Genomic DNA, 140,751 nt, shown 5'->3' with positions numbered 1-140,751 from the left:
GACAACATGGCTGGTGAGTGCGAAGTGCCCAGGAAGACTCTGTCATGGCCCTTGTGTGAGCTGCCATGAGAGAACACTGTGCTTGGAACACTGCGAGGCCCGCCCTCGTACCTGAAGTCACTCTGCTCGAGGAGAAAGTCGGCATCTTAGCATGCTGTGTGGCTCCCGGCACACCCAGCATGAACCCACGCCTGGAAGTAAGGCCCTGATTTGCCGTGCAGAAGCGGAGGCGTGCTGCAGTTTCCAGGAGGCGGTGGCCTCTGCTCTGCATACCTTGAACGGCAGCACAGCTTTCTGGACACCTGGGAGGCTAGCCGGGGCACCCTGTTCTCGGCAGGAACACTGAGTAAACCAAGGCGCACCTGGGTCTGCTAAGCAACATCCAGGCCCATAGCCCTTTAGAGCCCCTCTGTGCACGCCGAGCATAGGGAAACGCACTGCCCTCTCTTTTGGAGCAGCTTGGTTTCCTCAGCACTCGCACACGTTCACGCACACCGTTCTGGCACGTCCCACATGGCGTGGAGGTCTTACGCGTTGCCCTAATCGGAGCTGCGCTCAGAGTAACCCTCGTCTTCGCATTCCATCCAGGACCTCCTGACTGAAGGCACCGTGCCTCCTAGAGGACGGCGGCTTGGGTTCTTACTGCAATTCAAGTCCTGTTCCTTCTTTGGCACTGCAGGCAGCCCCAGGCCCAGAGGAGCAGCTACGGCGTTCCTTGGTTGAGACAGTTCGCTGGATGCGGGACTCCCTACTTCGATAAGTTGACTCAGGGAAGGAAACACAGGGTAACCGGTGTCTCTTGGGACTCGTTAGAAACCACAGGGATGTACGCTGAGTGTGCCCATGGAAACGGGGGCCTGCTGGAACTAGCCCTGCTTTCCCATTTTGAGGGCGGCATTCATGCCTGCCTTGACGCTCCCTGACATTCCCGGCTCCCGACAGGCCAGTGAGCCCTGGAAGAATGCTTCGGGGAAAATTATGAGTTTGCTCTCTCTAAACCAGGGGCTTCCGTGGCCGCGGTGGCGGTCCGCATGACAGGCTCTAGAGCTAAAGGGAACCTCAACGTGAGAACTCGCCTCCAGGTTAGGCCCTGAGTAGCCGTGCAGAAAGGGAGGCATGCAGCTCTTTCCAGGAGTTCTTAGTCGCTTTGCTTTAAAGGAAGTACACGTCCGGGGACTCCTAGGCCCCACGGGCGTGCATCATTTTCCCTCCAAGGTCACTGAGTGCCTCCAGACACCTGTGGGCCGGCTGAGCAACGTCGAGGTCCATTGGTTGATTCCCTCGGAGGACCCCTGTGCGTGCCGAGTGCTGGGCAACCACACACTGCGCGTTCCTTGAGGAGCGCTACATCTCCAGAGCCCTCGAAACGCCCTCAGGACAACATGGCTGGTGAGTGCGAAGTGCCCAGGAAGACTCTGTCATGGCCCTTGTGTGAGCTGCCATGAGAGAACACTGTGCTTGGAACACTGCGAGGCCCGCCCTCGTACCTGAAGTCACTCTGCTCGAGGAGAAAGTCGGCATCTTAGCATGCTGTGTGGCTCCCGGCACACCCAGCATGAACCCACGCCTGGAAGTAAGGCCCTGATTTGCCGTGCAGAAGCGGAGGCGTGCTGCAGTTTCCAGGAGGCGGTGGCCTCTGCTCTGCATACCTTGAACGGCAGCACAGCTTTCTGGACACCTGGGAGGCTAGCCGGGGCACCCTGTTCTCGGCAGGAACACTGAGTAAACCAAGGCGCACCTGGGTCTGCTAAGCAACATCCAGGCCCATAGCCCTTTAGAGCCCCTCTGTGCACGCCGAGCATAGGGAAACGCACTGCCCTCTCTTTTGGAGCAGCTTGGTTTCCTCAGCACTCGCACACGTTCACGCACACCGTTCTGGCACGTCCCACATGGCGTGGAGGTCTTACGCGTTGCCCTAATCGGAGCTGCGCTCAGAGTAACCCTCGTCTTCGCATTCCATCCAGGACCTCCTGACTGAAGGCACCGTGCCTCCTAGAGGACGGCGGCTTGGGTTCTTACTGCAATTCAAGTCCTGTTCCTTCTTTGGCACTGCAGGCAGCCCCAGGCCCAGAGGAGCAGCTACGGCGTTCCTTGGTTGAGACAGTTCGCTGGATGCGGGACTCCCTACTTCGATAAGTTGACTCAGGGAAGGAAACACAGGGTAACCGGTGTCTCTTGGGACTCGTTAGAAACCACAGGGATGTACGCTGAGTGTGCCCATGGAAACGGGGACCTGCTGGAACTAGCCCTGCTTTCCCATTTTGAGGGCGGCATTCATGCCTGCCTTGACGCTCCCTGACATTCCCGGCTCCCGACAGGCCAGTGAGCCCTGGAAGAATGCTTCGGGGAAAATTATGAGTTTGCTCTCTCTAAACCAGGGGCTTCCGTGGCCGCGGTGGCGGTCCGCATGACAGGCTCTAGAGCTAAAGGGAACCTCAACGTGAGAACTCGCCTCCAGGTTAGGCCCTGAGTAGCCGTGCAGAAAGGGAGGCATGCAGCTCTTTCCAGGAGTTCTTAGTCGCTTTGCTTTAAAGGAAGTACACGTCCGGGGACTCCTAGGCCCCACGGGCGTGCATCATTTTCCCTCCAAGGTCACTGAGTGCCTCCAGACACCTGTGGGCCGGCTGAGCAACGTCGAGGTCCATTGGTTGATTCCCTCGGAGGACCCCTGTGCGTGCCGAGTGCTGGGCAACCACACACTGCGCGTTCCTTGAGGAGCGCTACATCTCCAGAGCCCTCGAAACGCCCTCAGGACAACATGGCTGGTGAGTGCGAAGTGCCCAGGAAGACTCTGTCATGGCCCTTGTGTGAGCTGCCATGAGAGAACACTGTGCTTGGAACACTGCGAGGCCCGCCCTCGTACCTGAAGTCACTCTGCTCGAGGAGAAAGTCGGCATCTTAGCATGCTGTGTGGCTCCCGGCACACCCAGCATGAACCCACGCCTGGAAGTAAGGCCCTGATTTGCCGTGCAGAAGCGGAGGCGTGCTGCAGTTTCCAGGAGGCGGTGGCCTCTGCTCTGCATACCTTGAACGGCAGCACAGCTTTCTGGACACCTGGGAGGCTAGCCGGGGCACCCTGTTCTCGGCAGGAACACTGAGTAAACCAAGGCGCACCTGGGTCTGCTAAGCAACATCCAGGCCCATAGCCCTTTAGAGCCCCTCTGTGCACGCCGAGCATAGGGAAACGCACTGCCCTCTCTTTTGGAGCAGCTTGGTTTCCTCAGCACTCGCACACGTTCACGCACACCGTTCTGGCACGTCCCACATGGCGTGGAGGTCTTACGCGTTGCCCTAATCGGAGCTGCGCTCAGAGTAACCCTCGTCTTCGCATTCCATCCAGGACCTCCTGACTGAAGGCACCGTGCCTCCTAGAGGACGGCGGCTTGGGTTCTTACTGCAATTCAAGTCCTGTTCCTTCTTTGGCACTGCAGGCAGCCCCAGGCCCAGAGGAGCAGCTACGGCGTTCCTTGGTTGAGACAGTTCGCTGGATGCGGGACTCCCTACTTCGATAAGTTGACTCAGGGAAGGAAACACAGGGTAACCGGTGTCTCTTGGGACTCGTTAGAAACCACAGGGATGTACGCTGAGTGTGCCCATGGAAACGGGGACCTGCTGGAACTAGCCCTGCTTTCCCATTTTGAGGGCGGCATTCATGCCTGCCTTGACGCTCCCTGACATTCCCGGCTCCCGACAGGCCAGTGAGCCCTGGAAGAATGCTTCGGGGAAAATTATGAGTTTGCTCTCTCTAAACCAGGGGCTTCCGTGGCCGCGGTGGCGGTCCGCATGACAGGCTCTAGAGCTAAAGGGAACCTCAACGTGAGAACTCGCCTCCAGGTTAGGCCCTGAGTAGCCGTGCAGAAAGGGAGGCATGCAGCTCTTTCCAGGAGTTCTTAGTCGCTTTGCTTTAAAGGAAGTACACGTCCGGGGACTCCTAGGCCCCACGGGCGTGCATCATTTTCCCTCCAAGGTCACTGAGTGCCTCCAGACACCTGTGGGCCGGCTGAGCAACGTCGAGGTCCATTGGTTGATTCCCTCGGAGGACCCCTGTGCGTGCCGAGTGCTGGGCAACCACACACTGCGCGTTCCTTGAGGAGCGCTACATCTGCAGAGCCCTCGGAACGCCCTCAGGACAACATGGCTGGTGAGTGCGAAGTGCCCAGGAAGACTCTGTCATGGCCCTTGTGTGAGCTGCCATGAGAGAACACTGTGCTTGGAACACTGCGAGGCCCGCCCTCGTACCTGAAGTCACTCTGCTCGAGGAGAAAGTCGGCATCTTAGCATGCTGTGTGGCTCCCGGCACACCCAGCATGAACCCACGCCTGGAAGTAAGGCCCTGATTTGCCGTGCAGAAGCGGAGGCGTGCTGCAGTTTCCAGGAGGCGGTGGCCTCTGCTCTGCATACCTTGAACGGCAGCACAGCTTTCTGGACACCTGGGAGGCTAGCCGGGGCACCCTGTTCCCGGCAGGAACACTGAGTAACCCCAGGCGCACCTGGGTCTGCTGAGCAACATCCAGGCCCGTAGCCCTTTAGAGCCCCTCTGTGCACGCCGAGCGTAGGGAAACGCACTGCCCTCTCTTTTGGAGCAGCTTGGTTTCCTCAGCACTCGCACACGTTCACGCACACCGTTCTGGCACGTCCCACATGGCGCGGAGGTCTTACGCGTTGCCCTAATCGGAGCTGCGCTCAGAGTAACCCTCGTCTTCGCATTCCATCCAGGACCTCCTGACTGAAGGCACCGTGCCTCCTAGAGGACGGCGGCTTGGGTTCTTACTGCAATTCAAGTCCTGTTCCTTCTTTGGCACTGCAGGCAGCCCCAGGCCCAGAGGAGCAGCTACGGCGTTCCTTGGTTGAGACAGTTCGCTGGATGCGGGACTCCCTACTTCGATAAGTTGACTCAGGGAAGGAAACACAGGGTAACCGGTGTCTCTTGGGACTCGTTAGAAACCACAGGGATGTACGCTGAGTGTGCCCATGGAAACGGGGGCCTGCTGGAACTAGCCCTGCTTTCCCATTTTGAGGGCGGCATTCATGCCTGCCTTGACGCTCCCTGACATTCCCGGCTCCCGACAGGCCAGTGAGCCCTGGAAGAATGCTTCGGGGAAAATTATGAGTTTGCTCTCTCTAAACCAGGGGCTTCCGTGGCCGCGGTGGCGGTCCGCATGACAGGCTCTAGAGCTAAAGGGAACCTCAACGTGAGAACTCGCCTCCAGGATAGGCCCTGAGTAGCCGTGCAGAAAGGGAGGCATGCAGCTCTTTCCAGGAGTTCTTAGTCGCTTTGCTTTAAAGGAAGTACACGTCCGGGGACTCCTAGGCCCCACGGGCGTGCATCATTTTCCCTCCAAGGTCACTGAGTGCCTCCAGACACCTGTGGGCCGGCTGAGCAACGTCGAGGTCCATTGGTTGATTCCCTCGGAGGACCCCTGTGCGTGCCGAGTGCTGGGCAACCACACACTGCGCGTTCCTTGAGGAGCGCTACATCTCCAGAGCCCTCGAAACGCCCTCAGGACAACATGGCTGGTGAGTGCGAAGTGCCCAGGAAGACTCTGTCATGGCCCTTGTGTGAGCTGCCATGAGAGAACACTGTGCTTGGAACACTGCGAGGCCCGCCCTCGTACCTGAAGTCACTCTGCTCGAGGAGAAAGTCGGCATCTTAGCATGCTGTGTGGCTCCCGGCACACCCAGCATGAACCCACGCCTGGAAGTAAGGCCCTGATTTGCCGTGCAGAAGCGGAGGCGTGCTGCAGTTTCCAGGAGGCGGTGGCCTCTGCTCTGCATACCTTGAACGGCAGCACAGCTTTCTGGACACCTGGGAGGCTAGCCGGGGCACCCTGTTCCCGGCAGGAACACTGAGTAACCCCAGGCGCACCTGGGTCTGCTGAGCAACATCCAGGCCCGTAGCCCTTTAGAGCCCCTCTGTGCACGCCGAGCGTAGGGAAACGCACTGCCCTCTCTTTTGGAGCAGCTTGGTTTCCTCAGCACTCGCACACGTTCACGCACACCGTTCTGGAACGTCCCACATGGCGCGGAGGTCTTACGCGTTGCCCTAATCGGAGCTGCGCTCAGAGTAACCTTCGTCTTCGCATTCCATCCAGGACCTCCTGACTGAAGGCACCGTGCCTCCTAGAGGACGGCGGCTTGGGTTCTTACTGCAATTCAAGTCCTGTTCCTTCTTTGGCACTGCAGGCAGCCCCAGGCCCAGAGGAGCAGCTACGGCGTTCCTTGGTTGAGACAGTTCGCTGGATGCGGGACTCCCTACTTCGATAAGTTGACTCAGGGAAGGAAACACAGGGTAACCGGTGTCTCTTGGGACTCGTTAGAAACCACAGGGATGTACGCTGAGTGTGCCCATGGAAACGGGGGCCTGCTGGAACTAGCCCTGCTTTCCCATTTTGAGGGCGGCATTCATGCCTGCCTTGACGCTCCCTGACATTCCCGGCTCCCGACAGGCCAGTGAGCCCTGGAAGAATGCTTCGGGGAAAATTATGAGTTTGCTCTCTCTAAACCAGGGGCTTCCGTGGCCGCGGTGGCGGTCCGCATGACAGGCTCTAGAGCTAAAGGGAACCTCAACGTGAGAACTCGCCTCCAGGTTAGGCCCTGAGTAGCCGTGCAGAAAGGGAGGCATGCAGCTCTTTCCAGGAGTTCTTAGTCGCTTTGCTTTAAAGGAAGTACACGTCCGGGGACTCCTAGGCCCCACGGGCGTGCAACATTTTCCCTCCAAGGTCACTGAGTGCCTCCAGACACCTGTGGGCCGGCTGAGCAACGTCGAGGTCCATTGGTTGATTCCCTCGGAGGACCCCTGTGCGTGCCGAGTGCTGGGCAACCACACACTGCGCGTTCCTTGAGGAGCGCTACATCTCCAGAGCCCTCGAAACGCCCTCAGGACAACATGGCTGGTGAGTGCGAAGTGCCCAGGAAGACTCTGTCATGGCCCTTGTGTGAGCTGCCATGAGAGAACACTGTGCTTGGAACACTGCGAGGCCCGCCCTCGTACCTGAAGTCACTCTGCTCGAGGAGAAAGTCGGCATCTTAGCATGCTGTGTGGCTCCCGGCACACCCAGCATGAACCCACGCCTGGAAGTAAGGCCCTGATTTGCCGTGCAGAAGCGGAGGCGTGCTGCAGTTTCCAGGAGGCGGTGGCCTCTGCTCTGCATACCTTGAACGGCAGCACAGCTTTCTGGACACCTGGGAGGCTAGCCGGGGCACCCTGTTCCCGGCAGGAACACTGAGTAACCCCAGGCGCACCTGGGTCTGCTGAGCAACATCCAGGCCCGTAGCCCTTTAGAGCCCCTCTGTGCACGCCGAGCGTAGGGAAACGCACTGCCCTCTCTTTTGGAGCAGCTTGGTTTCCTCAGCACTCGCACACGTTCACGCACACCGTTCTGGCACGTCCCACATGGCGCGGAGGTCTTACGCGTTGCCCTAATCGGAGCTGCGCTCAGAGTAACCTTCGTCTTCGCATTCCATCCAGGACCTCCTGACTGAAGGCACCGTGCCTCCTAGAGGACGGCGGCTTGGGTTCTTACTGCAATTCAAGTCCTGTTCCTTCTTTGGCACTGCAGGCAGCCCCAGGCCCAGAGGAGCAGCTACGGCGTTCCTTGGTTGAGACAGTTCGCTGGATGCGGGACTCCCTACTTCGATAAGTTGACTCAGGGAAGGAAACACAGGGTAACCGGTGTCTCTTGGGACTCGTTAGAAACCACAGGGATGTACGCTGAGTGTGCCCATGGAAACGGGGGCCTGCTGGAACTAGCCCTGCTTTCCCATTTTGAGGGCGGCATTCATGCCTGCCTTGACGCTCCCTGACATTCCCGGCTCCCGACAGGCCAGTGAGCCCTGGAAGAATGCTTCGGGGAAAATTATGAGTTTGCTCTCTCTAAACCAGGGGCTTCCGTGGCCGCGGTGGCGGTCCGCATGACAGGCTCTAGAGCTAAAGGGAACCTCAACGTGAGAACTCGCCTCCAGGTTAGGCCCTGAGTAGCCGTGCAGAAAGGGAGGCATGCAGCTCTTTCCAGGAGTTCTTAGTCGCTTTGCTTTAAAGGAAGTACACGTCCGGGGACTCCTAGGCCCCACGGGCGTGCATCATTTTCCCTCCAAGGTCACTGAGTGCCTCCAGACACCTGTGGGCCGGCTGAGCAACGTCGAGGTCCATTGGTTGATTCCCTCGGAGGACCCCTGTGCGTGCCGAGTGCTGGGCAACCACACACTGCGCGTTCCTTGAGGAGCGCTACATCTCCAGAGCCCTCGAAACGCCCTCAGGACAACATGGCTGGTGAGTGCGAAGTGCCCAGGAAGACTCTGTCATGGCCCTTGTGTGAGCTGCCATGAGAGAACACTGTGCTTGGAACACTGCGAGGCCCGCCCTCGTACCTGAAGTCACTCTGCTCGAGGAGAAAGTCGGCATCTTAGCATGCTGTGTGGCTCCCGGCACACCCAGCATGAACCCACGCCTGGAAGTAAGGCCCTGATTTGCCGTGCAGAAGCGGAGGCGTGCTGCAGTTTCCAGGAGGCGGTGGCCTCTGCTCTGCATACCTTGAACGGCAGCACAGCTTTCTGGACACCTGGGAGGCTAGCCGGGGCACCCTGTTCTCGGCAGGAACACTGAGTAAACCCAGGCGCACCTGGGTCTGCTAAGCAACATCCAGGCCCATAGCCCTTTAGAGCCCCTCTGTGCACGCCGAGCGTAGGGAAACGCACTGCCCTCTCTTTTGGAGCAGCTTGGTTTCCTCAGCACTCGCACACGTTCACGCACACCGTTCTGGCATGTCCCACATGGCGTGGAGGTCTTACGCGTTGCCCTAATCGGAGCTGCGCTCAGAGTAACCCTCGTCTTCGCATTCCATCCAGGACCTCCTGACTGAAGGCACCGTGCCTCCTAGAGGACGGCGGCTTGGGTTCTTACTGCAATTCAAGTCCTGTTCCTTCTTTGGCACTGCAGGCAGCCCCAGGCCCAGAGGAGCAGCTACGGCGTTCCTTGGTTGAGACAGTTCGCTGGATGCGGGACTCCCTACTTCGATAAGTTGACTCAGGGAAGGAAACACAGGGTAACCGGTGTCTCTTGGGACTCGTTAGAAACCACAGGGATGTACGCTGAGTGTGCCCATGGAAACGGGGGCCTGCTGGAACTAGCCCTGCTTTCCCATTTTGAGGGCGGCATTCATGCCTGCCTTGACGCTCCCTGACATTCCCGGCTCCCGACAGGCCAGTGAGCCCTGGAAGAATGCTTCGGGGAAAATTATGAGTTTGCTCTCTCTAAACCAGGGGCTTCCGTGGCCGCGGTGGCGGTCCGCATGACAGGCTCTAGAGCTAAAGGGAACCTCAACGTGAGAACTCGCCTCCAGGTTAGGCCCTGAGTAGCCGTGCAGAAAGGGAGGCATGCAGCTCTTTCCAGGAGTTCTTAGTCGCTTTGCTTTAAAGGAAGTACACGTCCGGGGACTCCTAGGCCCCACGGGCGTGCATCATTTTCCCTCCAAGGTCACTGAGTGCCTCCAGACACCTGTGGGCCGGCTGAGCAACGTCGAGGTCCATTGGTTGATTCCCTCGGAGGACCCCTGTGCGTGCCGAGTGCTGGGCAACCACACACTGCGCGTTCCTTGAGGAGCGCTACATCTCCAGAGCCCTCGAAACGCCCTCAGGACAACATGGCTGGTGAGTGCGAAGTGCCCAGGAAGACTCTGTCATGGCCCTTGTGTGAGCTGCCATGAGAGAACACTGTGCTTGGAACACTGCGAGGCCCGCCCTCGTACCTGAAGTCACTCTGCTCGAGGAGAAAGTCGGCATCTTAGCATGCTGTGTGGCTCCCGGCACACCCAGCATGAACCCACGCCTGGAAGTAAGGCCCTGATTTGCCGTGCAGAAGCGGAGGCGTGCTGCAGTTTCCAGGAGGCGGTGGCCTCTGCTCTGCATACCTTGAACGGCAGCACAGCTTTCTGGACACCTGGGAGGCTAGCCGGGGCACCCTGTTCCCGGCAGGAACACTGAGTAACCCCAGGCGCACCTGGGTCTGCTGAGCAACATCCAGGCCCGTAGCCCTTTAGAGCCCCTCTGTGCACGCCGAGCGTAGGGAAACGCACTGCCCTCTCTTTTGGAGCAGCTTGGTTTCCTCAGCACTCGCACACGTTCACGCACACCGTTCTGGAACGTCCCACATGGCGCGGAGGTCTTACGCGTTGCCCTAATCGGAGCTGCGCTCAGAGTAACCTTCGTCTTCGCATTCCATCCAGGACCTCCTGACTGAAGGCACCGTGCCTCCTAGAGGACGGCGGCTTGGGTTCTTACTGCAATTCAAGTCCTGTTCCTTCTTTGGCACTGCAGGCAGCCCCAGGCCCAGAGGAGCAGCTACGGCGTTCCTTGGTTGAGACAGTTCGCTGGATGCGGGACTCCCTACTTCGATAAGTTGACTCAGGGAAGGAAACACAGGGTAACCGGTGTCTCTTGGGACTCGTTAGAAACCACAGGGATGTACGCTGAGTGTGCCCATGGAAACGGGGGCCTGCTGGAACTAGCCCTGCTTTCCCATTTTGAGGGCGGCATTCATGCCTGCCTTGACGCTCCCTGACATTCCCGGCTCCCGACAGGCCAGTGAGCCCTGGAAGAATGCTTCGGGGAAAATTATGAGTTTGCTCTCTCTAAACCAGGGGCTTCCGTGGCCGCGGTGGCGGTCCGCATGACAGGCTCTAGAGCTAAAGGGAACCTCAACGTGAGAACTCGCCTCCAGGTTAGGCCCTGAGTAGCCGTGCAGAAAGGGAGGCATGCAGCTCTTTCCAGGAGTTCTTAGTCGCTTTGCTTTAAAGGAAGTACACGTCCGGGGACTCCTAGGCCCCACGGGCGTGCATCATTTTCCCTCCAAGGTCACTGAGTGCCTCCAGACACCTGTGGGCCGGCTGAGCAACGTCGAGGTCCATTGGTTGATTCCCTCGGAGGACCCCTGTGCGTGCCGAGTGCTGGGCAACCACACACTGCGCGTTCCTTGAGGAGCGCTACATCTCCAGAGCCCTCGAAACGCCCTCAGGACAACATGGCTGGTGAGTGCGAAGTGCCCAGGAAGACTCTGTCATGGCCCTTGTGTGAGCTGCCATGAGAGAACACTGTGCTTGGAACACTGCGAGGCCCGCCCTCGTACCTGAAGTCACTCTGCTCGAGGAGAAAGTCGGCATCTTAGCATGCTGTGTGGCTCCCGGCACACCCAGCATGAACCCACGCCTGGAAGTAAGGCCCTGATTTGCCGTGCAGAAGCGGAGGCGTGCTGCAGTTTCCAGGAGGCGGTGGCCTCTGCTCTGCATACCTTGAACGGCAGCACAGCTTTCTGGACACCTGGGAGGCTAGCCGGGGCACCCTGTTCTCGGCAGGAACACTGAGTAAACCAAGGCGCACCTGGGTCTGCTAAGCAACATCCAGGCCCATAGCCCTTTAGAGCCCCTCTGTGCACGCCGAGCATAGGGAAACGCACTGCCCTCTCTTTTGGAGCAGCTTGGTTTCCTCAGCACTCGCACACGTTCACGCACACCGTTCTGGCACGTCCCACATGGCGTGGAGGTCTTACGCGTTGCCCTAATCGGAGCTGCGCTCAGAGTAACCCTCGTCTTCGCATTCCATCCAGGACCTCCTGACTGAAGGCACCGTGCCTCCTAGAGGACGGCGGCTTGGGTTCTTACTGCAATTCAAGTCCTGTTCCTTCTTTGGCACTGCAGGCAGCCCCAGGCCCAGAGGAGCAGCTACGGCGTTCCTTGGTTGAGACAGTTCGCTGGATGCGGGACTCCCTACTTCGATAAGTTGACTCAGGGAAGGAAACACAGGGTAACCGGTGTCTCTTGGGACTCGTTAGAAACCACAGGGATGTATGCTGAGTGTGCCCATGGAAACGGGGGCCTGCTGGAACTAGCCCTGCTTTCCCATTTTGAGGGCGGCATTCATGCCTGCCTTGACGCTCCCTGACATTCCCGGCTCCCGACAGGCCAGTGAGCCCTGGAAGAATGCTTCGGGGAAAATTATGAGTTTGCTCTCTCTAAACCAGGGGCTTCCGTGGCCGCGGTGGCGGTCCGCATGACAGGCTCTAGAGCTAAAGGGAACCTCAACGTGAGAACTCGCCTCCAGGTTAGGCCCTGAGTAGCCGTGCAGAAAGGGAGGCATGCAGCTCTTTCCAGGAGTTCTTAGTCGCTTTGCTTTAAAGGAAGTACACGTCCGGGGACTCCTAGGCCCCACGGGCGTGCATCATTTTCCCTCCAAGGTCACTGAGTGCCTCCAGACACCTGTGGGCCGGCTGAGCAACGTCGAGGTCCATTGGTTGATTCCCTCGGAGGACCCCTGTGCGTGCCGAGTGCTGGGCAACCACACACTGCGCGTTCCTTGAGGAGCGCTACATCTCCAGAGCCCTCGAAACGCCCTCAGGACAACATGGCTGGTGAGTGCGAAGTGCCCAGGAAGACTCTGTCATGGCCCTTGTGTGAGCTGCCATGAGAGAACACTGTGCTTGGAACACTGCGAGGCCCGCCCTCGTACCTGAAGTCACTCTGCTCGAGGAGAAAGTCGGCATCTTAGCATGCTGTGTGGCTCCCGGCACACCCAGCATGAACCCACGCCTGGAAGTAAGGCCCTGATTTGCCGTGCAGAAGCGGAGGCGTGCTGCAGTTTCCAGGAGGCGGTGGCCTCTGCTCTGCATACCTTGAACGGCAGCACAGCTTTCTGGACACCTGGGAGGCTAGCCGGGGCACCCTGTTCCCGGCAGGAACACTGAGTAACCCCAGGCGCACCTGGGTCTGCTGAGCAACATCCAGGCCCGTAGCCCTTTAGAGCCCCTCTGTGCACGCCGAGCGTAGGGAAACGCACTGCCCTCTCTTTTGGAGCAGCTTGGTTTCCTCAGCACTCGCACACGTTCACGCACACCGTTCTGGAACGTCCCACATGGCGCGGAGGTGTTACGCGTTGCCCTAATCGGAGCTGCGCTCAGAGTAACCCTCGTCTTCGCATTCCATCCAGGACCTCCTGACTGAAGGCACCGTGCCTCCTAGAGGACGGCGGCTTGGGTTCTTACTGCAATTCAAGTCCTGTTCCTTCTTTGGCACTGCAGGCAGCCCCAGGCCCAGAGGAGCAGCTACGGCGTTCCTTGGTTGAGACAGTTCGCTGGATGCGGGACTCCCTACTTCGATAAGTTGACTCAGGGAAGGAAACACAGGGTAACCGGTGTCTCTTGGGACTCGTTAGAAACCACAGGGATGTACGCTGAGTGTGCCCATGGAAACGGGGGCCTGCTGGAACTAGCCCTGCTTTCCCATTTTGAGGGCGGCATTCATGCCTGCCTTGACGCTCCCTGACATTCCCGGCTCCCGACAGGCCAGTGAGCCCTGGAAGAATGCTTCGGGGAAAATTATGAGTTTGCACTCTCTAAACCAGGGGCTTCCGTGGCCGCGGTGGCGGTCCGCATGACAGGCTCTAGAGCTAAAGGGAACCTCAACGTGAGAACTCGCCTCCAGGTTAGGCCCTGAGTAGCCGTGCAGAAAGGGAGGCATGCAGCTCTTTCCAGGAGTTCTTAGTCGCTTTGCTTTAAAGGAAGTACACGTCCGGGGACTCCTAGGCCCCACGGGCGTGCATCATTTTCCCTCCAAGGTCACTGAGTGCCTCCAGACACCTGTGGGCCGGCTGAGCAACGTCGAGGTCCATTGGTTGATTCCCTCGGAGGACCCCTGTGCGTGCCGAGTGCTGGGCAACCACACACTGCGCGTTCCTTGAGGAGCGCTACATCTGCAGAGCCCTCGGAACGCCCTCAGGACAACATGGCTGGTGAGTGCGAAGTGCCCAGGAAGACTCTGTCATGGCCCTTGTGTGAGCTGCCATGAGAGAACACTGTGCTTGGAACACTGCGAGGCCCGCCCTCGTACCTGAAGTCACTCTGCTCGAGGAGAAAGTCGGCATCTTAGCATGCTGTGTGGCTCCCGGCACACCCAGCATGAACCCACGCCTGGAAGTAAGGCCCTGATTTGCCGTGCAGAAGCGGAGGCGTGCTGCAGTTTCCAGGAGGCGGTGGCCTCTGCTCTGCATACCTTGAACGGCAGCACAGCTTTCTGGACACCTGGGAGGCTAGCCGGGGCACCCTGTTCCCGGCAGGAACACTGAGTAACCCCAGGCGCACCTGGGTCTGCTGAGCAACATCCAGGCCCGTAGCCCTTTAGAGCCCCTCTGTGCACGCCGAGCGTAGGGAAACGCACTGCCCTCTCTTTTGGAGCAGCTTGGTTTCCTCAGCACTCGCACACGTTCACGCACACCGTTCTGGCACGTCCCACATGGCGCGGAGGTGTTACGCGTTGCCCTAATCGGAGCTGCGCTCAGAGTAACCCTCGTCTTCGCATTCCATCCAGGACCTCCTGACTGAAGGCACCGTGCCTCCTAGAGGACGGCGGCTTGGGTTCTTACTGCAATTCAAGTCCTGTTCCTTCTTTGGCACTGCAGGCAGCCCCAGGCCCAGAGGAGCAGCTACGGCGTTCCTTGGTTGAGACAGTTCGCTGGATGCGGGACTCCCTACTTCGATAAGTTGACTCAGGGAAGGAAACACAGGGTAACCGGTGTCTCTTGGGACTCGTTAGAAACCACAGGGATGTACGCTGAGTGTGCCCATGGAAACGGGGGCCTGCTGGAACTAGCCCTGCTTTCCCATTTTGAGGGCGGCATTCATGCCTGCCTTGACGCTCCCTGACATTCCCGGCTCCCGACAGGCCAGTGAGCCCTGGAAGAATGCTTCGGGGAAAATTATGAGTTTGCTCTCTCTAAACCAGGGGCTTCCGTGGCCGCGGTGGCGGTCCGCATGACAGGCTCTAGAGCTAAAGGGAACCTCAACGTGAGAACTCGCCTCCAGGTTAGGCCCTGAGTAGCCGTGCAGAAAGGGAGGCATGCAGCTCTTTCCAGGAGTTCTTAGTCGCTTTGCTTTAAAGGAAGTACACGTCCGGGGACTCCTAGGCCCCACGGGCGTGCATCATTTTCCCTCCAAGGTCACTGAGTGCCTCCAGACACCTGTGGGCCGGCTGAGCAACGTCGAGGTCCATTGGTTGATTCCCTCGGAGGACCCCTGTGCGTGCCGAGTGCTGGGCAACCACACACTGCGCGTTCCTTGAGGAGCGCTACATCTCCAGAGCCCTCGAAACGCCCTCAGGACAACATGGCTGGTGAGTGCGAAGTGCCCAGGAAGACTCTGTCATGGCCCTTGTGTGAGCTGCCATGAGAGAACACTGTGCTTGGAACACTGCGAGGCCCGCCCTCGTACCTGAAGTCACTCTGCTCGAGGAGAAAGTCGGCATCTTAGCATGCTGTGTGGCTCCCGGCACACCCAGCATGAACCCACGCCTGGAAGTAAGGCCCTGATTTGCCGTGCAGAAGCGGAGGCGTGCTGCAGTTTCCAGGAGGCGGTGGCCTCTGCTCTGCATACCTTGAACGGCAGCACAGCTTTCTGGACACCTGGGAGGCTAGCCGGGGCACCCTGTTCTCGGCAGGAACACTGAGTAAACCCAGGCGCACCTGGGTCTGCTAAGCAACATCCAGGCCCATAGCCCTTTAGAGCCCCTCTGTGCACGCCGAGCGTAGGGAAACGCACTGCCCTCTCTTTTGGAGCAGCTTGGTTTCCTCAGCACTCGCACACGTTCACGCACACCGTTCTGGCATGTCCCACATGGCGTGGAGGTCTTACGCGTTGCCCTAATCGGAGCTGCGCTCAGAGTAACCCTCGTCTTCGCATTCCATCCAGGACCTCCTGACTGAAGGCACCGTGCCTCCTAGAGGACGGCGGCTTGGGTTCTTACTGCAATTCAAGTCCTGTTCCTTCTTTGGCACTGCAGGCAGCCCCAGGCCCAGAGGAGCAGCTACGGCGTTCCTTGGTTGAGACAGTTCGCTGGATGCGGGACTCCCTACTTCGATAAGTTGACTCAGGGAAGGAAACACAGGGTAACCGGTGTCTCTTGGGACTCGTTAGAAACCACAGGGATGTACGCTGAGTGTGCCCATGGAAACGGGGGCCTGCTGGAACTAGCCCTGCTTTCCCATTTTGAGGGCGGCATTCATGCCTGCCTTGACGCTCCCTGACATTCCCGGCTCCCGACAGGCCAGTGAGCCCTGGAAGAATGCTTCGGGGAAAATTATGAGTTTGCTCTCTCTAAACCAGGGGCTTCCGTGGCCGCGGTGGCGGTCCGCATGACAGGCTCTAGAGCTAAAGGGAACCTCAACGTGAGAACTCGCCTCCAGGTTAGGCCCTGAGTAGCCGTGCAGAAAGGGAGGCATGCAGCTCTTTCCAGGAGTTCTTAGTCGCTTTGCTTTAAAGGAAGTACACGTCCGGGGACTCCTAGGCCCCACGGGCGTGCATCATTTTCCCTCCAAGGTCACTGAGTGCCTCCAGACACCTGTGGGCCGGCTGAGCAACGTCGAGGTCCATTGGTTGATTCCCTCGGAGGACCCCTGTGCGTGCCGAGTGCTGGGCAACCACACACTGCGCGTTCCTTGAGGAGCGCTACATCTCCAGAGCCCTCGAAACGCCCTCAGGACAACATGGCTGGTGAGTGCGAAGTGCCCAGGAAGACTCTGTCATGGCCCTTGTGTGAGCTGCCATGAGAGAACACTGTGCTTGGAACACTGCGAGGCCCGCCCTCGTACCTGAAGTCACTCTGCTCGAGGAGAAAGTCGGCATCTTAGCATGCTGTGTGGCTCCCGGCACACCCAGCATGAACCCACGCCTGGAAGTAAGGCCCTGATTTGCCGTGCAGAAGCGGAGGCGTGCTGCAGTTTCCAGGAGGCGGTGGCCTCTGCTCTGCATACCTTGAACGGCAGCACAGCTTTCTGGACACCTGGGAGGCTAGCCGGGGCACCCTGTTCCCGGCAGGAACACTGAGTAACCCCAGGCGCACCTGGGTCTGCTGAGCAACATCCAGGCCCGTAGCCCTTTAGAGCCCCTCTGTGCACGCCGAGCGTAGGGAAACGCACTGCCCTCTCTTTTGGAGCAGCTTGGTTTCCTCAGCACTCGCACACGTTCACGCACACCGTTCTGGAACGTCCCACATGGCGCGGAGGTCTTACGCGTTGCCCTAATCGGAGCTGCGCTCAGAGTAACCTTCGTCTTCGCATTCCATCCAGGACCTCCTGACTGAAGGCACCGTGCCTCCTAGAGGACGGCGGCTTGGGTTCTTACTGCAATTCAAGTCCTGTTCCTTCTTTGGCACTGCAGGCAGCCCCAGGCCCAGAGGAGCAGCTACGGCGTTCCTTGGTTGAGACAGTTCGCTGGATGCGGGACTCCCTACTTCGATAAGTTGACTCAGGGAAGGAAACACAGGGTAACCGGTGTCTCTTGGGACTCGTTAGAAACCACAGGGATGTACGCTGAGTGTGCCCATGGAAACGGGGGCCTGCTGGAACTAGCCCTGCTTTCCCATTTTGAGGGCGGCATTCATGCCTGCCTTGACGCTCCCTGACATTCCCGGCTCCCGACAGGCCAGTGAGCCCTGGAAGAATGCTTCGGGGAAAATTATGAGTTTGCTCTCTCTAAACCAGGGGCTTCCGTGGCCGCGGTGGCGGTCCGCATGACAGGCTCTAGAGCTAAAGGGAACCTCAACGTGAGAACTCGCCTCCAGGTTAGGCCCTGAGTAGCCGTGCAGAAAGGGAGGCATGCAGCTCTTTCCAGGAGTTCTTAGTCGCTTTGCTTTAAAGGAAGTACACGTCCGGGGACTCCTAGGCCCCACGGGCGTGCATCATTTTCCCTCCAAGGTCACTGAGTGCCTCCAGACACCTGTGGGCCGGCTGAGCAACGTCGAGGTCCATTGGTTGATTCCCTCGGAGGACCCCTGTGCGTGCCGAGTGCTGGGCAACCACACACTGCGCGTTCCTTGAGGAGCGCTACATCTCCAGAGCCCTCGAAACGCCCTCAGGACAACATGGCTGGTGAGTGCGAAGTGCCCAGGAAGACTCTGTCATGGCCCTTGTGTGAGCTGCCATGAGAGAACACTGTGCTTGGAACACTGCGAGGCCCGCCCTCGTACCTGAAGTCACTCTGCTCGAGGAGAAAGTCGGCATCTTAGCATGCTGTGTGGCTCCCGGCACACCCAGCATGAACCCACGCCTGGAAGTAAGGCCCTGATTTGCCGTGCAGAAGCGGAGGCGTGCTGCAGTTTCCAGGAGGCGGTGGCCTCTGCTCTGCATACCTTGAACGGCAGCACAGCTTTCTGGACACCTGGGAGGCTAGCCGGGGCACCCTGTTCCCGGCAGGAACACTGAGTAACCCCAGGCGCACCTGGGTCTGCTGAGCAACATCCAGGCCCGTAGCCCTTTAGAGCCCCTCTGTGCACGCCGAGCGTAGGGAAACGCACTGCCCTCTCTTTTGGAGCAGCTTGGTTTCCTCAGCACTCGCACACGTTCACGCACACCGTTCTGGCACGTCCCACATGGCGCGGAGGTGTTACGCGTTGCCCTAATCGGAGCTGCGCTCAGAGTAACCCTCGTCTTCGCATTCCATCCAGGACCTCCTGACTGAAGGCACCGTGCCTCCTAGAGGACGGCGGCTTGGGTTCTTACTGCAATTCAAGTCCTGTTCCTTCTTTGGCACTGCAGGCAGCCCCAGGCCCAGAGGAGCAGCTACGGCGTTCCTTGGTTGAGACAGTTCGCTGGATGCGGGACTCCCTACTTCGATAAGTTGACTCAGGGAAGGAAACACAGGGTAACCGGTGTCTCTTGGGACTCGTTAGAAACCACAGGGATGTACGCTGAGTGTGCCCATGGAAACGGGGGCCTGCTGGAACTAGCCCTGCTTTCCCATTTTGAGGGCGGCATTCATGCCTGCCTTGACGCTCCCTGACATTCCCGGCTCCCGACAGGCCAGTGAGCCCTGGAAGAATGCTTCGGGGAAAATTATGAGTTTGCTCTCTCTAAACCAGGGGCTTCCGTGGCCGCGGTGGCGGTCCGCATGACAGGCTCTAGAGCTAAAGGGAACCTCAACGTGAGAACTCGCCTCCAGGTTAGGCCCTGAGTAGCCGTGCAGAAAGGGAGGCATGCAGCTCTTTCCAGGAGTTCTTAGTCGCTTTGCTTTAAAGGAAGTACACGTCCGGGGACTCCTAGGCCCCACGGGCGTGCATCATTTTCCCTCCAAGGTCACTGAGTGCCTCCAGACACCTGTGGGCCGGCTGAGCAACGTCGAGGTCCATTGGTTGATTCCCTCGGAGGACCCCTGTGCGTGCCGAGTGCTGGGCAACCACACACTGCGCGTTCCTTGAGGAGCGCTACATCTCCAGAGCCCTCGAAACGCCCTCAGGACAACATGGCTGGTGAGTGCGAAGTGCCCAGGAAGACTCTGTCATGGCCCTTGTGTGAGCTGCCATGAGAGAACACTGTGCTTGGAACACTGCGAGGCCCGCCCTCGTACCTGAAGTCACTCTGCTCGAGGAGAAAGTCGGCATCTTAGCATGCTGTGTGGCTCCCGGCACACCCAGCATGAACCCACGCCTGGAAGTAAGGCCCTGATTTGCCGTGCAGAAGCGGAGGCGTGCTGCAGTTTCCAGGAGGCGGTGGCCTCTGCTCTGCATACCTTGAACGGCAGCACAGCTTTCTGGACACCTGGGAGGCTAGCCGGGGCACCCTGTTCTCGGCAGGAACACTGAGTAAACCCAGGCGCACCTGGGTCTGCAAAGCAACATCCAGGCCCATAGCCCTTTAGAGCCCCTCTGTGCACGCCGAGCATAGGGAAACGCACTGCCCTCTCTTTTGGAGCAGCTTGGTTTCCTCAGCACTCGCACACGTTCACGCACACCGTTCTGGCATGTCCCACATGGCGTGGAGGTCTTACGCGTTGCCCTAATCGGAGCTGCGCTCAGAGTAACCCTCGTCTTCGCATTCCATCCAGGACCTCCTGACTGAAGGCACCGTGCCTCCTAGAGGACGGCGGCTTGGGTTCTTACTGCAATTCAAGTCCTGTTCCTTCTTTGGCACTGCAGGCAGCCCCAGGCCCAGAGGAGCAGCTACGGCGTTCCTTGGTTGAGACAGTTCGCTGGATGCGGGACTCCCTACTTCGATAAGTTGACTCAGGGAAGGAAACACAGGGTAACCGGTGTCTCTTGGGACTCGTTAGAAACCACAGGGATGTATGCTGAGTGTGCCCATGGAAACGGGGGCCTGCTGGAACTAGCCCTGCTTTCCCATTTTGAGGGCGGCATTCATGCCTGCCTTGACGCTCCCTGACATTCCCGGCTCCCGACAGGCCAGTGAGCCCTGGAAGAATGCTTCGGGGAAAATTATGAGTTTGCTCTCTCTAAACCAGGGGCTTCCGTGGCCGCGGTGGCGGTCCGCATGACAGGCTCTAGAGCTAAAGGGAACCTCAACGTGAGAACTCGCCTCCAGGTTAGGCCCTGAGTAGCCGTGCAGAAAGGGAGGCATGCAGCTCTTTCCAGGAGTTCTTAGTCGCTTTGCTTTAAAGGAAGTACACGTCCGGGGACTCCTAGGCCCCACGGGCGTGCATCATTTTCCCTCCAAGGTCACTGAGTGCCTCCAGACACCTGTGGGCCGGCTGAGCAACGTCGAGGTCCATTGGTTGATTCCCTCGGAGGACCCCTGTGCGTGCCGAGTGCTGGGCAACCACACACTGCGCGTTCCTTGAGGAGCGCTACATCTGCAGAGCCCTCGGAACGCCCTCAGGACAACATGGCTGGTGAGTGCGAAGTGCCCAGGAAGACTCTGTCATGGCCCTTGTGTGAGCTGCCATGAGAGAACACTGTGCTTGGAACACTGCGAGGCCCGCCCTCGTACCTGAAGTCACTCTGCTCGAGGAGAAAGTCGGCATCTTAGCATGCTGTGTGGCTCCCGGCACACCCAGCATGAACCCACGCCTGGAAGTAAGGCCCTGATTTGCCGTGCAGAAGCGGAGGCGTGCTGCAGTTTCCAGGAGGCGGTGGCCTCTGCTCTGCATACCTTGAACGGCAGCACAGCTTTCTGGACACCTGGGAGGCTAGCCGGGGCACCCTGTTCCCGGCAGGAACACTGAGTAACCCCAGGCGCACCTGGGTCTGCTGAGCAACATCCAGGCCCGTAGCCCTTTAGAGCCCCTCTGTGCACGCCGAGCGTAGGGAAACGCACTGCCCTCTCTTTTGGAGCAGCTTGGTTTCCTCAGCACTCGCACACGTTCACGCACACCGTTCTGGCACGTCCCACATGGCGCGGAGGTGTTACGCGTTGCCCTAATCGGAGCTGCGCTCAGAGTAACCCTCGTCTTCGCATTCCATCCAGGACCTCCTGACTGAAGGCACCGTGCCTCCTAGAGGACGGCGGCTTGGGTTCTTACTGCAATTCAAGTCCTGTTCCTTCTTTGGCACTGCAGGCAGCCCCAGGCCCAGAGGAGCAGCTACGGCGTTCCTTGGTTGAGACAGTTCGCTGGATGCGGGACTCCCTACTTCGATAAGTTGACTCAGGGAAGGAAACACAGGGTAACCGGTGTCTCTTGGGACTCGTTAGAAACCACAGGGATGTACGCTGAGTGTGCCCATGGAAACGGGGGCCTGCTGGAACTAGCCCTGCTTTCCCATTTTGAGGGCGGCATTCATGCCTGCCTTGACGCTCCCTGACATTCCCGGCTCCCGACAGGCCAGTGAGCCCTGGAAGAATGCTTCGGGGAAAATTATGAGTTTGCTCTCTCTAAACCAGGGGCTTCCGTGGCCGCGGTGGCGGTCCGCATGACAGGCTCTAGAGCTAAAGGGAACCTCAACGTGAGAACTCGCCTCCAGGTTAGGCCCTGAGTAGCCGTGCAGAAAGGGAGGCATGCAGCTCTTTCCAGGAGTTCTTAGTCGCTTTGCTTTAAAGGAAGTACACGTCCGGGGACTCCTAGGCCCCACGGGCGTGCATCATTTTCCCTCCAAGGTCACTGAGTGCCTCCAGACACCTGTGGGCCGGCTGAGCAACGTCGAGGTCCATTGGTTGATTCCCTCGGAGGACCCCTGTGCGTGCCGAGTGCTGGGCAACCACACACTGCGCGTTCCTTGAGGAGCGCTACATCTGCAGAGCCCTCGGAACGCCCTCAGGACAACATGGCTGGTGAGTGCGAAGTGCCCAGGAAGACTCTGTCATGGCCCTTGTGTGAGCTGCCATGAGAGAACACTGTGCTTGGAACACTGCGAGGCCCGCCCTCGTACCTGAAGTCACTCTGCTCGAGGAGAAAGTCGGCATCTTAGCATGCTGTGTGGCTCCCGGCACACCCAGCATGAACCCACGCCTGGAAGTAAGGCCCTGATTTGCCGTGCAGAAGCGGAGGCGTGCTGCAGTTTCCAGGAGGCGGTGGCCTCTGCTCTGCATACCTTGAACGGCAGCACAGCTTTCTGGACACCTGGGAGGCTAGCCGGGGCACCCTGTTCCCGGCAGGAACACTGAGTAACCCCAGGCGCACCTGGGTCTGCTGAGCAACATCCAGGCCCGTAGCCCTTTAGAGCCCCTCTGTGCACGCCGAGCGTAGGGAAACGCACTGCCCTCTCTTTTGGAGCAGCTTGGTTTCCTCAGCACTCGCACACGTTCACGCACACCGTTCTGGAACGTCCCACATGGCGCGGAGGTCTTACGCGTTGCCCTAATCGGAGCTGCGCTCAGAGTAACCTTCGTCTTCGCATTCCATCCAGGACCTCCTGACTGAAGGCACCGTGCCTCCTAGAGGACGGCGGCTTGGGTTCTTACTGCAATTCAAGTCCTGTTCCTTCTTTGGCACTGCAGGCAGCCCCAGGCCCAGAGGAGCAGCTACGGCGTTCCTTGGTTGAGACAGTTCGCTGGATGCGGGACTCCCTACTTCGATAAGTTGACTCAGGGAAGGAAACACAGGGTAACCGGTGTCTCTTGGGACTCGTTAGAAACCACAGGGATGTACGCTGAGTGTGCCCATGGAAACGGGGGCCTGCTGGAACTAGCCCTGCTTTCCCATTTTGAGGGCGGCATTCATGCCTGCCTTGACGCTCCCTGACATTCCCGGCTCCCGACAGGCCAGTGAGCCCTGGAAGAATGCTTCAGGGAAAATTATGAGTTTGCTCTCTCTAAACCAGGGGCTTCCGTGGCCGCGGTGGCGGTCCGCATGACAGGCTCTAGAGCTAAAGGGAACCTCAACGTGAGAACTCGCCTCCAGGTTAGGCCCTGAGTAGCCGTGCAGAAAGGGAGGCATGCAGCTCTTTCCAGGAGTTCTTAGTCGCTTTGCTTTAAAGGAAGTACACGTCCGGGGACTCCTAGGCCCCACGGGCGTGCATCATTTTCCCTCCAAGGTCACTGAGTGCCTCCAGACACCTGTGGGCCGGCTGAGCAACGTCGAGGTCCATTGGTTGATTCCCTCGGAGGACCCCTGTGCGTGCCGAGTGCTGGGCAACCACACACTGCGCGTTCCTTGAGGAGCGCTACATCTCCAGAGCCCTCGAAACGCCCTCAGGACAACATGGCTGGTGAGTGCGAAGTGCCCAGGAAGACTCTGTCATGGCCCTTGTGTGAGCTGCCATGAGAGAACACTGTGCTTGGAACACTGCGAGGCCCGCCCTCGTACCTGAAGTCACTCTGCTCGAGGAGAAAGTCGGCATCTTAGCATGCTGTGTGGCTCCCGGCACACCCAGCATGAACCCACGCCTGGAAGTAAGGCCCTGATTTGCCGTGCAGAAGCGGAGGCGTGCTGCAGTTTCCAGGAGGCGGTGGCCTCTGCTCTGCATACCTTGAACGGCAGCACAGCTTTCTGGACACCTGGGAGGCTAGCCGGGGCACCCTGTTCCCGGCAGGAACACTGAGTAACCCCAGGCGCACCTGGGTCTGCTGAGCAACATCCAGGCCCGTAGCCCTTTAGAGCCCCTCTGTGCACGCCGAGCGTAGGGAAACGCACTGCCCTCTCTTTTGGAGCAGCTTGGTTTCCTCAGCACTCGCACACGTTCACACACACCGTTCTGGCACGTCCCACATGGCGCGGAGGTGTTACGCGTTGCCCTAATCGGAGCTGCGCTCAGAGTAACCCTCGTCTTCGCATTCCATCCAGGACCTCCTGACTGAAGGCACCGTGCCTCCTAGAGGACGGCGGCTTGGGTTCTTACTGCAATTCAAGTCCTGTTCCTTCTTTGGCACTGCAGGCAGCCCCAGGCCCAGAGGAGCAGCTACGGCGTTCCTTGGTTGAGACAGTTCGCTGGATGCGGGACTCCCTACTTCGATAAGTTGACTCAGGGAAGGAAACACAGGGTAACCGGTGTCTCTTGGGACTCGTTAGAAACCACAGGGATGTACGCTGAGTGTGCCCATGGAAACGGGGGCCTGCTGGAACTAGCCCTGCTTTCCCATTTTGAGGGCGGCATTCATGCCTGCCTTGACGCTCCCTGACATTCCCGGCTCCCGACAGGCCAGTGAGCCCTGGAAGAATGCTTCGGGGAAAATTATGAGTTTGCTCTCTCTAAACCAGGGGCTTCCGTGGCCGCGGTGGCGGTCCGCATGACAGGCTCTAGAGCTAAAGGGAACCTCAACGTGAGAACTCGCCTCCAGGTTAGGCCCTGAGTAGCCGTGCAGAAAGGGAGGCATGCAGCTCTTTCCAGGAGTTCTTAGTCGCTTTGCTTTAAAGGAAGTACACGTCCGGGGACTCCTAGGCCCCACGGGCGTGCATCATTTTCCCTCCAAGGTCACTGAGTGCCTCCAGACACCTGTGGGCCGGCTGAGCAACGTCGAGGTCCATTGGTTGATTCCCTCGGAGGACCCCTGTGCGTGCCGAGTGCTGGGCAACCACACACTGCGCGTTCCTTGAGGAGCGCTACATCTCCAGAGCCCTCGAAACGCCCTCAGGACAACATGGCTGGTGAGTGCGAAGTGCCCAGGAAGACTCTGTCATGGCCCTTGTGTGAGCTGCCATGAGAGAACACTGTGCTTGGAACACTGCGAGGCCCGCCCTCGTACCTGAAGTCACTCTGCTCGAGGAGAAAGTCGGCATCTTAGCATGCTGTGTGGCTCCCGGCACACCCAGCATGAACCCACGCCTGGAAGTAAGGCCCTGATTTGCCGTGCAGAAGCGGAGGCGTGCTGCAGTTTCCAGGAGGCGGTGGCCTCTGCTCTGCATACCTTGAACGGCAGCACAGCTTTCTGGACACCTGGGAGGCTAGCCGGGGCACCCTGTTCTCGGCAGGAACACTGAGTAAACCCAGGCGCACCTGGGTCTGCAAAGCAACATCCAGGCCCATAGCCCTTTAGAGCCCCTCTGTGCACGCCGAGCATAGGGAAACGCACTGCCCTCTCTTTTGGAGCAGCTTGGTTTCCTCAGCACTCGCACACGTTCACGCACACCGTTCTGGCATGTCCCACATGGCGTGGAGGTCTTACGCGTTGCCCTAATCGGAGCTGCGCTCAGAGTAACCCTCGTCTTCGCATTCCATCCAGGACCTCCTGACTGAAGGCACCGTGCCTCCTAGAGGACGGCGGCTTGGGTTCTTACTGCAATTCAAGTCCTGTTCCTTCTTTGGCACTGCAGGCAGCCCCAGGCCCAGAGGAGCAGCTACGGCGTTCCTTGGTTGAGACAGTTCGCTGGATGCGGGACTCCCTACTTTGATAAGTTGACTCAGGGAAGGAAACACAGGGTAACCGGTGTCTCTTGGGACTCGTTAGAAACCACAGGGATGTACGCTGAGTGTGCCCATGGAAACGGGGGCCTGCTGGAACTAGCCCTGCTTTCCCATTTTGAGGGCGGCATTCATGCCTGCCTTGACGCTCCCTGACATTCCCGGCTCCCGACAGGCCAGTGAGCCCTGGAAGAATGCTTCGGGGAAAATTATGAGTTTGCTCTCTCTAAACCAGGGGCTTCCGTGGCCGCGGTGGCGGTCCGCATGACAGGCTCTAGAGCTAAAGGGAACCTCAACGTGAGAACTCGCCTCCAGGTTAGGCCCTGAGTAGCCGTGCAGAAAGGGAGGCATGCAGCTCTTTCCAGGAGTTCTTAGTCGCTTTGCTTTAAAGGAAGTACACGTCCGGGGACTCCTAGGCCCCACGGGCGTGCATCATTTTCCCTCCAAGGTCACTGAGTGCCTCCAGACACCTGTGGGCCGGCTGAGCAACGTCGAGGTCCATTGGTTGATTCCCTCGGAGGACCCCTGTGCGTGCCGAGTGCTGGGCAACCACACACTGCGCGTTCCTTGAGGAGCGCTACATCTGCAGAGCCCTCGGAACGCCCTCAGGACAACATGGCTGGTGAGTGCGAAGTGCCCAGGAAGACTCTGTCATGGCCCTTGTGTGAGCTGCCATGAGAGAACACTGTGCTTGGAACACTGCGAGGCCCGCCCTCGTACCTGAAGTCACTCTGCTCGAGGAGAAAGTCGGCATCTTAGCATGCTGTGTGGCTCCCGGCACACCCAGCATGAACCCATGCCTGGAAGTAAGGCCCTGATTTGCCGTGCAGAAGCGGAGGCGTGCTGCAGTTTCCAGGAGGCGGTGGCCTCTGCTCTGCATACCTTGAACGGCAGCACAGCTTTCTGGACACCTGGGAGGCTAGCCGGGGCACCCTGTTCCCGGCAGGAACACTGAGTAACCCCAGGCGCACCTGGGTCTGCTGAGCAACATGCAGGCCCGTAGCCCTTTAGAGCCCCTCTGTGCACGCCGAGCGTAGGGAAACGCACTGCCCTCTCTTTTGGAGCAGCTTGGTTTCCTCAGCACTCGCACACGTTCACGCACACCGTTCTGGCACGTCCCACATGGCGCGGAGGTGTTACGCGTTGCCCTAATCGGAGCTGCGCTCAGAGTAACCCTCGTCTTCGCATTCCATCCAGGACCTCCTGACTGAAGGCACCGTGCCTCCTAGAGGACGGCGGCTTGGGTTCTTACTGCAATTCAAGTCCTGTTCCTTCTTTGGCACTGCAGGCAGCCCCAGGCCCAGAGGAGCAGCTACGGCGTTCCTTGGTTGAGACAGTTCGCTGGATGCGGGACTCCCTACTTCGATAAGTTGACTCAGGGAAGGAAACACAGGGTAACCGGTGTCTCTTGGGACTCGTTAGAAACCACAGGGATGTACGCTGAGTGTGCCCATGGAAACGGGGGCCTGCTGGAACTAGCCCTGCTTTCCCATTTTGAGGGCGGCATTCATGCCTGCCTTGACGCTCCCTGACATTCCCGGCTCCCGACAGGCCAGTGAGCCCTGGAAGAATGCTTCGGGGAAAATTATGAGTTTGCTCTCTCTAAACCAGGGGCTTCCGTGGCCGCGGTGGCGGTCCGCATGACAGGCTCTAGAGCTAAAGGGAACCTCAACGTGAGAACTCGCCTCCAGGTTAGGCCCTGAGTAGCCGTGCAGAAAGGGAGGCATGCAGCTCTTTCCAGGAGTTCTTAGTCGCTTTGCTTTAAAGGAAGTACACGTCCGGGGACTCCTAGGCCCCACGGGCGTGCATCATTTTCCCTCCAAGGTCACTGAGTGCCTCCAGACACCTGTGGGCCGGCTGAGCAACGTCGAGGTCCATTGGTTGATTCCCTCGGAGGACCCCTGTGCGTGCCGAGTGCTGGGCAACCACACACTGCGCGTTCCTTGAGGAGCGCTACATCTCCAGAGCCCTCGAAACGCCCTCAGGACAACATGGCTGGTGAGTGCGAAGTGCCCAGGAAGACTCTGTCATGGCCCTTGTGTGAGCTGCCATGAGAGAACACTGTGCTTGGAACACTGTGAGGCCCGCCCTCGTACCTGAAGTCACTCTGCTCGAGGAGAAAGTCGGCATCTTAGCATGCTGTGTGGCTCCCGGCACACCCAGCATGAACCCACGCCTGGAAGTAAGGCCCTGATTTGCCGTGCAGAAGCGGAGGCGTGCTGCAGTTTCCAGGAGGCGGTGGCCTCTGCTCTGCATACCTTGAACGGCAGCACAGCTTTCTGGACACCTGGGAGGCTAGCCGGGGCACCCTGTTCCCGGCAGGAACACTGAGTAACCCCAGGCGCACCTGGGTCTGCTGAGCAACATGCAGGCCCGTAGCCCTTTAGAGCCCCTCTGTGCACGCCGAGCGTAGGGAAACGCACTGCCCTCTCTTTTGGAGCAGCTTGGTTTCCTCAGCACTCGCACACGTTCACGCACACCGTTCTGGCACGTCCCACATGGCGCGGAGGTGTTACGCGTTGCCCTAATCGGAGCTGCGCTCAGAGTAGCCCTCGTCTTCGCATTCCATCCAGGACCTCCTGACTGAAGGCACCGTGCCTCCTAGAGGACGGCGGCTTGGGTTCTTACTGCAATTCAAGTCCTGTTCCTTCTTTGGCACTGCAGGCAGCCCCAGGCCCAGAGGAGCAGCTACGGCGTTCCTTGGTTGAGACAGTTCGCTGGATGCGGGACTCCCTACTTCGATAAGTTGACTCAGGGAAGGAAACACAGGGTAACCAGTGTCTCTTGGGACTCGTTAGAAACCACAGGGATGTACGCTGAGTGTGCCCATGGAAACGGGGGCCTGCTGGAACTAGCCCTGCTTTCCCATTTTGAGGGCGGCATTCATGCCTGCCTTGACGCTCCCTGACATTCCTGGCTCCCGACAGGCCAGTGAGCCCTGGAAGAATGCTTCGGGGAAAATTATGAGTTTGCTCTCTCTAAACCAGGGGCTTCCGTGGCCGCGGTGGCGGTCCGCATGACAGGCTCTAGAGCTAAAGGGAACCTCAACGTGAGAACTCGCCTCCAGGTTAGGCCCTGAGTAGCCGTGCAGAAAGGGAGGCATGCAGCTCTTTCCAGGAGTTCTTAGTCGCTTTGCTTTAAAGGAAGTACACGTCCGGGGACTCCTAGGCCCCACGGGCGTGCATCATTTTCCCTCCAAGGTCACTGAGTGCCTCCAGACACCTGTGGGCCGGCTGAGCAACGTCGAGGTCCATTGGTTGATTCCCTCGGAGGACCCCTGTGCGTGCCGAGTGCTGGGCAACCACACACTGCGCGTTCCTTGAGGAGCGCTACATCTGCAGAGCCCTCGGAACGCCCTCAGGACAACATGGCTGGTGAGTGCGAAGTGCCCAGGAAGACTCTGTCATGGCCCTTGTGTGAGCTGCCATGAGAGAACACTGTGCTTGGAACACTGCGAGGCCCGCCCTCGTACCTGAAGTCACTCTGCTCGAGGAGAAAGTCGGCATCTTAGCATGCTGTGTGGCTCCCGGCACACCCAGCATGAACCCACGCCTGGAAGTAAGGCCCTGATTTGCCGTGCAGAAGCGGAGGCGCGCTGCAGTTTCCAGGAGGCGGTGGCCTCTGCTCTGCATACCTTGAACGGCAGCACAGCTTTCTGGACACCTGGGAGGCTAGCCGGGGCACCCTGTTCCCGGCAGGAACACTGAGAAACCCCAGGCGCACCTGGGTCTGCTGAGCAACATCCAGGCCCGTAGCCCTTTAGAGCCCCTCTTTGCACGCCGAGCGTAGGGAAACGCACTGCCCTCTCTTTTGGAGCAGCTTGGTTTCCTCAGCACTCGCACACGTTCACGCACACCGTTCTGGCACGTCCCACATGGCGCGGAGGTGTTACGCGTTGCCCTAATCGGAGCTGCGCTCAGAGTAGCCCTCGTCTTCGCATTCCATCCAGGACCTCCTGACTGAAGGCACCGTGCCTCCTAGAGGACGGCGGCTTGGGTTCTTACTGCAATTCAAGTCCTGTTCCTTCTTTGGCACTGCAGGCAGCCCCAGGCCCAGAGGAGCAGCTACGGCGTTCCTTGGTTGAGACAGTTCGCTGGATGCGGGACTCCCTACTTCGATAAGTTGACTCAGGGAAGGAAACACAGGGTAACCGGTGTCTCTTGGGACTCGTTAGAAACCACAGGGATGTACGCTGAGTGTGCCCATGGAAACGGGGGCCTGCTGGAACTAGCCCTGCTTTCCCATTTTGAGGGCGGCATTCATGCCTGCCTTGACGCTCCCTGACATTCCTGGCTCCCGACAGGCCAGTGAGCCCTGGAAGAATGCTTCGGGGAAAATTATGAGTTTGCTCTCTCTAAACCAGGGGCTTCCGTGGCCGCGGTGGCGGTCCGCATGACAGGCTCTAGAGCTAAAGGGAACCTCAACGTGAGAACTCGCCTCCAGGTTAGGCCCTGAGTAGCCGTGCAGAAAGGGAGGCATGCAGCTCTTTCCAGGAGTTCTTAGTCGCTTTGCTTTAAAGGAAGTACACGTCCGGGGACTCCTAGGCCCCACGGGCGTGCATCATTTTCCCTCCAAGGTCACTGAGTGCCTCCAGACACCTGTGGGCCGGCTGAGCAACGTCGAGGTCCATTGGTTGATTCCCTCGGAGGACCCCTGTGCGTGCCGAGTGCTGGGCAACCACACACTGCGCGTTCCTTGAGGAACGCTACATCTCCAGAGCCCTCGAACGCCCTCAGGACAACATGGCTGGTGAGTGCGAAGTGCCCAGGAAGACTCTGTCATGGCCCTTGTGTGAGCTGCCATGAGAGAACACTGTGCTTGGAACACTGCGAGGCCCGCCCTCGTACCTGAAGTCACTCTGCTCGAGGAGAAAGTCGGCATCTTAGCATGCTGTGTGGCTCCCGGCACACCCAGCATGAACCCACGCCTGGAAGTAAGGCCCTGATTTGCCGTGCAGAAGCGGAGGCGCGCTGCAGTTTCCAGGAGGCGGTGGCCTCTGCTCTGCATACCTTGAACGGCAGCACAGCTTTCTGGACACCTGGGAGGCTAGCCGGGGCACCCTGTTCCCGGCAGGAACACTGAGAAACCCCAGGCGCACCTGGGTCTGCTGAGCAACATCCAGGCCCGTAGCCCTTTAGAGCCCCTCTTTGCACGCCGAGCGTAGGGAAACGCACTGCCCTCTCTTTTGGAGCAGCTTGGTTTCCTCAGCACTCGCACACGTTCACGCACACCGTTCTGGCACGTCCCACATGGCGCGGAGGTGTTACGCGTTGCCCTAATCGGAGCTGCGCTCAGAGTAGCCCTCGTCTTCGCATTCCATCCAGGACCTCCTGACTGAAGGCACCGTGCCTCCTAGAGGACGGCGGCTTGGGTTCTTACTGCAATTCAAGTCCTGTTCCTTCTTTGGCACTGCAGGCAGCCCCAGGCCCAGAGGAGCAGCTACGGCGTTCCTTGGTTGAGACAGTTCGCTGGATGCGGGACTCCCTACTTCGATAAGTTGACTCAGGGAAGGAAACACAGGGTAACCGGTGTCTCTTGGGACTCGTTAGAAACCACAGGGATGTACGCTGAGTGTGCCCATGGAAACGGGGGCCTGCTGGAACTAGCCCTGCTTTCCCATTTTGAGGGCGGCATTCATGCCTGCCTTGACGCTCCCTGACATTCCTGGCTCCCGACAGGCCAGTGAGCCCTGGAAGAATGCTTCGGGGAAAATTATGAGTTTGCTCTCTCTAAACCAGGGGCTTCCGTGGCCGCGGTGGCGGTCCGCATGACAGGCTCTAGAGCTAAAGGGAACCTCAACGTGAGAACTCGCCTCCAGGTTAGGCCCTGAGTAGCCGTGCAGAAAGGGAGGCATGCAGCTCTTTCCAGGAGTTCTTAGTCGCTTTGCTTTAAAGGAAGTACACGTCCGGGGACTCCTAGGCCCCACGGGCGTGCATCATTTTCCCTCCAAGGTCACTGAGTGCCTCCAGACACCTGTGGGCCGGCTGAGCAACGTCGAGGTCCATTGGTTGATTCCCTCGGAGGACCCCTGTGCGTGCCGAGTGCTGGGCAACCACACACTGCGCGTTCCTTGAGGAACGCTACATCTCCAGAGCCCTCGAACGCCCTCAGGACAACATGGCTGGTGAGTGCGAAGTGCCCAGGAAGACTCTGTCATGGCCCTTGTGTGAGCTGCCATGAGAGAACACTGTGCTTGGAACACTGCGAGGCCCGCCCTCGTACCTGAAGTCACTCTGCTCGAGGAGAAAGTCGGCATCTTAGCATGCTGTGTGGCTCCCGGCACACCCAGCATGAACCCACGCCTGGAAGTAAGGCCCTGATTTGCCGTGCAGAAGCGGAGGCGTGCTGCAGTTTCCAGGAGGCGGTGGCCTCTGCTCTGCATACCTTGAACGGCAGCACAGCTTTCTGGACACCTGGGAGGCTAGCCGGGGCACCCTGTTCCCGGCAGGAACACTGAGTAACCCCAGGCGCACCTGAGTCTGCTGAGCAACATCCAGGCCCGTAGCCCTTTAGAGCCCCTCTTTGCACGCCGAGCGTAGGGAAACGCACTGCCCTCTCTTTTGGAGCAGCTTGGTTTCCTCAGCACTCGCACACGTTCACGCACACCGTTCTTTCACGTCCCACATGGCGCGGAGGTCTTACGCGTTGCCCTAATCGGAGCTGCGCTCAGAGTAACCTTCGTCTTCGCATTCCATCCAGGACCTCCTGACTGAAGGCACCGTGCCTCCTAGAGGATGGCGGCTTGGGTTCTTACTGCAATTCAAGTCCTGTTCCTTCTTTGGCACTGCAGGCAGCCCCAGGCCCAGAGGAGCAGCTACGGCGTTCCTTGGTTGAGACAGTTCGCTGGATGCGGGACTCCCTACTTCGATAAGTTGACTCAGGGAAGGAAACACAGGGTAACCGGTGTCTCTTGGGACTCGTTAGAAACCACAGGGATGTACGCTGAGTGTGCCCATGGAAACGGGGGCCTGCTGGAACTAGCCCTGCTTTCCCATTTTGAGGGCGGCATTCATGCCTGCCTTGACGCTCCCTGACATTCCCGGCTCCCGACAGGCCAGTGAGCCCTGGAAGAATGCTTCGGGGAAAATTATGAGTTTGCTCTCTCTAAACCAGGGGCTTCCATGGCCGCGGTGGCGGTCCGCATGACAGGCTCTAGAGCTAAAGGGAACCTCAACGTGAGAACTCGCCTCCAGGTTAGGCCCTGAGTAGCCGTGCAGAAAGGGAGGCATGCAGCTCTTTCCAGGAGTTCTTAGTCGCTTTGCTTTAAAGGAAGTACACGTCCGGGGACTCCTAGGCCCCACGGGCGTGCATCATTTTCCCTCCAAGGTCACTGAGTGCCTCCAGACACCTGTGGGCCGGCTGAGCAACGTCGAGGTCCATTGGTTGATTCCCTCGGAGGACCCCTGTGCGTGCCGAGTGCTGGGCAACCACACACTGCGCGTTCCTTGAGGAGCGCTACATCTGCAGAGCCCTCGGAACGCCCTCAGGACAACATGGCTGGTGAGTGCGAAGTGCCCAGGAAGACTCTGTCATGGCCCTTGTGTGAGCTGCCATGAGAGAACACTGTGCTTGGAACACTGCGAGGCCCGCCCTCGTACCTGAAGTCACTCTGCTCGAGGAGAAAGTCGGCATCTTAGCATGCTGTGTGGCTCCCGGCACACCCAGCATGAACCCACGCCTGGAAGTAAGGCCCTGATTTGCCGTGCAGAAGCGGAGGCGTGCTGCAGTTTCCAGGAGGCGGTGGCCTCTGCTCTGCATACCTTGAACGGCAGCACAGCTTTCTGGACACCTGGGAGGCTAGCCGGGGCACCCTGTTCTCGGCAGGAACACTGAGTAAACCCAGGCGCACCTGGGTCTGCAAAGCAACATCCAGGCCCATAGCCCTTTAGAGCCCCTCTGTGCACGCCGAGCATAGGGAAACGCACTGCCCTCTCTTTTGGAGCAGCTTGGTTTCCTCAGCACTCGCACACGTTCACGCACACCGTTCTGGCATGTCCCACATGGCGTGGAGGTCTTACGCGTTGCCCTAATCGGAGCTGCGCTCAGAGTAACCCTCGTCTTCGCATTCCATCCAGGACCTCCTGACTGAAGGCACCGTGCCTCCTAGAGGACGGCGGCTTGGGTTCTTACTGCAATTCAAGTCCTGTTCCTTCTTTGGCACTGCAGGCAGCCCCAGGCCCAGAGGAGCAGCTACGGCGTTCCTTGGTTGAGACAGTTCGCTGGATGCGGGACTCCCTACTTCGATAAGTTGACTCAGGGAAGGAAACACAGGGTAACCGGTGTCTCTTGGGACTCGTTAGAAACCACAGGGATGTACGCTGAGTGTGCCCATGGAAACGGGGGCCTGCTGGAACTAGCCCTGCTTTCCCATTTTGAGGGCGGCATTCATGCCTGCCTTGACGCTCCCTGACATTCCCGGCTCCCGACAGGCCAGTGAGCCCTGGAAGAATGCTTCGGGGAAAATTATGAGTTTGCTCTCTCTAAACCAGGGGCTTCCGTGGCCGCGGTGGCGGTCCGCATGACAGGCTCTAGAGCTAAAGGGAACCTCAACGTGAGAACTCGCCTCCAGGTTAGGCCCTGAGTAGCCGTGCAGAAAGGGAGGCATGCAGCTCTTTCCAGGAGTTCTTAGTCGCTTTGCTTTAAAGGAAGTACACGTCCGGGGACTCCTAGGCCCCACGGGCGTGCATCATTTTCCCTCCAAGGTCACTGAGTGCCTCCAGACACCTGTGGGCCGGCTGAGCAACGTCGAGGTCCATTGGTTGATTCCCTCGGAGGACCCCTGTGCGTGCCGAGTGCTGGGCAACCACACACTGCGCGTTCCTTGAGGAGCGCTACATCTCCAGAGCCCTCGGAACGCCCTCAGGACAACATGGCTGGTGAGTGCGAAGTGCCCAGGAAGACTCTGTCATGGCCCTTGTGTGAGCTGCCATGAGAGAACACTGTGCTTGGAACACTGCGAGGCCCGCCCTCGTACCTGAAGTCACTCTGCTCGAGGAGAAAGTCGGCATCTTAGCATGCTGTGTGGCTCCCGGCACACCCAGCATGAACCCACGCCTGGAAGTAAGGCCCTGATTTGCCGTGCAGAAGCGGAGGCGTGCTGCAGTTTCCAGGAGGCGGTGGCCTCTGCTCTGCATACCTTGAACGGCAGCACAGCTTTCTGGACACCTGGGAGGCTAGCCGGGGCACCCTGTTCCCGGCAGGAACACTGAGTAACCCCAGGCGCAGCTGGGTCTGCTGAGCAACATCCAGGCCCGTAGCCCTTTAGAGCCCCTCTGTGCACGCCGAGCGTAGGGAAACGCACTGCCCTCTCTTTTGGAGCAGCTTGGTTTCCTCAGCACTCGCACACGTTCACGCACACCGTTCTGGCACGTCCCACATGGCGCGGAGGTCTTACGCGTTGCCCTAATCGGAGCTGCGCTCAGAGTAACCTTCGTCTTCGCATTCCATCCAGGACCTCCTGACTGAAGGCACCGTGCCTCCTAGAGGACGGCGGCTTGGGTTCTTACTGCAATTCAAGTCCTGTTCCTTCTTTGGCACTGCAGGCAGCCCCAGGCCCAGAGGAGCAGCTACGGCGTTCCTTGGTTGAGACAGTTCGCTGGATGCGGGACTCCCTACTTCGATAAGTTGACTCAGGGAAGGAAACACAGGGTAACCGGTGTCTCTTGGGACTCGTTAGAAACCACAGGGATGTACGCTCAGTGTGCCCATGGAAACGGGGGCCTGCTGGAACTAGCCCTGCTTTCCCATTTTGAGGGCGGCATTCATGCCTGCCTTGACGCTCCCTGACATTCCCGGCTCCCGACAGGCCAGTGAGCCCTGGAAGAATGCTTCGGGGAAAATTATGAGTTTGCTCTCTCTAAACCAGGGGCTTCCGTGGCCGCGGTGGCGGTCCGCATGACAGGCTCTAGAGCTAAAGGGAACCTCAACGTGAGAACTCGCCTCCAGGTTAGGCCCTGAGTAGCCGTGCAGAAAGGGAGGCATGCAGCTCTTTCCAGGAGTTCTTAGTCGCTTTGCTTTAAAGGAAGTACACGTCCGGGGACTCCTAGGCCCCACGGGCGTGCATCATTTTCCCTCCAAGGTCACTGAGTGCCTCCAGACACCTGTGGGCCGGCTGAGCAACGTCGAGGTCCATTGGTTGATTCCCTCGGAGGACCCCTGTGCGTGCCGAGTGCTGGGCAACCACACACTGCGCGTTCCTTGAGGAGCGCTACATCTGCAGAGCCCTCGGAACGCCCTCAGGACAACATGGCTGGTGAGTGCGAAGTGCCCAGGAAGACTCTGTCATGGCCCTTGTGTGAGCTGCCATGAGAGAACACTGTGCTTGGAACACTGCGAGGCCCGCCCTCGTACCTGAAGTCACTCTGCTCGAGGAGAAAGTCGGCATCTTAGCATGCTGTGTGGCTCCCGGCACACCCAGCATGAACCCACGCCTGGAAGTAAGGCCCTGATTTGCCGTGCAGAAGCGGAGGCGTGCTGCAGTTTCCAGGAGGCGGTGGCCTCTGCTCTGCATACCTTGAACGGCAGCACAGCTTTCTGGACACCTGGGAGGCTAGCCGGGGCACCCTGTTCCCGGCAGGAACACTGAGTAACCCCAGGCGCACCTGGGTCTGCTGAGCAACATCCAGGCCCGTAGCCCTTTAGAGCCCCTCTGTGCACGCCGAGCGTAGGGAAACGCACTGCCCTCTCTTTTGGAGCAGCTTGGTTTCCTCAGCACTCGCACACGTTCACGCACACCGTTCTGGAACGTCCCACATGGCGCGGAGGTCTTACGCGTTGCCCTAATCGGAGCTGCGCTCAGAGTAACCTTCGTCTTCGCATTCCATCCAGGACCTCCTGACTGAAGGCACCGTGCCTCCTAGAGGACGGCGGCTTGGGTTCTTACTGCAATTCAAGTCCTGTTCCTTCTTTGGCACTGCAGGCAGCCCCAGGCCCAGAGGAGCAGCTACGGCGTTCCTTGGTTGAGACAGTTCGCTGGATGCGGGACTCCCTACTTCGATAAGTTGACTCAGGGAAGGAAACACAGGGTAACCGGTGTCTCTTGGGACTCGTTAGAAACCACAGGGATGTACGCTGAGTGTGCCCATGGAAACGGGGGCCTGCTGGAACTAGCCCTGCTTTCCCATTTTGAGGGCGGCATTCATGCCTGCCTTGACGCTCCCTGACATTCCCGGCTCCCGACAGGCCAGTGAGCCCTGGAAGAATGCTTCGGGGAAAATTATGAGTTTGCTCTCTCTAAACCAGGGGCTTCCGTGGCCGCGGTGGCGGTCCGCATGACAGGCTCTAGAGCTAAAGGGAACCTCAACGTGAGAACTCGCCTCCAGGTTAGGCCCTGAGTAGCCGTGCAGAAAGGGAGGCATGCAGCTCTTTCCAGGAGTTCTTAGTCGCTTTGCTTTAAAGGAAGTACACGTCCGGGGACTCCTAGGCCCCACGGGCGTGCATCATTTTCCCTCCAAGGTCACTGAGTGCCTCCAGACACCTGTGGGCCGGCTGAGCAACGTCGAGGTCCATTGGTTGATTCCCTCGGAGGACCCCTGTGCGTGCCGAGTGCTGGGCAACCACACACTGCGCGTTCCTTGAGGAGCGCTACATCTCCAGAGCCCTCGAAACGCCCTCAGGACAACATGGCTGGTGAGTGCGAAGTGCCCAGGAAGACTCTGTCATGGCCCTTGTGTGAGCTGCCATGAGAGAACACTGTGCTTGGAACACTGCGAGGCCCGCCCTCGTACCTGAAGTCACTCTGCTCGAGGAGAAAGTCGGCATCTTAGCATGCTGTGTGGCTCCCGGCACACCCAGCATGAACCCACGCCTGGAAGTAAGGCCCTGATTTGCCGTGCAGAAGCGGAGGCGTGCTGCAGTTTCCAGGAGGCGGTGGCCTCTGCTCTGCATACCTTGAACGGCAGCACAGCTTTCTGGACACCTGGGAGGCTAGCCGGGGCACCCTGTTCCCGGCAGGAACACTGAGTAACCCCAGGCGCACCTGGGTCTGCTGAGCAACATCCAGGCCCGTAGCCCTTTAGAGCCCCTCTGTGCACGCCGAGCGTAGGGAAACGCACTGCCCTCTCTTTTGGAGCAGCTTGGTTTCCTCAGCACTCGCACACGTTCACGCACACCGTTCTGGCACGTCCCACATGGCGCGGAGGTGTTACGCGTTGCCCTAATCGGAGCTGCGCTCAGAGTAACCCTCGTCTTCGCATTCCATCCAGGACCTCCTGACTGAAGGCACCGTGCCTCCTAGAGGACGGCGGCTTGGGTTCTTACTGCAATTCAAGTCCTGTTCCTTCTTTGGCACTGCAGGCAGCCCCAGGCCCAGAGGAGCAGCTACGGCGTTCCTTGGTTGAGACAGTTCGCTGGATGCGGGACTCCCTACTTCGATAAGTTGACTCAGGGAAGGAAACACAGGGTAACCGGTGTCTCTTGGGACTCGTTAGAAACCACAGGGATGTACGCTGAGTGTGCCCATGGAAACGGGGGCCTGCTGGAACTAGCCCTGCTTTCCCATTTTGAGGGCGGCATTCATGCCTGCCTTGACGCTCCCTGACATTCCCGGCTCCCGACAGGCCAGTGAGCCCTGGAAGAATGCTTCGGGGAAAATTATGAGTTTGCTCTCTCTAAACCAGGGGCTTCCGTGGCCGCGGTGGCGGTCCGCATGACAGGCTCTAGAGCTAAAGGGAACCTCAACGTGAGAACTCGCCTCCAGGTTAGGCCCTGAGTAGCCGTGCAGAAAGGGAGGCATGCAGCTCTTTCCAGGAGTTCTTAGTCGCTTTGCTTTAAAGGAAGTACACGTCCGGGGACTCCTAGGCCCCACGGGCGTGCATCATTTTCCCTCCAAGGTCACTGAGTGCCTCCAGACACCTGTGGGCCGGCTGAGCAACGTCGAGGTCCATTGGTTGATTCCCTCGGAGGACCCCTGTGCGTGCCGAGTGCTGGGCAACCACACACTGCGCGTTCCTTGAGGAGCGCTACATCTGCAGAGCCCTCGGAACGCCCTCAGGACAACATGGCTGGTGAGTGCGAAGTGCCCAGGAAGACTCTGTCATGGCCCTTGTGTGAGCTGCCATGAGAGAACACTGTGCTTGGAACACTGCGAGGCCCGCCCTCGTACCTGAAGTCACTCTGCTCGAGGAGAAAGTCGGCATCTTAGCATGCTGTGTGGCTCCCGGCACACCCAGCATGAACCCACGCCTGGAAGTAAGGCCCTGATTTGCCGTGCAGAAGCGGAGGCGTGCTGCAGTTTCCAGGAGGCGGTGGCCTCTGCTCTGCATACCTTGAACGGCAGCACAGCTTTCTGGACACCTGGGAGGCTAGCCGGGGCACCCTGTTCCCGGCAGGAACACTGAGTAACCCCAGGCGCACCTGGGTCTGCTGAGCAACATGCAGGCCCGTAGCCCTTTAGAGCCCCTCTGTGCACGCCGAGCGTAGGGAAACGCACTGCCCTCTCTTTTGGAGCAGCTTGGTTTCCTCAGCACTCGCACACGTTCACGCACACCGTTCTGGCACGTCCCACATGGCGCGGAGGTGTTACGCGTTGCCCTAATCGGAGCTGCGCTCAGAGTAACCTTCGTCTTCGCATTCCATCCAGGACCTCCTGACTGAAGGCACCGTGCCTCCTAGAGGACGGTGGCTTGGGTTCTTACTGCAATTCAAGTCCTGTTCCTTCTTTGGCACTGCAGGCAGCCCCAGGCCCAGAGGAGCAGCTACGGCGTTCCTTGGTTGAGACAGTTCGCTGGATGCGGGACTCCCTACTTCGATAAGTTGACTCAGGGAAGGAAACACAGGGTAACCGGTGTCTCTTGGGACTCGTTAGAAACCACAGGGATGTACGCTGAGTGTGCCCATGGAAACGGGGGCCTGCTGGAACTAGCCCTGCTTTCCCATTTTGAGGGCGGCATTCATGCCTGCCTTGACGCTCCCTGACATTCCCGGCTCCCGACAGGCCAGTGAGCCCTGGAAGAATGCTTCGGGGAAAATTATGAGTTTGCTCTCTCTAAACCAGGGGCTTCCGTGGCCGCGGTGGCGGTCCGCATGACAGGCTCTAGAGCTAAAGGGAACCTCAACGTGAGAACTCGCCTCCAGGTTAGGCCCTGAGTAGCCGTGCAGAAAGGGAGGCATGCAGCTCTTTCCAGGAGTTCTTAGTCGCTTTGCTTTAAAGGAAGTACACGTCCGGGGACTCCTAGGCCCCACGGGCATGCATCATTTTCAATCCAAGGTCACTGAGTGCCTCCAGACACCTGTGGGCCGGCTGAGCAACGTCGAGGTCCATTGGTTGATTCCCTCGGAGGACCCCTGTGCGTGCCGAGTGCTGGGCAACCACACACTGCGCGTTCCTTGAGGAGCGCTACATCTCCAGAGCCCTCGAAACGCCCTCAGGACAACATGGCTGGTGAGTGCGAAGTGCCCAGGAAGACTCTGTCATGGCCCTTGTGTGAGCTGCCATGAGAGAACACTGTGCTTGGAACACTGCGAGGCCCGCCCTCGTACCTGAAGTCACTCTGCTCGAGGAGAAAGTCGGCATCTTAGCATGCTGTGTGGCTCCCGGCACACCCAGCATGAACCCACGCCTGGAAGTAAGGCCCTGATTTGCCGTGCAGAAGCGGAGGCGTGCTGCAGTTTCCAGGAGGCGGTGGCCTCTGCTCTGCATACCTTGAACGGCAGCACAGCTTTCTGGACACCTGGGAGGCTAGCCGGGGCACCCTGTTCCCGGCAGGAACACTGAGTAACCCCAGGCGCACCTGGGTCTGCTAAGCAACATCCAGGCCCGTAGCCCTTTAGAGCCCCTCTGTGCACGCCGAGCGTAGGGAAACGCACTGCCCTCTCTTTTGGAGCAGCTTGGTTTCCTCAGCACTCGCACACGTTCACGCACACCGTTCTGGCACGTCCCACATGGCGCGGAGGTCTTGCGCGTTGCCCTAATCGGAGCTGCGCTCAGAGTAACCCTCGTCTTCGCATTCCATCCAGGACCTCCTGACTGAAGGCACCGTGCCTCTTAGAGGACGGCGGCTTGGGTTCTTACTGCAATTCAAGTCCTGTTCCTTCTTTGGCACTGCAGGCAGCCCCAGGCCCAGAGGAGCAGCTACGGCGTTCCTTGGTTGAGACAGTTCGCTGGATGCGGGACTCCCTACTTCGATAAGTTGACTCAGGGAAGGAAACACAGGGTAACCGGTGTCTCTTGGGACTCGTTAGAAACCACAGGGATGTACGCTGAGTGTGCCCATGGAAACGGGGGCCTGCTGGAACTAGCCCTGCTTTCCCATTTTGAGGGCGGCATTCATGCCTGCCTTGACGCTCCCTGACATTCCCGGCTCCCGACAGGCCAGTGAGCCCTGGAAGAATGCTTCGGGGAAAATTATGAGTTTGCTCTCTCTAAACCAGGGGCTTTCGTGGCCGCGGTGGCGGTCCGCATGACAGGCTCTAGAGCTAAAGGGAACCTCAACGTGAGAACTCGCCTCCAGGTTAGGCCCTGAGTAGCCGTGCAGAAAGGGAGGCATGCAGCTCTTTCCAGGAGATCTTAGTCGCTTTGCTTTAAAGGAAGTACACGTCCGGGGACTCCTAGGCCCCACGGGCGTGCATCATTTTCCCTCCAAGGTCACTGAGTGCCTCCAGACACCTGTGGGCCGGCTGAGCAACGTCGAGGTCCATTGGTTGATTCCCTCGGAGGACCCCTGTGCGTGCCGAGTGCTGGGCAACCACACACTGCGCGTTCCTTGAGGAGCGCTACATCTCCAGAGCCCTCGAAACGCCCTCAGGACAACATGGCTGGTGAGTGCGAAGTGCCCAGGAAGACTCTGTCATGGCCCTTGTGTGAGCTGCCATGAGAGAACGCTGTGCTTGGAACACTGAGAGGCCCGCCCTCGTACCTGAAGTCACTCTGCTCGAGGAGAAAGTCGGCATCTTAGCATGCTGTGTGGCTCCCGGCACACCCAGCATGAACCCACGCCTGGAAGTAAGGCCCTGATTTGCCGTGCAGAAGCGGAGGCGTGCTGCAGTTTCCAGGAGGCGGTGGCCTCTGCTCTGCATACCTTGAACGGCAGCACAGCTTTCTGGACACCTGGGAGGCTAGCCGGGGCACCCTGTTCCCGGCAGGAACACTGAGTAACCCCAGGCGCACCTGGGTCTGCTGAGCAACATCCAGGCCCGTAGCCCTTTAGAGCCCCTCTGTGCACGCCGAGCGTAGGGAAACGCACTGCCCTCTCTTTTGGAGCAGCTTGGTTTCCTCAGCACTCGCACACGTTCACGCACACCGTTCTGGCACGTCCCACATGGCGCGGAGGTCTTGCGCGTTGCCCTAATCGGAGCTGCGCTCAGAGTAACCCTCGTCTTCGCATTCCATCCAGGACCTCCTGACTGAAGGCACCGTGCCTCCTAGAGGACGGCGGCTTGGGTTCTTACTGCAATTCAAGTCCTGTTCCTTCTTTGGCACTGCAGGCAGCCCCAGGCCCAGAGGAGCAGCTACGGCGTTCCTTGGTTGAGACAGTTCGCTGGATGCGGGACTCCCTACTTCGATAAGTTGACTCAGGGAAGGAAACACAGGGTAACCGGTGTCTCTTGGGACTCGTTAGAAACCACAGGGATGTACGCTGAGTGTGCCCATGGAAACGGGGGCCTGCTGGAACTAGCCCTGCTTTCCCATTTTGAGGGCGGCATTCATGCCTGCCTTGACGCTCCCTGACATTCCCGGCTCCCGACAGGCCAGTGAGCCCTGGAAGAATGCTTCGGGGAAAATTATGAGTTTGCTCTCTCTAAACCAGGGGCTTCCGTGGCCGCGGTGGCGGTCCGCATGACAGGCTCTAGAGCTAAAGGGAACCTCAACGTGAGAACTCGCCTCCAGGTTAGGCCCTGAGTAGCCGTGCAGAAAGGGAGGCATGCAGCTCTTTCCAGGAGATCTTAGTCGCTTTGCTTTAAAGGAAGTACACGTCTGGGGACTCCTAGGACCCACGGGCGTGCATCATTTTCCCTCCAAGGTCACTGAGTGCCTCCAGACACCTGTGGGCCGGCTGAGCAACGTCGAGGTCCATTGGTTGATTCCCTCGGAGGACCCCTGTGCGTGCCGAGTGCTGGGCAACCACACACTGCGCGTTCCTTGAGGAGCGCTACATCTCCAGAGCCCTCGAAACGCCCTCAGGACAACATGGCTGGTGAGTGCGAATTGCCCAGGAAGACTCTGTCATGGCCCTTGTGTGAGCTGCCATGAGAGAACGCTGTGCTTGGAACACTGCGAGGCCCGCCCTCGTACCTGAAGTCACTCTGCTCGAGGAGAAAGTCGGCATCTTAGCATGCTGTGTGGCTCCCGGCACACCCAGCATGAACCCACGCCTGGAAGTAAGGCCCTGATTTGCCGTGCAGAAGCGGAGGCGTGCTGCAGTTTCCAGGAGGCGGTGGCCTCTGCTCTGCATACCTTGAACGGCAGCACAGCTTTCTGGACACCTGGGAGGCTAGCCGGGGCACCCTGTTCCCGGCAGGAACACTGAGTAACCCCAGGCGCACCTGGGTCTGCTGAGCAACATCCAGGCCCGTAGCCCTTTAGAGCCCCTCTGTGCACGCCGAGCGTAGGGAAACGCACTGCCCTCTCTTTTGGAGCAGCTTGGTTTCCTCAGCACTCGCACACGTTCACGCACACCGTTCTGGCACGTCCCACATGGCGCGGAGGTGTTACGCTTTGCCCTAATCGGAGCTGCGCTCAGAGTAACCCTCGTCTTCGCATTCCATCCAGGACCTCCTGACTGAAGGCACCGTGCCTCTTAGAGGACGGCGGCTTGGGTTCTTACTGCAATTCAAGTCCTGTTCCTTCTTTGGCACTGCAGGCAGCCCCAGGCCCAGAGGAGCAGCTACGGCGTTCCTTGGTTGAGACAGTTCGCTGGATGCGGACCTCCCTACTTCGATAAGTTGACTCAGGGAAGGAAACACAGGGTAACCGGTGTCTCTTGGGACTCGTTCGAAACCACAGGGATGTACGCTGAGTGTGCCCATGGAAACGGGGGCCTGCTGGAACTAGCCCTGCTTTCCCATTTTGAGGGCGGCATTCATGCCTGCCTTGACGCTCCCTGACATTCCCGGCTCCCGACAGGCCAGTGAGCCCTGGAAGAATGCTTCGGGGAAAATTATGAGTTTGCTCTCTCTAAACCAGGGGCTTTCGTGGCCGCGGTGGCCGTCCGCATGACAGGCTCTAGAGCTAAAGGGAACCTCAACGTGAGAACTCGCCTCCAGGTTAGGCCCTGAGTAGCCGTGCAGAAAGGGAGGCATGCAGCTCTTTCCAGGAGATCTTAGTCGCTTTGCTTTAAAGGAAGTACACGTCTGGGGACTCCTAGGACCCACGGGCGTGCATCATTTTCCCTCCAAGGTCACTGAGTGCCTCCAGACACCTGTGGGCCGGCTGAGCAACGTCGAGGTCCATTGGTTGATTCCCTCGGAGGACCCCTGTGCGTGCCGAGTGCTGGGCAACCACACACTGCGCGTTCCTTGAGGAGCGCTACATCTCCAGAGCCCTCGAAACGCCCTCAGGACAACATGGCTGGTGAGTGCGAATTGCCCAGGAAGACTCTGTCATGGCCCTTGTGTGAGCTGCCATGAGAGAACGCTGTGCTTGGAACACTGCGAGGCCCGCCCTCGTACCTGAAGTCACTCTGCTCGAGGAGAAAGTCGGCATCTTAGCATGCTGTGTGGCTCCCGGCACACCCAGCATGAACCCACGCCTGGAAGTAAGGCCCTGATTTGCCGTGCAGAAGCGGAGGCGTGCTGCAGTTTCCAGGAGGCGGTGGCCTCTGCTCTGCATACCTTGAACGGCAGCACAGCTTTCTGGACACCTGGGAGGCTAGCCGGGGCACCCTGTTCCCGGCAGGAACACTGAGTAACCCCAGGCGCACCTGGGTCTGCTGAGCAACATCCAGGCCCGTAGCCCTTTAGAGCCCCTCTGTGCACGCCGAGCGTAGGGAAACGCACTGCCCTCTCTTTTGGAGCAGCTTGGTTTCCTCAGCACTCGCACACGTTCACGCACACCGTTCTGGCACGTCCCACATGGCGCGGAGGTGTTACGCGTTGCCCTAATCGGAGCTGCGCTCAGAGTAACCCTCGTCTTCGCATTCCATCCAGGACCTCCTGACTGAAGGCACCGTGCCTCTTAGAGGACGGCGGCTTGGGTTCTTACTGCAATTCAAGTCCTGTTCCTTCTTTGGCACTGCAGGCAGCCCCAGGCCCAGAGGAGCAGCTACGGCGTTCCTTGGTTGAGACAGTTCGCTGGATGCGGGACTCCCTACTTCGATAAGTTGACTCAGGGAAGGAAACACAGGGTAACCGGTGTCTCTTGGGACTCGTTAGAAACCACAGGGATGTACGCTGAGTGTGCCCATGGAAACGGGGGCCTGCTGGAACTAGCCCTGCTTTCCCATTTTGAGGGCGGCATTCATGCCTGCCTTGACGCTCCCTGACATTCCCGGCTCCCGACAGGCCAGTGAGCCCTGGAAGAATGCTTCGGGGAAAATTATGAGTTTGCTCTCTCTAAACCAGGGGCTTCCGTGGCCGCGGTGGCGGTCCGCATGACAGGCTCTAGAGCTAAAGGGAACCTCAACGTGAGAACTCGCCTCCAGGTTAGGCCCTGAGTAGCCGTGCAGAAAGGGAGGCATGCAGCTCTTTCCAGGAGTTCTTAGTCGCTTTGCTTTAAAGGAAGTACACGTCCGGGGACTCCTAGGCCCCACGGGCGTGCATCATTTTCCCTCCAAGGTCACTGAGTGCCTCCAGACACCTGTGGGCCGGCTGAGCAACGTCGAGGTCCATTGGTTGATTCCCTCGGAGGACCCCTGTGCGTGCCGAGTGCTGGGCAACCACACACTGCGCGTTCCTTGAGGAGCGCTACATCTCCAGAGCCCTCGGAACGCCCTCAGGACAACATGGCTGGTGAGTGCGAAGTGCCCAGGAAGACTCTGTCATGGCCCTTGTGTGAGCTGCCATGAGAGAACGCTGTGCTTGGAACACTGCGAGGCCCGCCCTCGTACCTGAAGTCACTCTGCTCGAGGAGAAAGTCGGCATCTTAGCGTGCTGTGTGGCTCCCGGCACACCCAGCATGAACCCACGCCTGGAAGTAAGGCCCTGATTTGCCGTGCAGAAGCGGAGGCGTGCTGCAGTTTCCAGGAGGCGGTGGCCTCTGCTCTGCATACCTTGAACGGCAGCACAGCTTTCTGGACACCTGGGAGGCTAGCCGGGGCACCCTGTTCCCGGCAGGAACACTGAGTAACCCCAGGCGCACCTGGGTCTGCTAAGCAACATGCAGGCCCGTAGCCCTTTAGAGCCCCTCTGTGCACGCCGAGCGTAGGGAAACGCACTGCCCTCTCTTTTGGAGCAGCTTGGTTTCCTCAGCACTCGCACACGTTCACGCACACCGTTCTGGCACGTCCCACATGGCGCGGAGGTGTTACGCGTTGCCCTAATCGGAGCTGCGCTCAGAGTAACCCTCGTCTTCGCATTCCATCCAGGACCTCCTGACTGAAGGCACCGTGCCTCTTAGAGGACGGCGGCTTGGGTTCTTACTGCAATTCAAGTCCTGTTCCTTCTTTGGCACTGCAGGCAGCCCCAGGCCCAGAGGAGCAGCTATGGCGTTCCTTGGTTGAGACAGTTCGCTGGATGCGGACCTCCCTACTTCGATAAGTTGACTCAGGGAAGGAAACACAGGGTAACCGGTGTCTCTTGGGACTCGTTCGAAACCACAGGGATGTACGCTGAGTGTGCCCATGGAAACGGGGGCCTGCTGGAACTAGCCCTGCTTTCCCATTTTGAGGGCGGCATTCATGCCTGCCTTGACGCTCCCTGACATTCCCGGCTCCCGACAGGCCAGTGAGCCCTGGAAGAATGCTTCGGGGAAAATTATGAGTTTGCTCTCTCTAAACCAGGGGCTTTCGTGGCCGCGGTGGCCGTCCGCATGACAGGCTCTAGAGCTAAAGGGAACCTCAACGTGAGAACTCGCCTCCAGGTTAGGCCCTGAGTAGCCGTGCAGAAAGGGAGGCATGCAGCTCTTTCCAGGAGTTCTTAGTCGCTTTGCTTTAAAGGAAGTACACGTCCGGGGACTCCTAGGCCCCACGGGCGTGCATCATTTTCCCTCCAAGGTCACTGAGTGCCTCCAGACACCTGTGGGCCGGCTGAGCAACGTCGAGGTCCATTGGTTGATTCCCTCGGAGGACCCCTGTGCGTGCCGAGTGCTGGGCAACCACACACTGCACGTTCCTTGAGGAGCGCTACATCTCCAGAGCCCTCGAAACGCCCTCAGGACAACATGGCTGGTGAGTGCGAAGTGCCCAGGAAGACTCTGTCATGGCCCTTGTGTGAGCTGCCATGAGAGAACACTGTGCTTGGAACACTGCGAGGCCCGCCCTCGTACCTGAAGTCACTCTGCTCGAGGAGAAAGTCGGCATCTTAGCATGCTGTGTGGCTCCCGGCACACCCAGCATGAACCCACGCCTGGAAGTAAGGCCCTGATTTGCCGTGCAGAAGCGGAGGCGTGCTGCAGTTTCCAGGAGGCGGTGGCCTCTGCTCTGCATACCTTGAACGGCAGCACAGCTTTCTGGACACCTGGGAGGCTAGCCGGGGCACCCTGTTCTCGGCAGGAACACTGAGTAAACCCAGGCGCACCTGGGTCTGCTGAGCAACATGCAGGCCCGTAGCCCTTTAGAGCCCCTCTGTGCACGCCGAGCGTAGGGAAACGCACTGCCCTCTCTTTTGGAGCAGCTTGGTTTCCTCAGCACTCGCACACGTTCACGCACACCGTTCTGGCATGTCCCACATGGCGTGGAGGTCTTACGCGTTGCCCTAATCGGAGCTGCGCTCAGAGTAACCCTCGTCTTCGCATTCCATCCAGGACCTCCTGACTGAAGGCACCGTGCCTCCTAGAGGACGGCGGCTTGGGTTCTTACTGCAATTCAAGTCCTGTTCCTTCTTTGGCACTGCAGGCAGCCCCAGGCCCAGAGGAGCAGCTACGGCGTTCCTTGGTTGAGACAGTTCGCTGGATGCGGGACTCCCTACTTCGATAAGTTGACTCAGGGAAGGAAACACAGGGTAACCGGTGTCTCTTGGGACTCGTTCGAAACCACAGGGATGTACGCTGAGTGTGCCCATGGAAACGGGGGCCTGCTGGAACTAGCCCTGCTTTCCCATTTTGAGGGCGGCATTCATGCCTGCCTTGACGCTCCCTGACATTCCCGGCTCCCGACAGGCCAGTGAGCCCTGGAAGAATGCTTCGGGGAAAATTATGAGTTTGCTCTCTCTAAACCAGGGGCTTCCGTGGCCGCGGTGGCAGTCCGCATGACAGGCTCTAGAGCTAAAGGGAACCTCAACGTGAGAACTCGCCTCCAGGTTAGGCCCTGAGTAGCCGTGCAGAAAGGGAGGCATGCAGCTCTTTCCAGGAGTTCTTAGTCGCTTTGCTTTAAAGGAAGTACACGTCCGGGGACTCCTAGGCCCCACGGGCGTGCATCATTTTCCCTCCAAGGTCACTGAGTGCCTCCAGACACCTGTGGGCCGGCTGAGCAACGTCGAGGTCCATTGGTTGATTCCCTCGGAGGACCCCTGTGCGTGCCGAGTGCTGGGCAACCACACACTGCGCGTTCCTTGAGGAGCGCTACATCTCCAGAGCCCTCGAAACGCCCTCAGGACAACATGGCTGGTGAGTGCGAAGTGCCCAGGAAGACTCTGTCATGGCCCTTGTGTGAGCTGCCATGAGAGAACACTGTGCTTGGAACACTGCGAGGCCCGCCCTCGTACCTGAAGTCACTCTGCTCGAGGAGAAAGTCGGCATCTTAGCATGCTGTGTGGCTCCCGGCACACCCAGCATGAACCCACGCCTGGAAGTAAGGCCCTGATTTGCCGTGCAGAAGCGGAGGCGTGCTGCAGTTTCCAGGAGGCGGTGGCCTCTGCTCTGCATACCTTGAACGGCAGCACAGCTTTCTGGACACCTGGGAGGCTAGCCGGGGCACCCTGTTCCCGGCAGGAACACTGAGTAACCCCAGGCGCACCTGGGTCTGCTGAGCAACATCCAGGCCCGTAGCCCTTTAGAGCCCCTCTGTGCACGCCGAGCGTAGGGAAACGCACTGCCCTCTCTTTTGGAGCAGCTTGGTTTCCTCAGCACTCGCACACGTTCACGCACACCGTTCTGGCACGTCCCACATGGCGCGGAGGTGTTACGCGTTGCCCTAATCGGAGCTGCACTCAGAGTAACCCTCGTCTTCGCATTCCATCCAGGACCTCCTGACTGAAGGCACCGTGCCTCCTAGAGGACGGCGGCTTGGGTTCTTACTGCAATTCAAGTCCTGTTCCTTCTTTGGCACTGCAGGCAGCCCCAGGCCCAGAGGAGCAGCTACGGCGTTCCTTGGTTGAGACAGTTCGCTGGATGCGGACCTCCCTACTTCGATAAGTTGACTCAGGGAAGGAAACACAGGGTAACCGGTGTCTCTTGGGACTCGTTCGAAACCACAGGGATGTACGCTGAGTGTGCCCATGGAAACGGGGGCCTGCTGGAACTAGCCCTGCTTTCCCATTTTGAGGGCGGCATTCATGCCTGCCTTGACGCTCCCTGACATTCCCGGCTCCCGACAGGCCAGTGAGCCCTGGAAGAATGCTTCGGGGAAAATTATGAGTTTGTTCTCTCTAAACCAGGGGCTTCCGTGGCCGCGGTGGCGGTCCGCATGACAGGCTCTAGAGCTAAAGGGAACCTCAACGTGAGAACTCGCCTCCAGGTTAGGCCCTGAGTAGCCGTGCAGAAAGGGAGGCATGCAGCTCTTTCCAGGAGTTCTTAGTCGCTTTGCTTTAAAGGAAGTACACGTCCGGGGACTCCTAGGCCCCACGGGCGTGCATCATTTTCCCTCCAAGGTCACTGAGTGCCTCCAGACACCTGTGGGCCGGCTGAGCAACGTCGAGGTCCATTGGTTGATTCCCTCGGAGGACCCCTGTGCGTGCCGAGTGCTGGGCAACCACACACTGCGCGTTCCTTGAGGAGTGCTACATCTCCAGAGCCCTCGAAACGCCCTCAGGACAACATGGCTGGTGAGTGCGAAGTGCCCAGGAAGACTCTGTCATGGCCCTTGTGTGAGCTGCCATGAGAGAACACTGTGCTTGGAACACTGCGAGGCCCGCCCTCGTACCTGAAGTCACTCTGCTCGAGGAGAAAGTCGGCATCTTAGCATGCTGTGTGGCTCCCGGCACACCCAGCATGAACCCACGCCTGGAAGTAAGGCCCTGATTTGCCGTGCAGAAGCGGAGGCGTGCTGCAGTTTCCAGGAGGCGGTGGCCTCTGCTCTGCATACCTTGAACGGCAGCACAGCTTTCTGGACACCTGGGAGGCTAGCCGGGGCACCCTGTTCTCGGCAGGAACACTGAGTAAACCCAGGCGCACCTGGGTCTGCTAAGCAACATCCAGGCCCATAGCCCTTTAGAGCCCCTCTGTGCACGCCGAGCGTAGGGAAACGCACTGCCCTCTCTTTTGGAGCAGCTTGGTTTCCTCAGCACTCGCACACGTTCACGCACACCGTTCTGGCATGTCCCACATGGCGTGGAGGTCTTACGCGTTGCCCTAATCGGAGCTGCGCTCAGAGTAACCCTCGTCTTCGCATTCCATCCAGGACCTCCTGACTGAAGGCACCGTGCCTCCTAGAGGACGGCGGCTTGGGTTCTTACTGCAATTCAAGTCCTGTTCCTTCTTTGGCACTGCAGGCAGCCCCAGGCCCAGAGGAGCAGCTACGGCGTTCCTTGGTTGAGACAGTTCGCTGGATGCGGGACTCCCTACTTCGATAAGTTGACTCAGGGAAGGAAACACAGGGTAACCGGTGTCTCTTGGGACTCGTTAGAAACCACAGGGATGTACGCTGAGTGTGTCCATGGAAACGGGGGCCTGCTGGAACTAGCCCTGCTTTCCCATTTTGAGGGCGGCATTCATGCCTGCCTTGACGCTCCCTGACATTCCCGGCTCCCGACTGGCCAGTGAGCCCTGGAAGAATGCTTCGGGGAAAATTATGAGTTTGCTCTCTCTAAACCAGGGGCTTTCGTGGCCGCGGTGGCCGTCCGCATGACAGGCTCTAGAGCTAAAGGGAACCTCAACGTGAGAACTCGCCTCCAGGTTAGGCCCTGAGTAGCCGTGCAGAAAGGGAGGCATGCAGCTCTTTCCAGGAGTTCTTAGTCGCTTTGCTTTAAAGGAAGTACACGTCCGGGGACTCCTAGGCCCCACGGGCGTGCATCATTTTCCCTCCAAGGTCACTGAGTGCCTCCAGACACCTGTGGGCCGGCTGAGCAACGTCGAGGTCCATTGGTTGATTCCCTCGGAGGACCCCTGTGCGTGCCGAGTGCTGGGCAACCACACACTGCGCGTTCCTTGAGGAGCGCTACATCTCCAGAGCCCTCGAAACGCCCTCAGGACAACATGGCTGGTGAGTGCGAAGTGCCCAGGAAGACTCTGTCATGGCCCTTGTGTGAGCTGCCATGAGAGAACACTGTGCTTGGAACACTGCGAGGCCCGCCCTCGTACCTGAAGTCACTCTGCTCGAGGAGAAAGTCGGCATCTTAGCATGCTGTGTGGCTCCCGGCACACCCAGCATGAACCCACGCCTGGAAGTAAGGCCCTGATTTGCCGTGCAGAAGCGGAGGCGTGCTGCAGTTTCCAGGAGGCGGTGGCCTCTGCTCTGCATACCTTGAACGGCAGCACAGCTTTCTGGACACCTGGGAGGCTAGCCGGGGCACCCTGTTCTCGGCAGGAACACTGAGTAAACCCAGGCGCACCTGGGTCTGCTAAGCAACATCCAGGCCCATAGCCCTTTAGAGCCCCTCTGTGCACGCCGAGCGTAGGGAAACGCACTGCCCTCTCTTTTGGAGCAGCTTGGTTTCCTCAGCACTCGCACACGTTCACGCACACCGTTCTGGCATGTCCCACATGGCGTGGAGGTCTTACGCGTTGCCCTAATCGGAGCTGCGCTCAGAGTAACCCTCGTCTTCGCATTCCATCCAGGACCTCCTGACTGAAGGCACCGTGCCTCCTAGAGGACGGCGGCTTGGGTTCTTACTGCAATTCAAGTCCTGTTCCTTCTTTGGCACTGCAGGCAGCCCCAGGCCCAGAGGAGCAGCTACGGCGTTCCTTGGTTGAGACAGTTCGCTGGATGCGGGACTCCCTACTTCGATAAGTTGACTCAGGGAAGGAAACACAGGGTAACCGGTGTCTCTTGGGACTCGTTAGAAACCACAGGGATGTACGCTGAGTGTGCCCATGGAAACGGGGGCCTGCTGGAACTAGCCCTGCTTTCCCATTTTGAGGGCGGCATTCATGCCTGCCTTGACGCTCCCTGACATTCCCGGCTCCCGACTGGCCAGTGAGCCCTGGAAGAATGCTTCGGGGAAAATTATGAGTTTGCTCTCTCTAAACCAGGGGCTTTCGTGGCCGCGGTGGCCGTCCGCATGACAGGCTCTAGAGCTAAAGGGAACCTCAACATGAGAACTCGCCTCCAGGTTAGGCCCTGAGTAGCCGTGCAGAAAGGGAGGCATGCAGCTCTTTCCAGGAGTTCTTAGTCGCTTTGCTTTAAAGGAAGTACACGTCCGGGGACTCCTAGGCCCCACGGGCGTGCATCATTTTCCCTCCAAGGTCACTGAGTGCCTCCAGACACCTGTGGGCCGGCTGAGCAACGTCGAGGTCCATTGGTTGATTCCCTCGGAGGACCCCTGTGCGTGCCGAGTGCTGGGCAACCACACACTGCGCGTTCCTTGAGGAGCGCTACATCTGCAGAGCCCTCGGAACGCCCTCAGGACAACATGGCTGGTGAGTGCGAAGTGCCCAGGAAGACTCTGTCATGGCCCTTGTGTGAGCTGCCATGAGAGAACACTGTGCTTGGAACACTGCGAGGCCCGCCCTCGTACCTGAAGTCACTCTGCTCGAGGAGAAAGTCGGCATCTTAGCATGCTGTGTGGCTCCCGGCACACCCAGCATGAACCCACGCCTGGAAGTAAGGCCCTGATTTGCCGTGCAGAAGCGGAGGCGTGCTGCAGTTTCCAGGAGGCGGTGGCCTCTGCTCTGCATACCTTGAACGGCAGCACAGCTTTCTGGACACCTGGGAGGCTAGCCGGGGCACCCTGTTCCCGGCAGGAACACTGAGTAACCCCAGGCGCACCTGGGTCTGCTGAGCAACATCCAGGCCCGTAGCCCTTTAGAGCCCCTCTGTGCACGCCGAGCGTAGGGAAACGCACTGCCCTCTCTTTTGGAGCAGCTTGGTTTCCTCAGCACTCGCACACGTTCACGCACACCGTTCTGGCACGTCCCACATGGCGCGGAGGTGTTACGCGTTGCCCTAATCGGAGCTGCGCTCAGAGTAACCCTCGTCTTCGCATTCCATCCAGGACCTCCTGACTGAAGGCACCGTGCCTCCTAGAGGACGGCGGCTTGGGTTCTTACTGCAATTCAAGTCCTGTTCCTTCTTTGGCACTGCAGGCAGCCCCAGGCCCAGAGGAGCAGCTACGGCGTTCCTTGGTTGAGACAGTTCGCTGGATGCGGGACTCCCTACTTCGATAAGTTGACTCAGGGAAGGAAACACAGGGTAACCGGTGTCTCTTGGGACTCGTTAGAAACCACAGGGATGTACGCTGAGTGTGCCCATGGAAACGGGGGCCTGCTGGAACTAGCCCTGCTTTCCCATTTTGAGGGCGGCATTCATGCCTGCCTTGACGCTCCCTGACATTCCCGGCTCCCGACAGGCCAGTGAGCCCTGGAAGAATGCTTCGGGGAAAATTATGAGTTTGCTCTCTCTAAACCAGGGGCTTCCGTGGCCGCGGTGGCGGTCCGCATGACAGGCTCTAGAGCTAAAGGGAACCTCAACGTGAGAACTCGCCTCCAGGTTAGGCCCTGAGTAGCCGTGCAGAAAGGGAGGCATGCAGCTCTTTCCAGGAGTTCTTAGTCGCTTTGCTTTAAAGGAAGTACACGTCCGGGGACTCCTAGGCCCCACGGGCATGCATCATTTTCAATCCAAGGTCACTGAGTGCCTCCAGACACCTGTGGGCCGGCTGAGCAACGTCGAGGTCCATTGGTTGATTCCCTCGGAGGACCCCTGTGCGTGCCGAGTGCTGGGCAACCACACACTGCGCGTTCCTTGAGGAGCGCTACATCTGCAGAGCCCTCGGAACGCCCTCAGGACAACATGGCTGGTGAGTGCGAAGTGCCCAGGAAGACTCTGTCATGGCCCTTGTGTGAGCTGCCATGAGAGAACACTGTGCTTGGAACACTGCGAGGCCCGCCCTCGTACCTGAAGTCACTCTGCTCGAGGAGAAAGTCGGCATCTTAGCATGCTGTGTGGCTCCCGGCACACCCAGCATGAACCCACGCCTGGAAGTAAGGCCCTGATTTGCCGTGCAGAAGCGGAGGCGTGCTGCAGTTTCCAGGAGGCGGTGGCCTCTGCTCTGCATACCTTGAACGGCAGCACAGCTTTCTGGACACCTGGGAGGCTAGCCGGGGCACCCTGTTCCCGGCAGGAACACTGAGTAACCCCAGGCGCACCTGGGTCTGCTGAGCAACATCCAGGCCCGTAGCCCTTTAGAGCCCCTCTGTGCACGCCGAGCGTAGGGAAACGCACTGCCCTCTCTTTTGGAGCAGCTTGGTTTCCTCAGCACTCGCACACGTTCACGCACACCGTTCTGGCACGTCCCACATGGCGCGGAGGTCTTGCGCGTTGCCCTAATCGGAGCTGCGCTCAGAGTAACCCTCGTCTTCGCATTCCATCCAGGACCTCCTGACTGAAGGCACCGTGCCTCCTAGAGGACGGCGGCTTGGGTTCTTACTGCAATTCAAGTCCTGTTCCTTCTTTGGCACTGCAGGCAGCCCCAGGCCCAGAGGAGCAGCTACGGCGTTCCTTGGTTGAGACAGTTCGCTGGATGCGGGACTCCCTACTTCGATAAGTTGACTCAGGGAAGGAAACACAGGGTAACCGGTGTCTCTTGGGACTCGTTAGAAACCACAGGGATGTACGCTGAGTGTGCCCATGGAAACGGGGGCCTGCTGGAACTAGCCCTGCTTTCCCATTTTGAGGGCGGCATTCATGCCTGCCTTGACGCTCCCTGACATTCCCGGCTCCCGACAGACCAGTGAGCCCTGGAAGAATGCTTCGGGGAAAATTATGAGTTTGTTCTCTCTAAACCAGGGGCTTCCGTGGCCGCGGTGGCGGTCCGCATGACAGGCTCTAGAGCTAAAGGGAACCTCAACGTGAGAACTCGCCTCCAGGTTAGGCCCTGAGTAGCCGTGCAGAAAGGGAGGCATGCAGCTCTTTCCAGGAGTTCTTAGTCGCTTTGCTTTAAAGGAAGTACACGTCCGGGGACTCCTAGGCCCCACGGGCGTGCATCATTTTCCCTCCAAGGTCACTGAGTGCCTCCAGACACCTGTGGGCCGGCTGAGCAACGTCGAGGTCCATTGGTTGATTCCCTCGGAGGACCCCTGTGCGTGCCGAGTGCTGGGCAACCACACACTGCGCGTTCCTTGAGGAGCGCTACATCTCCAGAGCCCTCGAAACGCCCTCAGGACAACATGGCTGGTGAGTGCGAAGTGCCCAGGAAGACTCTGTCATGGCCCTTGTGTGAGCTGCCATGAGAGAACACTGTGCTTGGAACACTGCGAGGCCCGCCCTCGTACCTGAAGTCACTCTGCTCGAGGAGAAAGTCGGCATCTTAGCATGCTGTGTGGCTCCCGGCACACCCAGCATGAACCCACGCCTGGAAGTAAGGCCCTGATTTGCCGTGCAGAAGCGGAGGCGTGCTGCAGTTTCCAGGAGGCGGTGGCCTCTGCTCTGCATACCTTGAACGGCAGCACAGCTTTCTGGACACCTGGGAGGCTAGCCGGGGCACCCTGTTCCCGGCAGGAACACTGAGTAACCCCAGGCGCACCTGGGTCTGCTGAGCAACATCCAGGCCCGTAGCCCTTTAGAGCCCCTCTGTGCACGCCGAGCGTAGGGAAACGCACTGCCCTCTCTTTTGGAGCAGCTTGGTTTCCTCAGCACTCGCACACGTTCACGCACACCGTTCTGGCACGTCCCACATGGCGCGGAGGTGTTACGCGTTGCCCTAATCGGAGCTGCACTCAGAGTAACCCTCGTCTTCGCATTCCATCCAGGACCTCCTGACTGAAGGCACCGTGCCTCCTAGAGGACGGCGGCTTGGGTTCTTACTGCAATTCAAGTCCTGTTCCTTCTTTGGCACTGCAGGCAGCCCCAGGCCCAGAGGAGCAGCTACGGCGTTCCTTGGTTGAGACAGTTCGCTGGATGCGGACCTCCCTACTTCGATAAGTTGACTCAGGGAAGGAAACACAGGGTAACCGGTGTCTCTTGGGATTCGTTCGAAACCACAGGGATGTACGCTGAGTGTGCCCATGGAAACGGGGGCCTGCTGGAACTAGCCCTGCTTTCCCATTTTGAGGGCGGCATTCATGCCTGCCTTGACGCTCCCTGACATTCCCGGCTCCCGACAGGCCAGTGAGCCCTGGAAGAATGCTTCGGGGAAAATTATGAGTTTGTTCTCTCTAAACCAGGGGCTTCCGTGGCCGCGGTGGCGGTCCGCATGACAGGCTCTAGAGCTAAAGGGAACCTCAACGTGAGAACTCGCCTCCAGGTTAGGCCCTGAGTAGCCGTGCAGAAAGGGAGGCATGCAGCTCTTTCCAGGAGTTCTTAGTCGCTTTGCTTTAAAGGAAGTACACGTCCGGGGACTCCTAGGCCCCACGGGCGTGCATCATTTTCCCTCCAAGGTCACTGAGTGCCTCCAGACACCTGTGGGCCGGCTGAGCAACGTCGAGGTCCATTGGTTGATTCCCTCGGAGGACCCCTGTGCGTGCCGAGTGCTGGGCAACCACACACTGCGCGTTCCTTGAGGAGCGCTACATCTCCAGGGCCCTCGAAACGCCCTCAGGACAACATGGCTGGTGAGTGCGAAGTGCCCAGGAAGACTCTGTCATGGCCCTTGTGTGAGCTGCCATGAGAGAACACTGTGCTTGGAACACTGCGAGGCCCGCCCTCGTACCTGAAGTCACTCTGCTCGAGGAGAAAGTCGGCATCTTAGCATGCTGTGTGGCTCCCGGCACACCCAGCATGAACCCACGCCTGGAAGTAAGGCCCTGATTTGCCGTGCAGAAGCGGAGGCGTGCTGCAGTTTCCAGGAGGCGGTGGCCTCTGCTCTGCATACCTTGAACGGCAGCACAGCTTTCTGGACACCTGGGAGGCTAGCCGGGGCACCCTGTTCTCGGCAGGAACACTGAGTAAACCCAGGCGCACCTGGGTCTGCTAAGCAACATCCAGGCCCATAGCCCTTTAGAGCCCCTCTGTGCACGCCGAGCGTAGGGAAACGCACTGCCCTCTCTTTTGGAGCAGCTTGGTTTCCTCAGCACTCGCACACGTTCACGCACACCGTTCTGGCATGTCCCACATGGCGTGGAGGTCTTACGCGTTGCCCTAATCGGAGCTGCGCTCAGAGTAACCTTCGTCTTCGCATTCCATCCAGGACCTCCTGACTGAAGGCACCGTGCCTCCTAGAGGACGGCGGCTTGGGTTCTTACTGCAATTCAAGTCCTGTTCCTTCTTTGGCACTGCAGGCAGCCCCAGGCCCAGAGGAGCAGCTACGGCGTTCCTTGGTTGAGACAGTTCGCTGGATGCGGGACTCCCTACTTCGATAAGTTGACTCAGGGAAGGAAACACAGGGTAACCGGTGTCTCTTGGGACTCGTTAGAAACCACAGGGATGTACGCTGAGTGTGCCCATGGAAACGGGGGCCTGCTGGAACTAGCCCTGCTTTCCCATTTTGAGGGCGGCATTCATGCCTGCCTTGACGCTCCCTGACATTCCCGGCTCCCGACTGGCCAGTGAGCCCTGGAAGAATGCTTCGGGGAAAATTATGAGTTTGCTCTCTCTAAACCAGGGGCTTTCGTGGCCGCGGTGGCCGTCCGCATGACAGGCTCTAGAGCTAAAGGGAACCTCAACGTGAGAACTCGCCTCCAGGTTAGGCCCTGAGTAGCCGTGCAGAAAGGGAGGCATGCAGCTCTTTCCAGGAGTTCTTAGTCGCTTTGCTTTAAAGGAAGTACACGTCCGGGGACTCCTAGGCCCCACGGGCGTGCATCATTTTCCCTCCAAGGTCACTGAGTGCCTCCAGACACCTGTGGGCCGGCTGAGCAACGTCGAGGTCCATTGGTTGATTCCCTCGGAGGACCCCTGTGCGTGCCGAGTGCTGGGCAACCACACACTGCGCGTTCCTTGAGGAGCGCTACATCTGCAGAGCCCTCGGAACGCCCTCAGGACAACATGGCTGGTGAGTGCGAAGTGCCCAGGAAGACTCTGTCATGGCCCTTGTGTGAGCTGCCATGAGAGAACACTGTGCTTGGAACACTGCGAGGCCCGCCCTCGTACCTGAAGTCACTCTGCTCGAGGAGAAAGTCGGCATCTTAGCATGCTGTGTGGCTCCCGGCACACCCAGCATGAACCCACGCCTGGAAGTAAGGCCCTGATTTGCCGTGCAGAAGCGGAGGCGTGCTGCAGTTTCCAGGAGGCGGTGGCCTCTGCTCTGCATACCTTGAACGGCAGCACAGCTTTCTGGACACCTGGGAGGCTAGCCGGGGCACCCTGTTCCCGGCAGGAACACTGAGTAACCCCAGGCGCACCTGGGTCTGCTGAGCAACATCCAGGCCCGTAGCCCTTTAGAGCCCCTCTGTGCACGCCGAGCGTAGGGAAACGCACTGCCCTCTCTTTTGGAGCAGCTTGGTTTCCTCAGCACTCGCACACGTTCACGCACACCGTTCTGGCACGTCCCACATGGCGCGGAGGTGTTACGCGTTGCCCTAATCGGAGCTGCGCTCAGAGTAACCCTCGTCTTCGCATTCCATCCAGGACCTCCTGACTGAAGGCACCGTGCCTCCTAGAGGACGGCGGCTTGGGTTCTTACTGCAATTCAAGTCCTGTTCCTTCTTTGGCACTGCAGGCAGCCCCAGGCCCAGAGGAGCAGCTACGGCGTTCCTTGGTTGAGACAGTTCGCTGGATGCGGGACTCCCTACTTCGATAAGTTGACTCAGGGAAGGAAACACAGGGTAACCGGTGTCTCTTGGGACTCGTTAGAAACCACAGGGATGTACGCTGAGTGTGCCCATGGAAACGGGGGCCTGCTGGAACTAGCCCTGCTTTCCCATTTTGAGGGCGGCATTCATGCCTGCCTTGACGCTCCCTGACATTCCCGGCTCCCGACAGACCAGTGAGCCCTGGAAGAATGCTTCGGGGAAAATTATGAGTTTGTTCTCTCTAAACCAGGGGCTTCCGTGGCCGCGGTGGCGGTCCGCATGACAGGCTCTAGAGCTAAAGGGAACCTCAACGTGAGAACTCGCCTCCAGGTTAGGCCCTGAGTAGCCGTGCAGAAAGGGAGGCATGCAGCTCTTTCCAGGAGTTCTTAGTCGCTTTGCTTTAAAGGAAGTACACGTCCGGGGACTCCTAGGCCCCACGGGCGTGCATCATTTTCCCTCCAAGGTCACTGAGTGCCTCCAGACACCTGTGGGCCGGCTGAGCAACGTCGAGGTCCATTGGTTGATTCCCTCGGAGGACCCCTGTGCGTGCCGAGTGCTGGGCAACCACACACTGCGCGTTCCTTGAGGAGCGCTACATCTCCAGAGCCCTCGGAACGCCCTCAGGACAACATGGCTGGTGAGTGCGAAGTGCCCAGGAAGACTCTGTCATGGCCCTTGTGTGAGCTGCCATGAGAGAACGCTGTGCTTGGAACACTGCGAGGCCCGCCCTCGTACCTGAAGTCACTCTGCTCGAGGAGAAAGTCGGCATCTTAGCGTGCTGTGTGGCTCCCAGCACACCCAGCATGAACCCACGCCTGGAAGTAAGGCCCTGATTTGCCGTGCAGAAGCGGAGGCGTGCTGCAGTTTCCAGGAGGCGGTGGCCTCTGCTCTGCATACCTTGAACGGCAGCACAGCTTTCTGGACACCTGGGAGGCTAGCCGGGGCACCCTGTTCCCGGCAGGAACACTGAGTAACCCCAGGCGCACCTGGGTCTGCTAAGCAACATGCAGGCCCGTAGCCCTTTAGAGCCCCTCTGTGCACGCCGAGCGTAGGGAAACGCACTGCCCTCTCTTTTGGAGCAGCTTGGTTTCCTCAGCACTCGCACACGTTCACGCACACCGTTCTGGCACGTCCCACATGGCGCGGAGGTGTTACGCGTTGCCCTAATCGGAGCTGCGCTCAGAGTAACCTTCGTCTTCGCATTCCATCCAGGACCTCCTGACTGAAGGCACCGTGCCTCCTAGAGGACGGCGGCTTGGGTTCTTACTGCAATTCAAGTCCTGTTCCTTCTTTGGCACTGCAGGCAGCCCCAGGCCCAGAGGAGCAGCTACGGCGTTCCTTGGTTGAGACAGTTCGCTGGATGCGGGACTCCCTACTTCGATAAGTTGACTCAGGGAAGGAAACACAGGGTAACCGGTGTCTCTTGGGACTCGTTAGAAACCACAGGGATGTACGCTGAGTGTGCCCATGGAAACGGGGGCCTGCTGGAACTAGCCCTGCTTTCCCATTTTGAGGGCGGCATTCATGCCTGCCTTGACGCTCCCTGACATTCCCGGCTCCCGACAGGCCAGTGAGCCCTGGAAGAATGCTTCGGGGAAAATTATGAGTTTGCTCTCTCTAAACCAGGGGCTTCCGTGGCCGCGGTGGCGGTCCGCATGACAGGCTCTAGAGCTAAAGGGAACCTCAACGTGAGAACTCGCCTCCAGGTTAGGCCCTGAGTAGCCGTGCAGAAAGGGAGGCATGCAGCTCTTTCCAGGAGTTCTTAGTCGCTTTGCTTTAAAGGAAGTACACGTCCGGGGACTCCTAGGCCCCACGGGCGTGCATCATTTTCCCTCCAAGGTCACTGAGTGCCTCCAGACACCTGTGGGCCGGCTGAGCAACGTCGAGGTCCATTGGTTGATTCCCTCGGAGGACCCCTGTGCGTGCCGAGTGCTGGGCAACCACACACTGCGCGTTCCTTGAGGAGCGCTACATCTCCAGAGCCCTCGAAACGCCCTCAGGACAACATGGCTGGTGAGTGCGAAGTGCCCAGGAAGACTCTGTCATGGCCCTTGTGTGAGCTGCCATGAGAGAACACTGTGCTTGGAACACTGCGAGGCCCGCCCTCGTACCTGAAGTCACTCTGCTCGAGGAGAAAGTCGGCATCTTAGCATGCTGTGTGGCTCCCGGCACACCCAGCATGAACGCACGCCTGGAAGTAAGGCCCTGATTTGCCGTGCAGAAGCGGAGGCGTGCTGCAGTTTCCAGGAGGCGGTGGCCTCTGCTCTGCATACCTTGAACGGCAGCACAGCTTTCTGGACACCTGGGAGGCTAGCCGGGGCACCCTGTTCCCGGCAGGAACACTGAGTAACCCCAGGCGCACCTGGGTCTGCTAAGCAACATCCAGGCCCGTAGCCCTTTAGAGCCCCTCTGTGCACGCCGAGCGTAGGGAAACGCACTGCCCTCTCTTTTGGAGCAGCTTGGTTTCCTCAGCACTCGCACACGTTCACGCACACCGTTCTGGCACGTCCCACATGGCGCGGAGGTCTTGCGCGTTGCCCTAATCGGAGCTGCGCTCAGAGTAACCCTCGTCTTCGCATTCCATCCAGGACCTCCTGACTGAAGGCACCGTGCCTCTTAGAGGACGGCGGCTTGGGTTCTTACTGCAATTCAAGTCCTGTTCCTTCTTTGGCACTGCAGGCAGCCCCAGGCCCAGAGGAGCAGCTACGGCGTTCCTTGGTTGAGACAGTTCGCTGGATGCGGGACTCCCTACTTCGATAAGTTGACTCAGGGAAGGAAACACAGGGTAACCGGTGTCTCTTGGGACTCGTTAGAAACCACAGGGATGTACGCTGAGTGTGCCCATGGAAACGGGGGCCTGCTGGAACTAGCCCTGCTTTCCCATTTTGAGGGCGGCATTCATGCCTGCCTTGACGCTCCCTGACATTCCCGGCTCCCGACAGACCAGTGAACCCTGGAAGAATGCTTCGGGGAAAATTATGAGTTTGCTCTCTCTAAACCAGGGGCTTTCGTGGCCGCGGTGGCCGTCCGCATGACAGGCTCTAGAGCTAAAGGGAACCTCAACGTGAGAACTCGCCTCCAGGTTAGGCCCTGAGTAGCCGTGCAGAAAGGGAGGCATGCAGCTCTTTCCAGGAGTTCTTAGTCGCTTTGCTTTAAAGGAAGTACACGTCCGGGGACTCCTAGGCCCCACGGGCGTGCATCATTTTCCCTCCAAGGTCACTGAGTGCCTCCAGACACCTGTGGGCCGGCTGAGCAACGTCGAGGTCCATTGGTTGATTCCCTCGGAGGACCCCTGTGCGTGCCGAGTGCTGGGCAACCACACACTGCGCGTTCCTTGAGGAGCGCTACATCTGCAGAGCCCTCGGAACGCCCTCAGGACAACATGGCTGGTGAGTGCGAAGTGCCCAGGAAGACTCTGTCATGGCCCTTGTGTGAGCTGCCATGAGAGAACACTGTGCTTGGAACACTGCGAGGCCCGCCCTCGTACCTGAAGTCACTCTGCTCGAGGAGAAAGTCGGCATCTTAGCATGCTGTGTGGCTCCCGGCACACCCAGCATGAACCCACGCCTGGAAGTAAGGCCCTGATTTGCCGTGCAGAAGCGGAGGCGTGCTGCAGTTTCCAGGAGGCGGTGGCCTCTGCTCTGCATACCTTGAACGGCAGCACAGCTTTCTGGACACCTGGGAGGCTAGCCGGGGCACCCTGTTCCCGGCAGGAACACTGAGTAACCCCAGGCGCACCTGGGTCTGCTGAGCAACATCCAGGCCCGTAGCCCTTTAGAGCCCCTCTGTGCACGCCGAGCGTAGGGAAACGCACTGCCCTCTCTTTTGGAGCAGCTTGGTTTCCTCAGCACTCGCACACGTTCACGCACACCGTTCTGGCACGTCCCACATGGCGCGGAGGTCTTACGCGTTGCCCTAATCGGAGCTGCGCTCAGAGTAACCCTCGTCTTCGCATTCCATCCAGGACCTCCTGACTGAAGGCACCGTGCCTCCTAGAGGACGGCGGCTTGGGTTCTTACTGCAATTCAAGTCCTGTTCCTTCTTTGGCACTGCAGGCAGCCCCAGGCCCAGAGGAGCAGCTACGGCGTTCCTTGGTTGAGACAGTTCGCTGGATGCGGGACTCCCTACTTCGATAAGTTGACTCAGGGAAGGAAACACAGGGTAACCGGTGTCTCTTGGGACTCGTTAGAAACCACAGGGATGTACGCTGAGTGTGCCCATGGAAACGGGGGCCTGCTGGAACTAGCCCTGCTTTCCCATTTTGAGGGCGGCATTCATGCCTGCCTTGACGCTCCCTGACATTCCCGGCTCCCGACAGGCCAGTGAGCCCTGGAAGAATGCTTCGGGGAAAATTATGAGTTTGCTCTCTCTAAACCAGGGGCTTTCGTGGCCGCGGTGGCCGTCCGCATGACAGGCTCTAGAGCTAAAGGGAACCTCAACGTGAGAACTCGCCTCCAGGTTAGGCCCTGAGTAGCCGTGCAGAAAGGGAGGCATGCAGCTCTTTCCAGGAGTTCTTAGTCGCTTTGCTTTAAAGGAAGTACACGTCCGGGGACTCCTAGGCCCCACGGGCGTGCATCATTTTCCCTCCAAGGTCACTGAGTGCCTCCAGACACCTGTGGGCCGGCTGAGCAACGTCGAGGTCCATTGGTTGATTCCCTCGGAGGACCCCTGTGCGTGCCGAGTGCTGGGCAACCACACACTGCGCGTTCCTTGAGGAGCGCTACATCTCCAGAGCCCTCGAAACGCCCTCAGGACAACATGGCTGGTGAGTGCGAAGTGCCCAGGAAGACTCTGTCATGGCCCTTGTGTGAGCTGCCATGAGAGAACACTGTGCTTGGAACACTGCGAGGCCCGCCCTCGTACCTGAAGTCACTCTGCTCGAGGAGAAAGTCGGCATCTTAGCATGCTGTGTGGCTCCCGGCACACCCAGCATGAACCCACGCCTGGAAGTAAGGCCCTGATTTGCCGTGCAGAAGCGGAGGCGTGCTGCAGTTTCCAGGAGGCGGTGGCCTCTGCTCTGCATACCTTGAACGGCAGCACAGCTTTCTGGACACCTGGGAGGCTAGCCGGGGCACCCTGTTCTCGGCAGGAACACTGAGTAAACCCAGGCGCACCTGGGTCTGCTGAGCAACATGCAGGCCCGTAGCCCTTTAGAGCCCCTCTGTGCACGCCGAGTGTAGGGAAACGCACTGCCCTCTCTTTTGGAGCAGCTTGGTTTCCTCAGCACTCGCACACGTTCACGCACACCGTTCTGGCATGTCCCACATGGCGTGGAGGTCTTACGCGTTGCCCTAATCGGAGCTGCGCTCAGAGTAACCCTCGTCTTCGAATTCCATCCAGGACCTCCTGACTGAAGGCACCGTGCCTCCTAGAGGACGGCGGCTTGGGTTCTTACTGCAATTCAAGTCCTGTTCCTTCTTTGGCACTGCAGGCAGCCCCAGGCCCAGAGGAGCAGCTACGGCGTTCCTTGGTTGAGACAGTTCGCTGGATGCGGGACTCCCTACTTCGATAAGTTGACTCAGGGAAGGAAACACAGGGTAACCGGTGTCTCTTGGGACTCGTTCGAAACCACAGGGATGTACGCTGAGTGTGCCCATGGAAACGGGGACCTGCTGGAACTAGCCCTGCTTTCCCATTTTGAGGGCGGCATTCATGCCTGCCTTGACGCTCCCTGACATTCCCGGCTCCCGACAGGCCAGTGAGCCCTGGAAGAATGCTTCGGGGAAAATTATGAGTTTGCTCTCTCTAAACCAGGGGCTTCCGTGGCCGCGGTGGCGGTCCGCATGACAGGCTCTAGAGCTAAAGGGAACCTCAACGTGAGAACTCGCCTCCAGGTTAGGCCCTGAGTAGCCGTGCAGAAAGGGAGGCATGCAGCTCTTTCCAGGAGTTCTTAGTCGCTTTGCTTTAAAGGAAGTACACGTCCGGGGACTCCTAGGCCCCACGGGCGTGCATCATTTTCCCTCCAAGGTCACTGAGTGCCTCCAGACACCTGTGGGCCGGCTGAGCAACGTCGAGGTCCATTGGTTGATTCCCTCGGAGGACCCCTGTGCGTGCCGAGTGCTGGGCAACCACACACTGCGCGTTCCTTGAGGAGCGCTACATCTCCAGAGCCCTCGAAACGCCCTCAGGACAACATGGCTGGTGAGTGCGAAGTGCCCAGGAAGACTCTGTCATGGCCCTTGTGTGAGCTGCCATGAGAGAACATTGTGCTTGGAACACTGCGAGGCCCGCCCTCGTACCTGAAGTCACTCTGCTCGAGGAGAAAGTCGGCATCTTAGCATGCTGTGTGGCTCCCGGCACACCCAGCATGAACCCACGCCTGGAAGTAAGGCCCTGATTTGCCGTGCAGAAGCGGAGGCGTGCTGCAGTTTCCAGGAGGCGGTGGCCTCTGCTCTGCATACCTTGAACGGCAGCACAGCTTTCTGGACACCTGGGAGGCTAGCCGGGGCACCCTGTTCCCGGCAGGAACACTGAGTAACCCCAGGCGCACCTGGGTCTGCTGAGCAACATCCAGGCCCGTAGCCCTTTAGAGCCCCTCTGTGCACGCCGAGCGTAGGGAAACGCACTGCCCTCTCTTTTGGAGCAGCTTGGTTTCCTCAGCACTCGCACACGTTCACGCACACCGTTCTGGCACGTCCCACATGGCGCGGAGGTCTTACGCGTTGCCCTAATCGGAGCTGCGCTCAGAGTAACCCTCGTCTTCGCATTCCATCCAGGACCTCCTGACTGAAGGCACCGTGCCTCCTAGAGGACGGCGGCTTGGGTTCTTACTGCAATTCAAGTCCTGTTCCTTCTTTGGCACTGCAGGCAGCCCCAGGCCCAGAGGAGCAGCTACGGCGTTCCTTGGTTGAGACAGTTCGCTGGATGCGGGACTCCCTACTTCGATAAGTTGACTCAGGGAAGGAAACACAGGGTAACCGGTGTCTCTTGGGACTCGTTAGAAACCACAGGGATGTACGCTGAGTGTGCCCATGGAAACGGGGGCCTGCTGGAACTAGCCCTGCTTTCCCATTTTGAGGGCGGCATTCATGCCTGCCTTGACGCTCCCTGACATTCCCGGCTCCCGACAGGCCAGTGAGCCCTGGAAGAATGCTTCGGGGAAAATTATGAGTTTGCTCTCTCTAAACCAGGGGCTTCCGTGGCCGCGGTGGCGGTCCGCATGACAGGCTCTAGAGCTAAAGGGAACCTCAACGTGAGAACTCGCCTCCAGGTTAGGCCCTGAGTAGCCGTGCAGAAAGGGAGGCATGCAGCTCTTTCCAGGAGTTCTTAGTCGCTTTGCTTTAAAGGAAGTACACGTCCGGGGACTCCTAGGCCCCACGGGCGTGCATCATTTTCCCTCCAAGGTCACTGAGTGCCTCCAGACACCTGTGGGCCGGCTGAGCAACGTCGAGGTCCATTGGTTGATTCCCTCGGAGGACCCCTGTGCGTGCCGAGTGCTGGGCAACCACACACTGCGCGTTCCTTGAGGAGCGCTACATCTCCAGAGCCCTCGAAACGCCCTCAGGACAACATGGCTGGTGAGTGCGAAGTGCCCAGGAAGACTCTGTCATGGCCCTTGTGTGAGCTGCCATGAGAGAACGCTGTGCTTGGAACACTGCGAGGCCCGCCCTCGTACCTGAAGTCACTCTGCTCGAGGAGAAAGTCGGCATCTTAGCATGCTGTGTGGCTCCCGGCACACCCAGCATGAACCCACGCCTGGAAGTAAGGCCCTGATTTGCCGTGCAGAAGCGGAGGCGTGCTGCAGTTTCCAGGAGGCGGTGGCCTCTGCTCTGCATACCTTGAACGGCAGCACAGCTTTCTGGACACCTGGGAGGCTAGCCGGGGCACCCTGTTCCCGGCAGGAACACTGAGTAACCCCAGGCGCACCTGGGTCTGCTGAGCAACATCCAGGCCCGTAGCCCTTTAGAGCCCCTCTGTGCACGCCGAGCGTAGGGAAACGCACTGCCCTCTCTTTTGGAGCAGCTTGGTTTCCTCAGCACTCGCACACGTTCACGCACACCGTTCTGGCACGTCCCACATGGCGCGTAGGTGTTACGCGTTGCCCTAATCGGAGCTGCACTCAGAGTAACCCTCGTCTTCGCATTCCATCCAGGACCTCCTGACTGAAGGCACCGTGCCTCCTAGAGGACGGCGGCTTGGGTTCTTACTGCAATTCAAGTCCTGTTCCTTCTTTGGCACTGCAGGCAGCCCCAGGCCCAGAGGAGCAGCTACGGCGTTCCTTGGTTGAGACAGTTCGCTGGATGCGGACCTCCCTACTTCGATAAGTTGACTCAGGGAAGGAAACACAGGGTAACCGGTGTCTCTTGGGACTCGTTCGAAACCACAGGGATGTACGCTGAGTGTGCCCATGGAAACGGGGGCCTGCTGGAACTAGCCCTGCTTTCCCATTTTGAGGGCGGCATTCATGCCTGCCTTGACGCTCCCTGACATTCCCGGCTCCCGACAGGCCAGTGAGCCCTGGAAGAATGCTTCGGGGAAAATTATGAGTTTGTTCTCTCTAAACCAGGGGCTTCCGTGGCCGCGGTGGCGGTCCGCATGACAGGCTCTAGAGCTAAAGGGAACCTCAACGTGAGAACTCGCCTCCAGGTTAGGCCCTGAGTAGCCGTGCAGAAAGGGAGGCATGCAGCTCTTTCCAGGAGTTCTTAGTCGCTTTGCTTTAAAGGAAGTACACGTCCGGGGACTCCTAGGCCCCACGGGCGTGCATCATTTTCCCTCCAAGGTCACTGAGTGCCTCCAGACACCTGTGGGCCGGCTGAGCAACGTCGAGGTCCATTGGTTGATTCCCTCGGAGGACCCCTGTGCGTGCCGAGTGCTGGGCAACCACACACTGCGCGTTCCTTGAGGAGCGCTACATCTCCAGAGCCCTCGAAACGCCCTCAGGACAACATGGCTGGTGAGTGCGAAGTGCCCAGGAAGACTCTGTCATGGCCCTTGTGTGAGCTGCCATGAGAGAACACTGTGCTTGGAACACTGCGAGGCCCGCCCTCGTACCTGAAGTCACTCTGCTCGAGGAGAAAGTCGGCATCTTAGCATGCTGTGTGGCTCCCGGCACACCCAGCATGAACCCACGCCTGGAAGTAAGGCCCTGATTTGCCGTGCAGAAGCGGAGGCGTGCTGCAGTTTCCAGGAGGCGGTGGCCTCTGCTCTGCATACCTTGAACGGCAGCACAGCTTTCTGGACACCTGGGAGGCTAGCCGGGGCACCCTGTTCTCGGCAGGAACACTGAGTAAACCCAGGCGCACCTGGGTCTGCTAAGCAACATCCAGGCCCATAGCCCTTTAGAGCCCCTCTGTGCACGCCGAGCGTAGGGAAACGCACTGCCCTCTCTTTTGGAGCAGCTTGGTTTCCTCAGCACTCGCACACGTTCACGCACACCGTTCTGGCATGTCCCACATGGCGTGGAGGTCTTACGCGTTGCCCTAATCGGAGCTGCGCTCAGAGTAACCCTCGTCTTCGCATTCCATCCAGGACCTCCTGACTGAAGGCACCGTGCCTCCTAGAGGACGGCGGCTTGGGTTCTTACTGCAATTCAAGTCCTGTTCCTTCTTTGGCACTGCAGGCAGCCCCAGGCCCAGAGGAGCAGCTACGGCGTTCCTTGGTTGAGACAGTTCGCTGGATGCGGGACTCCCTACTTCGATAAGTTGACTCAGGGAAGGAAACACAGGGTAACCGGTGTCTCTTGGGACTCGTTAGAAACCACAGGGATGTACGCTGAGTGTGCCCATGGAAACGGGGGCCTGCTGGAACTAGCCCTGCTTTCCCATTTTGAGGGCGGCATTCATGCCTGCCTTGACGCTCCCTGACATTCCCGGCTCCCGACTGGCCAGTGAGCCCTGGAAGAATGCTTCGGGGAAAATTATGAGTTTGCTCTCTCTAAACCAGGGGCTTTCGTGGCCGCGGTGGCCGTCCGCATGACAGGCTCTAGAGCTAAAGGGAACCTCAACGTGAGAACTCGCCTCCAGGTTAGGCCCTGAGTAGCCGTGCAGAAAGGGAGGCATGCAGCTCTTTCCAGGAGTTCTTAGTCGCTTTGCTTTAAAGGAAGTACACGTCCGGGGACTCCTAGGCCCCACGGGCGTGCATCATTTTCCCTCCAAGGTCACTGAGTGCCTCCAGACACCTGTGGGCCGGCTGAGCAACGTCGAGGTCCATTGGTTGATTCCCTCGGAGGACCCCTGTGCGTGCCGAGTGCTGGGCAACCACACACTGCGCGTTCCTTGAGGAGCGCTACATCTGCAGAGCCCTCGGAACGCCCTCAGGACAACATGGCTGGTGAGTGCGAAGTGCCCAGGAAGACTCTGTCATGGCCCTTGTGTGAGCTGCCATGAGAGAACACTGTGCTTGGAACACTGCGAGGCCCGCCCTCGTACCTGAAGTCACTCTGCTCGAGGAGAAAGTCGGCATCTTAGCATGCTGTGTGGCTCCCGGCACACCCAGCATGAACCCACGCCTGGAAGTAAGGCCCTGATTTGCCGTGCAGAAGCGGAGGCGTGCTGCAGTTTCCAGGAGGCGGTGGCCTCTGCTCTGCATACCTTGAACGGCAGCACAGCTTTCTGGACACCTGCGAGGCTAGCCGGGGCACCCTGTTCCCGGCAGGAACACTGAGTAACCCCAGGCGCACCTGGGTCTGCTGAGCAACATCCAGGCCCGTAGCCCTTTAGAGCCCCTCTGTGCACGCCGAGCGTAGGGAAACGCACTGCCCTCTCTTTTGGAGCAGCTTGGTTTCCTCAGCACTCGCACACGTTCACGCACACCGTTCTGGCACGTCCCACATGGCGCGGAGGTGTTACGCGTTGCCCTAATCGGAGCTGCGCTCAGAGTAACCCTCGTCTTCGCATTCCATCCAGGACCTCCTGACTGAAGGCACCGTGCCTCCTAGAGGACGGCGGCTTGGGTTCTTACTGCAATTCAAGTCCTGTTCCTTCTTTGGCACTGCAGGCAGCCCCAGGCCCAGAGGAGCAGCTACGGCGTTCCTTGGTTGAGACAGTTCGCTGGATGCGGGACTCCCTACTTCGATAAGTTGACTCAGGGAAGGAAACACAGGGTAACCGGTGTCTCTTGGGACTCGTTCGAAACCACAGGGATGTACGCTGAGTGTGCCCATGGAAACGGGGGCCTGCTGGAACTAGCCCTGCTTTCCCATTTTGAGGGCGGCATTCATGCCTGCCTTGACGCTCCCTGACATTCCCGGCTCCCGACAGACCAGTGAGCCCTGGAAGAATGCTTCGGGGAAAATTATGAGTTTGTTCTCTCTAAACCAGGGGCTTCCGTGGCCGCGGTGGCGGTCCGCATGACAGGCTCTAGAGCTAAAGGGAACCTCAACGTGAGAACTCGCCTCCAGGTTAGGCCCTGAGTAGCCGTGCAGAAAGGGAGGCATGCAGCTCTTTCCAGGAGTTCTTAGTCGCTTTGCTTTAAAGGAAGTACACGTCCGGGGACTCCTAGGCCCCACGGGCGTGCATCATTTTCCCTCCAAGGTCACTGAGTGCCTCCAGACACCTGTGGGCCGGCTGAGCAACGTCGAGGTCCATTGGTTGATTCCCTCGGAGGACCCCTGTGCGTGCCGAGTGCTGGGCAACCACACACTGCGCGTTCCTTGAGGAGCGCTACATCTCCAGAGCCCTCGGAACGCCCTCAGGACAACATGGCTGGTGAGTGCGAAGTGCCCAGGAAGACTCTGTCATGGCCCTTGTGTGAGCTGCCATGAGAGAACGCTGTGCTTGGAACACTGCGAGGCCCGCCCTCGTACCTGAAGTCACTCTGCTCGAGGAGAAAGTCGGCATCTTAGCGTGCTGTGTGGCTCCCAGCACACCCAGCATGAACCCACGCCTGGAAGTAAGGCCCTGATTTGCCGTGCAGAAGCGGAGGCGTGCTGCAGTTTCCAGGAGGCGGTGGCCTCTGCTCTGCATACCTTGAACGGCAGCACAGCTTTCTGGACACCTGGGAGGCTAGCCGGGGCACCCTGTTCCCGGCAGGAACACTGAGTAACCCCAGGCGCACCTGGGTCTGCTAAGCAACATGCAGGCCCGTAGCCCTTTAGAGCCCCTCTGTGCACGCCGAGCGTAGGGAAACGCACTGCCCTCTCTTTTGGAGCAGCTTGGTTTCCTCAGCACTCGCACACGTTCACGCACACCGTTCTGGCACGTCCCACATGGCGCGGAGGTGTTACGCGTTGCCCTAATCGGAGCTGCGCTCAGAGTAACCTTCGTCTTCGCATTCCATCCAGGACCTCCTGACTGAAGGCACCGTGCCTCCTAGAGGACGGCGGCTTGGGTTCTTACTGCAATTCAAGTCCTGTTCCTTCTTTGGCACTGCAGGCAGCCCCAGGCCCAGAGGAGCAGCTACGGCGTTCCTTGGTTGAGACAGTTCGCTGGATGCGGGACTCCCTACTTCGATAAGTTGACTCAGGGAAGGAAACACAGGGTAACCGGTGTCTCTTGGGACTCGTTAGAAACCACAGGGATGTACGCTGAGTGTGCCCATGGAAACGGGGGCCTGCTGGAACTAGCCCTGCTTTCCCATTTTGAGGGCGGCATTCATGCCTGCCTTGACGCTCCCTGACATTCCCGGCTCCCGACAGGCCAGTGAGCCCTGGAAGAATGCTTCGGGGAAAATTATGAGTTTGCTCTCTCTAAACCAGGGGCTTCCGTGGCCGCGGTGGCGGTCCGCATGACAGGCTCTAGAGCTAAAGGGAACCTCAACGTGAGAACTCGCCTCCAGGTTAGGCCCTGAGTAGCCGTGCAGAAAGGGAGGCATGCAGCTCTTTCCAGGAGTTCTTAGTCGCTTTGCTTTAAAGGAAGTACACGTCCGGGGACTCCTAGGCCCCACGGGCATGCATCATTTTCAATCCAAGGTCACTGAGTGCCTCCAGACACCTGTGGGCCGGCTGAGCAACGTCGAGGTCCATTGGTTGATTCCCTCGGAGGACCCCTGTGCGTGCCGAGTGCTGGGCAACCACACACTGCGCGTTCCTTGAGGAGCGCTACATCTCCAGAGCCCTCGAAACGCCCTCAGGACAACATGGCTGGTGAGTGCGAAGTGCCCAGGAAGACTCTGTCATGGCCCTTGTGTGAGCTGCCATGAGAGAACACTGTGCTTGGAACACTGCGAGGCCCGCCCTCGTACCTGAAGTCACTCTGCTCGAGGAGAAAGTCGGCATCTTAGCATGCTGTGTGGCTCCCGGCACACCCAGCATGAACCCACGCCTGGAAGTAAGGCCCTGATTTGCCGTGCAGAAGCGGAGGCGTGCTGCAGTTTCCAGGAGGCGGTGGCCTCTGCTCTGCATACCTTGAACGGCAGCACAGCTTTCTGGACACCTGGGAGGCTAGCCGGGGCACCCTGTTCCCGGCAGGAACACTGAGTAACCCCAGGCGCACCTGGGTCTGCTAAGCAACATGCAGGCCCGTAGCCCTTTAGAGCCCCTCTGTGCACGCCGAGCGTAGGGAAACGCACTGCCCTCTCTTTTGGAGCAGCTTGGTTTCCTCAGCACTCGCACACGTTCACGCACACCGTTCTGGCACGTCCCACATGGCGCGGAGGTGTTACGCGTTGCCCTAATCGGAGCTGCGCTCAGAGTAACCTTCGTCTTCGCATTCCATCCAGGACCTCCTGACTGAAGGCACCGTGCCTCCTAGAGGACGGCGGCTTGGGTTCTTACTGCAATTCAAGTCCTGTTCCTTCTTTGGCACTGCAGGCAGCCCCAGGCCCAGAGGAGCAGCTACGGCGTTCCTTGGTTGAGACAGTTCGCTGGATGCGGGACTCCCTACTTCGATAAGTTGACTCAGGGAAGGAAACACAGGGTAACCGGTGTCTCTTGGGACTCGTTAGAAACCACAGGGATGTACGCTGAGTGTGCCCATGGAAACGGGGGCCTGCTGGAACTAGCCCTGCTTTCCCATTTTGAGGGCGGCATTCATGCCTGCCTTGACGCTCCCTGACATTCCCGGCTCCCGACAGGCCAGTGAGCCCTGGAAGAATGCTTCGGGGAAAATTATGAGTTTGCTCTCTCTAAACCAGGGGCTTCCGTGGCCGCGGTGGCGGTCCGCATGACAGGCTCTAGAGCTAAAGGGAACCTCAACGTGAGAACTCGCCTCCAGGTTAGGCCCTGAGTAGCCGTGCAGAAAGGGAGGCATGCAGCTCTTTCCAGGAGTTCTTAGTCGCTTTGCTTTAAAGGAAGTACACGTCCGGGGACTCCTAGGCCCCACGGGCATGCATCATTTTCAATCCAAGGTCACTGAGTGCCTCCAGACACCTGTGGGCCGGCTGAGCAACGTCGAGGTCCATTGGTTGATTCCCTCGGAGGACCCCTGTGCGTGCCGAGTGCTGGGCAACCACACACTGCGCGTTCCTTGAGGAGCGCTACATCTCCAGAGCCCTCGAAACGCCCTCAGGACAACATGGCTGGTGAGTGCGAAGTGCCCAGGAAGACTCTGTCATGGCCCTTGTGTGAGCTGCCATGAGAGAACACTGTGCTTGGAACACTGCGAGGCCCGCCCTCGTACCTGAAGTCACTCTGCTCGAGGAGAAAGTCGGCATCTTAGCATGCTGTGTGGCTCCCGGCACACCCAGCATGAACCCACGCCTGGAAGTAAGGCCCTGATTTGCCGTGCAGAAGCGGAGGCGTGCTGCAGTTTCCAGGAGGCGGTGGCCTCTGCTCTGCATACCTTGAACGGCAGCACAGCTTTCTGGACACCTGGGAGGCTAGCCGGGGCACCCTGTTCCCGGCAGGAACACTGAGTAACCCCAGGCGCACCTGGGTCTGCTAAGCAACATCCAGGCCCGTAGCCCTTTAGAGCCCCTCTGTGCACGCCGAGCGTAGGGAAACGCACTGCCCTCTCTTTTGGAGCAGCTTGGTTTCCTCAGCACTCGCACACGTTCACGCACACCGTTCTGGCACGTCCCACATGGCGCGGAGGTCTTGCGCGTTGCCCTAATCGGAGCTGCGCTCAGAGTAACCTTCGTCTTCGCATTCCATCCAGGACCTCCTGACTGAAGGCACCGTGCCTCCTAGAGGACGGCGGCTTGGGTTCTTACTGCAATTCAAGTCCTGTTCCTTCTTTGGCACTGCAGGCAGCCCCAGGCCCAGAGGAGCAGCTACGGCGTTCCTTGGTTGAGACAGTTCGCTGGATGCGGGACTCCCTACTTCGATAAGTTGACTCAGGGAAGGAAACACAGGGTAACCGGTGTCTCTTGGGACTCGTTAGAAACCACAGGGATGTACGCTGAGTGTGCCCATGGAAACGGGGGCCTGCTGGAACTAGCCCTGCTTTCCCATTTTGAGGGCGGCATTCATGCCTGCCTTGACGCTCCCTGACATTCCCGGCTCCCGACAGGCCAGTGAGCCCTGGAAGAATGCTTCGGGGAAAATTATGAGTTTGCTCTCTCTAAACCAGGGGCTTCCGTGGCCGCGGTGGCGGTCCGCATGACAGGCTCTAGAGCTAAAGGGAACCTCAACGTGAGAACTCGCCTCCAGGTTAGGCCCTGAGTAGCCGTGCAGAAAGGGAGGCATGCAGCTCTTTCCAGGAGTTCTTAGTCGCTTTGCTTTAAAGGAAGTACACGTCCGGGGACTCCTAGGCCCCACGGGCATGCATCATTTTCAATCCAAGGTCACTGAGTGCCTCCAGACACCTGTGGGCCGGCTGAGCAACGTCGAGGTCCATTGGTTGATTCCCTCGGAGGACCCCTGTGCGTGCCGAGTGCTGGGCAACCACACACTGCGCGTTCCTTGAGGAGCGCTACATCTCCAGAGCCCTCGAAACGCCCTCAGGACAACATGGCTGGTGAGTGCGAAGTGCCCAGGAAGACTCTGTCATGGCCCTTGTGTGAGCTGCCATGAGAGAACACTGTGCTTGGAACACTGCGAGGCCCGCCCTCGTACCTGAAGTCACTCTGCTCGAGGAGAAAGTTGGCATCTTAGCATGCTGTGTGGCTCCCGGCACACCCAGCATGAACCCACGCCTGGAAGTAAGGCCCTGATTTGCCGTGCAGAAGCGGAGGCGTGCTGCAGTTTCCAGGAGGCGGTGGCCTCTGCTCTGCATACCTTGAACGGCAGCACAGCTTTCTGGACACCTGGGAGGCTAGCCGGGGCACCCTGTTCCCGGCAGGAACACTGAGTAACCCCAGGCGCACCTGGGTCTGCTGAGCAACATCCAGGCCCGTAGCCCTTTAGAGCCCCTCTGTGCACGCCGAGCGTAGGGAAACGCACTGCCCTCTCTTTTGGAGCAGCTTGGTTTCCTCAGCACTCGCACACGTTCACGCACACCGTTCTGGCACGTCCCACATGGCGCGGAGGTCTTGCGCGTTGCCCTAATCGGAGCTGCGCTCAGAGTAACCCTCGTCTTCGCATTCCATCCAGGACCTCCTGACTGAAGGCACCGTGCCTCCTAGAGGACGGCGGCTTGGGTTCTTACTGCAATTCAAGTCGTGTTCCTTCTTTGGCACTGCAGGCAGCCCCAGGCCCAGAGGAGCAGCTACGGCGTTCCTTGGTTGAGACAGTTCGCTGGATGCGGGACTCCCTACTTCGATAAGTTGACTCAGGGAAGGAAACACAGGGTAACCGGTGTCTCTTGGGACTCGTTAGAAACCACAGGGATGTACGCTGAGTGTGCCCATGGAAACGGGGGCCTGCTGGAACTAGCCCTGCTTTCCCATTTTGAGGGCGGCATTCATGCCTGCCTTGACGCTCCCTGACATTCCCGGCTCCCGACAGGCCAGTGAGCCCTGGAAGAATGCTTCGGGGAAAATTATGAGTTTGCTCTCTCTAAACCAGGGGCTTCCGTGGCCGCGGTGGCGGTCCGCATGACAGGCTCTAGAGCTAAAGGGAACCTCAACGTGAGAACTCGCCTCCAGGTTAGGCCCTGAGTAGCCGTGCAGAAAGGGAGGCATGCAGCTCTTTCCAGGAGATCTTAGTCGCTTTGCTTTAAAGGAAGTACACGTCCGGGGACTCCTAGGCCCCACGGGCGTGCATCATTTTCCCTCCAAGGTCACTGAGTGCCTCCAGACACCTGTGGGCCGGCTGAGCAACGTCGAGGTCCATTGGTTGATTCCCTCGGAGGACCCCTGTGCGTGCCGAGTGCTGGGCAACCACACACTGCGCGTTCCTTGAGGAGCGCTACATCTCCAGAGCCCTCGAAACGCCCTCAGGACAACATGGCTGGTGAGTGCGAAGTGCCCAGGAAGACTCTGTCATGGCCCTTGTGTGAGCTGCCATGAGAGAACACTGTGCTTGGAACACTGAGAGGCCCGCCCTCGTACCTGAAGTCACTCTGCTCGAGGAGAAAGTCGGCATCTTAGCATGCTGTGTGGCTCCCGGCACACCCAGCATGAACCCACGCCTGGAAGTAAGGCCCTGATTTGCCGTGCAGAAGCGGAGGCGTGCTGCAGTTTCCAGGAGGCGGTGGCCTCTGCTCTGCATACCTTGAACGGCAGCACAGCTTTCTGGACACCTGGGAGGCTAGCCGGGGCACCCTGTTCCCGGCAGGAACACTGAGTAACCCCAGGCGCACCTGGGTCTGCTGAGCAACATCCAGGCCCGTAGCCCTTTAGAGCCCCTCTGTGCACGCCGAGCGTAGGGAAACGCACTGCCCTCTCTTTTGGAGCAGCTTGGTTTCCTCAGCACTCGCACACGTTCACGCACACCGTTCTGGCACGTCCCACATGGCGCGGAGGTCTTGCGCGTTGCCCTAATCGGAGCTGCGCTCAGAGTAACCCTCGTCTTCGCATTCCATCCAGGACCTCCTGACTGAAGGCACCGTGCCTCCTAGAGGACGGCGGCTTGGGTTCTTACTGCAATTCAAGTCCTGTTCCTTCTTTGGCACTGCAGGCAGCCCCAGGCCCAGAGGAGCAGCTACGGCGTTCCTTGGTTGAGACAGTTCGCTGGATGCGGGACTCCCTACTTCCATAAGTTGACTCAGGGAAGGAAACACAGGGTAACCGGTGTCTCTTGGGACTCGTTAGAAACCACAGGGATGTACGCTGAGTGTGCCCATGGAAACGGGGGCCTGCTGGAACTAGCCCTGCTTTCCCATTTTGAGGGCGGCATTCATGCCTGCCTTGACGCTCCCTGACATTCCCGGCTCCCGACAGGCCAGTGAGCCCTGGAAGAATGCTTCGGGGAAAATTATGAGTTTGCTCTCTCTAAACCAGGGGCTTCCGTGGCCGCGGTGGCGGTCCGCATGACAGGCTCTAGAGCTAAAGGGAACCTCAACGTGAGAACTCGCCTCCAGGTTAGGCCCTGAGTAGCCGTGCAGAAAGGGAGGCATGCAGCTCTTTCCAGGAGATCTTAGTCGCTTTGCTTTAAAGGAAGTACACGTCTGGGGACTCCTAGGCCCCACGGGCGTGCATCATTTTCCCTCCAAGGTCACTGAGTGCCTCCAGACACCTGTGGGCCGGCTGAGCAACGTCGAGGTCCATTGGTTGATTCCCTCGGAGGACCCCTGTGCGTGCCGAGTGCTGGGCAACCACACACTGCGCGTTCCTTGAGGAGCGCTACATCTCCAGAGCCCTCGAAACGCCCTCAGGACAACATGGCTGGTGAGTGCGAATTGCCCAGGAAGACTCTGTCATGGCCCTTGTGTGAGCTGCCATGAGAGAACGCTGTGCTTGGAACACTGCGAGGCCCGCCCTCGTACCTGAAGTCACTCTGCTCGAGGAGAAAGTCGGCATCTTAGCATGCTGTGTGGCTCCCGGCACACCCAGCATGAACCCACGCCTGGAAGTAAGGCCCTGATTTGCCGTGCAGAAGCGGAGGCGTGCTGCAGTTTCCAGGAGGCGGTGGCCTCTGCTCTGCATACCTTGAACGGCAGCACAGCTTTCTGGACACCTGGGAGGCTAGCCGGGGCACCCTGTTCCCGGCAGGAACACTGAGTAACCCCAGGCGCACCTGGGTCTGCTGAGCAACATCCAGGCCCGTAGCCCTTTAGAGCCCCTCTGTGCACGCCGAGCGTAGGGAAACGCACTGCCCTCTCTTTTGGAGCAGCTTGGTTTCCTCAGCACTCGCACACGTTCACGCACACCGTTCTGGCACGTCCCACATGGCGCGGAGGTGTTACGCGTTGCCCTAATCGGAGCTGCGCTCAGAGTAACCCTCGTCTTCGCATTCCATCCAGGACCTCCTGACTGAAGGCACCGTGCCTCTTAGAGGACGGCGGCTTGGGTTCTTACTGCAATTCAAGTCCTGTTCCTTCTTTGGCACTGCAGGCAGCCCCAGGCCCAGAGGAGCAGCTACGGCGTTCCTTGGTTGAGACAGTTCGCTGGATGCGGACCTCCCTACTTCGATAAGTTGACTCAGGGAAGGAAACACAGGGTAACCGGTGTCTCTTGGGACTCGTTCGAAACCACAGGGATGTACGCTGAGTGTGCCCATGGAAACGGGGGCCTGCTGGAACTAGCCCTGCTTTCCCATTTTGAGGGCGGCATTCATGCCTGCCTTGACGCTCCCTGACATTCCCGGCTCCCGACAGACCAGTGAGCCCTGGAAGAATGCTTCGGGGAAAATTATGAGTTTGCTCTCTCTAAACCAGGGGCTTTCGTGGCCGCGGTGGCCGTCCGCATGACAGGCTCTAGAGCTAAAGGGAACCTCAACGTGAGAACTCGCCTCCAGGTTAGGCCCTGAGTAGCCGTGCAGAAAGGGAGGCATGCAGCTCTTTCCAGGAGTTCTTAGTCGCTTTGCTTTAAAGGAAGTACACGTCCGGGGACTCCTAGGCCCCACGGGCGTGCATCATTTTCCCTCCAAGGTCACTGAGTGCCTCCAGACACCTGTGGGCCGGCTGAGCAACGTCGAGGTCCATTGGTTGATTCCCTCGGAGGACCCCTGTGCGTGCCGAGTGCTGGGCAACCACACACTGCGCGTTCCTTGAGGAGCGCTACATCTCCAGAGCCCTCGAAACGCCCTCAGGACAACATGGCTGGTGAGTGCGAAGTGCCCAGGAAGACTCTGTCATGGCCCTTGTGTGAGCTGCCATGAGAGAACACTGTGCTTGGAACACTGAGAGGCCCGCCCTCGTACCTGAAGTCACTCTGCTCGAGGAGAAAGTCGGCATCTTAGCATGCTGTGTGGCTCCCGGCACACCCAGCATGAACCCACGCCTGGAAGTAAGGCCCTGATTTGCCGTGCAGAAGAGGAGGCGTGCTGCAGTTTCCAGGAGGCGGTGGCCTCTGCTCTGCATACCTTGAACGGCAGCACAGCTTTCTGGACACCTGGGAGGCTAGCCGGGGCACCCTGTTCCCGGCAGGAACACTGAGTAACCCCAGGCGCACCTGGGTCTGCTGAGCAACATCCAGGCCCGTAGCCCTTTAGAGCCCCTCTGTGCACGCCGAGCGTAGGGAAACGCACTGCCCTCTCTTTTGGAGCAGCTTGGTTTCCTCAGCACTCGCACACGTTCACGCACACCGTTCTGGCACGTCCCACATGGCGCGGAGGTCTTGCGCGTTGCCCTAATCGGAGCTGCGCTCAGAGTAACCCTCGTCTTCGCATTCCATCCAGGACCTCCTGACTGAAGGCACCGTGCCTCCTAGAGGACGGCGGCTTGGGTTCTTACTGCAATTCAAGTCCTGTTCCTTCTTTGGCACTGCAGGCAGCCCCAGGCCCAGAGGAGCAGCTACGGCGTTCCTTGGTTGAGACAGTTCGCTGGATGCGGGACTCCCTACTTCGATAAGTTGACTCAGGGAAGGAAACACAGGGTAACCGGTGTCTCTTGGGACTCGTTAGAAACCACAGGGATGTACGCTGAGTGTGCCCATGGAAACGGGGGCCTGCTGGAACTAGCCCTGCTTTCCCATTTTGAGGGCGGCATTCATGCCTGCCTTGACGCTCCCTGACATTCCCGGCTCCCGACAGGCCAGTGAGCCCTGGAAGAATGCTTCGGGGAAAATTATGAGTTTGCTCTCTCTAAACCAGGGGCTTCCGTGGCCGCGGTGGCGGTCCGCATGACAGGCTCTAGAGCTAAAGGGAACCTCAACGTGAGAACTCGCCTCCAGGTTAGGCCCTGAGTAGCCGTGCAGAAAGGGAGGCATGCAGCTCTTTCCAGGAGATCTTAGTCGCTTTGCTTTAAAGGAAGTACACGTCTGGGGACTCCTAGGCCCCACGGGCGTGCATCATTTTCCCTCCAAGGTCACTGAGTGCCTCCAGACACCTGTGGGCCGGCTGAGCAACGTCGAGGTCCATTGGTTGATTCCCTCGGAGGACCCCTGTGCGTGCCGAGTGCTGGGCAACCACACACTGCGCGTTCCTTGAGGAGCGCTACATCTCCAGAGCCCTCGAAACGCCCTCAGGACAACATGGCTGGTGAGTGCGAATTGCCCAGGAAGACTCTGTCATGGCCCTTGTGTGAGCTGCCATGAGAGAACGCTGTGCTTGGAACACTGCGAGGCCCGCCCTCGTACCTGAAGTCACTCTGCTCGAGGAGAAAGTCGGCATCTTAGCATGCTGTGTGGCTCCCGGCACACCCAGCATGAACCCACGCCTGGAAGTAAGGCCCTGATTTGCCGTGCAGAAGCGGAGGCGTGCTGCAGTTTCCAGGAGGCGGTGGCCTCTGCTCTGCATACCTTGAACGGCAGCACAGCTTTCTGGACACCTGGGAGGCTAGCCGGGGCACCCTGTTCCCGGCAGGAACACTGAGTAACCCCAGGCGCACCTGGGTCTGCTGAGCAACATCCAGGCCCGTAGCCCTTTAGAGCCCCTCTGTGCACGCCGAGCGTAGGGAAACGCACTGCCCTCTCTTTTGGAGCAGCTTGGTTTCCTCAGCACTCGCACACGTTCACGCACACCGTTCTGGCACGTCCCACATGGCGCGGAGGTGTTACGCGTTGCCCTAATCGGAGCTGCGCTCAGAGTAACCCTCGTCTTCGCATTCCATCCAGGACCTCCTGACTGAAGGCACCGTGCCTCTTAGAGGACGGCGGCTTGGGTTCTTACTGCAATTCAAGTCCTGTTCCTTCTTTGGCACTGCAGGCAGCCCCAGGCCCAGAGGAGCAGCTACGGCGTTCCTTGGTTGAGACAGTTCGCTGGATGCGGACCTCCCTACTTCGATAAGTTGACTCAGGGAAGGAAACACAGGGTAACCGGTGTCTCTTGGGACTCGTTCGAAACCACAGGGATGTACGCTGAGTGTGCCCATGGAAACGGGGGCCTGCTGGAACTAGCCCTGCTTTCCCATTTTGAGGGCGGCATTCATGCCTGCCTTGACGCTCCCTGACATTCCCGGCTCCCGACAGACCAGTGAGCCCTGGAAGAATGCTTCGGGGAAAATTATGAGTTTGCTCTCTCTAAACCAGGGGCTTTCGTGGCCGCGGTGGCCGTCCGCATGACAGGCTCTAGAGCTAAAGGGAACCTCAACGTGAGAACTCGCCTCCAGGTTAGGCCCTGAGTAGCCGTGCAGAAAGGGAGGCATGCAGCTCTTTCCAGGAGTTCTTAGTCGCTTTGCTTTAAAGGAAGTACACGTCCGGGGACTCCTAGGCCCCACGGGCGTGCATCATTTTCCCTCCAAGGTCACTGAGTGCCTCCAGACACCTGTGGGCCGGCTGAGCAACGTCGAGGTCCATTGGTTGATTCCCTCGGAGGACCCCTGTGCGTGCCGAGTGCTGGGCAACCACACACTGCGCGTTCCTTGAGGAGCGCTACATCTCCAGAGCCCTCGAAACGCCCTCAGGACAACATGGCTGGTGAGTGCGAAGTGCCCAGGAAGACTCTGTCATGGCCCTTGTGTGAGCTGCCATGAGAGAACGCTGTGCTTGGAACACTGCGAGGCCCGCCCTCGTACCTGAAGTCACTCTGCTCGAGGAGAAAGTCGGCATCTTAGCATGCTGTGTGGCTCCCGGCACACCCAGCATGAACCCACGCCTGGAAGTAAGGCCCTGATTTGCCGTGCAGAAGCGGAGGCGTGCTGCAGTTTCCAGGAGGCGGTGGCCTCTGCTCTGCATACCTTGAACGGCAGCACAGCTTTCTGGACACCTGGGAGGCTAGCCGGGGCACCCTGTTCTCGGCAGGAACACTGAGTAAACCCAGGCGCACCTGGGTCTGCTAAGCAACATGCAGGCCCGTAGCCCTTTAGAGCCCCTCTGTGCACGCCGAGCGTAGGGAAACGCACTGCCCTCTCTTGGAGCAGCTTGGTTTCCTCAGCACTCGCACACGTTCACGCACACCGTTCTGGCATGTCCCACATGGCGTGGAGGTCTTACGCGTTGCCCTAATCGGAGCTGCGCTCAGAGTAACCCTCGTCTTCGCATTCCATCCAGGACCTCCTGACTGAAGGCACCGTGCCTCCTAGAGGACGGCGGCTTGGGTTCTTACTGCAATTCAAGTCCTGTTCCTTCTTTGGCACTGCAGGCAGCCCCAGGCCCAGAGGAGCAGCTACGGCGTTCCTTGGTTGAGACAGTTCGCTGGATGCGGGACTCCCTACTTCGATAAGTTGACTCAGGGAAGGAAACACAGGGTAACCGGTGTCTCTTGGGACTCGTTCGAAACCACAGGGATGTACGCTGAGTGTGCCCATGGAAACGGGGACCTGCTGGAACTAGCCCTGCTTTCCCATTTTGAGGGCGGCATTCATGCCTGCCTTGACGCTCCCTGACATTCCCGGCTCCCGACAGGCCAGTGAGCCCTTGAAGAATGCTTCGGGGAAAATTATGAGTTTGCTCTCTCTAAACCAGGGGCTTCCGTGGCCGCGGTGGCGGTACGCATGACAGGCTCTAGAGCTAAAGGGAACCTCAACGTGAGAACTCGCCTCCAGGTTAGGCCCTGAGTAGCCGTGCAGAAAGGGAGGCATGCAGCTCTTTCCAGGAGTTCTTAGTCGCTTTGCTTTAAAGGAAGTACACGTCCGGGGACTCCTAGGCCCCACGGGCGTGCATCATTTTCCCTCCAAGGTCACTGAGTGCCTCCAGACACCTGTGGGCCGGCTGAGCAACGTCGAGGTCCATTGGTTGATTCCCTCGGAGGACCCCTGTGCGTGCCGAGTGCTGGGCAACCACACACTGCGCGTTCCTTGAGGAGCGCTACATCTCCAGAGCCCTCGAAACGCCCTCAGGACAACATGGCTGGTGAGTGCGAAGTGCCCAGGAAGACTCTGTCATGGCCCTTGTGTGAGCTGCCATGAGAGAACACTGTGCTTGGAACACTGCGAGGCCCGCCCTCGTACCTGAAGTCACTCTGCTCGAGGAGAAAGTCGGCATCTTAGCATGCTGTGTGGCTCCCGGCACACCCAGCATGAACCCACGCCTGGAAGTAAGGCCCTGATTTGCCGTGCAGAAGCGGAGGCGTGCTGCAGTTTCCAGGAGGCGGTGGCCTCTGCTCTGCATACCTTGAATGGCAGCACAGCTTTCTGGACACCTGGGAGGCTAGCCGGGGCACCCTGTTCTCGGCAGGAACACTGAGTAAACCCAGGCGCACCTGGGTCTGCTGAGCAACATGCAGGCCCGTAGCCCTTTAGAGCCCCTCTGTGCACGCCGAGTGTAGGGAAACGCACTGCCCTCTCTTTTGGAGCAGCTTGGTTTCCTCAGCACTCGCACACGTTCACGCACACCGTTCTGGCATGTCCCACATGGCGTGGAGGTCTTACGCGTTGCCCTAATCGGAGCTGCGCTCAGAGTAACCCTCGTCTTCGCATTCCATCCAGGACCTCCTGACTGAAGGCACCGTGCCTCCTAGAGGACGGCGGCTTGGGTTCTTACTGCAATTCAAGTCCTGTTCCTTCTTTGGCACTGCAGGCAGCCCCAGGCCCAGAGGAGCAGCTACGGCGTTCCTTGGTTGAGACAGTTCGCTGGATGCGGGACTCCCTACTTCGATAAGTTGACTCAGGGAAGGAAACACAGGGTAACCGGTGTCTCTTGGGACTCGTTAGAAACCACAGGGATGTACGCTGAGTGTGCCCATGGAAACGGGGACCTGCTGGAACTAGCCCTGCTTTCCCATTTTGAGGGCGGCATTCATGCCTGCCTTGACGCTCCCTGACATTCCCGGCTCCCGACAGGCCAGTGAGCCCTGGAAGAATGCTTCGGGGAAAATTATGAGTTTGCTCTCTCTAAACCAGGGGCTTCCGTGGCCGCGGTGGCGGTCCGCATGACAGGCTCTAGAGCTAAAGGGAACCTCAACGTGAGAACTCGCCTCCAGGTTAGGCCCTGAGTAGCCGTGCAGAAAGGGAGGCATGCAGCTCTTTCCAGGAGTTCTTAGTCGCTTTGCTTTAAAGGAAGTACACGTCCGGGGACTCCTAGGCCCCACGGGCGTGCATCATTTTCCCTCCAAGGTCACTGAGTGCCTCCAGACACCTGTGGGCCGGCTGAGCAACGTCGAGGTCCATTGGTTGATTCCCTCGGAGGACCCCTGTGCGTGCCGAGTGCTGGGCAACCACACACTGCGCGTTCCTTGAGGAGCGCTACATCTCCAGAGCCCTCGGAACGCCCTCAGGACAACATGGCTGGTGAGTGCGAAGTGCCCAGGAAGACTCTGTCATGGCCCTTGTGTGAGCTGCCATGAGAGAACGCTGTGCTTGGAACACTGCGAGGCCCGCCCTCGTACCTGAAGTCACTCTGCTCGAGGAGAAAGTCGGCATCTTAGCGTGCTGTGTGGCTCCCAGCACACCCAGCATGAACCCACGCCTGGAAGTAAGGCCCTGATTTGCCGTGCAGAAGCGGAGGCGTGCTGCAGTTTCCAGGAGGCGGTGGCCTCTGCTCTGCATACCTTGAACGGCAGCACAGCTTTCTGGACACCTGGGAGGCTAGCCGGGGCACCCTGTTCCCGGCAGGAACACTGAGTAACCCCAGGCGCACCTGGGTCTGCTAAGCAACATGCAGGCCCGTAGCCCTTTAGAGCCCCTCTGTGCACGCCGAGCGTAGGGAAACGCACTGCCCTCTCTTTTGGAGCAGCTTGGTTTCCTCAGCACTCGCACACGTTCACGCACACCGTTCTGGCACGTCCCACATGGCGCGGAGGTCTTACGCGTTGCCCTAATCGGAGCTGCGCTCAGAGTAACCTTCGTCTTCGCATTCCATCCAGGACCTCCTGACTGAAGGCACCGTGCCTCCTAGAGGACGGCGGCTTGGGTTCTTACTGCAATTCAAGTCCTGTTCCTTCTTTGGCACTGCAGGCAGCGCCAGGCCCAGAGGAGCAGCTACGGCGTTCCTTGGTTGAGACAGTTCGCTGGATGCGGGACTCCCTACTTCGATAAGTTGACTCAGGGAAGGAAACACAGGGTAACCGGTGTCTCTTGGGACTCGTTCGAAACCACAGGGATGTACGCTGAGTGTGCCCATGGAAACGGGGGCCTGCTGGAACTAGCCCTGCTTTCCCATTTTGAGGGCGGCATTCATGCCTGCCTTGACGCTCCCTGACATTCCCGGCTCCCGACAGACCAGTGAGCCCTGGAAGAATGCTTCGGGGAAAATTATGAGTTTGTTCTCTCTAAACCAGGGGCTTCCGTGGCCGCGGTGGCGGTCCGCATGACAGGCTCTAGAGCTAAAGGGAACCTCAACGTGAGAACTCGCCTCCAGGTTAGGCCCTGAGTAGCCGTGCAGAAAGGGAGGCATGCAGCTCTTTCCAGGAGTTCTTAGTCGCTTTGCTTTAAAGGAAGTACACGTCCGGGGACTCCTAGGCCCCACGGGCATGCATCATTTTCAATCCAAGGTCACTGAGTGCCTCCAGACACCTGTGGGCCGGCTGAGCAACGTCGAGGTCCATTGGTTGATTCCCTCGGAGGACCCCTGTGCGTGCCGAGTGCTGGGCAACCACACACTGCGCGTTCCTTGAGGAGCGCTACATCTCCAGAGCCCTCGAAACGCCCTCAGGACAACATGGCTGGTGAGTGCGAAGTGCCCAGGAAGACTCTGTCATGGCCCTTGTGTGAGCTGCCATGAGAGAACACTGTGCTTGGAACACTGCGAGGCCCGCCCTCGTACCTGAAGTCACTCTGCTCGAGGAGAAAGTCGGCATCTTAGCATGCTGTGTGGCTCCCGGCACACCCAGCATGAACCCACGCCTGGAAGTAAGGCCCTGATTTGCCGTGCAGAAGCGGAGGCGTGCTGCAGTTTCCAGGAGGCGGTGGCCTCTGCTCTGCATACCTTGAACGGCAGCACAGCTTTCTGGACACCTGGGAGGCTAGCCGGGGCACCCTGTTCCCGGCAGGAACACTGAGTAACCCCAGGCGCACCTGGGTCTGCTGAGCAACATCCAGGCCCGTAGCCCTTTAGAGCCCCTCTGTGCACGCCGAGCGTAGGGAAACGCACTGCCCTCTCTTTTGGAGCAGCTTGGTTTCCTCAGCACTCGCACACGTTCACGCACACCGTTCTGGCACGTCCCACATGGCGCGGAGGTCTTGCGCGTTGCCCTAATCGGAGCTGCGCTCAGAGTAACCCTCGTCTTCGCATTCCATCCAGGACCTCCTGACTGAAGGCACCGTGCCTCTTAGAGGACGGCGGCTTGGGTTCTTACTGCAATTCAAGTCGTGTTCCTTCTTTGGCACTGCAGGCAGCCCCAGGCCCAGAGGAGCAGCTACGGCGTTCCTTGGTTGAGACAGTTCGCTGGATGCGGGACTCCCTACTTCGATAAGTTGACTCAGGGAAGGAAACACAGGGTAACCGGTGTCTCTTGGGACTCGTTCGAAACCACAGGGATGTACGCTGAGTGTGCCCATGGAAACGGGGGCCTGCTGGAACTAGCCCTGCTTTCCCATTTTGAGGGCGGCATTCATGCCTGCCTTGACGCTCCCTGACATTCCCGGCTCCCGACAGGCCAGTGAGCCCTGGAAGAATGCTTCGGGGAAAATTATGAGTTTGCTCTCTCTAAACCAGGGGCTTCCGTGGCCGCGGTGGCGGTCCGCATGACAGGCTCTAGAGCTAAAGGGAACCTCAACGTGAGAACTCGCCTCCAGGTTAGGCCCTGAGTAGCCGTGCAGAAAGGGAGGCATGCAGCTCTTTCCAGGAGATCTTAGTCGCTTTGCTTTAAAGGAAGTACACGTCCGGGGACTCCTAGGCCCCACGGGCGTGCATCATTTTCCCTCCAAGGTCACTGAGTGCCTCCAGACACCTGTGGGCCGGCTGAGCAACGTCGAGGTCCATTGGTTGATTCCCTCGGAGGACCCCTGTGCGTGCCGAGTGCTGGGCAACCACACACTGCGCGTTCCTTGAGGAGCGCTACATCTCCAGAGCCCTCGAAACGCCCTCAGGACAACATGGCTGGTGAGTGCGAAGTGCCCAGGAAGACTCTGTCATGGCCCTTGTGTGAGCTGCCATGAGAGAACACTGTGCTTGGAACACTGAGAGGCCCGCCCTCGTACCTGAAGTCACTCTGCTCGAGGAGAAAGTCGGCATCTTAGCATGCTGTGTGGCTCCCGGCACACCCAGCATGAACCCACGCCTGGAAGTAAGGCCCTGATTTGCCGTGCAGAAGCGGAGGCGTGCTGCAGTTTCCAGGAGGCGGTGGCCTCTGCTCTGCATACCTTGAACGGCAGCACAGCTTTCTGGACACCTGGGAGGCTAGCCGGGGCACCCTGTTCCCGGCAGGAACACTGAGTAACCCCAGGCGCACCTGGGTCTGCTGAGCAACATCCAGGCCCGTAGCCCTTTAGAGCCCCTCTGTGCACGCCGAGCGTAGGGAAACGCACTGCCCTCTCTTTTGGAGCAGCTTGGTTTCCTCAGCACTCGCACACGTTCACGCACACCGTTCTGGCACGTCCCACATGGCGCAGAGGTCTTGCGCGTTGCCCTAATCGGAGCTGCGCTCAGAGTAACCCTCGTCTTCGCATTCCATCCAGGACCTCCTGACTGAAGGCACCGTGCCTCCTAGAGGACGGCGGCTTGGGTTCTTACTGCAATTCAAGTCCTGTTCCTTCTTTGGCACTGCAGGCAGCCCCAGGCCCAGAGGAGCAGCTACGGCGTTCCTTGGTTGAGACAGTTCGCTGGATGCGGGACTCCCTACTTCGATAAGTTGACTCAGGGAAGGAAACACAGGGTAACCGGTGTCTCTTGGGACTCGTTAGAAACCACAGGGATGTACGCTGAGTGTGCCCATGGAAACGGGGGCCTGCTGGAACTAGCCCTGCTTTCCCATTTTGAGGGCGGCATTCATGCCTGCCTTGACGCTCCCTGACATTCCCGGCTCCCGACAGGCCAGTGAGCCCTGGAAGAATGCTTCGGGGAAAATTATGAGTTTGCTCTCTCTAAACCAGGGGCTTCCGTGGCCGCGGTGGCGGTCCGCATGACAGGCTCTAGAGCTAAAGGGAACCTCAACGTGAGAACTCGCCTCCAGGTTAGGCCCTGAGTAGCCGTGCAGAAAGGGAGGCATGCAGCTCTTTCCAGGAGATCTTAGTCGCTTTGCTTTAAAGGAAGTACACGTCTGGGGACTCCTAGGCCCCACGGGCGTGCATCATTTTCCCTCCAAGGTCACTGAGTGCCTCCAGACACCTGTGGGCCGGCTGAGCAACGTCGAGGTCCATTGGTTGATTCCCTCGGAGGACCCCTGTGCGTGCCGAGTGCTGGGCAACCACACACTGCGCGTTCCTTGAGGAGCGCTACATCTCCAGAGCCCTCGAAACGCCCTCAGGACAACATGGCTGGTGAGTGCGAATTGCCCAGGAAGACTCTGTCATGGCCCTTGTGTGAGCTGCCATGAGAGAACGCTGTGCTTGGAACACTGCGAGGCCCGCCCTCGTACCTGAAGTCACTCTGCTCGAGGAGAAAGTCGGCATCTTAGCATGCTGTGTGGCTCCCGGCACACCCAGCATGAACCCACGCCTGGAAGTAAGGCCCTGATTTGCCGTGCAGAAGCGGAGGCGTGCTGCAGTTTCCAGGAGGCGGTGGCCTCTGCTCTGCATACCTTGAACGGCAGCACAGCTTTCTGGACACCTGGGAGGCTAGCCGGGGCACCCTGTTCCCGGCAGGAACACTGAGTAACCCCAGGCGCACCTGGGTCTGCTGAGCAACATCCAGGCCCGTAGCCCTTTAGAGCCCCTCTGTGCACGCCGAGCGTAGGGAAACGCACTGCCCTCTCTTTTGGAGCAGCTTGGTTTCCTCAGCACTCGCACACGTTCACGCACACCGTTCTGGCACGTCCCACATGGCGCGGAGGTGTTACGCGTTGCCCTAATCGGAGCTGCGCTCAGAGTAACCCTCGTCTTCGCATTCCATCCAGGACCTCCTGACTGAAGGCACCGTGCCTCTTAGAGGACGGCGGCTTGGGTTCTTACTGCAATTCAAGTCCTGTTCCTTCTTTGGCACTGCAGGCAGCCCCAGGCCCAGAGGAGCAGCTACGGCGTTCCTTGGTTGAGACAGTTCGCTGGATGCGGACCTCCCTACTTCGATAAGTTGACTCAGGGAAGGAAACACAGGGTAACCGGTGTCTCTTGGGACTCGTTCGAAACCACAGGGATGTACGCTGAGTGTGCCCATGGAAACGGGGGCCTGCTGGAACTAGCCCTGCTTTCCCATTTTGAGGGCGGCATTCATGCCTGCCTTGACGCTCCCTGACATTCCCGGCTCCCGACAGACCAGTGAGCCCTGGAAGAATGCTTCGGGGAAAATTATGAGTTTGCTCTCTCTAAACCAGGGGCTTTCGTGGCCGCGGTGGCCGTCCGCATGACAGGCTCTAGAGCTAAAGGGAACCTCAACGTGAGAACTCGCCTCCAGGTTAGGCCCTGAGTAGCCGTGCAGAAAGGGAGGCATGCAGCTCTTTCCAGGAGTTCTTAGTCGCTTTGCTTTAAAGGAAGTACACGTCCGGGGACTCCTAGGCCCCACGGGCATGCATCATTTTCCCTCCAAGGTCACTGAGTGCCTCCAGACACCTGTGGGCCAGCTGAGCAACGTCGAGGTCCATTGGTTGATTCCCTCGGAGGACCCCTGTGCGTGCCGAGTGCTGGGCAACCACACACTGCGCGTTCCTTGAGGAGCGCTACATCTCCAGAGCCCTCGAAACGCCCTCAGGACAACATGGCTGGTGAGTGCGAAGTGCCCAGGAAGACTCTGTCATGGCCCTTGTGTGAGCTGCCATGAGAGAACACTGTGCTTGGAACACTGAGAGGCCCGCCCTCGTACCTGAAGTCACTCTGCTCGAGGAGAAAGTCGGCATCTTAGCATGCTGTGTGGCTCCCGGCACACCCAGCATGAACCCACGCCTGGAAGTAAGGCCCTGATTTGCCGTGCAGAAGCGGAGGCGTGCTGCAGTTTCCAGGAGGCGGTGGCCTCTGCTCTGCATACCTTGAACGGCAGCACAGCTTTCTGGACACCTGGGAGGCTAGCCGGGGCACCCTGTTCCCGGCAGGAACACTGAGTAACCCCAGGCGCACCTGGGTCTGCTGAGCAACATCCAGGCCCGTAGCCCTTTAGAGCCCCTCTGTGCACGCCGAGCGTAGGGAAACGCACTGCCCTCTCTTTTGGAGCAGCTTGGTTTCCTCAGCACTCGCACACGTTCACGCACACCGTTCTGGCACGTCCCACATGGCGCGGAGGTCTTGCGCGTTGCCCTAATCGGAGCTGCGCTCAGAGTAACCCTCGTCTTCGCATTCCATCCAGGACCTCCTGACTGAAGGCACCGTGCCTCCTAGAGGACGGCGGCTTGGGTTCTTACTGCAATTCAAGTCCTGTTCCTTCTTTGGCACTGCAGGCAGCCCCAGGCCCAGAGGAGCAGCTACGGCGTTCCTTGGTTGAGACAGTTCGCTGGATGCGGGACTCCCTACTTCGATAAGTTGACTCAGGGAAGGAAACACAGGGTAACCGGTGTCTCTTGGGACTCGTTAGAAACCACAGGGATGTACGCTGAGTGTGCCCATGGAAACGGGGGCCTGCTGGAACTAGCCCTGCTTTCCCATTTTGAGGGCGGCATTCATGCCTGCCTTGACGCTCCCTGACATTCCCGGCTCCCGACAGGCCAGTGAGCCCTTGAAGAATGCTTCGGGGAAAATTATGAGTTTGCTCTCTCTAAACCAGGGGCTTCCGTGGCCGCGGTGGCGGTCCGCATGACAGGCTCTAGAGCTAAAGGGAACCTCAACGTGAGAACTCGCCTCCAGGTTAGGCCCTGAGTAGCCGTGCAGAAAGGGAGGCATGCAGCTCTTTCCAGGAGATCTTAGTCGCTTTGCTTTAAAGGAAGTACACGTCTGGGGACTCCTAGGCCCCACGGGCGTGCATCATTTTCCCTCCAAGGTCACTGAGTGCCTCCAGACACCTGTGGGCCGGCTGAGCAACGTCGAGGTCCATTGGTTGATTCCCTCGGAGGACCCCTGTGCGTGCCGAGTGCTGGGCAACCACACACTGCGCGTTCCTTGAGGAGCGCTACATCTCCAGAGCCCTCGAAACGCCCTCAGGACAACATGGCTGGTGAGTGCGAATTGCCCAGGAAGACTCTGTCATGGCCCTTGTGTGAGCTGCCATGAGAGAACGCTGTGCTTGGAACACTGCGAGGCCCGCCCTCGTACCTGAAGTCACTCTGCTCGAGGAGAAAGTCGGCATCTTAGCATGCTGTGTGGCTCCCGGCACACCCAGCATGAACCCACGCCTGGAAGTAAGGCCCTGATTTGCCGTGCAGAAGCGGAGGCGTGCTGCAGTTTCCAGGAGGCGGTGGCCTCTGCTCTGCATACCTTGAACGGCAGCACAGCTTTCTGGACACCTGGGAGGCTAGCCGGGGCACCCTGTTCCCGGCAGGAACACTGAGTAACCCCAGGCGCACCTGGGTCTGCTGAGCAACATCCAGGCCCGTAGCCCTTTAGAGCCCCTCTGTGCACGCCGAGCGTAGGGAAACGCACTGCCCTCTCTTTTGGAGCAGCTTGGTTTCCTCAGCACTCGCACACGTTCACGCACACCGTTCTGGCACGTCCCACATGGCGCGGAGGTGTTACGCGTTGCCCTAATCGGAGCTGCGCTCAGAGTAACCCTCGTCTTCGCATTCCATCCAGGACCTCCTGACTGAAGGCACCGTGCCTCTTAGAGGACGGCGGCTTGGGTTCTTACTGCAATTCAAGTCCTGTTCCTTCTTTGGCACTGCAGGCAGCCCCAGGCCCAGAGGAGCAGCTACGGCGTTCCTTGGTTGAGACAGTTCGCTGGATGCGGACCTCCCTACTTCGATAAGTTGACTCAGGGAAGGAAACACAGGGTAACCGGTGTCTCTTGGGACTCGTTCGAAACCACAGGGATGTACGCTGAGTGTGCCCATGGAAACGGGGGCCTGCTGGAACTAGCCCTGCTTTCCCATTTTGAGGGCGGCATTCATGCCTGCCTTGACGCTCCCTGACATTCCCGGCTCCCGACAGACCAGTGAGCCCTGGAAGAATGCTTCGGGGAAAATTATGAGTTTGCTCTCTATAAACCAGGGGCTTTCGTGGCCGCGGTGGCCGTCCGCATGACAGGCTCTAGAGCTAAAGGGAACCTCAACGTGAGAACTCGCCTCCAGGTTAGGCCCTGAGTAGCCGTGCAGAAAGGGAGGCATGCAGCTCTCTCCAGGAGTTCTTAGTCGCTTTGCTTTAAAGGAAGTACACGTCCGGGGACTCCTAGGCCCCACGGGCGTGCATCATTTTCCCTCCAAGGTCACTGAGTGCCTCCAGACACCTGTGGGCCGGCTGAGCAACGTCGAGGTCCATTGGTTGATTCCCTCGGAGGACCCCTGTGCGTGCCGAGTGCTGGGCAACCACACACTGCGCGTTCCTTGAGGAGCGCTACATCTCCAGAGCCCTCGAAACGCCCTCAGGACAACATGGCTGGTGAGTGCGAAGTGCCCAGGAAGACTCTGTCATGGCCCTTGTGTGAGCTGCCATGAGAGAACGCTGTGCTTGGAACACTGCGAGGCCCGCCCTCGTACCTGAAGTCACTCTGCTCGAGGAGAAAGTCGGCATCTTAGCATGCTGTGTGGCTCCCGGCACACCCAGCATGAACCCACGCCTGGAAGTAAGGCCCTGATTTGCCGTGCAGAAGCGGAGGCGTGCTGCAGTTTCCAGGAGGCGGTGGCCTCTGCTCTGCATACCTTGAACGGCAGCACAGCTTTCTGGACACCTGGGAGGCTAGCCGGGGCACCCTGTTCTCGGCAGGAACACTGAGTAAACCCAGGCGCACCTGGGTCTGCTAAGCAACATGCAGGCCCGTAGCCCTTTAGAGCCCCTCTGTGCACGCCGAGCGTAGGGAAACGCACTGCCCTCTCTTGGAGCAGCTTGGTTTCCTCAGCACTCGCACACGTTCACGCACACCGTTCTGGCATGTCCCACATGGCGTGGAGGTCTTACGCGTTGCCCTAATCGGAGCTGCGCTCAGAGTAACCCTCGTCTTCGCATTCCATCCAGGACCTCCTGACTGAAGGCACCGTGCCTCCTAGAGGACGGCGGCTTGGGTTCTTACTGCAATTCAAGTCCTGTTCCTTCTTTGGCACTGCAGGCAGCCCCAGGCCCAGAGGAGCAGCTACGGCGTTCCTTGGTTGAGACAGTTCGCTGGATGCGGGACTCCCTACTTCGATAAGTTGACTCAGGGAAGGAAACACAGGGTAACCGGTGTCTCTTGGGACTCGTTAGAAACCACAGGGATGTACGCTGAGTGTGCCCATGGAAAAGGGGACCTGCTGGAACTAGCCCTGCTTTCCCATTTTGAGGGCGGCATTCATGCCTGCCTTGACGCTCCCTGACATTCCCGGCTCCCGACAGGCCAGTGAGCCCTTGAAGAATGCTTCGGGGAAAATTATGAGTTTGCTCTCTCTAAACCAGGGGCTTCCGTGGCCGCGGTGGCGGTCCGCATGACAGGCTCTAGAGCTAAAGGGAACCTCAACGTGAGAACTCGCCTCCAGGTTAGGCCCTGAGTAGCCGTGCAGAAAGGGAGGCATGCAGCTCTTTCCAGGAGTTCTTAGTCGCTTTGCTTTAAAGGAAGTACACGTCCGGGGACTCCTAGGCCCCACGGGCGTGCATCATTTTCCCTCCAAGGTCACTGAGTGCCTCCAGACACCTGTGGGCCGGCTGAGCAACGTCGAGGTCCATTGGTTGATTCCCTCGGAGGACCCCTGTGCGTGCCGAGTGCTGGGCAACCACACACTGCGCGTTCCTTGAGGAGCGCTACATCTCCAGAGCCCTCGAAACGCCCTCAGGACAACATGGCTGGTGAGTGCGAAGTGCCCAGGAAGACTCTGTCATGGCCCTTGTGTGAGCTGCCATGAGAGAACACTGTGCTTGGAACACTGCGAGGCCCGCCCTCGTACCTGAAGTCACTCTGCTCGAGGAGAAAGTCGGCATCTTAGCATGCTGTGTGGCTCCCGGCACACCCAGCATGAACCCACGCCTGGAAGTAAGGCCCTGATTTGCCGTGCAGAAGCGGAGGCGTGCTGCAGTTTCCAGGAGGCGGTGGCCTCTGCTCTGCATACCTTGAATGGCAGCACAGCTTTCTGGACACCTGGGAGGCTAGCCGGGGCACCCTGTTCTCGGCAGGAACACTGAGTAAACCCAGGCGCACCTGGGTCTGCTGAGCAACATGCAGGCCCGTAGCCCTTTAGAGCCCCTCTGTGCACGCCGAGTGTAGGGAAACGCACTGCCCTCTCTTTTGGAGCAGCTTGGTTTCCTCAGCACTCGCACACGTTCACGCACACCGTTCTGGCATGTCCCACATGGCGTGGAGGTCTTACGCGTTGCCCTAATCGGAGCTGCGCTCAGAGTAACCCTCGTCTTCGCATTCCATCCAGGACCTCCTGACTGAAGGCACCGTGCCTCCTAGAGGACGGCGGCTTGGGTTCTTACTGCAATTCAAGTCCTGTTCCTTCTTTGGCACTGCAGGCAGCCCCAGGCCCAGAGGAGCAGCTACGGCGTTCCTTGGTTGAGACAGTTCGCTGGATGCGGGACTCCCTACTTCGATAAGTTGACTCAGGGAAGGAAACACAGGGTAACCGGTGTCTCTTGGGACTCGTTAGAAACCACAGGGATGTACGCTGAGTGTGCCCATGGAAACGGGGACCTGCTGGAACTAGCCCTGCTTTCCCATTTTGAGGGCGGCATTCATGCCTGCCTTGACGCTCCCTGACATTCCCGGCTCCCGACAGGCCAGTGAGCCCTGGAAGAATGCTTCGGGGAAAATTATGAGTTTGCTCTCTCTAAACCAGGGGCTTCCGTGGCCGCGGTGGCGGTCCGCATGACAGGCTCTAGAGCTAAAGGGAACCTCAACGTGAGAACTCGCCTCCAGGTTAGGCCCTGAGTAGCCGTGCAGAAAGGGAGGCATGCAGCTCTTTCCAGGAGTTCTTAGTCGCTTTGCTTTAAAGGAAGTACACGTCCGGGGACTCCTAGGCCCCACGGGCGTGCATCATTTTCCCTCCAAGGTCACTGAGTGCCTCCAGACACCTGTGGGCCGGCTGAGCAACGTCGAGGTCCATTGGTTGATTCCCTCGGAGGACCCCTGTGCGTGCCGAGTGCTGGGCAACCACACACTGCGCGTTCCTTGAGGAGCGCTACATCTCCAGAGCCCTCGAAACGCCCTCAGGACAACATGGCTGGTGAGTGCGAAGTGCCCAGGAAGACTCTGTCATGGCCCTTGTGTGAGCTGCCATGAGAGAACATTGTGCTTGGAACACTGCGAGGCCCGCCCTCGTACCTGAAGTCACTCTGCTCGAGGAGAAAGTCGGCATCTTAGCATGCTGTGTGGCTCCCGGCACACCCAGCATGAACCCACGCCTGGAAGTAAGGCCCTGATTTGCCGTGCAGAAGCGGAGGCGTGCTGCAGTTTCCAGGAGGCGGTGGCCTCTGCTCTGCATACCTTGAACGGCAGCACAGCTTTCTGGACACCTGGGAGGCTAGCCGGGGCACCCTGTTCCCGGCAGGAACACTGAGTAACCCCAGGCGCACCTGGGTCTGCTGAGCAACATCCAGGCCCGTAGCCCTTTAGAGCCCCTCTGTGCACGCCGAGCGTAGGGAAACGCACTGCCCTCTCTTTTGGAGCAGCTTGGTTTCCTCAGCACTCGCACACGTTCACGCACACCGTTCTGGCACGTCCCACATGGCGTGGAGGTCTTACGCGTTGCCCTAATCGGAGCTGCGCTCAGAGTAACCCTCGTCTTCGCATTCCATCCAGGACCTCCTGACTGAAGGCACCGTGCCTCCTAGAGGACGGCGGCTTGGGTTCTTACTGCAATTCAAGTCCTGTTCCTTCTTTGGCACTGCAGGCAGCGCCAGGCCCAGAGGAGCAGCTACGGCGTTCCTTGGTTGAGACAGTTCGCTGGATGCGGGACTCCCTACTTCGATAAGTTGACTCAGGGAAGGAAACACAGGGTAACCGGTGTCTCTTGGGACTCGTTCGAAACCACAGGGATGTACGCTGAGTGTGCCCATGGAAACGGGGGCCTGCTGGAACTAGCCCTGCTTTCCCATTTTGAGGGCGGCATTCATGCCTGCCTTGACGCTCCCTGACATTCCCGGCTCCCGACAGGCCAGTGAGCCCTGGAAGAATGCTTCGGGGAAAATTATGAGTTTGCTCTCTCTAAACCAGGGGCTTCCGTGGCCGCGGTGGCGGTCCGCATGACAGGCTCTAGAGCTAAAGGGAACCTCAACGTGAGAACTCGCCTCCAGGTTAGGCCCTGAGTAGCCGTGCAGAAAGGGAGGCATGCAGCTCTTTCCAGGAGTTCTTAGTCGCTTTGCTTTAAAGGAAGTACACGTCCGGGGACTCCTAGGCCCCACGGGCGTGCATCATTTTCCCTCCAAGGTCACTGAGTGCCTCCAGACACCTGTGGGCCGGCTGAGCAACGTCGAGGTCCATTGGTTGATTCCCTCGGAGGACCCCTGTGCGTGCCGAGTGCTGGGCAACCACACACTGCGCGTTCCTTGAGGAGCGCTACATCTCCAGAGCCCTCGAAACGCCCTCAGGACAACATGGCTGGTGAGTGCGAAGTGCCCAGGAAGACTCTGTCATGGCCCTTGTGTGAGCTGCCATGAGAGAACACTGTGCTTGGAACACTGCGAGGCCCGCCCTCGTACCTGAAGTCACTCTGCTCGAGGAGAAAGTCGGCATCTTAGCATGCTGTGTGGCTCCCGGCACACCCAGCATGAACCCACGCCTGGAAGTAAGGCCCTGATTTGCCGTGCAGAAGCGGAGGCGTGCTGCAGTTTCCAGGAGGCGGTGGCCTCTGCTCTGCATACCTTGAACGGCAGCACAGCTTTCTGGACACCTGGGAGGCTAGCCGGGGCACCCTGTTCCCGGCAGGAACACTGAGTAACCCCAGGCGCACCTGGGTCTGCTGAGCAACATCCAGGCCCGTAGCCCTTTAGAGCCCCTCTGTGCACGCCGAGCGTAGGGAAACGCACTGCCCTCTCTTTTGGAGCAGCTTGGTTTCCTAAGCACTCGCACACGTTCACGCACACCGTTCTGGCACGTCCCACATGGCGCGGAGGTGTTACGCGTTGCCCTAATCGGAGCTGCACTCAGAGTAACCCTCGTCTTCGCATTCCATCCAGGACCTCCTGACTGAAGGCACCGTGCCTCCTAGAGGACGGCGGCTTGGGTTCTTACTGCAATTCAAGTCCTGTTCCTTCTTTGGCACTGCAGGCAGCCCCAGGCCCAGAGGAGCAGCTACGGCGTTCCTTGGTTGAGACAGTTCGCTGGATGCGGGACTCCCTACTTCGATAAGTTGACTCAGGGAAGGAAACACAGGGTAACCGGTGTCTCTTGGGACTCGTTAGAAACCACAGGGATGTACGCTGAGTGTGCCCATGGAAACGGGGACCTGCTGGAACTAGCCCTGCTTTCCCATTTTGAGGGCGGCATTCATGCCTGCCTTGACGCTCCCTGACATTCCCGGCTCCCGACAGGCCAGTGAGCCCTGGAAGAATGCTTCGGGGAAAATTATGAGTTTGCTCTCTCTAAACCAGGGGCTTCCGTGGCCGCGGTGGCGGTCCGCATGACAGGCTCTAGAGCTAAAGGGAACCTCAACGTGAGAACTCGCCTCCAGGTTAGGCCCTGAGTAGCCGTGCAGAAAGGGAGGCATGCAGCTCTTTCCAGGAGATCTTAGTCGCTTTGCTTTAAAGGAAGTACACGTCTGGGGACTCCTAGGCCCCACGGGCGTGCATCATTTTCCCTCCAAGGTCACTGAGTGCCTCCAGACACCTGTGGGCCGGCTGAGCAACGTCGAGGTCCATTGGTTGATTCCCTCGGAGGACCCCTGTGCGTGCCGAGTGCTGGGCAACCACACACTGCGCGTTCCTTGAGGAGCGCTACATCTCCAGAGCCCTCGAAACGCCCTCAGGACAACATGGCTGGTGAGTGCGAAGTGCCCAGGAAGACTCTGTCATGGCCCTTGTGTGAGCTGCCATGAGAGAACGCTGTGCTTGGAACACTGCGAGGCCCGCCCTCGTACCTGAAGTCACTCTGCTCGAGGAGAAAGTCGGCATCTTAGCATGCTGTGTGGCTCCCGGCACACCCAGCATGAACCCACGCCTGGAAGTAAGGCCCTGATTTGCCGTGCAGAAGCGGAGGCGTGCTGCAGTTTCCAGGAGGCGGTGGCCTCTGCTCTGCATACCTTGAACGGCAGCACAGCTTTCTGGACACCTGGGAGGCTAGCCGGGGCACCCTGTTCTCGGCAGGAACACTGAGTAAACCCAGGCGCACCTGGGTCTGCTAAGCAACATGCAGGCCCGTAGCCCTTTAGAGCCCCTCTGTGCACGCCGAGCGTAGGGAAACGCACTGCCCTCTCTTGGAGCAGCTTGGTTTCCTCAGCACTCGCACACGTTCACGCACACCGTTCTGGCATGTCCCACATGGCGTGGAGGTCTTACGCGTTGCCCTAATCGGAGCTGCGCTCAGAGTAACCCTCGTCTTCGCATTCCATCCAGGACCTCCTGACTGAAGGCACCGTGCCTCCTAGAGGACGGCGGCTTGGGTTCTTACTGCAATTCAAGTCCTGTTCCTTCTTTGGCACTGCAGGCAGCCCCAGGCCCAGAGGAGCAGCTACGGCGTTCCTTGGTTGAGACAGTTCGCTGGATGCGGGACTCCCTACTTCGATAAGTTGACTCAGGGAAGGAAACACAGGGTAACCGGTGTCTCTTGGGACTCGTTAGAAACCACAGGGATGTACGCTGAGTGTGCCCATGGAAACGGGGACCTGCTGGAACTAGCCCTGCTTTCCCATTTTGAGGGCGGCATTCATGCCTGCCTTGACGCTCCCTGACATTCCCGGCTCCCGACAGGCCAGTGAGCCCTTGAAGAATGCTTCGGGGAAAATTATGAGTTTGCTCTCTCTAAACCAGGGGCTTCCGTGGCCACGGTGGCGGTCCGCATGACAGGCTCTAGAGCTAAAGGGAACCTCAACGTGAGAACTCGCCTCCAGGTTAGGCCCTGAGTAGCCGTGCAGAAAGGGAGGCATGCAGCTCTTTCCAGGAGTTCTTAGTCGCTTTGCTTTAAAGGAAGTACACGTCCGGGGACTCCTAGGCCCCACGGGCATGCATCATTTTCCCTCCAAGGTCACTGAGTGCCTCCAGACACCTGTGGGCCGGCTGAGCAACGTCGAGGTCCATTGGTTGATTCCCTCGGAGGACCCCTGTGCGTGCCGAGTGCTGGGCAACCACACACTGCGCGTTCCTTGAGGAGCGCTACATCTCCAGAGCCCTCGAAACGCCCTCAGGACAACATGGCTGGTGAGTGCGAAGTGCCCAGGAAGACTCTGTCATGGCCCTTGTGTGAGCTGCCATGAGAGAACACTGTGCTTGGAACACTGCGAGGCCCGCCCTCGTACCTGAAGTCACTCTGCTCGAGGAGAAAGTCGGCATCTTAGCATGCTGTGTGGCTCCCGGCACACCCAGCATGAACCCACGCCTGGAAGTAAGGCCCTGATTTGCCGTGCAGAAGCGGAGGCGTGCTGCAGTTTCCAGGAGGCGGTGGCCTCTGCTCTGCATACCTTGAATGGCAGCACAGCTTTCTGGACACCTGGGAGGCTAGCCGGGGCACCCTGTTCTCGGCAGGAACACTGAGTAAACCCAGGCGCACCTGGGTCTGCTGAGCAACATGCAGGCCCGTAGCCCTTTAGAGCCCCTCTGTGCACGCCGAGTGTAGGGAAACGCACTGCCCTCTCTTTTGGAGCAGCTTGGTTTCCTCAGCACTCGCACACGTTCACGCACACCGTTCTGGCATGTCCCACATGGCGTGGAGGTCTTACGCGTTGCCCTAATCGGAGCTGCGCTCAGAGTAACCCTCGTCTTCGCATTCCATCCAGGACCTCCTGACTGAAGGCACCGTGCCTCCTAGAGGACGGCGGCTTGGGTTCTTACTGCAATTCAAGTCCTGTTCCTTCTTTGGCACTGCAGGCAGCCCCAGGCCCAGAGGAGCAGCTACGGCGTTCCTTGGTTGAGACAGTTCGCTGGATGCGGGACTCCCTACTTCGATAAGTTGACTCAGGGAAGGAAACACAGGGTAACCGGTGTCTCTTGGGACTCGTTAGAAACCACAGGGATGTACGCTGAGTGTGCCCATGGAAACGGGGACCTGCTGGAACTAGCCCTGCTTTCCCATTTTGAGGGCGGCATTCATGCCTGCCTTGACGCTCCCTGACATTCCCGGCTCCCGACAGGCCAGTGAGCCCTGGAAGAATGCTTCGGGGAAAATTATGAGTTTGCTCTCTCTAAACCAGGGGCTTCCGTGGCCGCGGTGGCGGTCCGCATGACAGGCTCTAGAGCTAAAGGGAACCTCAACGTGAGAACTCGCCTCCAGGTTAGGCCCTGAGTAGCCGTGCAGAAAGGGAGGCATGCAGCTCTTTCCAGGAGTTCTTAGTCGCTTTGCTTTAAAGGAAGTACACGTCCGGGGACTCCTAGGCCCCACGGGCGTGCATCATTTTCCCTCCAAGGTCACTGAGTGCCTCCAGACACCTGTGGGCCGGCTGAGCAACGTCGAGGTCCATTGGTTGATTCCCTCGGAGGACCCCTGTGCGTGCCGAGTGCTGGGCAACCACACACTGCGCGTTCCTTGAGGAGCGCTACATCTCCAGAGCCCTCGAAACGCCCTCAGGACAACATGGCTGGTGAGTGCGAAGTGCCCAGGAAGACTCTGTCATGGCCCTTGTGTGAGCTGCCATGAGAGAACATTGTGCTTGGAACACTGCGAGGCCCGCCCTCGTACCTGAAGTCACTCTGCTCGAGGAGAAAGTCGGCATCTTAGCATGCTGTGTGGCTCCCGGCACACCCAGCATGAACCCACGCCTGGAAGTAAGGCCCTGATTTGCCGTGCAGAAGCGGAGGCGTGCTGCAGTTTCCAGGAGGCGGTGGCCTCTGCTCTGCATACCTTGAACGGCAGCACAGCTTTCTGGACACCTGGGAGGCTAGCCGGGGCACCCTGTTCCCGGCAGGAACACTGAGTAACCCCAGGCGCACCTGGGTCTGCTGAGCAACATCCAGGCCCGTAGCCCTTTAGAGCCCCTCTGTGCACGCCGAGCGTAGGGAAACGCACTGCCCTCTCTTTTGGAGCAGCTTGGTTTCCTCAGCACTCGCACACGTTCACGCACACCGTTCTGGCACGTCCCACATGGCGCGGAGGTCTTACGCGTTGCCCTAATCGGAGCTGCGCTCAGAGTAACCCTCGTCTTCGCATTCCATCCAGGACCTCCTGACTGAAGGCACCGTGCCTCCTAGAGGACGGCGGCTTGGGTTCTTACTGCAATTCAAGTCCTGTTCCTTCTTTGGCACTGCAGGCAGCGCCAGGCCCAGAGGAGCAGCTACGGCGTTCCTTGGTTGAGACAGTTCGCTGGATGCGGGACTCCCTACTTCGATAAGTTGACTCAGGGAAGGAAACACAGGGTAACCGGTGTCTCTTGGGACTCGTTAGAAACCACAGGGATGTACGCTGAGTGTGCCCATGGAAACGGGGACCTGCTGGAACTAGCCCTGCTTTCCCATTTTGAGGGCGGCATTCATGCCTGCCTTGACGCTCCCTGACATTCCCGGCTCCCGACAGGCCAGTGAGCCCTGGAAGAATGCTTCGGGGAAAATTATGAGTTTGTTCTCTCTAAACCAGGGGCTTCCGTGGCCGCGGTGGCGGTCCGCATGACAGGCTCTAGAGCTAAAGGGAACCTCAACGTGAGAACTCGCCTCCAGGTTAGGCCCTGAGTAGCCGTGCAGAAAGGGAGGCATGCAGCTCTTTCCAGGAGTTCTTAGTCGCTTTGCTTTAAAGGAAGTACACGTCCGGGGACTCCTAGGCCCCACGGGCGTGCATCATTTTCCCTCCAAGGTCACTGAGTGCCTCCAGACACCTGTGGGCCGGCTGAGCAACGTCGAGGTCCATTGGTTGATTCCCTCGGAGGACCCCTGTGCGTGCCGAGTGCTGGGCAACCACACACTGCGCGTTCCTTGAGGAGCGCTACATCTCCAGAGCCCTCGAAACGCCCTCAGGACAACATGGCTGGTGAGTGCGAAGTGCCCAGGAAGACTCTGTCATGGCCCTTGTGTGAGCTGCCATGAGAGAACATTGTGCTTGGAACACTGCGAGGCCCGCACTCGTACCTGAAGTCACTCTGCTCGAGGAGAAAGTCGGCATCTTAGCATGCTGTGTGGCTCCCGGCACACCCAGCATGAACCCACGCCTGGAAGTAAGGCCCTGATTTGCCGTGCAGAAGCGGAGGCGTGCTGCAGTTTCCAGGAGGCGGTGGCCTCTGCTCTGCATACCTTGAACGGCAGCACAGCTTTCTGGACACCTGGGAGGCTAGCCGGGGCACCCTGTTCCCGGCAGGAACACTGAGTAACCCCAGGCGCACCTGGGTCTGCTGAGCAACATCCAGGCCCGTAGCCCTTTAGAGCCCCTCTGTGCACGCCGAGCGTAGGGAAACGCACTGCCCTCTCTTTTGGAGCAGCTTGGTTTCCTCAGCACTCGCACACGTTCACGCACACCGTTCTGGCACGTCCCACATGGCGCGGAGGTCTTACGCGTTGCCCTAATCGGAGCTGCGCTCAGAGTAACCCTCGTCTTCGCATTCCATCCAGGACCTCCTGACTGAAGGCACCGTGCCTCCTAGAGGACGGCGGCTTGGGTTCTTACTGCAATTCAAGTCCTGTTCCTTCTTTGGCACTGCAGGCAGCCCCAGGCCCAGAGGAGCAGCTACGGCGTTCCTTGGTTGAGACAGTTCGCTGGATGCGGGACTCCCTACTTCGATAAGTTGACTCAGGGAAGGAAACACAGGGTAACCGGTGTCTCTTGGGACTCGTTAGAAACCACAGGGATGTACGCTGAGTGTGCCCATGGAAACGGGGGCCTGCTGGAACTAGCCCTGCTTTCCCATTTTGAGGGCGGCATTCATGCCTGCCTTGACGCTCCCTGACATTCCCGGCTCCCGACAGGCCAGTGAGCCCTGGAAGAATGCTTCGGGGAAAATTATGAGTTTGCTCTCTCTAAACCAGGGGCTTCCGTGGCCGCGGTGGCGGTCCGCATGACAGGCTCTAGAGCTAAAGGGAACCTCAACGTGAGAACTCGCCTCCAGGTTAGGCCCTGAGTAGCCGTGCAGAAAGGGAGGCATGCAGCTCTTTCCAGGAGTTCTTAGTCGCTTTGCTTTAAAGGAAGTACACGTCCGGGGACTCCTAGGCCCCACGGGCGTGCATCATTTTCCCTCCAAGGTCACTGAGTGCCTCCAGACACCTGTGGGCCGGCTGAGCAACGTCGAGGTCCATTGGTTGATTCCCTCGGAGGACCCCTGTGCGTGCCGAGTGCTGGGCAACCACACACTGCGCGTTCCTTGAGGAGCGCTACATCTCCAGAGCCCTCGAAACGCCCTCAGGACAACATGGCTGGTGAGTGCGAAGTGCCCAGGAAGACTCTGTCATGGCCCTTGTGTGAGCTGCCATGAGAGAACACTGTGCTTGGAACACTGAGAGGCCCGCCCTCGTACCTGAAGTCACTCTGCTCGAGGAGAAAGTCGGCATCTTAGCATGCTGTGTGGCTCCCGGCACACCCAGCATGAACCCACGCCTGGAAGTAAGGCCCTGATTTGCCGTGCAGAAGCGGAGGCGTGCTGCAGTTTCCAGGAGGCGGTGGCCTCTGCTCTGCATACCTTGAACGGCAGCACAGCTTTCTGGACACCTGGGAGGCTAGCCGGGGCACCCTGTTCCCGGCAGGAACACTGAGTAACCCCAGGCGCACCTGGGTCTGCTGAGCAACATCCAGGCCCGTAGCCCTTTAGAGCCCCTCTGTGCACGCCGAGCGTAGGGAAACGCACTGCCCTCTCTTTTGGAGCAGCTTGGTTTCCTCAGCACTCGCACACGTTCACGCACACCGTTCTGGCACGTCCCACATGGCGCGGAGGTCTTGCGCGTTGCCCTAATCGGAGCTGCGCTCAGAGTAACCCTCGTCTTCGCATTCCATCCAGGACCTCCTGACTGAAGGCACCGTGCCTCCTAGAGGACGGCGGCTTGGGTTCTTACTGCAATTCAAGTCCTGTTCCTTCTTTGGCACTGCAGGCAGCCCCAGGCCCAGAGGAGCAGCTACGGCGTTCCTTGGTTGAGACAGTTCGCTGGATGCGGGACTCCCTACTTCGATAAGTTGACTCAGGGAAGGAAACACAGGGTAACCGGTGTCTCTTGGGACTCGTTAGAAACCACAGGGATGTACGCTGAGTGTGCCCATGGAAACGGGGGCCTGCTGGAACTAGCCCTGCTTTCCCATTTTGAGGGCGGCATTCATGCCTGCCTTGACGCTCCCTGACATTCCCGGCTCCCGACAGGCCAGTGAGCCCTGGAAGAATGCTTCGGGGAAAATTATGAGTTTGCTCTCTCTAAACCAGGGGCTTCCGTGGCCGCGGTGGCGGTCCGCATGACAGGCTCTAGAGCTAAAGGGAACCTCAACGTGAGAACTCGCCTCCAGGTTAGGCCCTGAGTAGCCGTGCAGAAAGGGAGGCATGCAGCTCTTTCCAGGAGATCTTAGTCGCTTTGCTTTAAAGGAAGTACACGTCTGGGGACTCCTAGGCCCCACGGGCGTGCATCATTTTCCCTCCAAGGTCACTGAGTGCCTCCAGACACCTGTGGGCCGGCTGAGCAACGTCGAGGTCCATTGGTTGATTCCCTCGGAGGACCCCTGTGCGTGCCGAGTGCTGGGCAACCACACACTGCGCGTTCCTTGAGGAGCGCTACATCTCCAGAGCCCTCGAAACGCCCTCAGGACAACATGGCTGGTGAGTGCGAATTGCCCAGGAAGACTCTGTCATGGCCCTTGTGTGAGCTGCCATGAGAGAACGCTGTGCTTGGAACACTGCGAGGCCCGCCCTCGTACCTGAAGTCACTCTGCTCGAGGAGAAAGTCGGCATCTTAGCATGCTGTGTGGCTCCCGGCACACCCAGCATGAACCCACGCCTGGAAGTAAGGCCCTGATTTGCCGTGCAGAAGCGGAGGCGTGCTGCAGTTTCCAGGAGGCGGTGGCCTCTGCTCTGCATACCTTGAACGGCAGCACAGCTTTCTGGACACCTGGGAGGCTAGCCGGGGCACCCTGTTCCCGGCAGGAACACTGAGTAACCCCAGGCGCACCTGGGTCTGCTGAGCAACATCCAGGCCCGTAGCCCTTTAGAGCCCCTCTGTGCACGCCGAGCGTAGGGAAACGCACTGCCCTCTCTTTTGGAGCAGCTTGGTTTCCTCAGCACTCGCACACGTTCACGCACACCGTTCTGGCACGTCCCACATGGCGCGGAGGTGTTACGCGTTGCCCTAATCGGAGCTGCGCTCAGAGTAACCCTCGTCTTTGCATTCCATCCAGGACCTCCTGACTGAAGGCACCGTGCCTCTTAGAGGACGGCGGCTTGGGTTCTTACTGCAATTCAAGTCCTGTTCCTTCTTTGGCACTGCAGGCAGCCCCAGGCCCAGAGGAGCAGCTACGGCGTTCCTTGGTTGAGACAGTTCGCTGGATGCGGACCTCCCTACTTCGATAAGTGGACTCAGGGAAGGAAACACAGGGTAACCGGTGTCTCTTGGGACTCGTTCGAAACCACAGGGATGTACGCTGAGTGTGCCCATGGAAACGGGGGCCTGCTGGAACTAGCCCTGCTTTCCCATTTTGAGGGCGGCATTCATGCCTGCCTTGACGCTCCCTGACATTCCCGGCTCCCGACAGACCAGTGAGCCCTGGAAGAATGCTTCGGGGAAAATTATGAGTTTGCTCTCTCTAAACCAGGGGCTTTCGTGGCCGCGGTGGCCGTCCGCATGACAGGCTCTAGAGCTAAAGGGAACCTCAACGTGAGAACTCGCCTCCAGGTTAGGCCCTGAGTAGCCGTGCAGAAAGGGAGGCATGCAGCTCTTTCCAGGAGTTCTTAGTCGCTTTGCTTTAAAGGAAGTACACGTCCGGGGACTCCTAGGCCCCACGGGCGTGCATCATTTTCCCTCCAAGGTCACTGAGTGCCTCCAGACACCTGTGGGCCGGCTGAGCAACGTCGAGGTCCATTGGTTGATTCCCTCGGAGGACCCCTGTGCGTGCCGAGTGCTGGGCAACCACACACTGCGCGTTCCTTGAGGAGCGCTACATCTCCAGAGCCCTCGAAACGCCCTCAGGACAACATGGCTGGTGAGTGCGAAGTGCCCAGGAAGACTCTGTCATGGCCCTTGTGTGAGCTGCCATGAGAGAACGCTGTGCTTGGAACACTGCGAGGCCCGCCCTCGTACCTGAAGTCACTCTGCTCGAGGAGAAAGTCGGCATCTTAGCATGCTGTGTGGCTCCCGGCACACCCAGCATGAACCCACGCCTGGAAGTAAGGCCCTGATTTGCCGTGCAGAAGCGGAGGCGTGCTGCAGTTTCCAGGAGGCGGTGGCCTCTGCTCTGCATACCTTGAACGGCAGCACAGCTTTCTGGACACCTGGGAGGCTAGCCGGGGCACCCTGTTCTCGGCAGGAACACTGAGTAAACCCAGGCGCACCTGGGTCTGCTAAGCAACATGCAGGCCCGTAGCCCTTTAGAGCCCCTCTGTGCACGCCGAGCGTAGGGAAACGCACTGCCCTCTCTTGGAGCAGCTTGGTTTCCTCAGCACTCGCACACGTTCACGCACACCGTTCTGGCATGTCCCACATGGCGTGGAGGTCTTACGCGTTGCCCTAATCGGAGCTGCGCTCAGAGTAACCCTCGTCTTCGCATTCCATCCAGGACCTCCTGACTGAAGGCACCGTGCCTCCTAGAGGACGGCGGCTTGGGTTCTTACTGCAATTCAAGTCCTGTTCCTTCTTTGGCACTGCAGGCAGCCCCAGGCCCAGAGGAGCAGCTACGGCGTTCCTTGGTTGAGACAGTTCGCTGGATGCGGGACTCCCTACTTCGATAAGTTGACTCAGGGAAGGAAACACAGGGTAACCGGTGTCTCTTGGGACTCGTTAGAAACCACAGGGATGTACGCTGAGTGTGCCCATGGAAACGGGGACCTGCTGGAACTAGCCCTGCTTTCCCATTTTGAGGGCGGCATTCATGCCTGCCTTGACGCTCCCTGACATTCCCGGCTCCCGACAGGCCAGTGAGCCCTTGAAGAATGCTTCGGGGAAAATTATGAGTTTGCTCTCTCTAAACCAGGGGCTTCCGTGGCCGCGGTGGCGGTCCGCATGACAGGCTCTAGAGCTAAAGGGAACCTCAACGTGAGAACTCGCCTCCAGGTTAGGCCCTGAGTAGCCGTGCAGAAAGGGAGGCATGCAGCTCTTTCCAGGAGTTCTTAGTCGCTTTGCTTTAAAGGAAGTACACGTCCGGGGACTCCTAGGCCCCACGGGCGTGCATCATTTTCCCTCCAAGGTCACTGAGTGCCTCCAGACACCTGTGGGCCGGCTGAGCAACGTCGAGGTCCATTGGTTGATTCCCTCGGAGGACCCCTGTGCGTGCCGAGTGCTGGGCAACCACACACTGCGCGTTCCTTGAGGAGCGCTACATCTCCAGAGCCCTCGAAACGCCCTCAGGACAACATGGCTGGTGAGTGCGAAGTGCCCAGGAAGACTCTGTCATGGCCCTTGTGTGAGCTGCCATGAGAGAACACTGTGCTTGGAACACTGCGAGGCCCGCCCTCGTACCTGAAGTCACTCTGCTCGAGGAGAAAGTCGGCATCTTAGCATGCTGTGTGGCTCCCGGCACACCCAGCATGAACCCACGCCTGGAAGTAAGGCCCTGATTTGCCGTGCAGAAGCGGAGGCGTGCTGCAGTTTCCAGGAGGCGGTGGCCTCTGCTCTGCATACCTTGAATGGCAGCACAGCTTTCTGGACACCTGGGAGGCTAGCCGGGGCACCCTGTTCTCGGCAGGAACACTGAGTAAACCCAGGCGCACCTGGGTCTGCTGAGCAACATGCAGGCCCGTAGCCCTTTAGAGCCCCTCTGTGCACGCCGAGTGTAGGGAAACGCACTGCCCTCTCTTTTGGAGCAGCTTGGTTTCCTCAGCACTCGCACACGTTCACGCACACCGTTCTGGCATGTCCCACATGGCGTGGAGGTCTTACGCGTTGCCCTAATCGGAGCTGCGCTCAGAGTAACCCTCGTCTTCGCATTCCATCCAGGACCTCCTGACTGAAGGCACCGTGCCTCCTAGAGGACGGCGGCTTGGGTTCTTACTGCAATTCAAGTCCTGTTCCTTCTTTGGCACTGCAGGCAGCCCCAGGCCCAGAGGAGCAGCTACGGCGTTCCTTGGTTGAGACAGTTCGCTGGATGCGGGACTCCCTACTTCGATAAGTTGACTCAGGGAAGGAAACACAGGGTAACCGGTGTCTCTTGGGACTCGTTAGAAACCACAGGGATGTACGCTGAGTGTGCCCATGGAAACGGGGACCTGCTGGAACTAGCCCTGCTTTCCCATTTTGAGGGCGGCATTCATGCCTGCCTTGACGCTCCCTGACATTCCCGGCTCCCGACAGGCCAGTGAGCCCTGGAAGAATGCTTCGGGGAAAATTATGAGTTTGCTCTCTCTAAACCAGGGGCTTCCGTGGCCGCGGTGGCGGTCCGCATGACAGGCTCTAGAGCTAAAGGGAACCTCAACGTGAGAACTCGCCTCCAGGTTAGGCCCTGAGTAGCCGTGCAGAAAGGGAGGCATGCAGCTCTTTCCAGGAGTTCTTAGTCGCTTTGCTTTAAAGGAAGTACACGTCCGGGGACTCCTAGGCCCCACGGGCGTGCATCATTTTCCCTCCAAGGTCACTGAGTGCCTCCAGACACCTGTGGGCCGGCTGAGCAACGTCGAGGTCCATTGGTTGATTCCCTCGGAGGACCCCTGTGCGTGCCGAGTGCTGGGCAACCACACACTGCGCGTTCCTTGAGGAGCGCTACATCTCCAGAGCCCTCGAAACGCCCTCAGGACAACATGGCTGGTGAGTGCGAAGTGCCCAGGAAGACTCTGTCATGGCCCTTGTGTGAGCTGCCATGAGAGAACATTGTGCTTGGAACACTGCGAGGCCCGCCCTCGTACCTGAAGTCACTCTGCTCGAGGAGAAAGTCGGCATCTTAGCATGCTGTGTGGCTCCCGGCACACCCAGCATGAACCCACGCCTGGAAGTAAGGCCCTGATTTGCCGTGCAGAAGCGGAGGCGTGCTGCAGTTTCCAGGAGGCGGTGGCCTCTGCTCTGCATACCTTGAACGGCAGCACAGCTTTCTGGACACCTGGGAGGCTAGCCGGGGCACCCTGTTCCCGGCAGGAACACTGAGTAACCCCAGGCGCACCTGGGTCTGCTGAGCAACATCCAGGCCCGTAGCCCTTTAGAGCCCCTCTGTGCACGCCGAGCGTAGGGAAACGCACTGCCCTCTCTTTTGGAGCAGCTTGGTTTCCTCAGCACTCGCACACGTTCACGCACACCGTTCTGGCACGTCCCACATGGCGCGGAGGTCTTACGCGTTGCCCTAATCGGAGCTGCGCTCAGAGTAACCCTCGTCTTCGCATTCCATCCAGGACCTCCTGACTGAAGGCACCGTGCCTCCTAGAGGACGGCGGCTTGGGTTCTTACTGCAATTCAAGTCCTGTTCCTTCTTTGGCACTGCAGGCAGCGCCAGGCCCAGAGGAGCAGCTACGGCGTTCCTTGGTTGAGACAGTTCGCTGGATGCGGGACTCCCTACTTCGATAAGTTGACTCAGGGAAGGAAACACAGGGTAACCGGTGTCTCTTGGGACTCGTTAGAAACCACAGGGATGTACGCTGAGTGTGCCCATGGAAACGGGGACCTGCTGGAACTAGCCCTGCTTTCCCATTTTGAGGGCGGCATTCATGCCTGCCTTGACGCTCCCTGACATTCCCGGCTCCCGACAGGCCAGTGAGCCCTGGAAGAATGCTTCGGGGAAAATTATGAGTTTGCTCTCTCTAAACCAGGGGCTTCCGTGGCCGCGGTGGCGGTCCGCATGACAGGCTCTAGAGCTAAAGGGAACCTCAACGTGAGAACTCGCCTCCAGGTTAGGCCCTGAGTAGCCGTGCAGAAAGGGAGGCATGCAGCTCTTTCCAGGAGTTCTTAGTCGCTTTGCTTTAAAGGAAGTACACGTCCGGGGACTCCTAGGCCCCACGGGCGTGCATCATTTTCCCTCCAAGGTCACTGAGTGCCTCCAGACACCTGTGGGCCGGCTGAGCAACGTCGAGGTCCATTGGTTGATTCCCTCGGAGGACCCCTGTGCGTGCCGAGTGCTGGGCAACCACACACTGCGCGTTCCTTGAGGAGCGCTACATCTCCAGAGCCCTCGAAACGCCCTCAGGACAACATGGCTGGTGAGTGCGAAGTGCCCAGGAAGACTCTGTCATGGCCCTTGTGTGAGCTGCCATGAGAGAACGCTGTGCTTGGAACACTGCGAGGCCCGCCCTCGTACCTGAAGTCACTCTGCTCGAGGAGAAAGTCGGCATCTTAGCATGCTGTGTGGCTCCCGGCACACCCAGCATGAACCCACGCCTGGAAGTAAGGCCCTGATTTGCCGTGCAGAAGCGGAGGCGTGCTGCAGTTTCCAGGAGGCGGTGGCCTCTGCTCTGCATACCTTGAATGGCAGCACAGCTTTCTGGACACCTGGGAGGCTAGCCGGGGCACCCTGTTCCCGGCAGGAACACTGAGTAACCCCAGGCGCACCTGGGTCTGCTGAGCAACATCCAGGCCCGTAGCCCTTTAGAGCCCCTCTGTGCACGCCGAGCGTAGGGAAACGCACTGCCCTCTCTTTTGGAGCAGCTTGGTTTCCTCAGCACTCGCACACGTTCACGCACACCGTTCTGGCACGTCCCACATGGCGCGGAGGTCTTACGCGTTGCCCTAATCGGAGCTGCGCTCAGAGTAACCCTCGTCTTCGCATTCCATCCAGGACCTCCTGACTGAAGGCACCGTGCCTCCTAGAGGACGGCGGCTTGGGTTCTTACTGCAATTCAAGTCCTGTTCCTTCTTTGGCACTGCAGGCAGCCCCAGGCCCAGAGGAGCAGCTACGGCGTTCCTTGGTTGAGACAGTTCGCTGGATGCGGGACTCCCTACTTCGATAAGTTGACTCAGGGAAGGAAACACAGGGTAACCGGTGTCTCTTGGGACTCGTTAGAAACCACAGGGATGTACGCTGAGTGTGCCCATGGAAACGGGGGCCTGCTGGAACTAGCCCTGCTTTCCCATTTTGAGGGCGGCATTCATGCCTGCCTTGACGCTCCCTGACATTCCCGGCTCCCGACAGGCCAGTGAGCCCTGGAAGAATGCTTCGGGGAAAATTATGAGTTTGCTCTCTCTAAACCAGGGGCTTCCGTGGCCGCGGTGGCGGTCCGCATGACAGGCTCTAGAGCTAAAGGGAACCTCAACGTGAGAACTCGCCTCCAGGTTAGGCCCTGAGTAGCCGTGCAGAAAGGGAGGCATGCAGCTCTTTCCAGGAGTTCTTAGTCGCTTTGCTTTAAAGGAAGTACACGTCCGGGGACTCCTAGGCCCCACGGGCGTGCATCATTTTCCCTCCAAGGTCACTGAGTGCCTCCAGACACCTGTGGGCCGGCTGAGCAACGTCGAGGTCCATTGGTTGATTCCCTCGGAGGACCCCTGTGCGTGCCGAGTGCTGGGCAACCACACACTGCGCGTTCCTTGAGGAGCGCTACATCTCCAGAGCCCTCGAAACGCCCTCAGGACAACATGGCTGGTGAGTGCGAAGTGCCCAGGAAGACTCTGTCATGGCCCTTGTGTGAGCTGCCATGAGAGAACACTGTGCTTGGAACACTGCGAGGCCCGCCCTCGTACCTGAAGTCACTCTGCTCGAGGAGAAAGTCGGCATCTTAGCATGCTGTGTGGCTCCCGGCACACCCAGCATGAACCCACGCCTGGAAGTAAGGCCCTGATTTGCCGTGCAGAAGCGGAGGCGTGCTGCAGTTTCCAGGAGGCGGTGGCCTCTGCTCTGCATACCTTGAACGGCAGCACAGCTTTCTGGACACCTGGGAGGCTAGCCGGGGCACCCTGTTCCCGGCAGGAACACTGAGTAACCCCAGGCGCACCTGGGTCTGCTGAGCAACATCCAGGCCCGTAGCCCTTTAGAGCCCCTCTGTGCACGCCGAGCGTAGGGAAACGCACTGCCCTCTCTTTTGGAGCAGCTTGGTTTCCTAAGCACTCGCACACGTTCACGCACACCGTTCTGGCACGTCCCACATGGCGCGGAGGTGTTACGCGTTGCCCTAATCGGAGCTGCACTCAGAGTAACCCTCGTCTTCGCATTCCATCCAGGACCTCCTGACTGAAGGCACCGTGCCTCCTAGAGGACGGCGGCTTGGGTTCTTACTGCAATTCAAGTCCTGTTCCTTCTTTGGCACTGCAGGCAGCCCCAGGCCCAGAGGAGCAGCTACGGCGTTCCTTGGTTGAGACAGTTCGCTGGATGCGGGACTCCCTACTTCGATAAGTTGACTCAGGGAAGGAAACACAGGGTAACCGGTGTCTCTTGGGACTCGTTCGAAACCACAGGGATGTACGCTGAGTGTGCCCATGGAAACGGGGGCCTGCTGGAACTAGCCCTGCTTTCCCATTTTGAGGGCGGCATTCATGCCTGCCTTGACGCTCCCTGACATTCCCGGCTCCCGACAGGCCAGTGAGCCCTGGAAGAATGCTTCGGGGAAAATTATGAGTTTGTTCTCTCTAAACCAGGGGCTTCCGTGGCCGCGGTGGCGGTCCGCATGACAGGCTCTAGAGCTAAAGGGAACCTCAACGTGAGAACTCGCCTCCAGGTTAGGCCCTGAGTAGCCGTGCAGAAAGGGAGGCATGCAGCTCTTTCCAGGAGTTCTTAGTCGCTTTGCTTTAAAGGAAGTACACGTCCGGGGACTCCTAGGCCCCACGGGCGTGCATCATTTTCCCTCCAAGGTCACTGAGTGCCTCCAGACACCTGTGGGCCGGCTGAGCAACGTCGAGGTCCATTGGTTGATTCCCTCGGAGGACCCCTGTGCGTGCCGAGTGCTGGGCAACCACACACTGCGCGTTCCTTGAGGAGCGCTACATCTCCAGAGCCCTCGAAACGCCCTCAGGACAACATGGCTGGTGAGTGCGAAGTGCCCAGGAAGACTCTGTCATGGCCCTTGTGTGAGCTGCCATGAGAGAACGCTGTGCTTGGAACACTGCGAGGCCCGCCCTCGTACCTGAAGTCACTCTGCTCGAGGAGAAAGTCGGCATCTTAGCATGCTGTGTGGCTCCCGGCACACCCAGCATGAACCCACGCCTGGAAGTAAGGCCCTGATTTGCCGTGCAGAAGCGGAGGCGTGCTGCAGTTTCCAGGAGGCGGTGGCCTCTGCTCTGCATACCTTGAACGGCAGCACAGCTTTCTGGACACCTGGGAGGCTAGCCGGGGCACCCTGTTCCCGGCAGGAACACTGAGTAACCCCAGGCGCACCTGGGTCTGCTGAGCAACATCCAGGCCCGTAGCCCTTTAGAGCCCCTCTGTGCACGCCGAGCGTAGGGAAACGCACTGCCCTCTCTTTTGGAGCAGCTTGGTTTCCTCAGCACTCGCACACGTTCACGCACACCGTTCTGGCACGTCCCACATGGCGCGGAGGTCTTACGCGTTGCCCTAATCGGAGCTGCGCTCAGAGTAACCCTCGTCTTCGCATTCCATCCAGGACCTCCTGACTGAAGGCACCGTGCCTCTTAGAGGACGGCGGCTTGGGTTCTTACTGCAATTCAAGTCCTGTTCCTTCTTTGGCACTGCAGGCAGCCCCAGGCCCAGAGGAGCAGCTACGGCGTTCCTTGGTTGAGACAGTTCGCTGGATGCGGACCTCCCTACTTCGATAAGTTGACTCAGGGAAGGAAACACAGGGTAACCGGTGTCTCTTGGGACTCGTTCGAAACCACAGGGATGTACGCTGAGTGTGCCCATGGAAACGGGGGCCTGCTGGAACTAGCCCTGCTTTCCCATTTTGAGGGCGGCATTCATGCCTGCCTTGACGCTCCCTGACATTCCCGGCTCCCGACAGACCAGTGAGCCCTGGAAGAATGCTTCGGGGAAAATTATGAGTTTGCTCTCTCTAAACCAGGGGCTTTCGTGGCCGCGGTGGCCGTCCGCATGACAGGCTCTAGAGCTAAAGGGAACCTCAACGTGAGAACTCGCCTCCAGGTTAGGCCCTGAGTAGCCGTGCAGAAAGGGAGGCATGCAGCTCTTTCCAGGAGTTCTTAGTCGCTTTGCTTTAAAGGAAGTACACGTCCGGGGACTCCTAGGCCCCACGGGCGTGCATCATTTTCCCTCCAAGGTCACTGAGTGCCTCCAGACACCTGTGGGCCGGCTGAGCAACGTCGAGGTCCATTGGTTGATTCCCTCGGAGGACCCCTGTGCGTGCCGAGTGCTGGGCAACCACACACTGCGCGTTCCTTGAGGAGCGCTACATCTCCAGAGCCCTCGAAACGCCCTCAGGACAACATGGCTGGTGAGTGCGAAGTGCCCAGGAAGACTCTGTCATGGCCCTTGTGTGAGCTGCCATGAGAGAACGCTGTGCTTGGAACACTGCGAGGCCCGCCCTCGTACCTGAAGTCACTCTGCTCGAGGAGAAAGTCGGCATCTTAGCATGCTGTGTGGCTCCCGGCACACCCAGCATGAACCCACGCCTGGAAGTAAGGCCCTGATTTGCCGTGCAGAAGCGGAGGCGTGCTGCAGTTTCCAGGAGGCGGTGGCCTCTGCTCTGCATACCTTGAACGGCAGCACAGCTTTCTGGACACCTGGGAGGCTAGCCGGGGCACCCTGTTCTCGGCAGGAACACTGAGTAAACCCAGGCGCACCTGGGTCTGCTAAGCAACATGCAGGCCCGTAGCCCTTTAGAGCCCCTCTGTGCACGCCGAGCGTAGGGAAACGCACTGCCCTCTCTTGGAGCAGCTTGGTTTCCTCAGCACTCGCACACGTTCACGCACACCGTTCTGGCATGTCCCACATGGCGTGGAGGTCTTACGCGTTGCCCTAATCGGAGCTGCGCTCAGAGTAACCCTCGTCTTCGCATTCCATCCAGGACCTCCTGACTGAAGGCACCGTGCCTCCTAGAGGACGGCGGCTTGGGTTCTTACTGCAATTCAAGTCCTGTTCCTTCTTTGGCACTGCAGGCAGCCCCAGGCCCAGAGGAGCAGCTACGGCGTTCCTTGGTTGAGACAGTTCGCTGGATGCGGGACTCCCTACTTCGATAAGTTGACTCAGGGAAGGAAACACAGGGTAACCGGTGTCTCTTGGGACTCGTTAGAAACCACAGGGATGTACGCTGAGTGTGCCCATGGAAACGGGGACCTGCTGGAACTAGCCCTGCTTTCCCATTTTGAGGGCGGCATTCATGCCTGCCTTGACGCTCCCTGACATTCCCGGCTCCCGACAGGCCAGTGAGCCCTTGAAGAATGCTTCGGGGAAAATTATGAGTTTGCTCTCTCTAAACCAGGGGCTTCCGTGGCCGCGGTGGCGGTCCGCATGACAGGCTCTAGAGCTAAAGGGAACCTCAACGTGAGAACTCGTCTCCAGGTTAGGCCCTGAGTAGCCGTGCAGAAAGGGAGGCATGCAGCTCTTTCCAGGAGTTCTTAGTCGCTTTGCTTTAAAGGAAGTACACGTCCGGGGACTCCTAGGCCCCACGGGCGTGCATCATTTTCCCTCCAAGGTCACTGAGTGCCTCCAGACACCTGTGGGCCGGCTGAGCAACGTCGAGGTCCATTGGTTGATTCCCTCGGAGGACCCCTGTGCGTGCCGAGTGCTGGGCAACCACACACTGCGCGTTCCTTGAGGAGCGCTACATCTCCAGAGCCCTCGAAACGCCCTCAGGACAACATGGCTGGTGAGTGCGAAGTGCCCAGGAAGACTCTGTCATGGCCCTTGTGTGAGCTGCCATGAGAGAACACTGTGCTTGGAACACTGCGAGGCCCGCCCTCGTACCTGAAGTCACTCTGCTCGAGGAGAAAGTCGGCATCTTAGCATGCTGTGTGGCTCCCGGCACACCCAGCATGAACCCACGCCTGGAAGTAAGGCCCTGATTTGCCGTGCAGAAGCGGAGGCGTGCTGCAGTTTCCAGGAGGCGGTGGCCTCTGCTCTGCATACCTTGAATGGCAGCACAGCTTTCTGGACACCTGGGAGGCTAGCCGGGGCACCCTGTTCTCGGCAGGAACACTGAGTAAACCCAGGCGCACCTGGGTCTGCTGAGCAACATGCAGGCCCGTAGCCCTTTAGAGCCCCTCTGTGCACGCCGAGTGTAGGGAAACGCACTGCCCTCTCTTTTGGAGCAGCTTGGTTTCCTCAGCACTCGCACACGTTCACGCACACCGTTCTGGCACGTCCCACATGGCGTGGAGGTCTTACGCGTTGCCCTAATCGGAGCTGCGCTCAGAGTAACCCTCGTCTTCGCATTCCATCCAGGACCTCCTGACTGAAGGCACCGTGCCTCCTAGAGGACGGCGGCTTGGGTTCTTACTGCAATTCAAGTCCTGTTCCTTCTTTGGCACTGCAGGCAGCCCCAGGCCCAGAGGAGCAGCTACGGCGTTCCTTGGTTGAGACAGTTCGCTGGATGCGGGACTCCCTACTTCGATAAGTTGACTCAGGGAAGGAAACACAGGGTAACCGGTGTCTCTTGGGACTCGTTAGAAACCACAGGGATGTACGCTGAGTGTGCCCATGGAAACGGGGACCTGCTGGAACTAGCCCTGCTTTCCCATTTTGAGGGCGGCATTCATGCCTGCCTTGACGCTCCCTGACATTCCCGGCTCCCGACAGGCCAGTGAGCCCTGGAAGAATGCTTCGGGGAAAATTATGAGTTTGCTCTCTCTAAACCAGGGGCTTCCGTGGCCGCGGTGGCGGTCCGCATGACAGGCTCTAGAGCTAAAGGGAACCTCAACGTGAGAACTCGCCTCCAGGTTAGGCCCTGAGTAGCCGTGCAGAAAGGGAGGCATGCAGCTCTTTCCAGGAGTTCTTAGTCGCTTTGCTTTAAAGGAAGTACACGTCCGGGGACTCCTAGGCCCCACGGGCGTGCATCATTTTCCCTCCAAGGTCACTGAGTGCCTCCAGACACCTGTGGGCCGGCTGAGCAACGTCGAGGTCCATTGGTTGATTCCCTCGGAGGACCCCTGTGCGTGCCGAGTGCTGGGCAACCACACACTGCGCGTTCCTTGAGGAGCGCTACATCTCCAGAGCCCTCGAAACGCCCTCAGGACAACATGGCTGGTGAGTGCGAAGTGCCCAGGAAGACTCTGTCATGGCCCTTGTGTGAGCTGCCATGAGAGAACATTGTGCTTGGAACACTGCGAGGCCCGCCCTCGTACCTGAAGTCACTCTGCTCGAGGAGAAAGTCGGCATCTTAGCATGCTGTGTGGCTCCCGGCACACCCAGCATGAACCCACGCCTGGAAGTAAGGCCCTGATTTGCCGTGCAGAAGCGGAGGCGTGCTGCAGTTTCCAGGAGGCGGTGGCCTCTGCTCTGCATACCTTGAACGGCAGCACAGCTTTCTGGACACCTGGGAGGCTAGCCGGGGCACCCTGTTCCCGGCAGGAACACTGAGTAACCCCAGGCGCACCTGGGTCTGCTGAGCAACATCCAGGCCCGTAGCCCTTTAGAGCCCCTCTGTGCACGCCGAGCGTAGGGAAACGCACTGCCCTCTCTTTTGGAGCAGCTTGGTTTCCTCAGCACTCGCACACGTTCACGCACACCGTTCTGGCACGTCCCACATGGCGCGGAGGTCTTACGCGTTGCCCTAATCGGAGCTGCGCTCAGAGTAACCCTCGTCTTCGCATTCCATCCAGGACCTCCTGACTGAAGGCACCGTGCCTCCTAGAGGACGGCGGCTTGGGTTCTTACTGCAATTCAAGTCCTGTTCCTTCTTTGGCACTGCAGGCAGCGCCAGGCCCAGAGGAGCAGCTACGGCGTTCCTTGGTTGAGACAGTTCGCTGGATGCGGGACTCCCTACTTCGATAAGTTGACTCAGGGAAGGAAACACAGGGTAACCGGTGTCTCTTGGGACTCGTTCGAAACCACAGGGATGTACGCTGAGTGTGCCCATGGAAACGGGGGCCTGCTGGAACTAGCCCTGCTTTCCCATTTTGAGGGCGGCATTCATGCCTGCCTTGACGCTCCCTGACATTCCCGGCTCCCGACAGGCCAGTGAGCCCTGGAAGAATGCTTCGGGGAAAATTATGAGTTTGCTCTCTCTAAACCAGGGGCTTCCGTGGCCGCGGTGGCGGTCCGCATGACAGGCTCTAGAGCTAAAGGGAACCTCAACGTGAGAACTCGCCTCCAGGTTAGGCCCTGAGTAGCCGTGCAGAAAGGGAGGCATGCAGCTCTTTCCAGGAGTTCTTAGTCGCTTTGCTTTAAAGGAAGTACACGTCCGGGGACTCCTAGGCCCCACGGGCGTGCATCATTTTCCCTCCAAGGTCACTGAGTGCCTCCAGACACCTGTGGGCCGGCTGAGCAACGTCGAGGTCCATTGGTTGATTCCCTCGGAGGACCCCTGTGCGTGCCGAGTGCTGGGCAACCACACACTGCGCGTTCCTTGAGGAGCGCTACATCTCCAGAGCCCTCGAAACGCCCTCAGGACAACATGGCTGGTGAGTGCGAAGTGCCCAGGAAGACTCTGTCATGGCCCTTGTGTGAGCTGCCATGAGAGAACACTGTGCTTGGAACACTGCGAGGCCCGCCCTCGTACCTGAAGTCACTCTGCTCGAGGAGAAAGTCGGCATCTTAGCATGCTGTGTGGCTCCCGGCACACCCAGCATGAACCCACGCCTGGAAGTAAGGCCCTGATTTGCCGTGCAGAAGCGGAGGCGTGCTGCAGTTTCCAGGAGGCGGTGGCCTCTGCTCTGCATACCTTGAACGGCAGCACAGCTTTCTGGACACCTGGGAGGCTAGCCGGGGCACCCTGTTCCCGGCAGGAACACTGAGTAACCCCAGGCGCACCTGGGTCTGCTGAGCAACATCCAGGCCCGTAGCCCTTTAGAGCCCCTCTGTGCACGCCGAGCGTAGGGAAACGCACTGCCCTCTCTTTTGGAGCAGCTTGGTTTCCTCAGCACTCGCACACGTTCACGCACACCGTTCTGGCACGTCCCACATGGCGCGGAGGTCTTGCGCGTTGCCCTAATCGGAGCTGCGCTCAGAGTAACCCTCGTCTTCGCATTCCATCCAGGACCTCCTGACTGAAGGCACCGTGCCTCCTAGAGGACGGCGGCTTGGGTTCTTACTGCAATTCAAGTCCTGTTCCTTCTTTGGCACTGCAGGCAGCCCCAGGCCCAGAGGAGCAGCTACGGCGTTCCTTGGTTGAGACAGTTCGCTGGATGCGGGACTCCCTACTTCGATAAGTTGACTCAGGGAAGGAAACACAGGGTAACCGGTGTCTCTTGGGACTCGTTAGAAACCACAGGGATGTACGCTGAGTGTGCCCATGGAAACGGGGGCCTGCTGGAACTAGCCCTGCTTTCCCATTTTGAGGGCGGCATTCATGCCTGCCTTGACGCTCCCTGACATTCCCGGCTCCCGACAGGCCAGTGAGCCCTGGAAGAATGCTTCGGGGAAAATTATGAGTTTGCTCTCTCTAAACCAGGGGCTTCCGTGGCCGCGGTGGCGGTCCGCATGACAGGCTCTAGAGCTAAAGGGAACCTCAACGTGAGAACTCGCCTCCAGGTTAGGCCCTGAGTAGCCGTGCAGAAAGGGAGGCATGCAGCTCTTTCCAGGAGATCTTAGTCGCTTTGCTTTAAAGGAAGTACACGTCTGGGGACTCCTAGGCCCCACGGGCGTGCATCATTTTCCCTCCAAGGTCACTGAGTGCCTCCAGACACCTGTGGGCCGGCTGAGCAACGTCGAGGTCCATTGGTTGATTCCCTCGGAGGACCCCTGTGCGTGCCGAGTGCTGGGCAACCACACACTGCGCGTTCCTTGAGGAGCGCTACATCTCCAGAGCCCTCGAAACGCCCTCAGGACAACATGGCTGGTGAGTGCGAATTGCCCAGGAAGACTCTGTCATGGCCCTTGTGTGAGCTGCCATGAGAGAACGCTGTGCTTGGAACACTGCGAGGCCCGCCCTCGTACCTGAAGTCACTCTGCTCGAGGAGAAAGTCGGCATCTTAGCATGCTGTGTGGCTCCCGGCACACCCAGCATGAACTCACGCCTGGAAGTAAGGCCCTGATTTGCCGTGCAGAAGCGGAGGCGTGCTGCAGTTTCCAGGAGGCGGTGGCCTCTGCTCTGCATACCTTGAACGGCAGCACAGCTTTCTGGACACCTGGGAGGCTAGCCGGGGCACCCTGTTCCCGGCAGGAACACTGAGTAACCCCAGGCGCACCTGGGTCTGCTGAGCAACATCCAGGCCCGTAGCCCTTTAGAGCCCCTCTGTGCACGCCGAGCGTAGGGAAACGCACTGCCCTCTCTTTTGGAGCAGCTTGGTTTCCTCAGCACTCGCACACGTTCACGCACACCGTTCTGGCACGTCCCACATGGCGCGGAGGTGTTACGCGTTGCCCTAATCGGAGCTGCGCTCAGAGTAACCCTCGTCTTTGCATTCCATCCAGGACCTCCTGACTGAAGGCACCGTGCCTCTTAGAGGACGGCGGCTTGGGTTCTTACTGCAATTCAAGTCCTGTTCCTTCTTTGGCACTGCAGGCAGCCCCAGGCCCAGAGGAGCAGCTACGGCGTTCCTTGGTTGAGACAGTTCGCTGGATGCGGACCTCCCTACTTCGATAAGTGGACTCAGGGAAGGAAACACAGGGTAACCGGTGTCTCTTGGGACTCGTTCGAAACCACAGGGATGTACGCTGAGTGTGCCCATGGAAACGGGGGCCTGCTGGAACTAGCCCTGCTTTCCCATTTTGAGGGCGGCATTCATGCCTGCCTTGACGCTCCCTGACATTCCCGGCTCCCGACAGACCAGTGAGCCCTGGAAGAATGCTTCGGGGAAAATTATGAGTTTGCTCTCTCTAAACCAGGGGCTTTCGTGGCCGCGGTGGCCGTCCGCATGACAGGCTCTAGAGCTAAAGGGAACCTCAACGTGAGAACTCGCCTCCAGGTTAGGCCCTGAGTAGCCGTGCAGAAAGGGAGGCATGCAGCTCTTTCCAGGAGTTCTTAGTCGCTTTGCTTTAAAGGAAGTACACGTCCGGGGACTCCTAGGCCCCACGGGCGTGCATCATTTTCCCTCCAAGGTCACTGAGTGCCTCCAGACACCTGTGGGCCGGCTGAGCAACGTCGAGGTCCATTGGTTGATTCCCTCGGAGGACCCCTGTGCGTGCCGAGTGCTGGGCAACCACACACTGCGCGTTCCTTGAGGAGCGCTACATCTCCAGAGCCCTCGAAACGCCCTCAGGACAACATGGCTGGTGAGTGCGAAGTGCCCAGGAAGACTCTGTCATGGCCCTTGTGTGAGCTGCCATGAGAGAACGCTGTGCTTGGAACACTGCGAGGCCCGCCCTCGTACCTGAAGTCACTCTGCTCGAGGAGAAAGTCGGCATCTTAGCATGCTGTGTGGCTCCCGGCACACCCAGCATGAACCCACGCCTGGAAGTAAGGCCCTGATTTGCCGTGCAGAAGCGGAGGCGTGCTGCAGTTTCCAGGAGGCGGTGGCCTCTGCTCTGCATACCTTGAACGGCAGCACAGCTTTCTGGACACCTGGGAGGCTAGCCGGGGCACCCTGTTCTCGGCAGGAACACTGAGTAAACCCAGGCGCACCTGGGTCTGCTAAGCAACATGCAGGCCCGTAGCCCTTTAGAGCCCCTCTGTGCACGCCGAGCGTAGGGAAACGCACTGCCCTCTCTTGGAGCAGCTTGGTTTCCTCAGCACTCGCACACGTTCACGCACACCGTTCTGGCATGTCCCACATGGCGTGGAGGTCTTACGCGTTGCCCTAATCGGAGCTGCGCTCAGAGTAACCCTCGTCTTCGCATTCCATCCAGGACCTCCTGACTGAAGGCACCGTGCCTCCTAGAGGACGGCGGCTTGGGTTCTTACTGCAATTCAAGTCCTGTTCCTTCTTTGGCACTGCAGGCAGCCCCAGGCCCAGAGGAGCAGCTACGGCGTTCCTTGGTTGAGACAGTTCGCTGGATGCGGGACTCCCTACTTCGATAAGTTGACTCAGGGAAGGAAACACAGGGTAACCGGTGTCTCTTGGGACTCGTTAGAAACCACAGGGATGTACGCTGAGTGTGCCCATGGAAACGGGGACCTGCTGGAACTAGCCCTGCTTTCCCATTTTGAGGGCGGCATTCATGCCTGCCTTGACGCTCCCTGACATTCCCGGCTCCCGACAGGCCAGTGAGCCCTTGAAGAATGCTTCGGGGAAAATTATGAGTTTGCTCTCTCTAAACCAGGGGCTTCCGTGGCCGCGGTGGCGGTCCGCATGACAGGCTCTAGAGCTAAAGGGAACCTCAACGTGAGAACTCGCCTCCAGGTTAGGCCCTGAGTAGCCGTGCAGAAAGGGAGGCATGCAGCTCTTTCCAGGAGTTCTTAGTCGCTTTGCTTTAAAGGAAGTACACGTCCGGGGACTCCTAGGCCCCACGGGCGTGCATCATTTTCCCTCCAAGGTCACTGAGTGCCTCCAGACACCTGTGGGCCGGCTGAGCAACGTCGAGGTCCATTGGTTGATTCCCTCGGAGGACCCCTGTGCGTGCCGAGTGCTGGGCAACCACACACTGCGCGTTCCTTGAGGAGCGCTACATCTCCAGAGCCCTCGAAACGCCCTCAGGACAACATGGCTGGTGAGTGCGAAGTGCCCAGGAAGACTCTGTCATGGCCCTTGTGTGAGCTGCCATGAGAGAACACTGTGCTTGGAACACTGCGAGGCCCGCCCTCGTACCTGAAGTCACTCTGCTCGAGGAGAAAGTCGGCATCTTAGCATGCTGTGTGGCTCCCGGCACACCCAGCATGAACCCACGCCTGGAAGTAAGGCCCTGATTTGCCGTGCAGAAGCGGAGGCGTGCTGCAGTTTCCAGGAGGCGGTGGCCTCTGCTCTGCATACCTTGAATGGCAGCACAGCTTTCTGGACACCTGGGAGGCTAGCCGGGGCACCCTGTTCTCGGCAGGAACACTGAGTAAACCCAGGCGCACCTGGGTCTGCTGAGCAACATGCAGGCCCGTAGCCCTTTAGAGCCCCTCTGTGCACGCCGAGTGTAGGGAAACGCACTGCCCTCTCTTTTGGAGCAGCTTGGTTTCCTCAGCACTCGCACACGTTCACGCACACCGTTCTGGCATGTCCCACATGGCGTGGAGGTCTTACGCGTTGCCCTAATCGGAGCTGCGCTCAGAGTAACCCTCGTCTTCGCATTCCATCCAGGACCTCCTGACTGAAGGCACCGTGCCTCCTAGAGGACGGCGGCTTGGGTTCTTACTGCAATTCAAGTCCTGTTCCTTCTTTGGCACTGCAGGCAGCCCCAGGCCCAGAGGAGCAGCTACGGCGTTCCTTGGTTGAGACAGTTCGCTGGATGCGGGACTCCCTACTTCGATAAGTTGACTCAGGGAAGGAAACACAGGGTAACCGGTGTCTCTTGGGACTCGTTAGAAACCACAGGGATGTACGCTGAGTGTGCCCATGGAAACGGGGACCTGCTGGAACTAGCCCTGCTTTCCCATTTTGAGGGCGGCATTCATGCCTGCCTTGACGCTCCCTGACATTCCCGGCTCCCGACAGGCCAGTGAGCCCTGGAAGAATGCTTCGGGGAAAATTATGAGTTTGCTCTCTCTAAACCAGGGGCTTCCGTGGCCGCGGTGGCGGTCCGCATGACAGGCTCTAGAGCTAAAGGGAACCTCAACGTGAGAACTCGCCTCCAGGTTAGGCCCTGAGTAGCCGTGCAGAAAGGGAGGCATGCAGCTCTTTCCAGGAGTTCTTAGTCGCTTTGCTTTAAAGGAAGTACACGTCCGGGGACTCCTAGGCCCCACGGGCGTGCATCATTTTCCCTCCAAGGTCACTGAGTGCCTCCAGACACCTGTGGGCCGGCTGAGCAACGTCGAGGTCCATTGGTTGATTCCCTCGGAGGACCCCTGTGCGTGCCGAGTGCTGGGCAACCACACACTGCGCGTTCCTTGAGGAGCGCTACATCTCCAGAGCCCTCGAAACGCCCTCAGGACAACATGGCTGGTGAGTGCGAAGTGCCCAGGAAGACTCTGTCATGGCCCTTGTGTGAGCTGCCATGAGAGAACATTGTGCTTGGAACACTGCGAGGCCCGCCCTCGTACCTGAAGTCACTCTGCTCGAGGAGAAAGTCGGCATCTTAGCATGCTGTGTGGCTCCCGGCACACCCAGCATGAACCCACGCCTGGAAGTAAGGCCCTGATTTGCCGTGCAGAAGCGGAGGCGTGCTGCAGTTTCCAGGAGGCGGTGGCCTCTGCTCTGCATACCTTGAACGGCAGCACAGCTTTCTGGACACCTGGGAGGCTAGCCGGGGCACCCTGTTCCCGGCAGGAACACTGAGTAACCCCAGGCGCACCTGGGTCTGCTGAGCAACATCCAGGCCCGTAGCCCTTTAGAGCCCCTCTGTGCACGCCGAGCGTAGGGAAACGCACTGCCCTCTCTTTTGGAGCAGCTTGGTTTCCTCAGCACTCGCACACGTTCACGCACACCGTTCTGGCACGTCCCACATGGCGCGGAGGTCTTACGCGTTGCCCTAATCGGAGCTGCGCTCAGAGTAACCCTCGTCTTCGCATTCCATCCAGGACCTCCTGACTGAAGGCACCGTGCCTCCTAGAGGACGGCGGCTTGGGTTCTTACTGCAATTCAAGTCCTGTTCCTTCTTTGGCACTGCAGGCAGCGCCAGGCCCAGAGGAGCAGCTACGGCGTTCCTTGGTTGAGACAGTTCGCTGGATGCGGGACTCCCTACTTCGATAAGTTGACTCAGGGAAGGAAACACAGGGTAACCGGTGTCTCTTGGGACTCGTTAGAAACCACAGGGATGTACGCTGAGTGTGCCCATGGAAACGGGGACCTGCTGGAACTAGCCCTGCTTTCCCATTTTGAGGGCGGCATTCATGCCTGCCTTGACGCTCCCTGACATTCCCGGCTCCCGACAGGCCAGTGAGCCCTGGAAGAATGCTTCGGGGAAAATTATGAGTTTGCTCTCTCTAAACCAGGGGCTTCCGTGGCCGCGGTGGCGGTCCGCATGACAGGCTCTAGAGCTAAAGGGAACCTCAACGTGAGAACTCGCCTCCAGGTTAGGCCCTGAGTAGCCGTGCAGAAAGGGAGGCATGCAGCTCTTTCCAGGAGTTCTTAGTCGCTTTGCTTTAAAGGAAGTACACGTCCGGGGACTCCTAGGCCCCACGGGCGTGCATCATTTTCCCTCCAAGGTCACTGAGTGCCTCCAGACACCTGTGGGCCGGCTGAGCAACGTCGAGGTCCATTGGTTGATTCCCTCGGAGGACCCCTGTGCGTGCCGAGTGCTGGGCAACCACACACTGCGCGTTCCTTGAGGAGCGCTACATCTCCAGAGCCCTCGAAACGCCCTCAGGACAACATGGCTGGTGAGTGCGAAGTGCCCAGGAAGACTCTGTCATGGCCCTTGTGTGAGCTGCCATGAGAGAACATTGTGCTTGGAACACTGCGAGGCCCGCCCTCGTACCTGAAGTCACTCTGCTCGAGGAGAAAGTCGGCATCTTAGCATGCTGTGTGGCTCCCGGCACACCCAGCATGAACCCACGCCTGGAAGTAAGGCCCTGATTTGCCGTGCAGAAGCGGAGGCGTGCTGCAGTTTCCAGGAGGCGGTGGCCTCTGCTCTGCATACCTTGAACGGCAGCACAGCTTTCTGGACACCTGGGAGGCTAGCCGGGGCACCCTGTTCCCGGCAGGAACACTGAGTAACCCCAGGCGCACCTGGGTCTGCTGAGCAACATCCAGGCCCGTAGCCCTTTAGAGCCCCTCTGTGCACGCCGAGCGTAGGGAAACGCACTGCCCTCTCTTTTGGAGCAGCTTGGTTTCCTCAGCACTCGCACACGTTCACGCACACCGTTCTGGCACGTCCCACATGGCGCGGAGGTCTTACGCGTTGCCCTAATCGGAGCTGCGCTCAGAGTAACCCTCGTCTTCGCATTCCATCCAGGACCTCCTGACTGAAGGCACCGTGCCTCCTAGAGGACGGCGGCTTGGGTTCTTACTGCAATTCAAGTCCTGTTCCTTCTTTGGCACTGCAGGCAGCGCCAGGCCCAGAGGAGCAGCTACGGCGTTCCTTGGTTGAGACAGTTCGCTGGATGCGGGACTCCCTACTTCGATAAGTTGACTCAGGGAAGGAAACACAGGGTAACCGGTGTCTCTTGGGACTCGTTAGAAACCACAGGGATGTACGCTGAGTGTGCCCATGGAAACGGGGACCTGCTGGAACTAGCCCTGCTTTCCCATTTTGAGGGCGGCATTCATGCCTGCCTTGACGCTCCCTGACATTCCCGGCTCCCGACAGGCCAGTGAGCCCTGGAAGAATGCTTCGGGGAAAATTATGAGTTTGCTCTCTCTAAACCAGGGGCTTCCGTGGCCGCGGTGGCGGTCCGCATGACAGGCTCTAGAGCTAAAGGGAACCTCAACGTGAGAACTCGCCTCCAGGTTAGGCCCTGAGTAGCCGTGCAGAAAGGGAGGCATGCAGCTCTTTCCAGGAGTTCTTAGTCGCTTTGCTTTAAAGGAAGTACACGTCCGGGGACTCCTAGGCCCCACGGGCGTGCATCATTTTCCCTCCAAGGTCACTGAGTGCCTCCAGACACCTGTGGGCCGGCTGAGCAACGTCGAGGTCCATTGGTTGATTCCCTCGGAGGACCCCTGTGCGTGCCGAGTGCTGGGCAACCACACACTGCGCGTTCCTTGAGGAGCGCTACATCTCCAGAGCCCTCGAAACGCCCTCAGGACAACATGGCTGGTGAGTGCGAAGTGCCCAGGAAGACTCTGTCATGGCCCTTGTGTGAGCTGCCATGAGAGAACATTGTGCTTGGAACACTGCGAGGCCCGCCCTCGTACCTGAAGTCACTCTGCTCGAGGAGAAAGTCGGCATCTTAGCATGCTGTGTGGCTCCCGGCACACCCAGCATGAACCCACGCCTGGAAGTAAGGCCCTGATTTGCCGTGCAGAAGCGGAGGCGTGCTGCAGTTTCCAGGAGGCGGTGGCCTCTGCTCTGCATACCTTGAACGGCAGCACAGCTTTCTGGACACCTGGGAGGCTAGCCGGGGCACCCTGTTCCCGGCAGGAACACTGAGTAACCCCAGGCGCACCTGGGTCTGCTGAGCAACATCCAGGCCCGTAGCCCTTTAGAGCCCCTCTGTGCACGCCGAGCGTAGGGAAACGCACTGCCCTCTCTTTTGGAGCAGCTTGGTTTCCTCAGCACTCGCACACGTTCACGCACACCGTTCTGGCACGTCCCACATGGCGCGGAGGTCTTACGCGTTGCCCTAATCGGAGCTGCGCTCAGAGTAACCCTCGTCTTCGCATTCCATCCAGGACCTCCTGACTGAAGGCACCGTGCCTCCTAGAGGACGGCGGCTTGGGTTCTTACTGCAATTCAAGTCCTGTTCCTTCTTTGGCACTGCAGGCAGCGCCAGGCCCAGAGGAGCAGCTACGGCGTTCCTTGGTTGAGACAGTTCGCTGGATGCGGGACTCCCTACTTCGATAAGTTGACTCAGGGAAGGAAACACAGGGTAACCGGTGTCTCTTGGGACTCGTTAGAAACCACAGGGATGTACGCTGAGTGTGCCCATGGAAACGGGGACCTGCTGGAACTAGCCCTGCTTTCCCATTTTGAGGGCGGCATTCATGCCTGCCTTGACGCTCCCTGACATTCCCGGCTCCCGACAGGCCAGTGAGCCCTGGAAGAATGCTTCGGGGAAAATTATGAGTTTGCTCTCTCTAAACCAGGGGCTTCCGTGGCCGCGGTGGCGGTCCGCATGACAGGCTCTAGAGCTAAAGGGAACCTCAACGTGAGAACTCGCCTCCAGGTAGGCCCTGAGTAGCCGTGCAGAAAGGGAGGCATGCAGCTCTTTCCAGGAGTTCTTAGTCGCTTTGCTTTAAAGGAAGTACACGTCCGGGGACTCCTAGGCCCCACGGGCGTGCATCATTTTCCCTCCAAGGTCACTGAGTGCCTCCAGACACCTGTGGGCCGGCTGAGCAACGTCGAGGTCCATTGGTTGATTCCCTCGGAGGACCCCTGTGCGTGCCGAGTGCTGGGCAACCACACACTGCGCGTTCCTTGAGGAGCGCTACATCTCCAGAGCCCTCGAAACGCCCTCAGGACAACATGGCTGGTGAGTGCGAAGTGCCCAGGAAGACTCTGTCATGGCCCTTGTGTGAGCTGCCATGAGAGAACATTGTGCTTGGAACACTGCGAGGCCCGCCCTCGTACCTGAAGTCACTCTGCTCGAGGAGAAAGTCGGCATCTTAGCATGCTGTGTGGCTCCCGGCACACCCAGCATGAACCCACGCCTGGAAGTAAGGCCCTGATTTGCCGTGCAGAAGCGGAGGCGTGCTGCAGTTTCCAGGAGGCGGTGGCCTCTGCTCTGCATACCTTGAATGGCAGCACAGCTTTCTGGACACCTGGGAGGCTAGCCGGGGCACCCTGTTCCCGGCAGGAACACTGAGTAACCCCAGGCGCACCTGGGTCTGCTGAGCAACATCCAGGCCCGTAGCCCTTTAGAGCCCCTCTGTGCACGCCGAGCGTAGGGAAACGCACTGCCCTCTCTTTTGGAGCAGCTTGGTTTCCTCAGCACTCGCACACGTTCACGCACACCGTTCTGGCACGTCCCACATGGCGCGGAGGTCTTACGCGTTGCCCTAATCGGAGCTGCGCTCAGAGTAACCCTCGTCTTCGCATTCCATCCAGGACCTCCTGACTGAAGGCACCGTGCCTCCTAGAGGACGGCGGCTTGGGTTCTTACTGCAATTCAAGTCCTGTTCCTTCTTTGGCACTGCAGGCAGCCCCAGGCCCAGAGGAGCAGCTACGGCGTTCCTTGGTTGAGACAGTTCGCTGGATGCGGGACTCCCTACTTCGATAAGTTGACTCAGGGAAGGAAACACAGGGTAACCGGTGTCTCTTGGGACTCGTTAGAAACCACAGGGATGTACGCTGAGTGTGCCCATGGAAACGGGGGCCTGCTGGAACTAGCCCTGCTTTCCCATTTTGAGGGCGGCATTCATGCCTGCCTTGACGCTCCCTGACATTCCCGGCTCCCGACAGGCCAGTGAGCCCTGGAAGAATGCTTCGGGGAAAATTATGAGTTTGCTCTCTCTAAACCAGGGGCTTCCGTGGCCGCGGTGGCGGTCCGCATGACAGGCTCTAGAGCTAAAGGGAACCTCAACGTGAGAACTCGCCTCCAGGTTAGGCCCTGAGTAGCCGTGCAGAAAGGGAGGCATGCAGCTCTTTCCAGGAGTTCTTAGTCGCTTTGCTTTAAAGGAAGTACACGTCCGGGGACTCCTAGGCCCCACGGGCGTGCATCATTTTCCCTCCAAGGTCACTGAGTGCCTCCAGACACCTGTGGGCCGGCTGAGCAACGTCGAGGTCCATTGGTTGATTCCCTCGGAGGACCCCTGTGCGTGCCGAGTGCTGGGCAACCACACACTGCGCGTTCCTTGAGGAGCGCTACATCTCCAGAGCCCTCGAAACGCCCTCAGGACAACATGGCTGGTGAGTGCGAAGTGCCCAGGAAGACTCTGTCATGGCCCTTGTGTGAGCTGCCATGAGAGAACGCTGTGCTTGGAACACTGCGAGGCCCGCCCTCGTACCTGAAGTCACTCTGCTCGAGGAGAAAGTCGGCATCTTAGCATGCTGTGTGGCTCCCGGCACACCCAGCATGAACCCACGCCTGGAAGTAAGGCCCTGATTTGCCGTGCAGAAGCGGAGGCGTGCTGCAGTTTCCAGGAGGCGGTGGCCTCTGCTCTGCATACCTTGAACGGCAGCACAGCTTTCTGGACACCTGGGAGGCTAGCCGGGGCACCCTGTTCCCGGCAGGAACACTGAGTAACCCCAGGCGCACCTGGGTCTGCTGAGCAACATCCAGGCCCGTAGCCCTTTAGAGCCCCTCTGTGCACGCCGAGCGTAGGGAAACGCACTGCCCTCTCTTTTGGAGCAGCTTGGTTTCCTCAGCACTCGCACACGTTCACGCACACCGTTCTGGCACGTCCCACATGGCGCGGAGGTGTTACGCGTTGCCCTAATCGGAGCTGCGCTCAGAGTAACCCTCGTCTTCGCATTCCATCCAGGACCTCCTGACTGAAGGCACCGTGCCTCTTAGAGGACGGCGGCTTGGGTTCTTACTGCAATTCAAGTCCTGTTCCTTCTTTGGCACTGCAGGCAGCCCCAGGCCCAGAGGAGCAGCTACGGCGTTCCTTGGTTGAGACAGTTCGCTGGATGCGGACCTCCCTACTTCGATAAGTTGACTCAGGGAAGGAAACACAGGGTAACCGGTGTCTCTTGGGACTCGTTCGAAACCACAGGGATGTACGCTGAGTGTGCCCATGGAAACGGGGGCCTGCTGGAACTAGCCCTGCTTTCCCATTTTGAGGGCGGCATTCATGCCTGCCTTGACGCTCCCTGACATTCCCGGCTCCCGACAGACCAGTGAGCCCTGGAAGAATGCTTCGGGGAAAATTATGAGTTTGCTCTCTCTAAACCAGGGGCTTTCGTGGCCGCGGTGGCCGTCCGCATGACAGGCTCTAGAGCTAAAGGGAACCTCAACGTGAGAACTCGCCTCCAGGTTAGGCCCTGAGTAGCCGTGCAGAAAGGGAGGCATGCAGCTCTTTCCAGGAGTTCTTAGTCGCTTTGCTTTAAAGGAAGTACACGTCCGGGGACTCCTAGGCCCCACGGGCGTGCATCATTTTCCCTCCAAGGTCACTGAGTGCCTCCAGACACCTGTGGGCCGGCTGAGCAACGTCGAGGTCCATTGGTTGATTCCCTCGGAGGACCCCTGTGCGTGCCGAGTGCTGGGCAACCACACACTGCGCGTTCCTTGAGGAGCGCTACATCTCCAGAGCCCTCGAAACGCCCTCAGGACAACATGGCTGGTGAGTGCGAAGTGCCCAGGAAGACTCTGTCATGGCCCTTGTGTGAGCTGCCATGAGAGAACGCTGTGCTTGGAACACTGCGAGGCCCGCCCTCGTACCTGAAGTCACTCTGCTCGAGGAGAAAGTCGGCATCTTAGCATGCTGTGTGGCTCCCGGCACACCCAGCATGAACCCACGCCTGGAAGTAAGGCCCTGATTTGCCGTGCAGAAGCGGAGGCGTGCTGCAGTTTCCAGGAGGCGGTGGCCTCTGCTCTGCATACCTTGAACGGCAGCACAGCTTTCTGGACACCTGGGAGGCTAGCCGGGGCACCCTGTTCTCGGCAGGAACACTGAGTAAACCCAGGCGCACCTGGGTCTGCTAAGCAACATGCAGGCCCGTAGCCCTTTAGAGCCCCTCTGTGCACGCCGAGCGTAGGGAAACGCACTGCCCTCTCTTGGAGCAGCTTGGTTTCCTCAGCACTCGCACACGTTCACGCACACCGTTCTGGCATGTCCCACATGGCGTGGAGGTCTTACGCGTTGCCCTAATCGGAGCTGCGCTCAGAGTAACCCTCGTCTTCGCATTCCATCCAGGACCTCCTGACTGAAGGCACCGTGCCTCCTAGAGGACGGCGGCTTGGGTTCTTACTGCAATTCAAGTCCTGTTCCTTCTTTGGCACTGCAGGCAGCCCCAGGCCCAGAGGAGCAGCTACGGCGTTCCTTGGTTGAGACAGTTCGCTGGATGCGGGACTCCCTACTTCGATAAGTTGACTCAGGGAAGGAAACACAGGGTAACCGGTGTCTCTTGGGACTCGTTAGAAACCACAGGGATGTACGCTGAGTGTGCCCATGGAAACGGGGACCTGCTGGAACTAGCCCTGCTTTCCCATTTTGAGGGCGGCATTCATGCCTGCCTTGACGCTCCCTGACATTCCCGGCTCCCGACAGGCCAGTGAGCCCTTGAAGAATGCTTCGGGGAAAATTATGAGTTTGCTCTCTCTAAACCAGGGGCTTCCGTGGCCGCGGTGGCGGTCCGCATGACAGGCTCTAGAGCTAAAGGGAACCTCAACGTGAGAACTCGTCTCCAGGTTAGGCCCTGAGTAGCCGTGCAGAAAGGGAGGCATGCAGCTCTTTCCAGGAGTTCTTAGTCGCTTTGCTTTAAAGGAAGTACACGTCCGGGGACTCCTAGGCCCCACGGGCGTGCATCATTTTCCCTCCAAGGTCACTGAGTGCCTCCAGACACCTGTGGGCCGGCTGAGCAACGTCGAGGTCCATTGGTTGATTCCCTCGGAGGACCCCTGTGCGTGCCGAGTGCTGGGCAACCACACACTGCGCGTTCCTTGAGGAGCGCTACATCTCCAGAGCCCTCGAAACGCCCTCAGGACAACATGGCTGGTGAGTGCGAAGTGCCCAGGAAGACTCTGTCATGGCCCTTGTGTGAGCTGCCATGAGAGAACACTGTGCTTGGAACACTGCGAGGCCCGCCCTCGTACCTGAAGTCACTCTGCTCGAGGAGAAAGTCGGCATCTTAGCATGCTGTGTGGCTCCCGGCACACCCAGCATGAACCCACGCCTGGAAGTAAGGCCCTGATTTGCCGTGCAGAAGCGGAGGCGTGCTGCAGTTTCCAGGAGGCGGTGGCCTCTGCTCTGCATACCTTGAATGGCAGCACAGCTTTCTGGACACCTGGGAGGCTAGCCGGGGCACCCTGTTCTCGGCAGGAACACTGAGTAAACCCAGGCGCACCTGGGTCTGCTGAGCAACATGCAGGCCCGTAGCCCTTTAGAGCCCCTCTGTGCACGCCGAGTGTAGGGAAACGCACTGCCCTCTCTTTTGGAGCAGCTTGGTTTCCTCAGCACTCGCACACGTTCACGCACACCGTTCTGGCATGTCCCACATGGCGTGGAGGTCTTACGCGTTGCCCTAATCGGAGCTGCGCTCAGAGTAACCCTCGTCTTCGCATTCCATCCAGGACCTCCTGACTGAAGGCACCGTGCCTCCTAGAGGACGGCGGCTTGGGTTCTTACTGCAATTCAAGTCCTGTTCCTTCTTTGGCACTGCAGGCAGCCCCAGGCCCAGAGGAGCAGCTACGGCGTTCCTTGGTTGAGACAGTTCGCTGGATGCGGGACTCCCTACTTCGATAAGTTGACTCAGGGAAGGAAACACAGGGTAACCGGTGTCTCTTGGGACTCGTTAGAAACCACAGGGATGTACGCTGAGTGTGCCCATGGAAACGGGGACCTGCTGGAACTAGCCCTGCTTTCCCATTTTGAGGGCGGCATTCATGCCTGCCTTGACGCTCCCTGACATTCCCGGCTCCCGACAGGCCAGTGAGCCCTGGAAGAATGCTTCGGGGAAAATTATGAGTTTGCTCTCTCTAAACCAGGGGCTTCCGTGGCCGCGGTGGCGGTCCGCATGACAGGCTCTAGAGCTAAAGGGAACCTCAACGTGAGAACTCGCCTCCAGGTTAGGCCCTGAGTAGCCATGCAGAAAGGGAGGCATGCAGCTCTTTCCAGGAGTTCTTAGTCGCTTTGCTTTAAAGGAAGTACACGTCCGGGGACTCCTAGGCCCCACGGGCGTGCATCATTTTCCCTCCAAGGTCACTGAGTGCCTCCAGACACCTGTGGGCCGGCTGAGCAACGTCGAGGTCCATTGGTTGATTCCCTCGGAGGACCCCTGTGCGTGCCGAGTGCTGGGCAACCACACACTGCGCGTTCCTTGAGGAGCGCTACATCTCCAGAGCCCTCGAAACGCCCTCAGGACAACATGGCTGGTGAGTGCGAAGTGCCCAGGAAGACTCTGTCATGGCCCTTGTGTGAGCTGCCATGAGAGAACATTGTGCTTGGAACACTGCGAGGCCCGCCCTCGTACCTGAAGTCACTCTGCTCGAGGAGAAAGTCGGCATCTTAGCATGCTGTGTGGCTCCCGGCACACCCAGCATGAACCCACGCCTGGAAGTAAGGCCCTGATTTGCCGTGCAGAAGCGGAGGCGTGCTGCAGTTTCCAGGAGGCGGTGGCCTCTGCTCTGCATACCTTGAACGGCAGCACAGCTTTCTGGACACCTGGGAGGCTAGCCGGGGCACCCTGTTCCCGGCAGGAACACTGAGTAACCCCAGGCGCACCTGGGTCTGCTGAGCAACATCCAGGCCCGTAGCCCTTTAGAGCCCCTCTGTGCACGCCGAGCGTAGGGAAACGCACTGCCCTCTCTTTTGGAGCAGCTTGGTTTCCTCAGCACTCGCACACGTTCACGCACACCGTTCTGGCACGTCCCACATGGCGCGGAGGTCTTACGCGTTGCCCTAATCGGAGCTGCGCTCAGAGTAACCCTCGTCTTCGCATTCCATCCAGGACCTCCTGACTGAAGGCACCGTGCCTCCTAGAGGACGGCGGCTTGGGTTCTTACTGCAATTCAAGTCCTGTTCCTTCTTTGGCACTGCAGGCAGCCCCAGGCCCAGAGGAGCAGCTACGGCGTTCCTTGGTTGAGACAGTTCGCTGGATGCGGGACTCCCTACTTCGATAAGTTGACTCAGGGAAGGAAACACAGGGTAACCGGTGTCTCTTGGGACTCGTTCGAAACCACAGGGATGTACGCTGAGTGTGCCCATGGAAACGGGGGCCTGCTGGAACTAGCCCTGCTTTCCCATTTTGAGGGCGGCATTCATGCCTGCCTTGACGCTCCCTGACATTCCCGGCTCCCGACAGGCCAGTGAGCCCTGGAAGAATGCTTCGGGGAAAATTATGAGTTTGCTCTCTCTAAACCAGGGGCTTCCGTGGCCGCGGTGGCGGTCCGCATGACAGGCTCTAGAGCTAAAGGGAACCTCAACGTGAGAACTCGCCTCCAGGTTAGGCCCTGAGTAGCCGTGCAGAAAGGGAGGCATGCAGCTCTTTCCAGGAGTTCTTAGTCGCTTTGCTTTAAAGGAAGTACACGTCCGGGGACTCCTAGGCCCCACGGGCGTGCATCATTTTCCCTCCAAGGTCACTGAGTGCCTCCAGACACCTGTGGGCCGGCTGAGCAACGTCGAGGTCCATTGGTTGATTCCCTCGGAGGACCCCTGTGCGTGCCGAGTGCTGGGCAACCACACACTGCGCGTTCCTTGAGGAGCGCTACATCTCCAGAGCCCTCGAAACGCCCTCAGGACAACATGGCTGGTGAGTGCGAAGTGCCCAGGAAGACTCTGTCATGGCCCTTGTGTGAGCTGCCATGAGAGAACACTGTGCTTGGAACACTGCGAGGCCCGCCCTCGTACCTGAAGTCACTCTGCTCGAGGAGAAAGTCGGCATCTTAGCATGCTGTGTGGCTCCCGGCACACCCAGCATGAACCCACGCCTGGAAGTAAGGCCCTGATTTGCCGTGCAGAAGCGGAGGCGTGCTGCAGTTTCCAGGAGGCGGTGGCCTCTGCTCTGCATACCTTGAACGGCAGCACAGCTTTCTGGACACCTGGGAGGCTAGCCGGGGCACCCTGTTCCCGGCAGGAACACTGAGTAACCCCAGGCGCACCTGGGTCTGCTGAGCAACATCCAGGCCCGTAGCCCTTTAGAGCCCCTCTGTGCACGCCGAGCGTAGGGAAACGCACTGCCCTCTCTTTTGGAGCAGCTTGGTTTCCTAAGCACTCGCACACGTTCACGCACACCGTTCTGGCACGTCCCACATGGCGCGGAGGTGTTACGCGTTGCCCTAATCGGAGCTGCACTCAGAGTAACCCTCGTCTTCGCATTCCATCCAGGACCTCCTGACTGAAGGCACCGTGCCTCCTAGAGGACGGCGGCTTGGGTTCTTACTGCAATTCAAGTCCTGTTCCTTCTTTGGCACTGCAGGCAGCGCCAGGCCCAGAGGAGCAGCTACGGCGTTCCTTGGTTGAGACAGTTCGCTGGATGCGGGACTCCCTACTTCGATAAGTTGACTCAGGGAAGGAAACACAGGGTAACCGGTGTCTCTTGGGACTCGTTAGAAACCACAGGGATGTACGCTGAGTGTGCCCATGGAAACGGGGACCTGCTGGAACTAGCCCTGCTTTCCCATTTTGAGGGCGGCATTCATGCCTGCCTTGACGCTCCCTGACATTCCCGGCTCCCGACAGGCCAGTGAGCCCTGGAAGAATGCTTCGGGGAAAATTATGAGTTTGCTCTCTCTAAACCAGGGGCTTCCGTGGCCGCGGTGGCGGTCCGCATGACAGGCTCTAGAGCTAAAGGGAACCTCAACGTGAGAACTCGCCTCCAGGTTAGGCCCTGAGTAGCCGTGCAGAAAGGGAGGCATGCAGCTCTTTCCAGGAGTTCTTAGTCGCTTTGCTTTAAAGGAAGTACACGTCCGGGGACTCCTAGGCCCCACGGGCGTGCATCATTTTCCCTCCAAGGTCACTGAGTGCCTCCAGACACCTGTGGGCCGGCTGAGCAACGTCGAGGTCCATTGGTTGATTCCCTCGGAGGACCCCTGTGCGTGCCGAGTGCTGGGCAACCACACACTGCGCGTTCCTTGAGGAGCGCTACATCTCCAGAGCCCTCGAAACGCCCTCAGGACAACATGGCTGGTGAGTGCGAAGTGCCCAGGAAGACTCTGTCATGGCCCTTGTGTGAGCTGCCATGAGAGAACGCTGTGCTTGGAACACTGCGAGGCCCGCCCTCGTACCTGAAGTCACTCTGCTCGAGGAGAAAGTCGGCATCTTAGCATGCTGTGTGGCTCCCGGCACACCCAGCATGAACCCACGCCTGGAAGTAAGGCCCTGATTTGCCGTGCAGAAGCGGAGGCGTGCTGCAGTTTCCAGGAGGCGGTGGCCTCTGCTCTGCATACCTTGAACGGCAGCACAGCTTTCTGGACACCTGGGAGGCTAGCCGGGGCACCCTGTTCCCGGCAGGAACACTGAGTAACCCCAGGCGCACCTGGGTCTGCTGAGCAACATCCAGGCCCGTAGCCCTTTAGAGCCCCTCTGTGCACGCCGAGCGTAGGGAAACGCACTGCCCTCTCTTTTGGAGCAGCTTGGTTTCCTCAGCACTCGCACACGTTCACGCACACCGTTCTGGCACGTCCCACATGGCGCGGAGGTGTTACGCGTTGCCCTAATCGGAGCTGCGCTCAGAGTAACCCTCGTCTTCGCATTCCATCCAGGACCTCCTGACTGAAGGCACCGTGCCTCTTAGAGGACGGCGGCTTGGGTTCTTACTGCAATTCAAGTCCTGTTCCTTCTTTGGCACTGCAGGCAGCCCCAGGCCCAGAGGAGCAGCTACGGCGTTCCTTGGTTGAGACAGTTCGCTGGATGCGGACCTCCCTACTTCGATAAGTTGACTCAGGGAAGGAAACACAGGGTAACCGGTGTCTCTTGGGACTCGTTCGAAACCACAGGGATGTACGCTGAGTGTGCCCATGGAAACGGGGGCCTGCTGGAACTAGCCCTGCTTTCCCATTTTGAGGGCGGCATTCATGCCTGCCTTGACGCTCCCTGACATTCCCGGCTCCCGACAGACCAGTGAGCCCTGGAAGAATGCTTCGGGGAAAATTATGAGTTTGCTCTCTCTAAACCAGGGGCTTTCGTGGCCGCGGTGGCCGTCCGCATGACAGGCTCTAGAGCTAAAGGGAACCTCAACGTGAGAACTCGCCTCCAGGTTAGGCCCTGAGTAGCCGTGCAGAAAGGGAGGCATGCAGCTCTTTCCAGGAGTTCTTAGTCGCTTTGCTTTAAAGGAAGTACACGTCCGGGGACTCCTAGGCCCCACGGGCGTGCATCATTTTCCCTCCAAGGTCACTGAGTGCCTCCAGACACCTGTGGGCCGGCTGAGCAACGTCGAGGTCCATTGGTTGATTCCCTTGGAGGACCCCTGTGCGTGCCGAGTGCTGGGCAACCACACACTGCGCGTTCCTTGAGGAGCGCTACATCTCCAGAGCCCTCGAAACGCCCTCAGGACAACATGGCTGGTGAGTGCGAAGTGCCCAGGAAGACTCTGTCATGGCCCTTGTGTGAGCTGCCATGAGAGAACGCTGTGCTTGGAACACTGCGAGGCCCGCCCTCGTACCTGAAGTCACTCTGCTCGAGGAGAAAGTCGGCATCTTAGCATGCTGTGTGGCTCCCGGCACACCCAGCATGAACCCACGCCTGGAAGTAAGGCCCTGATTTGCCGTGCAGAAGCGGAGGCGTGCTGCAGTTTCCAGGAGGCGGTGGCCTCTGCTCTGCATACCTTGAACGGCAGCACAGCTTTCTGGACACCTGGGAGGCTAGCCGGGGCACCCTGTTCTCGGCAGGAACACTGAGTAAACCCAGGCGCACCTGGGTCTGCTAAGCAACATGCAGGCCCGTAGCCCTTTAGAGCCCCTCTGTGCACGCCGAGCGTAGGGAAACGCACTGCCCTCTCTTGGAGCAGCTTGGTTTCCTCAGCACTCGCACACGTTCACGCACACCGTTCTGGCATGTCCCACATGGCGTGGAGGTCTTACGCGTTGCCCTAATCGGAGCTGCGCTCAGAGTAACCCTCGTCTTCGCATTCCATCCAGGACCTCCTGACTGAAGGCACCGTGCCTCCTAGAGGACGGCGGCTTGGGTTCTTACTGCAATTCAAGTCCTGTTCCTTCTTTGGCAGTGCAGGCAGCCCCAGGCCCAGAGGAGCAGCTACGGCGTTCCTTGGTTGAGACAGTTCGCTGGATGCGGGACTCCCTACTTCGATAAGTTGACTCAGGGAAGGAAACACAGGGTAACCGGTGTCTCTTGGGACTCGTTAGAAACCACAGGGATGTACGCTGAGTGTGCCCATGGAAACGGGGACCTGCTGGAACTAGCCCTGCTTTCCCATTTTGAGGGCGGCATTCATGCCTGCCTTGACGCTCCCTGACATTCCCGGCTCCCGACAGGCCAGTGAGCCCTTGAAGAATGCTTCGGGGAAAATTATGAGTTTGCTCTCTCTAAACCAGGGGCTTCCGTGGCCGCGGTGGCGGTCCGCATGACAGGCTCTAGAGCTAAAGGGAACCTCAACGTGAGAACTCGCCTCCAGGTTAGGCCCTGAGTAGCCGTGCAGAAAGGGAGGCATGCAGCTCTTTCCAGGAGTTCTTAGTCGCTTTGCTTTAAAGGAAGTACACGTCCGGGGACTCCTAGGCCCCACGGGCGTGCATCATTTTCCCTCCAAGGTCACTGAGTGCCTCCAGACACCTGTGGGCCGGCTGAGCAACGTCGAGGTCCATTGGTTGATTCCCTCGGAGGACCCCTGTGCGTGCCGAGTGCTGGGCAACCACACACTGCGCGTTCCTTGAGGAGCGCTACATCTCCAGAGCCCTCGAAACGCCCTCAGGACAACATGGCTGGTGAGTGCGAAGTGCCCAGGAAGACTCTGTCATGGCCCTTGTGTGAGCTGCCATGAGAGAACACTGTGCTTGGAACACTGCGAGGCCCGCCCTCGTACCTGAAGTCACTCTGCTCGAGGAGAAAGTCGGCATCTTAGCATGCTGTGTGGCTCCCGGCACACCCAGCATGAACCCACGCCTGGAAGTAAGGCCCTGATTTGCCGTGCAGAAGCGGAGGCGTGCTGCAGTTTCCAGGAGGCGGTGGCCTCTGCTCTGCATACCTTGAATGGCAGCACAGCTTTCTGGACACCTGGGAGGCTAGCCGGGGCACCCTGTTCTCGGCAGGAACACTGAGTAAACCCAGGCGCACCTGGGTCTGCTGAGCAACATGCAGGCCCGTAGCCCTTTAGAGCCCCTCTGTGCACGCCGAGTGTAGGGAAACGCACTGCCCTCTCTTTTGGAGCAGCTTGGTTTCCTCAGCACTCGCACACGTTCACGCACACCGTTCTGGCATGTCCCACATGGCGTGGAGGTCTTACGCGTTGCCCTAATCGGAGCTGCGCTCAGAGTAACCCTCGTCTTCGCATTCCATCCAGGACCTCCTGACTGAAGGCACCGTGCCTCCTAGAGGACGGCGGCTTGGGTTCTTACTGCAATTCAAGTCCTGTTCCTTCTTTGGCACTGCAGGCAGCCCCAGGCCCAGAGGAGCAGCTACGGCGTTCCTTGGTTGAGACAGTTCGCTGGATGCGGGACTCCCTACTTCGATAAGTTGACTCAGGGAAGGAAACACAGGGTAACCGGTGTCTCTTGGGACTCGTTAGAAACCACAGGGATGTACGCTGAGTGTGCCCATGGAAACGGGGACCTGCTGGAACTAGCCCTGCTTTCCCATTTTGAGGGCGGCATTCATGCCTGCCTTGACGCTCCCTGACATTCCCGGCTCCCGACAGGCCAGTGAGCCCTGGAAGAATGCTTCGGGGAAAATTATGAGTTTGCTCTCTCTAAACCAGGGGCTTCCGTGGCCGCGGTGGCGGTCCGCATGACAGGCTCTAGAGCTAAAGGGAACCTCAACGTGAGAACTCGCCTCCAGGTTAGGCCCTGAGTAGCCGTGCAGAAAGGGAGGCATGCAGCTCTTTCCAGGAGTTCTTAGTCACTTTGCTTTAAAGGAAGTACACGTCCGGGGACTCCTAGGCCCCACGGGCGTGCATCATTTTCCCTCCAAGGTCACTGAGTGCCTCCAGACACCTGTGGGCCGGCTGAGCAACGTCGAGGTCCATTGGTTGATTCCCTCGGAGGACCCCTGTGCGTGCCGAGTGCTGGGCAACCACACACTGCGCGTTCCTTGAGGAGCGCTACATCTCCAGAGCCCTCGAAACGCCCTCAGGACAACATGGCTGGTGAGTGCGAAGTGCCCAGGAAGACTCTGTCATGGCCCTTGTGTGAGCTGCCATGAGAGAACATTGTGCTTGGAACACTGCGAGGCCCGCCCTCGTACCTGAAGTCACTCTGCTCGAGGAGAAAGTCGGCATCTTAGCATGCTGTGTGGCTCCCGGCACACCCAGCATGAACCCACGCCTGGAAGTAAGGCCCTGATTTGCCGTGCAGAAGCGGAGGCGTGCTGCAGTTTCCAGGAGGCGGTGGCCTCTGCTCTGCATACCTTGAACGGCAGCACAGCTTTCTGGACACCTGGGAGGCTAGCCGGGGCACCCTGTTCCCGGCAGGAACACTGAGTAACCCCAGGCGCACCTGGGTCTGCTGAGCAACATCCAGGCCCGTAGCCCTTTAGAGCCCCTCTGTGCACG

Source organism: Stenella coeruleoalba (genome assembly GCF_951394435.1).
Source record: "Stenella coeruleoalba genome assembly, chromosome: 16".
NCBI lineage: Eukaryota > Metazoa > Chordata > Mammalia > Artiodactyla > Delphinidae > Stenella > Stenella coeruleoalba.
This window is presented reverse-complemented; position numbering follows the sequence as displayed.